The sequence below is a fragment of the Amaranthus tricolor genome, chromosome 16 (genome assembly GCF_026212465.1).
Source record: "Amaranthus tricolor cultivar Red isolate AtriRed21 chromosome 16, ASM2621246v1, whole genome shotgun sequence".
NCBI classification, from domain to species: Eukaryota; Viridiplantae; Streptophyta; class Magnoliopsida; order Caryophyllales; family Amaranthaceae; genus Amaranthus; species Amaranthus tricolor.
The window spans coordinates 10581412-10725590 of NC_080062.1; the positions used below are offsets into that span (position 1 = coordinate 10581412).

The window sequence follows — 144179 nt, forward strand, 5'->3', positions numbered from 1 at the left end:
CATAATTATTAGCCCCTCTTGTGATTGTTTTTTATGTGTTGCAGAAGACCACCCGTTAGAAGAGGTAGATCGTCTTCGGGTTCTCTATCTCCGAGTCCAAGAAGGGTATGATCTTGTGGTATTTTATCTTGTAACTCATTTAATATTTTCATTCATCTCATAGTCTTGTTCTATTTCTCAGGGTCCACGCAGGATTTCAAAGAGTCCAAGAAGGTAAGATTTTGTTCTTAAATGGAATGAAACTATGAGTTGGTAATTTTGTTATGTTTTTTCGTACTCCATTTTCGGACATTCCGACATTCTCGGAGTTGTATGCAATGCTCTGTATTGATTGCCATAATTGTCACCGATGGAATATGGTTCCTGTTGTAGGCCATTGAAAGGGAGGAGCAGGAGCAGGAGCAGTAGCAGAAGCCGAAGCAGCAGTGGATCCCCTCGTAAACCATAAGCTTCTGATGATGTATGAGAGTTAGATGTCAACCTTTTACATAGTATGATATGATGATGGTGGTGACCTTTTCTCTGCAGAATTGCTATGTAATCTGTGTTATCAAGTCTTTTAAATTCGACTCGCGGATTATTGCTGCCGAAACATAAAACTATTTGCAGTTGTGTATTGCCCGTCTAGACTTGATGAGGTTATCTTTAGCTCTAGTGTTGCACTTGGATTGAAATTTGTAAGTTGCACATATACATACACTGCTTGGCTTGCATATGCGCAGTATTCATATTTGGCACTCAAAGTTGATGTGGATTTTGATTGTAATGACTTTTAATATGAAGCATTCAGGAGAAATTTTATGTTAGGAAGAATATGGAATTCGTCATGGTATTATTATGCGTACTTTTGAAATAAATAAACCTATTTCTATATTTTTTGAAGAAAAGCGTTATTTGTAACTTTTTTAAAACTTGTTTTTATCTCCAAGTGTTGGCGCGCTATTAGTAATAGTGAGCAAAGTTAATAGCAAGGATAACTTTATATTTTTACAAATATGATATAATCTAACAGCTTGCAAAAAGACTCATTGTCATCAAAAACTTTACCCTTTTGATACTGAAAATTTGAAATCAATAAGTGAAAATTTAAAAAAAATTAACAAAATAATTTAAGTTTCAAACTTATTCTAAAAGTAAGCGTGAAATTCTCAAACCTGAGGTTTGGGGCTGTTCGCAGTTACTAACTGTGAACAGGTCAAAAAAGACAAAATAGTTGTTCGCAGTTAGTACTGCTAACAGCTATTTGACCTGTTCGCAGTTAGTAACTGCGAACAACGTGCTCCACAAAAACAGGTCAAAATAGCTATTCACAGTTAGTAACTGCGAACAACTATTTTGTCTTTTTTGACCTGTTCGCAGTTAGTAACTGCGAACAGCCCCAAACCTCAGCTTTGAGAATTTCACGCTTACTTTTGGAATAAGTTTGAAACTTAAATTATTTTGTTAATTTTTTTTTTCACTTATTGATTTCAAAATTTCTTTGGAACTTTTCTTCTTTTGGTGAAGCTCATATCACACAGCCATTGCCATGACCTTTAAGAGTTATCCTCCCTCTATATATATACACATACGTACCTCCTATATGGTCATATATTTCTTTTGCAGTGTGATTGTACTATGGAGTTGCGATGATTTGTTATGTTTTGACTTGCTAAAGGAGGTCTTTCTCCAACCAACAAGCTCTTTCGCCACATACTTCTTTATGGGTATGATTTGCAGTCTTTCATTCCGTTTCAGATTCTGATTATAGTTTTTATATGGAAAATTTGAAAAAAATAAGACAAATAAACAACTTATTTCTCAAAATAAGCTCCGTGAAAACTTATTTCCCAAAATAAGCGTCCGTACATCCAAACCAGTGGTTTGGATAAGTCGCTGTTAGTAACAGCGAATGAGGAAAAAAAAATTAAAATCCCAAAGTCACTGTTAGTAACAGCGACTCGCTGTTACTAACAGCGACTTTGGGGTTTATATTTTTTCCAGTCCTTCTTCCTCATTTCAGTTCGCGCATTACTTCAATTTTTACAATTTCTTCTTCTTCATTCCTCCATTTAAATCACATTCAATCCTTCAACTAAAGTCATCAAATTTCAAGTTTGTACCACTAATTAGTTCTGTAATCTTCCTACATCGACCTAAGGTATTTTTTTTTGTGTTTTTTTTTTTCATATTTTCGAAAAATTAAGGTTTTTTTTCATATTTTCGAAAAATTAAGGTTTATTTTTCAATTTTGGTTTTACTGAATTTTAATCAACTTTCACATTAATGTAGGTTCAAAAGCTTGCAATTAACTAATTTTTGTTGATCTACAGCTTATTGAGGTACGTTTTTATTTTAAATTTTGTTTGTTCGAGAATTTGTTGTTGAATTTAAATTGTATAGTGGTCATATATTTATGTACATGATGGTGATGTTGAGTTTGTATGTGCTGTTGTAGAAATGGATTCATTTCGTGTGATCGTTGTATGCTTTTGGAATGGTTCTATTCGATCAACTAGTAACAATGTTAAGTATGTTGGGGGAAGACGTAAACTGTTTGCATGCAACTCATACATGGATTTGAATGAATTTAAACATTTTATATGCTCTAAGATTGGCATTGACACTACAAGAAGTACTGTTAATTTAAGTTTTAAGTACAATAGTGGAGATTTGTTAGCTTTTCCGGTTGAGGATGAGGAGGCTATAGATGCGATATGGGAGTATTCAAGGTCTACCCCTACTCCTTCTTTAGAGTTATATGTAGAAGAGGTACCCCTAGGGAATGAAGATATCAACGTTGTGGAAATAAATGCATTCATGAATATAACTTCTTCTACTCCTTCTCATACGCCCTTTCCTACCCAAGAAATCCAAATTCCCTTTATGCCATCTTCCTCTTGTCTTTCTAATGAACCCAATCAACTTCAATTTCAAGTCTCAAATGATGATACTTTTAACTTAGAAGATACAAATGAGCCTTGGGATGATGTTAATAGTGAGAGTAATGAATTTGTTGAAGCTCCTTCTGAGGATGATTTGGTTGTTGACGAGGAGGCTCTTGCTAACACCGAGAAGGCAAACTACCATGAAGGCAAACTACCATGAGATCGTCGCATTTGACTACAGACGAGGCCTTTTCCAAGTTAAGACTGGACGTGGTAATAGAGGATCCGCCAAGGGTGGTAAAATACAAAGTGTAGATATGAGAGAGATGAAATGCACTTGTAACAAACCCATATATCACTTACCTTGTTCTCATGTTCTTGCCGTATGTATTAAACGACACTTATCCTACGAGCGTTTTGTGGACTCCTGCTACACGACCCAGAGCTATGTTAACACATATGCATCCATATTCTTGCTGTTGATTGATAAAAGGTCATGGCCTCAATACACCGGTGTTGAGGTGCTATACGATCCTGATCACATTCGTGGATTAGGAAGAACTAAGTCCAGGAGGATAACGAACGAAATGGACGAAGGATCGCGGAGACGCAACGCTTGCCGTCGTTGTGGTAGTGAGGGTCATAACACTAGAACTTGTACGTCAAGGTAAACAGTACTTGTATTTGATTATATCAACCAAATAAATAACTTAAGTAAACAAATTAGTATGTTTTAATTATTTTTTGCAATACATAATGCTTAATTATTGTTGAATTGCAGCATAGATGGATCCAGCAGCTACAGGCCCTCTCGACCATAGTGTTGAATTGCAATACAGGAAGAGGATTAGCATTTGAATACTGTTTGTAATTAATGAACATTTGTACATACTCAATATTTGTATATATTTTAAAAGTAGTATCACACGTTTATTATAAATGAGATGCTAAGTACTCAGACTTTTCGGCGATAATACCTTATGTTACCTTTAAAAATTGATTGAAAAGAAGAAGAATGATGCAAAATGGGTATAATGAAGTATGGGAAATGATGAAAACTCCAAATAAAAAAATTAAAGGTTTAAGTCGCTGTTAGTAACAGCGACTGAATGAGTTGCCTGGTCAATTCATTTAGTCGCTGTTACTAACAGCGACATAAACCTTTAATATTTTTTTTTTTTGGAGTTTCTGTTTCGCTATTGATAACAGCGAATTATCCCGAGGCTAGACTCGGTTGTACGGACGCTTATTTTGGGAAATAAGTTTTTACGAAGCTCATTTTTAGAATTAAGTTGTTTATTTGTCTTATTTTTTTCAAATTTTCTTTTATGAGCGGGATAAACCGGATAATAAGATGATGAAACTTCTCAAAGGAGGGTAGGCCAAAATATTTCAGAGCTATTTCATATGTTGGAAAATGGACAAAAACCATTTTTGAAATAATGTAAAGAACTTAAAAAGGCGCAAAATGCCATATTTTGGAAATTCCAGAGCTGCTACTCAAGCTGTAAAGTCTTCTTTGTTCAACATTTCAATTTGTTGTCAAGTAGTCAACAAGTTTAATGAGTACTCATTGTCATTGTTGGTGTATGTATTGTTGAATATGTTTTAAGACTTGAGAATTAAAATTTCATCATGTGAACAAAATTTGCTTTTATTTCTGTTTTGAAAATAATTATATCAAAGCGGGCGATGTTTGAACTTTAGATCTATGAACGTTGTTTAAAGACGAATCCAACCCATCTTCGTTAAAGTTTGCTCATAACAACTCTAGTTTAAGTAAGAATCAATGAAGAATCGGTTGAGAAACAAACACAAACATTCATATTGACTTTAAAGAAAAGATAATTAAAAGATGTGACTTTATAATCAAATATTCCTTATTCGAAACACCTTCATGAATCTCCTCAAAATAACCCAAACAACAAACCAAATTGGGGACTAAAACGACTCTATTATAATTTTAAAGTGGTTTATTTACTGTAGGTACCTTCCCAGGTGATATGTATGCTACTCACCTTTCTCTTTATATGACTCATCCTTTTGGAGAATTATTTGAGTGCGTGCATTCCTCTTTGCCCTTTCGGAGGGGTACAGGTTTAGTCTATTCATTATCTTCCTCCCTTGTGGACCCTCACCTATGTAAGATTCTAAGTTGATGACTATGAATATACTAAAATGATTTCGGCATAACATGATTATTCCAATATATTTGTCATTCTCACAAAATGCCAACAACCAAACAAAGCTTGTATACCAAACTTTTCTACTAAACACTTTTGTTTACACAAATTCTTCCTAAATAAACATAACTAAAGCAAAACCATTGATCTATATCTATGATTTACTAAAGCCTTACCTTACATATGCCATGAACACTCAATTTTGATCCTTACCTTACAACAACACTCGATCTGTCTAACACCGATCATAACAAATTCATTCCGCTATCTCCGTGAAACAATGTCAAGACACAGATTGAAAACGAAACTAAATCTAGGTCTGGCAAATACTGCTTCCCGGTACATGCCTCAACAGGATTAGCGCCTGTTGCAAAACAATCATCTTACAGGTCAGGCAAGGCTGAGCCGGCCTACTGCTTAATACAAGAGCTTTTCACCGACTAAACGGCTTTTCATCCTCAAATGGCAACTCTATGGACGTTGCATTTCCGTAGAATTCTTCCAAGTTGTAGAATTCTCTTTGCGGAGGAAGAAATAAGTGCACGACAACATCACCTGTTTTAAATACATGTAGAAGAATTACTACTCCACATACTTCCTCCGTTCTGAAATACTCGCTACATTACGGTTATTGGCACTATAACTGTACAATGGTTACCCCCTATACCTTTTTTGTACCATACATATGCATTAAAAGTAAAAAATGTGATGCAACAAGAACAATTAGCTGAAGGAGAACAGAGAATAGCATGATCTCAAAAGTCCTAGTAATCAATGACATAATAATATTTTCATTAAAACAAGGCCATATTTCTTTCAATAATCACAACCTTGCATCAGTGCCGTTTCTAAAATTTTATGGGCCCTAGGCAAAATAAAAGACATAGGGTTACTTTTGGTTTTTAAGGAGTGTTTGCAAAATAACAGAGACGGAGCCCTATATTTTATAATCATCATTATAAATGTGCATGTGTTATATACTTCTTAATCAATAAAAAGCCTAACCTAATAAAAAAAATGCATGTTGAGTTAAGGTATTGGGTAAAATAAAGCTAAAATTTTACAAAAAAATGTTCTATGTCTTACGTGACAACATTTCTGAGTTGAGTATTCAGCCCCTTTCTAGCTTTAGGCCCTAAGCAAATGCATAATTTGCCTAGGGTCAGGGATGGACATGCCCTGCATACTAGTCGACCTAATCTAGCCAAAAAAGACGGGCTAGACAATCAAAAAACAACCCATGACGTGATGGTTATGGAAAAATGCTTTAGAAGTCTACACTTACCGAAATCTAGTAGTGTCCAAGAGTTGGGTTTTAAGTCACCATTTGGAACCTTCCCGAACTTTTCTTCTGCAAGATCTGCCATTTTAGTCCTGGAAGAAGAAGGGAATACCAACTATCGCCCATTACATATTCTAGAACACGAAAGATTTAAATCTCTGAGGAGCTAAGAAAAGTTTTCATCAATGAAATACAAAAGTGAAAATATTGCAGCATAATGTCAAGTGCACACCTGATAGCATCAAGTTGAGGACGAGAAAATGCTGTTGCAATGATGAAAAATCGAGTCCAATATACAAGAGGTTTAACGAACAAAACCTTGATATCTGAAGCCTTCACCTCGTTTGCAACCTTGGCCATCGCCACAGCAACTGCACTGATTCACAAGCTGTCAATGTACATTTGTAGCGGTATCATGCCCGTTCATAGGATGCAGTGTTCGTAAAACAACTATGCACGAAGCAATCAACGAGTATAATTAGGTTTACATCTCAAGGATGATTACTAACTACTCCATGATAAGAAAACTAGAAAATCCAGCAAAAACAAGAAACGTAAACGCGTTATATAAATCTTATTACATGCAAAATAAGATCAATTTTCGCCATAGAAGACCGGACTACATACCCTAATCATATTTCAATTTTCGGAACCTGTGGCTGTAACCTATGTTCGATTTATCAACGGTTGTACCACATAGGTTGTTTAGAAATTATTGGGCATATATTCTTTCTCCTTCTGGAAAAAGATTAGGAAAAAAAAGAAATGCGAAGGGAAAGCGGTACTTGCTGCGAGCTAATGATAAGGGTTCTACTTATGGTGGTGGTAGCAAAGGCAAAAGTAGGTCAAAGTCTAGAGCTTCAAACAAGAACAAGACTTGCAACTATTGCAAGCTCAAGGGTCACATCCAGAAAGATTGTTGAAAGTGGAAAAAGAAGCATTCCAATAATGAGGAGAGGTCGGTTCTAGTAATGCCGAAGCTAGCTATGTGAATGATAGCGATGATGGTGGCGTCTTAGTTGCAACACATGAGTACAAGGGTGAAAATGAGTGGATTCTTGATTCTGGGTGTTCTTTTCATATGACACCCAACAAAGACCTCTTCACTACCTATGAAATTGTAGATGGAGGAAATGTTACTATGGGCAACAATGCGACTTGCAAGGTTGTCGGTTTGGGAGTATTCAAATGAAAATGTTTGATGGTATGGTGAGAACTTTGTCCAATGTAGGCATGTTCCCGAGTTAAAGAAGAACTTGATTTCACTGGGTACTTTGGACAAGAATGGTTGTAGGATTGCTTGTCAAAGTGGAGTGATGAAGGTCATAAGAGGGTTACTAGCTGTGATAAAGGAGAAGATGAACGGGAGTTTGTATGCTCTAGAGGGTTCAACCATCTTCGGCTCTGTGAATGTCTCCACTAGTATCATGTCCGATGAAGAGACCAAACTTTGGCACTTGAGGTTGGGTCATATGGGTGAGAGAGGTATGCATGAGTTGAGCAAGCAAGGCTTATTTGGAAGAAAGAAGCTTGGGAACCTAGGCTTTTGGGAACATTGTTGTTATGAATGGTATCACATGTGTGACTTGAGTGCACAATTAAAGTGTGTATTCATGTGTGTGACTCTTGGTTTGTGGAATCCAAAAGGGTGTAATTATTGAAGAGTATTCATGGGAATTATTGGTGTTAATGAAGATTAATGAAGAAGTAGAAAGGACTTGTTTTTTTGGTAGCTCGATCAGAATTCCGACAGAGGAAGCAGAATGGTCGCTCGACCTACCCGCTCGACCGAGCGAGCCTTATTGGTTGGTCGAGCGGTCAGACAGAATGTATCCAGAATGTGTCTGCTGCTCGCTCGACCGAGCGAGCTCTCTGTTCCAGTCGAGCGGTTTCTCTGATGTGCATGGGATGCGATTTTTCGACCTTTCAAGTTCTTGGAGTTATTTCATATTATTCATTACTCTATATTAATACTGTATTCAAGTGAGCTATTGACATTTCATGTACCTAGTACTATATATAGAGCTCTCATACTCACACATCAAACACATCAAACACATCAAACACAACCCCTAAGCCAAACACATAGCCTTTTGTTTTTATCTCTTACTCAATTGTAATTCTTCATTTGTAAGTATTGTTTATATATTCTTGATATAATATAAACAGAAACTACACACCACGGAGGACGTAGCCATCATTGGGTGAACCTCCTTAAATCCTTGTGTCTCTTTTGCTTAGTTTACATTGTCAAACATTGTTTTTTTCATTGTTGTTTGTATCGTTCTTAACATCGTAACGGTTTTGGCAAACATTTTCAATTGTGTTTATGGGAAGCTCAAGAGAGTGAGTTTCAAGCCGTCAATCCACAACACCAAGGGGATCCTTGATTATATACATTCCGATCTTTGGGGGCCTTCTAGAAAGACTTCACTTGGTGGGTGTAACTACTTGCTTAACTCTTATTGATGACTATTCAAGGAAGGTTTGGTGCTATTTCATCAAGCACAAAGATGACGTATTTGATGTCTTCGTTAATTGGAAGACTATGATTGAGAAGAAAACCGGGAAGAGCATCAAGACATTGAGAACGTACAATGGTCTTGAGTTTGTAGATAAGAAGTTTCTTCAATATTGCACCAAGAAGAGTATAGTGAGGCATAAAACATGTGTTGGAAGGCCTCAACAAAATGGTGTAGCCGAAAGGATGAAAAATACGTTGTTGGAAAGGGCTAGGAGTATGATCGCACAAGCTAAGTTGAGCAAGAGGTTTTGGGCCGAAGCCGTTTCTACGGCATGCTACTTAGTGAACCGTTCTCCACACACCGCATTGCACTTCAAATCCCCACAGGAGGTATGGTATAATTCGCCGGTTGATTATTCTAATCTTAGAGTATTTGGTTGTCCGGCTTATATTCATGTGAATGAGGGAAAGCTTGAACCTAGAGCTAGAAAATGTATTTTCATGGGCTATGGTGTGGGTGTAAAAGGATACAGGGTGTGGTGTGTGAAGTCTAGAAAGATCATTACTTCTAGGGATGTAGTTTTTGATGAGAATGCATTGGTTACTCCTACGGTGGAGAACACTCTTACTAAAACTGCAGGTACATCCAATGACACCCAAGAGGAGGTGGAGCCTCCCAATGTTGATGGAACTGATGATGATGCTCGACATGAAAAAGAAACCACTTTGCCCACTCAAAGAGAAAAGAGGAGAATTATACCTCAAAGAAGGTATATAGAGGAGTATGATTATGTGGCTTATGCCCTTACTATTGCTAGTGAGGTGGAGTGTGAATGATCCTAATTCTTACAAGGAGGCTATGGTCTCAAGTAACTCAAGCAAGTGGCTAGTAGCTATGAAGCAAGATATGAAGTCTCTTGCAAAGAACAAGACTTGGGTTATCGTTGAAGCACCTAGAAACAAGAAAGTTGTGGGGTATAAATGGGTTTTCAAAAGCAAAGAGGGATCGACAAGCACAAGCGCTCTGGTATACAAAGCAAGAGTTGTGGCAAAAAGGTTCACTCAAGTTGAGGGAGTAGATTTTCATGAGGTTTTCTCACCGGTTGTAAAGCATTCTTCCATTAGGACTTTGTTAGCTATTGTAGCTATGAAGAATCTTGAGATGCATCAATTGGATGTGAAAACCGCTTTCTTACATGGAGAGTTGGAGGAAGAGATCTATATGAAGCAACTGAAGGGTTTTGAAGTTAAAAGTAAAGAAAGTCATGTGTGTCGTTCGAAGAAATCATTGTATGGGCTAAAACAATCGCCTAGATAATGGTATAAGAAATTTGACTCCTTTATGCTTTCACATGATTTTACAAGGAGCTCTTATGATAGTAAGCTTGATGGTGGGTCTACGATATATTTGATCCTCTATGTTGATGACATGCTTGTAGCATGTAGAGATTTGTTTGAGGTGGAGAACTTGAAGGTGTTACTTTCAAGTGAGTTCGACATGAAAGATCTTGGTGAAGCCAAGAAGATACTTGGATTGGAGATATTGAGGGATAGAGCAAAAGGCATCTTGTACCTTAGTTAAAGGAGGTACATTGAGAAGGTATATAGAAGATTCTCCATGGGCGATGCAAAAAGTGTGTCCACGCCTCTAGCTTCTCATTTCAAGCTATCCAAGAAGCTATGTCCTCAAACAAAAGAAGAAGAACAAATGGAGGACATTCCTTAGCCTTGCGCAGTTGGTAGTATTATGTATGCCATGGTGTGATCTAGGTCCGATATTGCTCAAGCAATTAGCATGGTGAGCCGATATACTTCAAATCTGAGTAAGCGACATTGGGAAGCACTGAAGTGGTTGTTAAGGTTTTGAAGCGAACTTCAAACGTTTGTCTCAAGTTTGGGAGAAATTCAAGCGGGTTGATTGGGTATTGTGATTCCTATTATGCGGGTGACTTAGATGCTAGAAAATCTACCTTGAGAAATGTTTTTACATTGGGTGGAACGACGGTGAGTTGGCAATCGTCGCTCCAAGATGTGGTCGCCATGTCCACCACCAAAGCGGAGTATATTGCTATCGGTGAATCATTTAAAGAGGCAAAGTGGCTAAAAGGGTTGGTTGGTGAGATGTGCCCTGAGATGAGCATGGTGCGTGTTCATTGTGATAGTGAAAGTGTCATTCACTTGGCAAGAAATCAAAACACTTTTCATTGAAGAACCAAGCACATCGACATTAAATACAACTTTATTCGAGATGAAGTTGAGCACAAGAGAGTGGGCTTCGCAAAGATAAGCACAGATGATAATCCGCCCGACATGATGGCGAAGTCGTTGCCCACCAAAAAGTTCACTTTATGTGTGGACTTAATTGGTTTAGAAGCTTGCTTGATGTGAAGCCCCTAAGGAGGCATTTATGTGGTGTGTTACTTGTTTGATTGTTAGTGGTGTGTTGGATGGAGTGTCTTGGAGGAAGTGTGTGATCTTGGTGAACTCAAGTCAAGTTGGAGATTGTTGGAGTTTGGTGTGACTTTGAGTGCCCATTGGAGTATGATGATGTTTGATGGTGTGTGGATGTGTGTATGGGTGTGTAAGATGATGAGGAAGTGCATTGAAGATGCAAGTTGATGTCTCTCTTCAATGCCTGCTGCTGCATAAGATCAGAATGCTTCTGATCACTTCGCTCGACCAAGGTGACCTGCAGCTCGACCCGAGCACTGTGGCTCGACCAAGTCTACTGGTTGCTGCTCCTCCGCTCAACCAAGAAAATCAGCCGCTCGACTAGGTCTGTTTCGCTCGACCGATCAAGCAAGGCCCAGTTCCAACCTCTGTTTTTCTTGCGCGATAAGTTATACGGGACTGTTTTATTATGGGCTTTTGTCCCATTACTTGTACATGATTTCTAGTATAAATAGAAGTCCCTACACACATCCCTAAGTGGATTCTAACCCTAGCCAAACACAAAACCCTTCTCTTTCTCTTTTCTTCTTCTCCAAGTGTAATACTCCATTGTATGAGTTCTTGATATTGTAAATGTTACTTTATTTGTCAAATAAATAATAAAATAAAGTTACAAGTTTGTAGAAGGAAACAAATTACATATGACAATCAAGAACCATGCTTATGTACACCACCGAGAACTCCGAGAAACCGATCTTCAATCCCGAACAAAGTAACAAGAAGATTTTGTTTGAACTTGATATTAATTCTAGAAGAGATGCTCTTTCCTAAAATATCATTTCCTCCCTACTACGGTGCTTGGGAATAAACTGGAAATATGTTCTGAGATACAAAGAATTACACTAAATTCCTAGCACACGAAATCTAGAATGATATAAGGAAAACTTAAATGGAAGAAGATACGAAAAATTACAATCGAGGATTGCAAGTTCTCTATGTAAAGTGCTCGAGGAGAAAAGAAATCAGAAATTGCATCTCTAAAATAACCACACAATCCTTCTATATTTATAGAATAGCTTACACCTTTTCACGAAGCAACATGTTACTCCATGAAACACAAGATTCATTCACGAACTAATGTCGTCTTTGAACCAAACCATCCCAATATATCTGGTTAATATAACCATATTTAACCGTTGGTAGTTACATTATAACTAACAAACGGATAAACTAACTTTGCAAAGAAGAATCCGCAAAACAGTGCAAAACTCGAGGGCCGCGACCTGTTGTTTCCACAAAATAGTAGCTTTTCCTTCTTTTCTCGCGAGCCGCGAGTTGTTTCACGATCCGTGAACACTACTTTTTGCTCAAAACATAAACTTTGCAACCTTGGGATATTCTCAAATTAATTTATTCAAATTAATTATTTAATTTAATTAATTATAGTTCCCGATGACCATTATACGCTCTAAATGACAACACTTGAGAACTCCATTGATTCTTCACATGATACAAGCAAGCTAACCACCACCGAGGACGTAGCCCACATTGGGGAGAACCTCATAAATCTTGTGTCTTATGTTTATTGCATTGTTTCTTATTGCTTTTCATTGATAGTTTATTGAAGTTGTTTTATTGCATAGAACACCTCTACCATTGGACTTGGGTGATTTTAGGGATAAAGATTGAAACTTTAGACCCTAGTGTGCTTAGTTTTTCAGAAACACTAACAGAATGGCAGATCAAAGGAGAAAACAGGAAGAGAAGAACAACATGGAAACATAAGAACAAAGAGCAGGACAGAAAGAATTCAGAATGTAATTAGAAAAGATAACCAACTAGAGATATGCTGCTTTTGAGGAGCAATGGACTCCCAAAATAACCATAATATTTCTCAATGCCGTCCTTAGTTTCTTCCTATGTATTTATAGGTTTCATTTTGCCGGTTCACAATTTTATTACTTATTAAATTAAAAGCTTCTCGGACAGTTATTGTCAAGAAACCAACTCAACCAAAAGCTTAAGTTAATGGTTGAGGCCCAGGCTATGTTACTTGGACTCGGGTACTGATATTGGATACTATTAGTGTCCAAGTGTCGGATACATCTAAATATTCAATTCTACACCTAAAATAAAGTGTATAAGTGCCATACTAATGTCCAAGGATCAAGGATCAAAATGGGTATGTGAAGCAAAATGGAGAGTCCTAGTAACATTGAGCCCAAGATATGATATATACTCTAACACACCCCTTCACACGAGAGCCTTTTGGGTTAAAAGTGTGGATGCAGCACTGGCCCTCCTCATACCTGGTGCAAAATATTCCACTTGAATTTGAGGGGTGGTTGAGTTTCTAATCCGTGACCTCTTGTCGCGATGGCTTCACAACATATAATAAGGAAACTAATTATTTCCTTTGATGGTGAATATATTCCTGTATATTTAACAGTTATAATATTCCCTTGTGATCACATTAACAGTATTAGTCATATATATAGACAATACTAGATTAGAAAGCACATATCTACAGTCTTTTCCATTAAGATGAGAACCATGCACATCTTAAACCTTGAGAGAATGTAAGACAACAAATAGCCAAGGTAGATGTTGCTAAAAATAAAGAATTATAAAAACAAAAAAATAGATAGAGCACTGAAATAGTTCAATGGATACTTACAAGCTAAGCTCTCAGCATCATCATCCATTTCAGCACCAGATGACTTCTGATCAGATCTTTTGAAAACCACTTTCCCGTGTTTTTTAAAGAGATCGTCAAACATATCATCAGTATCTTCGTTTACATTCTGCAAAATTTAATCCCATCCACTATCATCAATATAACACTTATCAAATTCAGCAGTATATCTTAGCACAGTTCAGATCTAATCCCATCCATTATCATCAATATAACCCAGGCGCCTAATCGGCAGCTAACTTACACCGCTCAGTGCTGCTTTTTTCTTGTTTAGGTTGCTGGGGAGACTCTATAATAGACCACTTTCTCTAAAGGTTTCAATATAAGTTCATTTTCATTCTTTGTGCTTTCAAAACTCAAAGACAGGAAGCTGTTTAAAGAGAAGAAACACAATCTTGTTGAGTGTGTTTATACATTACAGTGCTAAGATTTACACAAAATTCATTCTACGATTCTAAGCGATCTTGAATCAAGTCCAAGCAACAAGTAACATCAACTAATTGTTTACAGAAAGGTTCTCATCTTGATTGTTTATCAAATTCCTGATAGAGTTTCTCCATCAAGTTTGGGAGGTATTTGCAGATTTTCTAAAGGTGTTAATGGAGGCACATTCAAGAATCCGGGTTGAAGCATTTTCAACCGTCTGATTTTAGTGTAATCTTAGTTTTTTTGTTATTGTCATCGTATTTTGGTGCAAATTTCCAACAATAACACTGAGAGCATCCTTATAACAACGCAATCAACTCAACAAAAAAATTCATTGAAATTATGCTTTCATACAACAACATTCCATTAACCCAATATCGAAAATTGGCACCCACCTAGACTGGGTTTAGGCATCAGATGTATGCAACCTTAACCTTGTTTATGACATAAAATAGGTTGTTTCCGATGGAAATCAAGCAATTATGCTCCAAATCCAATCCATTAAAATCCTCAATATGGAGAGATTTATGAAGCTTAAATTATACAATTAACATAGTATAATGAGTTATTATACATTTATTAACTAAAACTACAGCTAACAATGGTAAACATGTTAGTTTTTTCCCAAACATGCAATGAATGAAATGTAAAGTCCAAGTCTTTGAATATGGTGGAATCCCTTCTTCATTTATCAAATCCCAAGGCACCTATCGAGACTTACTTTGCTTCCTCAAAATAAGTTACAACTTGTCTTGTATGAGACCGTCTCATCATGAGACGAGCCCATATAATTAGCTCATTTCTCTAACTTTAACACACTAAATATACATGGGTCAGCCCAATAGAGATGATCTAATCATGAGAGCATCTCATTGAAGAATTTGTGAATATGTTAGCCCAGAAAATGAAGTTTAAGAAAATTATTAGCCCATCCATCCCTGAATTTGCTACATTTATCTTATCAATCCGTCCCACTAGCGTCGCTACATTTGGCTCAAAGTCTCCTACCGATTCTCGTCCACACATATAATATTTTTCTTCTATCTCGAAAACCAAACCAAAAACTCAATAAATAATAACATGTAATTGCAGTAAACTCAATGGGACGAAGTAGTACAAGCTAAAATCACAAAACCAAAAGCAAAATGGAATTAAAACATAAAGGTAGGAAGAAAGAGAGTCTTACTGAGCTAAATGCTCTGCAAGAAACCATGGAAGACAAACTCCTGAAGGATGAATGACGATGAAAATTTTGATTTCCTGGTGATGAAGAATGGTTGAAACCCGGAAAACCCAATTGAGGAAACTTGAAAGAAATCTGAATGGTGGTATGAAATCCATTGAAGGGAGCAGAGATATGCACCAGGTTGAGATTGTGTGCCATTAGTACCGTTTCTGCTAATCTTCAGCTGATTATTGTTCCAAACCAAAAGAAACATATCCGATATATTTAAGATAGGGGTCATTGGACACACACCTGTGACCCGGTCCGTCACGTTTCATTTAAATCATGAGAGACGGTTTTCATTTCTAATTGGATTGGTCTAAAAAAAATATAAACTAAGTTTTTAGATAGGTATTAGTAATACTGTAAGTAGTCATTTAAAATATTTTAAGTACTTAAGTACTTATTCGATGGGCATTAAGTATATTTAAAGTAGGGCATTAAAGATGTTGTAAGTAGGCATTATGTATATGGTATGTAAGCTAGTAGATTAAGTTTCTCGGTATGCACTAAAAATATTGTAAGTAAGCATTTTAAGTATCTTTTTAGTGGATCATTAAGTATATAGTAAGTAGGCATTAAAAATGCATAAGTGGACATTTAATGTTCTAGGCCTGAGAAAGTGATCCAAGATCAAATACGTTATCTCATGAGCCGATTGCTTTAGTTCTTGAAGTACTTGGTTTTAATCCTTTTAAATCTGAATTTGTTACATGTCTAACTTGGGTTGAAGATTAAGTAAAGCTACCTATATATTGGTTGGACGTCACTTTGATAGGTCCAAGTTTAGTTATGTTTTTTTAAAGTCTTTTACCACTTAAATCTGATTAATTAGCTACTGCATGCTTGGGGAACAACTTAAATCAGCCTAATGCATGCTTTGGAGGCTATTTAATGCTGTTTTGTGAGTTCCAATGCTTGTTCCCCATGCTTGGACGTCCCACCTTAATTTCTCTTGTTTTTTTTAGCTTCCTTTTGCTGTTGTAACTCTATTTAAAGAGAGCTATTCATGAATGAAAGTTCAGACTTGTTTTATGAATCAACCTTTGTGTTTTCTTCTTGCCTATCTTTGTGTTTGTCCAAGGTTAACAAGAGTTCTTTAATACTTTGAGTGTGTTCTTGAGTATTAAACTAGGGGAGATTGAGTTTGTCTTGTCTCTAGCCTAAATACTATTGCATTGAGTTTGTTCTTGTGCTTTGGTTGTCCTATTTTCATTCAAATATACATTCTGCCCAAATTACTTCTTCTTTCTTTTCTTTTGTCCTTCTCCTTCCTTAATCATTTAGGAAGTCTTGAGTTAGCATTTACATCATTTGGTATCAGAGCTTTGGTATTTTAAAGAGTGTTTCAAAGTGTTAATTCATTCAAAATAAACACAAAAAAAAAAAAAAAAAAAAAACTATGGCTGAAGAAAACCTCGCTGAGCTATTGAGATCAATCAATTTGAGGTTAGAAAGAATGGAGAAAAAAAATGAAGAGCGTGAGATTGAAAAACAAAAGCAAGATACAAGAATGGATGCTATGGCTGATATACTTTTAAAAGCTACAAGAAAAATTGGTGAGATTGAAAATGAGGATTCTAGTAGTGGAAATAATTATAAATCTTTTGATGAAGATAGGGGGCTTAGAATTGATCTTCCAGAATTTGATGGAGGTCATGATAGCGAATCATTTCTTGATTGGCTAAGGCAAATTGAAACCGTGTTTGAATATAAGGAGTATGATGATAAAAAGAAGTTTAAGCTTGCTGTTCTTAAACTCACTAAACTTGCTGCCTTATGGTACGAAAATGTTAAAGCAAATAGAAGAAGAGAAGGAAAAAATAAAATGGACTCTTGGGAAAAATTTAAAAAAAAGATGAGGGATAAATGGGTGAGTAAGGAGTATGAGCAGGAGCAATACTTGAAACTTACACATCTTTCACAAGAAAATGAGATGAGTGTGGAAGAATACATTAGAGAGTTTGAAAAACTATGTTTGATTTGTGATTTGCAAGAGAAGGAAGCCTTTAAAATTGCTCGTTTCATTAAAGGGCTGTCCAAAAATATTTGTAGAAAAGTGGAAGTTACTCATTATGCTTCTTTTAGTGATGTTTGCAAATTGGCTTTGAAATATGAAGCACAATCCAAGGAAGAGAAAGAGAAGGAAAAGCCTAAGTTTCCTTACAAAGGTACTTCGAAGTTTACTCCTTCCAACTCAAAAGGGAGTACTTTTCAAAGTAAGGCTTTCCCATCTAGTTTTATAAGCGAAAAATCAAAAGAAAAGGCTGTTGTGTCGCCTAGTGAACTTGCAACAAGGAGGAAATGTTTTAAATGTCATGGAAGAGGACATATTGCTAGTGAATGTCCTAGCAAGGCTGTTTTAACATCTACTCAGTGTGCTATTATGGATGAAGAGGAAAAAATGTATAATTTTGTGGCAAATGAAGTGGAAGATTTGGAGGATGATTATGAGGAGGAAATACAACCAGAAGATGAGTACAATATGATGGTGGTTCGAAAAGTGCTATTTAGTGAGCCACAAGCTGATTTGAAGCAACGCCACAATTTGTTTCATACTAGATGCAAAATTGGAGAGAATACTTGCAATGTTATAGTTGATAGTGGTGCACAAACTGATGTAGTATCATCTGAAGTTGTGAGTAAGCTGAAGTTAGCTACTAGAGATCATGAAGAACCTTACAAGTTGAATTGGTTGAATGATAGCACTGGAATAAGGGTGAGGAAGCAAGCTTTGGTTTCTTATTCTATTGGAGGCTTTGAAGATGAAAGATGGTGCGATGTAATTCCCATGGATGCTTGTCACTTGCTGCTTGGAAGACCATGGCAATTTGATCACAATTCGGAGCATAGAGGAAAAAGTAATGAGTATATTGTAACAAAAAAAGATGGTAGAAAAGTCAAATTAATTCCCTTACCCCCTAAAGTTGCTAAGAAAGAAAAAGACAAAAGCAACTATCTTGTAACATGTAATGAGTTTGAAAAAATAGTGGATGAATATGGTGGTGGTTATGCTTTGGTTCTAAGGACCAAAGATCAGATTAGTACTTCTTGTGATAACTCATCTTCCTTAAATGAGTTATTAGAAGAGTACAAAGATGTATTTCCAAATGACTTGCCCAAGGGCCTCCCACCAATAAGAGGCATTGAGCACGCCATTGACTTGATTCCTGGAGCACCTTTGCCAAATAAAGCTGCTTATAGATGTAACCCCGAGGAAAGTAAAGAGCTTGAGAGGCAAGTGAGTGAGTTGATTGAAAGGGGCTACGTGAGAGAAAGTCTTAGTCCTTGTGCTGTCCCTGCCCTTTTAGTGCCTAAGAAAGATGGCACTTGGAGAATGTGTGTAGATAGTAGATCCATAAATAACATAACCATCAAATACCGTTTTCCTATGCCTAGGTTGCAAGATATGCTTGATGAATTAAGTGGAGCCTTAGTCTTTTCAAAAATAGATTTAAGGAGTGGTTATCATCAAATGAGAATAAGGGAAGGGGATGAATGGAAAACTGCTTTTAAAACAAAACAAGGGTTATATGAGTGGTTAGTGATGCCATTTGGGCTTTGCAATGCTCCAAGTTCTTTCATGAGGTTAATGAATGAGGTTCTCCGTCCTTTTCTTAATAATTTTGTTGTTGTTTACTTGGATGATATTCTAGTGTATAGTAAAAACAATGAAGACCATATGGTGCATTTGAAGAGGTTGTTTGAAAAATTGAGGGAAGTAAAGTTGTATGGAAAGCTTGAGAAGTGTTTTTTTATGACCCCTAGTGTGTCATTTTTGGGATACATTGTGACTAGAGAAGGAGTGCAAGTAGATCCAGAAAAGGTTAAGGCAGTTAAGTCTTGGTTGGCTCCAACCAATGTGCATGAGGTAAGGAGTTTTCATGGGCTTGCTTCTTTCTATAGGCGGTTCATTAGAAACTTCTCTTCTATTATGGCTCCCATTACCGAGTTAACAAAAAAGGGTGAATTTGAATGGACTGAAAATGCTCAAAGGGCTTTTGATAAAGTCAAATACATGCTTTGCAATGCACCTATACTTGTTCTCCCTGATTTTAACAACGTGTTTGAAGTAGAGTGTGATGCAAGTGGGGTTGGAATAGGGGCTGTCCTTATTCAAGAAAAGAAGCCAGTAAGTTTCTTTAGTGAGAAGTTAAGTGAGGCTAAATTGAATTACTCTACTTATGATCGTGAATTTTATGCCATCGTTAGAGCTCTTGATCATTGGTCTCATTACCTTAGACCAAAACCCTTTGTTCTTCATTCTGATCATGAAGCTTTAAAATTCATAAATGGGCAACAAAAACTTAATAAAAGACATGCAAAGTGGGTAGAATTTCTTCAATCATTTACCTTTAGCTCCAAATATAAAGATGGAAAAAGTAATATTGTAGCTGATGCTTTATCTCGAAGAGCATACTTGCTTTCTATGGTGGATGCTAAGGTTTTGGGTTTTGAACAACTCAAGGAGTATTACAAAGATGATCCTGATTTTGCTAATGAATTTCCAAAGCCATCGAAAGATTACGTTGATCAAGATGGTTATCTTTTTAAAGGTAACAAGTTGTGTGTTCCTAAAAGTGGCATTCGTGAATTATTGGTAAGAGAAGTTCATAGTGGTGGATTGGCTGGTCATTTTGGCATTCAAAAGACTCTTGATATTCTTGGTGAGCATTTCTATTGGCCAAGGATGATCAGGGATGTTACTTTAGTTGTGGAGAGATGTGCTACATGTCAAAAGTCAAAAGGGCATTTCACAAAAGGGCTTTATACTCCATTACCTGTTCCAGATTCTCCTTGGGAAAGTGTTAGCATGGATTTCATTGTTGGGCTACCACGGACTCAAAGGGGTAGAGATAGCATTATGGTGGTGGTAGATAGATTTTCCAAAATGGCTCATTTTGTAGCTTGTAATAAAACAGATGATGCAGTAAAAGTGGCTGAATTGTACTTCAAGGAAATTGTCAAACTACATGGCATTCCTCGAAGTATAGTTTCGGATAGGGACTCCAAGTTTTTAAGTCACTTTTGGAGGACCCTATGGAAGTTGGTTGGTACCAAGTTACTATTTAGCACCTCTCATCATCCCCAAACTGATGGACAAACAGAGGTGACAAATAGAACTTTGGGTGCTTTGTTACGTGGTCTTGTGAGCAAAACGCAGAAAGATTGGGACATGAAACTAGCCCATGCGGAGTTTGCTTACAATAGGGCTCATTCTTTAACTACTTCTCGTTCTCCTTTTGAAGTAGTGTATGGAGTGAATCCATTTGTGCCTGTTGATTTGATTCCCTTGCTGAAAACTAATATGGTAGAAAAAGATGCAAAAAAGAGGGTGGAAACCTTTCAAAAAACCTGTGAGCAAGTAAAGAAAAGAATTGAGGAGATGAATAAAAAATACCAAGAGAGAGCAAACAAAAAAAGGAAACAACCCATATTTAACCCTGGGGATTTGGTTTGGCTTCATTTGAGAAAAGAGAGATTTCCGAAGCTTCGCAAAAACAAGCTCATGCCTCGTTCTGATGGTCCGTTTAAAGTACTTGAGAGGGTAAATGATAATGCATACAAGATTGAACTTCCTGATGAGTTGATGGGTGTTAGTGCTACTTTTAATGTGGGCGATTTGTCACCGTACTTGGATGATTCAAGTTTGAGGACAAACTCTTCAAAAGAAGGAGAGAATGATCCAAGATCAAATACGTTATCTCATGAGCCGATTGCTTTAGTTCTTGAAGTACTTGGTTTTAATCCTTTTAAATCTGAATTTGTTACATGTCTAACTTGGGTTGAAGATTAAGTAAAGCTACCTATATATTGGTTGGACGTCACTTTGATAGGTCCAAGTTTAGTTATGTTTTTTTAAAGTCTTTTACCACTTAAATCTGATTAATTAGCTACTGCATGCTTGGGGAACAACTTAAATCAGCCTAATGCATGCTTTGGAGGCTATTTAATGCTGTTTTGTGAGTTCCAATGCTTGTTCCCCATGCTTGGACGTCCCACCTTAATTTCTCTTGTTTTTTTTAGCTTCCTTTTGCTGTTGTAACTCTATTTAAAGAGAGCTATTCATGAATGAAAGTTCAGACTTGTTTTATGAATCAACCTTTGTGTTTTCTTCTTGCCTATCTTTGTGTTTGTCCAAGGTTAACAAGAGTTCTTTAATACTTTGAGTGTGTTCTTGAGTATTAAACTAGGGGAGATTGAGTTTGTCTTGTCTCTAGCCTAAATACTATTGCATTGAGTTTGTTCTTGTGCTTTGGTTGTCCTATTTTCATTCAAATATACATTCTGCCCAAATTACTTCTTCTTTCTTTTCTTTTGTCCTTCTCCTTCCTTAATCATTTAGGAAGTCTTGAGTTAGCATTTACATCAGAAAGTCAACTCAATACACCTAACATAAAATAGCTACAATTTAACATAAGCCAATTGAAATAGAAATTTGATCAAGGTAGAGTTAAATTATAATATTGATAGTGATTTTAAGGTTCTTAACTCGATCTGATTTTAATTTAAGTGTATGAATTCACCTATTTTTAGTATTTAAGGGTCTTGAATTTAGGTTTATATATGATTGTAGTGTTTGAATTTGATTTGGGTTCAGCTTTTGAGACCTAGATTTAATTTATAGACTTAAATTTGACTTTATAGGCTCTTTTGCATTTATTTTTTTAAAAAAATTATATAAAATTGTTATTTGTATTTATTGGTTTGATTTAGATCTTTGAAAAGAATAATTTGCGAATTACGGCCTTAAAGTTCATGCATTTTGCAAATTACAACCTTAATCTTACTTTTTTGCGAATTACATATCAATGTCTCTAATATTCATACCAAATCACAGGATTTCAACCAGTCAATTTAAAAGTATGATGCTAAAATGGTCGGATTCCTTTGATTCAGCCTGAACGCTGTAGATATTGGTAATTCGTTGACTATAACTCGCAAAAAAAAAAAAAAAAAAAAAAAAACATTAAAGCTTTAATTGGAATATGGCCTAAACATCGAAATAGGAATGTTCCCTAATGGTTTTGACTTAACCTGACCTTAATTTAAGGGTCTGAATCCACCTATTTTTAGACCCTTAGGGTCCAAATTGAATATGGATCAATAATCGAGAGTCTGAATTCGGATTTTGATCCACACTTTTGAGACCTAGATTCGACCCATGCTCATCGACCCATATTTGAGACCTAGATCCGACCTAGATCATTGAAATATAAGTTTTGATACGTATGTCATATTGAGTTTTTTATTTGAGACTTATTACGTAAGATTAATGTATAAGGTATTGTTGTGAATAAAAAATATATAATATTGATACAAATACACTATCAAAGGTTAAGGCTCTTACAAAGGACATGCATGAGCAAAACAGTGCATTGGACTTAACACCTACGCAAAATGCACATGGGACACAAAGAACCTCCATGGATACTTCTCAACAATCAATCATGGACTCAAGAGCATGTAACAAGACCAAGGGAACCCAGCACACTACAAAATTCAGCATCAAAGACATGGAAGAACAGACAGATTCCAAAAGCAGAGCAACAGAGCTGTCTGCCAAACAGCTGACCTTAGTGAACCGCCTGAACACAGACCAGAGACACTTGGACCGGGAGGAAGGCTGGAATGGCATCTCACCACATGGGCCAAGCCACCAAGGGCCAAGGATACTACTAATAGTCCACCAAGAAGCCTGTGGACTACGCTAAAGGAAGGCCAGTCAGCAGATTGTAAAGATCAGAAATCTGACTAAGTATAGAGCTCTCTGATTTGTATTCTGTTTGTTAGTTATCCACGTGTATTAGCTATTATGCATTTGTAACGGCTAGTTCTAGTTTCCCAACCCTATATATACATGGGCTCTCATTGTAAGAAACACGTTGAACATTGTTTTGTGATCATCAATAATACTTGAGGTATTTTCAGAAAAAGGATTTTTCTGAGTTTTGAAGTTTGTTTGCAAAATTCATCGAAGGTTGTGGAGCAACCTTTGGCCGGAGGGGGGACAAATTACGGAGTGGTTTAGATCCTCAAAGGAACCCATACAATCAAGGATCAGAATCCTTGCATTGTGCTTATCGTAGGACAGTCATACAAGGGTGGCAACATTCATCAGCCACCACCATCAGAAAAACAAGAAGTCTTTTCTTTGTATGTTTTGTGTGCCTGAGCGTCTGTTTGTTGATTAAATTGGGATTGTGAGTGTTTCATTGATTGAAGTTGTGGAACAACAATAATCTTTGCGTCACAAAGTCCATATTCAGCCTCGGTTACGCATCAAATTGGTATTAGAGCACAGCCACGGATTGGACAAAGACAGCACATATTGGCGTTCTGAGGAGAGAGGTTTCATTGTTTCTGGGAATTTCAGAAGAAAAAGCATCGGGCGATTTTGAAACATCGTGAAAATTCAATCATCATTGACTCCACGATATACAGGGAGTGATTTCTCTTATACAATTTCATTTGTCATTCAATTGTTTACATTGATTCATATTTTCAGACACAAAACATACGCTAATTCATTGAATTTTTTGTTCTTGCATTTTCGATTTTTCGCATTCATCTTTTCAAATTTTTTTTGTTGTGCATTGCTGATTTATTAGTTGTCTCTGGTCGAGTGGATATGACCATGGAGGAAAGATTTGGGATATTAGAAGAGAATATGCGTATAGTCATGTAGACCTTAACTCAATTGCAAATAGACAATCAGCATGATAGATTACCAAACCCTAATCTGCGACCCTACGAGGATAGAACCGTCAAGATTGACATCCCTGAATTCGATGGATACTCCTATGATCCTGGGAAGTATCTAGAATGGGAAGACAGGATGGATAATTACTTTGAATTCAAGAACACACCCCAGACCAGCAATACAAATTAGCCAAGGTAAAATTGATTAAATCGGCTGCGATTTGGTTAGAAGGAGTACAAAAGCGTAGGATCAGGGAGGAGAGGGGTAGGATTAACTCTTGGACAAAACTCAAGAAGCATATGAGGAGAAAGTATGTGCCAACTACCTACAAACAACAATAATATGTTCAGTTCAGCGCCTTAACACAAGGAAACAAGTCTGTGCAGGAGTATATCCATGAGTGGGATAGATTAAGTGTTCTCTGTGACATTAATGACCCTGAGGAACTGAGAGTAAGTAGATTTATAGCTGGATTGAAGGAGAACATTAGGCAACAATTGATGATTACACCTGATTTGACTGTGCATTCAGCAGGTTTGCAAGCCATTGAACTAGAGAGGCTTGCTAATAGGTTCACTTATGCCCCAAAACAGACCAATAGAGCCTACACTCCTAGGAACCCAAACACCACAGCAGCACCCAAAAGAGATCTCCAAAATAGTGGGCAAAGGGCTAGCACAGTAAGGGGAGAACTACCTGCAAACCTTAAGGATGTGGTATGTTTCAAATGTAATGGGAGAGGGCACTATAAGAGGGATTTTCCTAATGCTAGGGCCTTCACTGAGGGAATGGAATGACATTAGACAAGACACAAGACCCAAAAAGATTTTAGTTGCCAGGAATGGTCAGGAAGAGGAGATTTACCCACCAAATTTGAGTGATGATGATGGCACTTATTTGGAGGATGAAGAAGGGAATAGGCGTAGGTTTGAGGGAGATACAGAAGAGGAAGAAGATGAGGATGTAGAGAGAGTTTTACCTGAGGAAGAACACCGTAGCCTGGTCATTAGGAAAAGCTTCCACACCACACCCTTAGCAAGGAAGTCTGACCAAAGGGAGAATATATTCCAAACTAAGTACAAAGTGCAGGGGAAGGTTTGTGACCTTATCATTAACAGTGGGAGTGAATCCAACTGTGTGAGTAAATAGCTGGTAGATGAGTTAAACCTGGACACCAAGCCCCACCCTCACCCATATAAGATGAAATGGTTGGACAACAAAGCTAGTGGGTCAGTAAGTAGGCAATGTTTAGTGACCCTAACCTTAGGGACATATGCTGATGAAGTGCTGTGTGATGTGCTGGAGATGGAAGCCTGCCATTTATTGCTGGGCAGACCTTGGCAATATGACAGGAAGACCACACACAATGGCTACACTAACACCTACACCCTTAATCATAATGGGAAAAAGAAGGAGCTTGTACCTCTGCCCCCACACAGGGTTGTACCCTCTAAATCATCCAAAGCACCTATACACTTAATAACCAGAAGAGAGTGTAACAGGGATATTGAACAGAAGGAGGAGTTGTATATATATTGATCACTAAGGAAGTGCAGGACACTACACCTGTACCATCTGAAATAGAGAGCCTCTTGGACCAGTACAGGGATGTTTTCCCAGATGAGTTACCCCCTGGCCTACCTCCTGTGAGAGGTGTAGAGCATCAAATTGACTTAATTCTAGGAGCTAGCCTACCCAACAAACCTGCCTACAGATCTAACCCTAAGGAAACGAAGGAGCTCCAAAGACAGGTAGATGAGTTAATGCAAAGAGGGAATGTAAGGGAGAGTCTAAGCCCCTGTGCTGTACCTGTAACATTTGGGAAATTAATATTTTAAGACGAGTAAGTTTAAGAGAATTATCAGTGCGAGAATGATCTTGAATACACATGACATAAAATATCCTCAATTTAATTTCTCTTCTTTTCCTTTTCTTTTATAAAAATTAAAAAAAAATTTAAAAAAATATATAGAAACCAGTTTCACGCATTCCTCTATTCATCATCTTCTACATTTTTTCCCTCTTTTCCTTTTCTTTTATTTTGATTAAAATACCCCAAAACCTTTCTCCCTCTCTCACTTCGTTAAAACCCTAATCTTATGAACTTCAAGAATTGAAACGACTGCTTTCCTCCTCAAACCATTCGAAACCCATGCCTCTTATCCCGTTCTTCTTGTCTTCGATATTCGAAGGAAAGCACAACCCTAATCCCATCTTTTACTCTGAGTTTCGACAGCCATTGCAAGTGAGTCCTTATTATTTTGGTTTCCGATTATTGAAAGTTTAATTGTTTTATTATTATTATTTTTTTTACTAATTTCTCCTAATATGTCAATCCACTTCTTTCTGGGGTCTCTTTTATTCGGAGGCAAATTAAGAATCAACAATAAGAGGATCCTTTTCTTTTTACCTACCATTTGTGGTTTTTGATTCATTATTTCACCCAGGATCTTCAAGGAAGGTAATTACTATTTAGATTTACTTTTCTTATCAAGTCATATTATTATACACCTTCAATATTATTAATATAATCTATTTTCTTTAACTTTAAAGAATCTCTAACCATGAGATCAATTTTTGTTCTATATCAAGACTTGCGAAGTATATTATTTTAATTAGATAATTGGAAAATGTGACGATTGACACCAATTTATGAGATTATAATTTTAGTAAGAGATTATTCTAATGATAAAGGATTGAGTAATTTGGGTATTCTTGGATGTTTCTTTTTGGATATTGTTGATTGGGTAGTAAATTGTTAAAATTGATGGATCATATGATAATTAGTATCAATTTGTGGGATGTAGAAGTCATGAGTTTATTGGAAAATACTTGTCATTGATGAATATGAAATAATGTGATATTCTTGAAGGAATTTCTAGGTTATTTGGAGGAATTATTGAATTAAATTGGACCATTTATAGTTATAATGGTTTGAAATATTAGGATAAAGTCTTGACTAAGTTAGGATTTTTAGGAGGAGATGCAATAAGCTATATGAACCTAGTTTGTAGTATCGAACGCTTTGTTGTGATGTTATGTTTGTTATGCTTTAGGAGGCGACGTCATCGAGGAACCTTTCTAGTTGATAGCTGCGAATCGATCACGGCTCTTTGAAGCATCGTCTTTGGTAAGTAGTAGCAGTCCCTTAAAGGGTCTGATCAGACTGCATTCTTGAAAATAAACTTTACTAAAGCTCTTTTGAGATTGGAAATTGTTGAGACAAATGTTGTTGTAAATGCTTATGTTGATATTATCATATGGTCAATGGATCGGACTTGCGAGCTGGTCATTAACGGAGTTGAGGGACATTGTTCCCTGCTCCCTGTTTGAAGCAAATTGTCATTGAGATATTGACTAGCTTCACCCGAGAGTGACATAGCCTTAGAGCTATGGATGTTCCTCTCAACTAGACTCCCTGTGCGCAAATAGATCTAGGGAACTGATGTTGCTTTTAAACCTATAAATTGATTTACTGTGTTTTGTTGTTTTGGATTGTTACTTCTCATTCAGTTTAATCTGATCTTCTGTTGTTTCCAACTTTTAGCTTGTCTACAGATCGGAACCAGTCGGGAATAATGGATTAGCGCAGGTGAATAGAGATTCCAAGAATGTAAATTGAACTTAGCACTTAGGAATTATAGATTTGTATTGGGAATTTTGGACAAATGTAAATTTGATTTAGCTGTGTTGGTTATATGGGACTTATAGAGAACTGTATGATTATCCTTTGTTTTAGTTAGATATTTGTTTTGAGATATAACTGAGTTAGTTACGTTAAAAGAGCTGGTGTCTCTTTACTCAAGTTTTAGAAGTGTGATTTCAGTTTCTTGGGATATAGACCCCGTGATGACCCTGTTTACCTAGTCAACAGTAAGTCGGGTTGTTACAGTACCTACCTTACTAGTGCCAAAGAAGGATGGTACGTGGAGAATGTGCATAGACAGCCGTAGTGTGAACAATATAACCATCAAGTATAGATTCCCTATACCAAGAATTGATGATATCCTAGATGAATTAGGTTGTTTAGAGTGGTTCAGCAAGGTGGATCTAAGAAGTGGATACCACCAAATACGTATGAAACAGGGGGATGAATGGAAGACAACCTTCAAGACCAAGTATGGGCTATATGAGTGGCTTGTGATGCCCTTTGGCTTGACTGGGGCCCCCAGCACATTCATGAGGCTTATGAATGAGGTGCTAAGACCCTTCTTAGGAAAGTTCATAGTAGTCTACTTAGATGACATACTTGTTTACAGTAAGGGAATCACAAAACACTTGGGTCACCTCCAACAGCTATTTGAAGTGCTAAGAAAACAGAGGTTGTATGCTAAGCTTGAAAATTGTAGTTTCCTGTTGCCTGAAGTCAGCTTCTTAGGATATATAATAGGAAAGGAAGGAGTAAGGGTGGATCCTGCAAAGGTCCAAGCCATACAAGAATGGCCCACACCCACTACCATTACACAAGTGAGATCATTCCATGGGCTGGCTTCATTTTACAGAAGATTCATAAAGAATTTTAGCTCTGTTTTGGCCCCTGTTACTGAGTGCACTAAGCAAGTGAGGTTTGAGTGGACTCCTTGAAGACTCAACTCTCTTAAATGATAAGAGGAGATTGAAGACTTAATTCTCTTGAATGATGATAATTCAAAACACATATTGATTAAACAAATAAATTAAGTAATTACATTTAATTGTTTAAGTAAGTTTAAAATCATATTTGATATACATTTGATTTATATAAGTTCGAAGTCAATGAAATATGCTTAAAGAACATAAGTTTATTTTAAAGTTGATTTTATAAGTTCTGAAATATGTTTCAAAGTCTTGAAGATAATTACGTTTATAATCAGGTTAGTGTCGTAATCATATTTGAAATATTTTAATAGGTCAATGTTCCTTGAAATTATATTTGAAATATTTTAATAGGTCAAGGTTCATTAAAATTAACTTGGATATTATTTGAAATTAAGTTTGAATATTTTATTACACGTGTTTGATTAACGTTTAAATATTTTATATCTAAACTTGAATTTAAATATGTGGTTAAAATTAATTTGATGAATAAATATAGTACAAGGTACACATGTTTTATTATTAATTGTACACGGCTATATTTAATAATTATGCAAGATCTAGATTTTCTATTATTTGAATAAGATTTGAATTTATACTAAAAATAGAAAATGAGATTTGAATTAATGCTAAAAAATAGGAATTAATTTAAATGGTTATTTAAATGTTGATAAATCTGGTTTGTGCTTATTATTCATTATCTTGTATAAGTATTAACGTGGCAGCATAGCATTGGACAATTACAAACACAATGACGAAATTATTATTAAGCTGTCAGTACACGTCAGTTTGAAGATAACCTCAAGATCTTGAAGACAGGCGCAGAATGACCAGGTCAACAGAAAATAACGGATAGGAGCCTTCTTGTTTTTGAAGATGTGTTGAGGCGTAACACTATATATATGAGGCTTCATTCCAGAACTAAGATACACCACTTCTTACAACTTTCTCTCTTGATTTAGAAATTCTCTAAGAGTTGTAATTTGTAATTCGTAATTCTTAATTCTTAGTTCATCTAACTCTTACATTTTGTAATAGGCTTAAGAGTTTAAAAAGAGTTAGATTAAGTTTAATACGCCTAAACAAGAATACTTTTTAAAGTGTTCAACTTGTGAATCTCTATTGTGAGATTTGGGATTTTGCTTTTATTAAAGGGACTTGTAATACGGTTCTTCAAGGGGAAGAACGTGGTGAGAGGAGATAGTGAGATCTTCTTGGTTGTATTAAAGTCGGATTAATAAAAGGCGTTGAAATCCTACGGGTTGAAAGAGAACCCATAGGCGGGGAGTAGGTTGGTTAGAACCGAACCTCGTTAACATATCGTGTGTTATTCTTTAAAGTTTATTTTCCGCACATACGATTAGTGTTTACAAATTGGCTCAAAGCTGTTTCAGAAGACAGTTTTGACAGACTCCTCAAACTCTTGAGACAAATTGCCAGAAAAGTTTAAAAAGCCCAAACTCTCTATTCACCCCCCCCCCCCCCCCCTCTAGAGAGTATTCAACCTCCTATTAACTTTCATTTGGTATCAGAGCTAAGTTTCACACAAAAAGATTGATATCTTGTGATGGATCCAATAGGAGAAGGGTTGTTTGCTCAAGGACGTTCGTGTTCAAGACCACCTTTGTTTTGGGGTACAAATTTCTTACATTGGAAAACTTTGATGAAAATGTTTGTGATTGATCAAGATATGGAACTTTGGGAGATCATAACTAAAGGACCTAAGATACCCATGAAAAAGGACGCTCAAGGAAATGATGTACTAAAGTCCGAGTCCGAATATTCACAAACAGATTTGGAATGGGTTTCCAAAAACTATAGGGCAATGAATCAATTATGTTGTGCTTTGAATGGTACTGAGTTCAATCGAGTTTCTTCATGTAAAAGTGCCAAAGAAATATGGGACAAGTTGGTTGTGACATACGAAGGAACAAGTCAAGTGAAGGAAACAAAGATCAACATCCTCATGCATCAATACGAAATGTTCAAGATGAAAAAGGATGAGAATATAAATGAAATGTTTACTCGTTTTACTTTGATTACTAATAGTTTGAATTCTCTTGGAAAAAATTTTACTAATGCAGAAAAAGTACAGAAAGTCTTAAGGTGTCTTCCAAGATCCAAATGGGGTCCAAAAGTCACCGCCATAGAGGAAGCTCAAGACTTGAGAGTTCTATCGCTTGACGATCTCCTTGGAAAACTCACAACTCATGAACTTACCCTACATGATGATGGAGATAATGATGTAATACCTTCCATGAAAAATCTTGCACTAAAGGCAAAGAAACATCATGAATCTTCAAGTGATAATGAAGATAGCAATGATGAGGAAGATCCATTCGCATTGATCACAAAAGGTTTTGAAGGAATTATGAAGATGCGAAAAAGATTTAAAAAGTTTTAATCTAGAAATAAAGGTAAGTCTTCTAATTCTAATTCAAACTTTAAGACTAACAAACTTGTTTATTTTGAGTGTGGTTCTACAGAACATATCGTAAAGGACTGTCCTAAAAAGAAAAGACAATCCTACAAAAAGAACAAGAACAAACAAGCGATGGTTGCAACTTGGAGTGATTCCGAAGGATCATCCGAATCTGAAATTGAAGATGGACAAGCTCATGTATGTCTTATGGCTAGTAATGATGACAATGATGATTTAGATCAAAATCACAAAGAGGTACGTGAATATCTTAATACATGCAAAAAAGATGAATTGGTTACAACACTCCTTAATATGTTTCAAATTGAGAAAATTTTAAAAGATGAGAAAAACACTTTAGAAGATAGAATACGTCATTATGCTGAAGGTTGTGAAGAAATCATAAATAAAAATGAATCGCTAAAGGCTGAAAAAATAAATCTTGAAAAGACTGTCAAGATCTTGAAAGAACAAAATCTCAGCCAGACTAAACAGCTTATCGATCTTAAGAATGAGAACAATGATCTTGAAGCCAGGATCAAAACCTTGAAAAATGAGTCTGAGAAAAATCTACAAGCATTAAACAAGCTTAATGAGTCTGAATCCAAATTCACTAAAATGCTTACACGACAAAAATCAACTAGTGATAAAAGTGGTATTGGTTATAATCATGTTACACATAACTATAAGAGTAAAACCACATTTGTGAAAGGTGCAAATAAACATAAACGTACTCCTACTTGCACATTTTGTTGCAAAGAAGGACATATAAGATTTGCATGTCCTTACAGACGTAAGGAAGATTATATTATCAAGAATTCCTTTCCTTTTGAATTACGTGGACAGATAAAGCAAATATGGGTTCCTAAAGGGACAAGACCACCCAACATGGTCTATCCTGAATATGGTTCCAAATTTGTCACTTGGATAGCCAAGTAAGGTTGAGAAAGGTTATTTTTTTGTTTTGTAGGTTAAACAAAAATGGATTCTAGATAGTGGATGCTCGAGGCATATGAGTGGTAAAATTTCTTTATTTTCTGAAATAAAAGAAAAATGCAATGGCTCAATCACATTAGGAGATAAAGGTAAATGCAAAATTTTAGGCGTTGGTAAAATTGGTAAGAATCCATCTAAAACTATTGATAATGTTTATTTAGTTGAAGGTCTTAAATTTAATTTGCTAAGTGTGTCTCAACTATGTGATAAAGGTAATGAAGTAATATTTGACAAAGAAAAATGTGTTGTTAAAAATCCTAATACCGGAGATACTCTCATTACTGCTCTTAGAAATGATAATGTTTATGCTTTACATACTAACGAAATTGCAGTGCAGAATTTCAAGTGTTTGAAAGCTATTACAGATAATCCAAAACTATGGCATAGACGTCTTGGTCATATCAATACTCACACCATGCAGAAGTTGGTAAGTAAAGATTTAGTTAACGGACTTTCAGCTCTTGACTATAAACAAAGTCCTATTTGTGACGCATGCATTAAAGGTAAACAAGTAAGAAGTTCATTCAAACCGAAGAAAATGGTAAGTACATCAAGACCATGTGAACTCTTACATATTGATTTATGTGGACCAATGCGTGTACGGAGCATAAGAGGTAAATCTTACATCTTAGTTATAGTTGATGATTATTCTAGATTTACGTGGGTTGATTTTTTGAAGGATAAAAGTGAAGCCTTGAAACCGTTCTCAAAACGTTGTAAAGAGATGCAAACTCAACTGAACCTTCAAATAGTCTCGATTAGAAGTGACCATGGGAGAGAGTTTGATCAACTAGGCTTTGACTCCTTTTGTGAAAAATATGGCATAACCCATAAATTTTCAGCTCCTAGGACACCCCAACAAAACGGTGTAGTTGAAAGGAAAAATCGAACCTTAGAAGAAATGGCAAGGACAATGCTTATTGAAAATGGATTAGCTAAACACTATTGGGCTGAGGCTGTTAACACAGATAATTATGTTTTAAATAGATGCCTTATAAGACCCATACTTAAGAAAACTCCCTATGAGTTATTCAAAGGAAGAAAACTGAATATAGCATACTTTAGACCATTTGGTTGCAAATGTTTTATTCATAATAATGGTAAAGACAAACTGCCAGAAAAGTTTTAAAAGCCCAAACTCTCTATTCACCCCCCCCCCCCCCCCCCCCCCTAGAGAGTATTCAACCTCCTATTAACTTTCACTCCTGTTGCACAAAAGGCTTTTGAGACCCTTAAGGAGATAATGTGCAAGGCTCCCATACTTAAATTACCTGATTTTGCTAAACCCTTTGAGTTAGAATGCGATGCTAGTGGAGTAGGAATTGGAGCAGTTTTAGTACAAGAGGGCAGACCCATAGCTTTTTTTAGTGAAAAGCTAAACCACAGTAGGTTGAATTACTCCACGTATGACAAGGAGTTTTATGCCATCATTAGAGCTTTTGAACATTGGTCCCACTACCTAAGAGTCCAACCCTTTGTGCTACACACAGACTATGAATCCTTGAAGTACATTAATAGCCAGCACAAGCTGAACAGTAGGCAAGCAAGATGGGTAGAATTCATGCAAACATTTGACTTCTCAGCTAGATATAAGGCAGGCAAGACCAATATCATAGCTGATGCCTTAAGTAGAAAGTACAACATGCTTGGAATAGTAGGATCCAGGATTTTGGGTTTTGAATTCATAAAAGATCAATACTCTGTTTGCTCTGATTTTTCTGAGATTTACCAGTCATGTAAAGACAAACCTCAAGGTTTATTCAGCATTCACCAAGGCTTCCTGTTCAAGGGAAATAAGTTGTGCATACCTAAGCTTCCCCTCAGGTCTGTTTTAGTAAAAAAAGTACATGAAGGAAGCATAGCAGGCCATTTTGGGATTCAAAAGACCTTAGATATGCTAGCTAAACAATTCTATTGGCCTAAAATGCTTAGCACAGTAGGTAAACATGTTTTAAAATGTGAAACTTGTCTTAAGGCTAAACTAACCTTCCATAAGGGAGAATATATACCCCTGCCTGTTGCACACAAACCTTGGGAGCATATTAGCATGGATTTTGTGATGGCTCTACCTAAAACAAAAAGAGGAAAAGATGCTATCATGGTGGTTGTAGATAGATTTTCAAAAATGTCTCATTTCATAGCATGCACTAAGGTAGATGATGCACAGCATATTGCAAAATTGTTTTTTGCTGAGATTGTTAGACTACATGGCATACCTAAGATCATTGTCTCAGATAGAGATAGTAAATTTCTAAGTCACTTTTGGAAAACTTTGTGGAAATTGTTAGGCACTAAGCTATTGTTTAGTACTGCTTACCATCCACAAACTGATGGTCAAACAGAGGTGACTAATAGAACCTTGGGCACCCTGCTTAGGACTTTAATAAGTAAAAATATCAGAGGATGGGACTTAAAACTTTGTCATGCTGAGTTTGCATATAACAGAGCACCTAGTCATGCTACCAAATTTTCACCATTTGAATGTGTGTATGGCACTAATCCAATACTTCCTATTTCCCTTATTGATCTACCTGTATGTGACAGCAAGAGAATGGAAGCAGAAGATATGATTAAGCAAATGGAAGCAGTACACAAGCAAGTCCATGACAATCTGGAAATCACCAACACAAAGTACAAGCAGCAAGCAGACAAGCATCTAAAGATGAGGCAGCCTATCAAGGAAGGGGATCTAGTGTGGGTATACCTCAGAAAAGAAAGATTCCCACAACTCAGGAAGAACAAACTCATGCCAAGAGCCATAGGTCCATATCCAGTGAAGAAGCAATATGGAAAGAATGCATTTGAAATCCAATTACCAGCAGAATATAACATCTCCTCTACGTTCAACATAGGAGATCTTACACTGCATGAACCTGACCAAGAATTGAGGACAATTCTCTCCCAAAAGGGAGGAGTTGATACAAATACACTATCAAAGGTTAAGGCTCTTACAAAGGACATGCATAAGCAAAACAGTGCATTGGACTTAACACCTACGCCAAATGCACATGGGACACAAAGAACCTCCATAGATACTTCTCAACAATCAATCATGGACTCAAGAGCATGTAACAAGACCAAGGGAACTCAGCACACTACAAAATTCAGCATCAAAGACATGGAAGAACAGACAGATTCCAAAAGCAAAGCAACAGAGCTGTCTGCCAAACAGCTGACCTTGGTGAACCGCCTGAACACAGACCGGAGACACTTGGACCGGGAGGAAGGCTGGAATGGCATCTCACCACATGGGCCAAGCCACCAAGGGCCAAGGATACTACTAATAGTCCACCAAGAAGCCTGTGGACTACGCTAAAGGAAGGCCAGTCAGCAGATTGTAGAGATCAGAAATCTGACTAAGTATAGAGCTCTCTGATTTGTATTCTGTTTGTTAGTTATCCACGTGTATTAGCTATTATGCATTTGTAACAGCTAGTTCTAGTTTCTTAACCCTATATATACATGGGCTCTCATTGTAAGAAACACGTTGAACATTGTTTTATGATCATCAATAATACTTGAGGTATTTTCAGAAAAAGGATTTTTCTGAGTTTTGAAGTTTGTTTGCAAACTTCATCGAAGGTTGTGGAGCAACCTTTGGCCGGAGGGGGGACAAATTACGGAGTGGTTTAGATCCTCAAAGGAACCCATACAATCAAGGATCGGAATCCTTGCATTGTGCTTATCGTAGGACATTCATACAAGGGTGGCAACGTTCATCAGCCACCACCATCAAAAAAACAAGAAGTCTTTTCTTTGTATGTTTTGTGTGCCTGAGCGTCTGTTTGTTGATTAAATTGGGATTGTGAGTATGTCATTGATTGAAGTTGTGGAACAACAATAATCTTTGCGTCACAAAGTCCATATTTAGCCCCGGTTACACATCAAATATTAGTTTAAAAAATAATACCAACATAAACACAAAACACACCTAGCATTTTGAAGATCTTATCAACAAATTGTTGGCATGAATTAACTTGAACAATTATGGCAATGAAACTTTGCTATTAGACAAATAAAAGACTTCCGAAAAATAAAATCAACATAGACGATTAAATTTTCTTTTAAGTGATTTTATTTTCCCTAATTACAAGTGTAGAAATTTTTAGAAATACGCTTTTACATTTAAACATTTAGAATTGCAGTAGAAGAATAAGAAAATATAAATATTAATCGGAATATAAACTTCAATATTTCTAGGATTTGTATAAATATCCGGACTTATTATTATAAACTTAACTATAAACATATATTAATGTCTCATTCGATCGCAATCAACTGTCGCCAATAAGATTGACTTTGGTTACAATGGTAATTTAAAAAAGCTAATCTTAGACGAGACGGCAAACCGTTAATTTGGGCGGCTCAATTCACACATGTAACAACCTGGGTATTTTTTTATTAGTACAACGCTCTCGAACCTGGGTATTCACACATATATTATTATTATTATTTTCCAAAAAGAAAAAAAAAAAAAAAAAAAAAAAAAAGTGAGTCGCCCAAAATTGGGCGATTGAACCATGGTTCAATCGCCCAATTTTGGGCGACTCACCCACGGTTCAATCCCCTAATTCTGGGCGATTCAATTTTTTTTTTTTGAATAATAATTATTAATTTCAATTTTATTATTATTATTATTATTATTATTATTATTATTATTATTATTATTATTATTATTATTATTATTATTATTACTACTACTACTGTTATTATTATTAATTTTATTTATATTCTTTTTTAAGAATATAAAAAGTTAATTATTATTATTATTATTATTATTATTATTATTATTATAAATAAGAAACTTGTAAGGAGTGGCAATTTTGTAATTTTTTAAACTTCAGGGGCAAATACGTAATTTTGTGGGAAGGGGGGTGGCGATAAAATGAAAAGAGGTGGCGAAATTTAGTAACTCCCTTTAAAAAAGCTAATCTTAGACGAGACGGCAAACCGTTAATTTGGGCGGCTCAATTCACACATGTAACAACTTGGGTATTTTTTTATTTTTTGGGCATTTTTCATTTTTGATCTTAAAAGGTATTAATTTTAATCTTAAAAGTATCAATTTTTAAAGGTATCTGTATTAATTTTTAAAGATATGCCCTGAAAATTAAAATGCTGTTACAGAATTATTGAAATAGATAAGCTAATTTATAAAAAAAAAAAAAGCACGGAATAAGACGTAAATCAACTTATTTCAAAAAATAAACGTCTAATTTTCAAACCTGAGATTTGGTTTTATTCGCAGTTAGTAACTGCGAACAGGTGCTTAATTTTTTAAAAAGGCAAAGAAGTTGTTAGTAGTTAGTAACTGCGAACAGGGCTATTGATTTTTTTGACCCTGTTCGCAACTACTAACTATGAACACCAACGAGCATAATGTGTCTGTTAGTGACTGCGAATAGGGTCAAAAAAGTCAACAACCTTGTTCGCAGTTACTAACTGCGAACAACTTCTTTGCCTTTTTAAAAAATTAAGTAACTGCGAACAGAACTAAACCCAGGTTTGGAAATTAGACGCTTATCTTTTGAAATAAGTTGATTCGCATCTTATTTCGTGCATTTTTTTTTTATAAATTAGCTTATCTATTTCAATAATTCGTTGTTACACGCGCGTGAAATGGGCCGGCCCACACTTCGTCTTAACTTGCAACGGTCTCGTCCAAGTTTTTGTAATTTAAAAACTCAATTCTTAAAGTTCGTCATCCTTTTTATTGTGTTGCCACCCCTTTTTTAATGAAATTACTAAAATGCCCTTAAATCTATTTTTAATTATAAAATCAACCATTATTATTATTAAACTAAATTTATTAATAATCATTAAATTAAAATAAAACAATATTAATTTAAAAAATAAATAATTTTTTTAAATCGGAAAATAAAGACCTAATCACACTTTTTGTGTTGAAATTTGATACATGATCACTCTTTTGGCCAAATCTTTTAATTGAAAAATCACATTATTGCAATGTTTGCGATATTAGAACCTAGACTTCAAGATCTTTGCAATGATATATTATATGCCCAATTTCGATAACCGAGCGAGAAATGATGATCGTTTAAACTTTGTTTGTGCTGAAATTTAATATATGTTCAATCTTTTGGGCATAACTTTTTATTAAAAATTTTTATTAATGCAAGGTTTGCGGCATTAGAAACTAAACTTCAAGAGCTTTCCAACGACATATTATATGCCCAATTCTAACAATCGAGCGAGAAATGACGACCGTTTAAAGTTTACGGTGATTTCAATATCCAGTCGCGCGCGACCGGACCGTGGTTCAGTCACGTAAAACGCACAAGTGGACTGCAGTGGAGACTGCTAAGTACTCAGCTCACATTTGCATTTGCTTTTCCATTACTTTTTGCGCAAATACCAATGCAAATATAAAGATCAAATAATTTTAATTGAGTTTTTTAAAATTCTAAAAAGTTGATATTAAGAAAATGTAATGTATCAAAATTCCACATGAATATGTTTTTTTATATAGATTGATGCGAAATTATAGTTAAAATTTAACACTAAAATTCGTAAATTCTATTTAAAAAGAAAATATGAGATTGGAGTAATAACGATTACAATAACTATATTACAAAATGCTTAACTTTATAGAGTTAAACTAGTTTGATATCTTATACCAAAGACATTATTTTCTTAAATGATGCTAATAATTCAACGGTCTAGGCTGACAAAATTCTAGACCGAAATTTCTTATATGGTCTGATTTTGTGGTCAAACCAGACCGTGTTCAGCCCTGAAGCAAAGACATTATGCTAGAATCATAATAAAGGGGAAAAAAAATAGAATACAAGACTAAAATATTAATGTTTATCATAACATTAAGCTGGTAAAGTACAAGCATCAAGTTTATTTAGATTAATAGAGTAATCTAAATACCATTTACCATCATAACTGATAATTTGATAGATAATTTCCCAAAAATAAAAGATCAATTATTGATCTTTACTAGTGCATCATAAGGCCAATTTACATTGAGAAGTATTAATAACATCTCATAAGCAATATTAACTATGATGGTGTTGGCATAATTAAAGCTTTACACCACCATTAGATCCTGGACAAACACTAAACAAATCACAATACATGCAGCTAAAGCTATACTTTCTGCTTAATAGGCTCATCCGAGCTCGTAGAAGCATCCGAGCGCCTTCTTTTCAGCTCATTGTCACCGAGTTGCAACGAGACACACAGATCTTCATCGGAACCGTTCCTTAAAGCCGAGAGATTTTCAGACACTTTCATCTCCTCTTGATCGATTTTATGAAGTAAAGACGGCCTGATGAAGCTAGGAATGAACTGATGCTCGACATTTGGGCTCACTTTTACGCCATCTTCTAGATTAAGGTCGGTGTCCATTACTGCCGATGAATTCATATCTGGCCTGGGAGGTCCATTTTGCACAGGTATATGCTGTATTTGAAGTCCCAAAGGCTGGAAATCCTCTTTGTTTTTGTCCAATGGAAGTGCATCGGGAGGAGAGGAATCGTCGACTGCGGAAATCATTGCTGTTGCAGATGCAGCCATTTGTTCTTGAACTGCCTCTGTAATCAGAGAGATCTTAATTACATATATATTTACAATATTCAAGAGTATATTGTTTTTGTTTGCTAAAAACAAAATTAGATAACATGGATATAAGAAAAAATATACTCCACGGCAGGACGGGACAGTATAAAAGTATTACATTGGTTCACATTTATTAACATTTTATCACCCCAACGCCATAATATGGCTCCCTCATAAGTGGGGTTTGAGGGGATTGGATGTACGCAGCTTTATCCATGTAAGTGAAAACAAAAAGGTTGTTTCCGATTGACACTTGATAGCAAGTGTCATCTAAACTTCATGTAAATAAGTGCACATGATTTAATGAGCTATTTTTTAATGTAATCCATCATAATCTGAAACCAAAAAACTTTAAATCTTTGTTCACCACATTGCATTGCTTTAATGCCAATGCACAGTCTGATGCAAGCAGGCTTACTCTTGAAAAATCCAAGAGGCTGACACCAAATGCAGCTACATATAAGTGCAAACGGAAAAGGGGCATAAAAATCAAACAACGTACCAGAAATTTAAATCCTAGTACCACTACCTTCTTTATCATCATTTTTCAGGTGAGCTGTTCAGGTATACATTTGCTTATACTAGCAGTTTGTTTATGAAAATAGATACAGAATAAACACTGACATTGTACTATTTAAAGCGTCATTAGAGAGTAAACATTCAGTTCATTTTCATAAAATTAGTTATCTTCATAAGAAAATCAGGATCCTATCACAAGGAAACCGATTCTAACAGATTTTGAGCTATCAAATAATGATGAAGACTAAAAAACTGAAAAAAATGTGTAGTCAGAAGTAAGTGTGAAAGAGGCTCCAAAATTAAAGAGAAGTAATCCGGTCAAGTATTGATAAGTATTAAAAAGTTTAGAAGAATGAGGAAGAAAAAACAGGGAGGAGGAGGAGGAGAGGGATGAGGGAGAACAAATTGTGTGATTTGTTCGACATTTCGTTACCTCAAGGTTCTAAAAAATGCAACTTCCAAAATGATTTGTTATGGAAATGAATGCTTATCAATGAAAATGATCACTCGTGAATTGCATAATTAAAAACCAGCTCGACTAGGAATCTAACTTTACTTCCAAAGCTATATATGAAGTATATATTTGACCTTTTGACTCTTTGTAAGTAGGAATGTCCTTCAAATCACGTCTTTTAGGGTCTATTGATATTTTCCTATACTATAAATTTGTAACGCAAGAACTCTTTCAAATATCAAAGAACTACCATCTCAAAAAATGAAAAATTAAATACTTGCGGAAATCAAAATACAGTAGATTAATCAAACTTAGACTGCTTCAGCTTAGTAGCTACTCCCTCCTTTTCAATTTGTTTGTTACAATTTTGGTTAAAGTGTAACAAACAAACTGAAACTGGGGGGGGGGGGGGGGGGGAATACTATGAAAAGAAAATACCTTTGAGGCCTTGGCTGGTTGTAATGATATCAAGTTCAAGTAGATTAAGAAGACGTCCTAGATCAACCCCACTTGTCCAATTCTCAGGTGCATGGCCAACTTTTAGTTTCAGACGGCCACGATTAGCAGTTCCACCCCATATGATGCCAATAGGACGTGGCTTTTCCCCATTTTCTCCTACTAACATAATCAAACTTCCACTATCTCCTTCAAGGTCAAAGGTTTGCTGGTTCTCACCAACAACAAGAAAATCAGTCAAGAAGCAAATACCCTTCTCATCATTGTACTCAAGTGCATAGGCTAATACAACTCCATATGTCAGGCCAGAACTTCGACCAACTTTCATAACTCTTTTCCCAATCAAGCTTTTTATAGGAGACTGCAAATCTATGTGCTTCACATCTCCTATTTCCCCTACACCTTTCACAGACGTACTTATGGTTGACATATCAAAATCATCCACAAAGGGGATAAATGCTCCATCTGCTCTCACAAATGTCTCTGCATATATGTGACAAGCAAGTATCGTTACCCTGATTAGGTAAGGCTCTGATCAGCATAGTCAAGTCTAATTAAATTTTACATCAGAATTCACATATATAGCAGTGAAGAAATTAACAGAGGACATCAGCTTCAGCCAAGGATAGAAAAACAAGTATCAGCATTCAGAAACCAGACGAATAAGAATTTAAATAAGTAAAAGAACATGAATTTAGATAGCAGTAATTTGAGCAAATTCCTAAATAGAATGCTAACTTTTGATAGCCTAGAAACTGAAATTCGGAGTATAGTGAAACAATCTAAAACATGAATCACACAATTTTTGACGTTATATATTTAACTATTACTCCCTCCATTTTGCCCACCTTTCCGAGGTTTTGCCAAATTCTGTGTTTGTCCACTGTAGAATCCTTCCTTTTTCCTCATACACATTCTCTGTATTGTAGTCCACACAAATTTCTATGACATTTATTTCTCTCTACCTACCTTTTATCCTGACATGAGTATCACATCATCATTTCATCATCCTCCTTGATAATCGTAGCTACAATAATATGGACGAACAAAGAGATGGAAATGGTAAATTGGTAACAAGATCATAGTTAATTAAAAACGTTCAATAGAATTTATATAAATTCAACATAATTTTAAAAAAGAGGGCAATGCAGTCTATTTTGAAGTTCAAGAAAAACAAACAAATTTCTGAATTCCTAGATAGAATTTCATAATATTCAGGTAAAACATGATATTACTCTCCACCCTAATATGATTGAAACATTGTCTTTCAGGTAAGAAAGATGAAAATATACCAAGAAAAGAAATTATCATTGGTTCCAAAATAGACGAAAAAGGATATATACCACTAAGTTTAGACTTAAGGAGTTTTACCGTGTTTACAAAAACAAAAATCATTAAACCTATTATTTTTCAGAATAAAGAAAGCAGATTGACCCTTCCAAAAGACACATACGGAAAAATAAAAGGTTCCAACAAAAAATAAGGAAAATAAGGTTTGTATTATGTGAACTTGCCTTCATGTAACATGTATCCGATATAGATACCCAATAGGTGTAATTCCTATTCGTCTCACTCAGCAAATCTTAACTAGAGGACCAAATGAAATGGTATCCCTATAAATGGCAGGGTAATGCCTGCATCCATGATTTCTTCCACTTGAAAGGAAGGATTGCTAGGAATCTTCCTATTCAGTCTCTTAATTTTAGCTATTTCCGACATATTTTCAACATTTGTAATGTAAACATTAGTGAAACAGTCAATTACAAGCTCATTATCCTCAAGAAACCTTTTGAAAATTTACATTTTATAACTCAACTTTCATGAGAAAAAAATTATACGTTAATGAACTCAAATCTAAGATGAAGGTCGTCATGTGTGTTCCCTTCATATAGCCATGATCTTTACTGTTTGGCAATGATTTCTATGTTCCTTTTCGGTTCTTAAATTCCAATTCCTTCAAAAGAATGGAGAACTCTTGCACACACTTGTTTAATAGAAGGGTTTTCAAGAGAGATTAATAGATGCAGGTTTGGCATCAATGCCTCATGGTATCTAATTTACTAAAGGGTCATTTTTAAGAATGATTTCATGAAATATCTAAAGTAGCCCCAAAAAGATAAATTGTTACTCCTTGATTAGTGATGAACCAAGTCCATATCATTGCTTAGCATGTGTTCATGGCCTCATGCTCACATAGTCACATCCAAAACAATAAGTATTGACTATTGACACAAAAAATTTAGAGAGTATTTAACTTGAGTTTTAGAACGTTCAAACAATTCTGAATTTTCTCATGTCAGAAAGTTCAAAGAAAAGAGACATATATATTAAGGTCACATCACATTCTGTCACATCATTATCAAAACCTCAGCTGGATCATCGAATCAACTTTTCACCTCTCAACTATACCACACAAATTGTTCACCAATAACTTAAACTAGAGTATTTGTACTTCAAAAAAAATAGAATATTTGACCATAAAGTACACTTTGACTAGTTTGCAACAACAATGATTGTTGCACTATCTCCTGGAAGGATATGGGGTCACGTTACCTGGATTCATTCCAGCAAAAATGCCATACCACAAGTCATCTGTGATAAAGGATGTAGCCCTCTCCACAGCACCCAGATAAACTCCAGGGCCAAGATTTGGAGGTAGGGGATGAAACATCTTCTGACTTGGATAATCTAAATCAACTGCTACATGACGATTTGTCAGAAAGCCAACTTGTCGGCTTCCAGTTTGACTTCTCACGATAGCACCCAGGGTTCCATACGTTTCTTGACTTGCCACCTAAATGTAATAAAATTGCAAAATCATTATCTAGAAAGGCAATCAGTAAGCAAAACTTCAATAAACTTCCAAGGAAAAGAGAGCTACCACAAAAGGTGTGCAACCAAAAGACAAATGACATATACCAAACAAAACAAACTCCTAATATGTAATCAAGATGATTTCAGCTTTTTAAGTACTATACAATTTTAAAACCTCAGAATGAAAGAACTATACACAATTTATATTGATATCAAAAAAGATGATTAAACTATTGCTGCAGAATTATTAAAAAAAAATCTAATAGCTGTAATAGGCATAGGCCTCACACATCGTGGTACATGTATATCGCATTATTACTCTTTCGCACGTAATTCTTCCATATTAAGAAAGACCAAATCATAGTTTAGCATAGCATATACTAAGATCTACAAGCTGATTGAAATGAAGCCTAACATCAAACAGAAAACAGATGGATGCACTTAGAAAAAAGAACTCCTAGCCGCTAGAACTCCTTTCCCTCCATCCACAAAAAAGGAAAGATATGGGAAACTGAAGAAAAATAGAAACAGAAAGCAAATGTATTCCGCATAAACATTGCAAGGTGAATTTAATTTATCTATGAAAAGAAGATCCCATGCTGCCTCAACCAGAAGCCAACCAAATTCAATTTAGCGTCGGAAAGAGGTAATATTACCTTTGTTCCATAATGTTCTTAAATGTAAATGGATTGTGGGGACAAGGAGAGGAGGAGAGATATGGAATAAACACTTAAAAGAGAGAGAGATCAATGAAGGATAACACTTTACTATAAGGAGTAAACATGTAAAGATCAATATGGAGCACCAAAAATGGGAAGCATGAAGAACATTATGGAATGGGAAGGAGTAGTTGACAATTCCTTAATGTAGAAGAAGCTAAAGTCAAGCTATAGGATACCATGCAAGAAAGTCAAAATGGTTTTTTTCCTAGACAATCTTTGACCCCTACCATATACTCCTAAAATATCCTCTAGCACGCCAATGTCATAGATCCTACTATATAAGATACCCACAACTTTCCAAACAAAGATAACAGGTGGTGCACATTGCAATCATTTTAATTAAGAATCAGATATGTAAGGAAAATTTTCATCCGTTTAAATTGAAGCTACATGAAAAAGATTAATAGAACAAAAGTGATATGCCGAAAAAAAAGAAGCGCAGAATATAGTCAATTCACAACATAGAAAACAAATGAACAAACTAAAACTCAAGATCTCCTAAAGATCCTAATCTACAACTTTAGGATGGGCCATTATGATATGGGATAGGTAACTGAGTTAAATGTGATTCTTTGTCAGACTTGATAAATATATAGTTCTAAGTTTCTAATTCTTCAGATCCTGAGCTTCCATTCCTTTTAAACCACCATCAAAAACGCCAAGTTCATTTATCCTTCCCTCTTGCAGATTTTATAGAAAGGCCAATATTATTAAGAGAGCAAAGCCTTTGAGATGTTTTGTGTAGAATTGCACAATGATATATCTTCTCATGAGTGTACTTGATCATTTGTATTTTGCTTTTGCAAACAGTGATTGCAAAGACAATTTGGTGTTTCTAGGATGCGTTAGATTGCCTATTGCTTCTTTAGAATCTTTTCTAGATATAGTTAAACAAGTTCAGAAGATGATGGGGCATAAATTTCATGTGGTGTGATTGTTTTTCCATGCAGATGCCTTTGTCATAAAAGAATGACACGTTGAGTCTTAAGAGTAGTAAGTCACTAAGACCCATGATTTATAGTTATGGTATCAATATTATGATTTAGATTCTCTCTTTTATAGGAAACGAAGTGGGAAACTAGGATAGCAAAGTGGTGGAGATAGAGACTAAACAATGTCAAAGCTTTAATCCCAACAATATGGGGTCGATTACATGAATCAAAACAGATAAATATGTGAGAGATCGTCGCTAACAAAGGGTATACTTTATTCGACCCTTATCTACAAGACTATCCTTAGTTACAAAACTCACATGTCAATGAACAATTTTAATTTCTAATATCTCATGTTATACATAAATAAAAATTATCAAAAGTAATTTCAACTTCTAATATCTCATATGAGTAATTTTTTTAAGTTCATTCACTAAAGAAGGTCAGCACGTTAATATAGAGTAAAAGACAAAGTGTTTCCATTGAAAAGTAACAAAAGATGTACTATCCTACATTTTAAAACTAGAAATCAATTTAAATGATCATTGCTCTATCAAATTAAGCGACCAAAATATTTTGAAAGACATGATAAACTCAAAAGAAATTGTCTTCAGAGAAGCAAGTGATAGAATTGAAGAGCAAATGTCACTAAAAAAAGGAAAAGGGCAACTTTTTCTCAGGTTTGATTCAAATATTAAGAGTGTAATTTATTTAGAGATATAATTTTGAGTTTACAAAGGATTTGCTATGTAGAGGGTTCTTCAAACATTTAAATAAAATGGTCCATAAATCCACTACCTGATGATAACAACTAACAAGTTATAGCAACCCTACTGAAAGAAAGGACTCCTACGTTGTAAGTCCACCAAACTACTTTGCAAGAAACAAATAAAATTCTCAATGGAAGAAATGAAAGATAGTTCTATGTACACTTGCCTACAAATATTACCAAGTAGTACACTACTATAAACCTAGCTGCTCAAACCAATCCTAATGTAATAATACAATGATCTACAAGGTTTGGTCAAATTAACACAATCAATTAATAAATGATTCATCGACAAAATCAACTGTAAATTCAGAACTATCATAATACACTGAATTTATTGTGAAAGTCAACGCGGACAATGAGTCTATAGACACCAAATTAAGGCCCAGTGTCCGATGACATAACAAAAAGATACTACATCCTATTCAACTCATTAGTCCCATTTAGTTTTCACATTTGTTGAGGCAACATTTTAACCCTTAATATCTCTAATTTTGCTTAACTAAAAATTATAAAAAGTTGATACTAATAATTTTTATATTGATACGAATCAAACAAGATCCTACATGATGTTTTAACTTATAGATTAAGAATAAAATACAAATTAAGAGTGATAAGTGAACAGTGACAAAAAATAAATGGGACTAACAGGTAGAATAGGAAGGAGTTGTCAACAGTAATGACTTTTAAAGAGAAATTAATATATCTTCAACATGCTAAGCACATCAACTGCTAAAGATAAATGCATTTCAAGACAACACATTGTAATGAAATACCAAGTTTAACAAGATAAAATAAAAATGTTTGAGAAACACAAAAGGAGAAATACCTGAGAACCTGAACCAATACATGGGTCATTCCCACGTAGATCATCCACAATCTCAGTGTAAAGTTGCTCCTTAGGGACAGGCTCTGGAGCTCCAAAATAAGAAAATTCTAAAACATCAACATCACACCATACACCTCCCGGTCCCTAGGAAAAATTTTCCAAGTCATCACTAATTGAAAATTAAACTAACATGAACTCCCAATAATACAAGCATAATGCTATATGAGAATAAATAGAGAAAAATTGGCACAAGATATACTAGGAGTTGGAATTTGGAACCCGATTGGGATGCACAGAATGGAAAAGCAAAAAATCCGGAAAATAAAGGCCAGATAGAATAGTAACACCATGCTCTCAACAGACAAAGAAATAAAAAGTGCCAAATAACCTCCCAATAAAACATACAAAGGTGGTAGTTTGTACAACTTATAGATTTGAACAAAACCATAGATACCAGATGACGTAGGAGAATCTTTCTATAAACATTTGAGGTATGTTCTTCAATTATGAGGAAATAGTTCCTATTGAGGTAAAGATATAATCTTGATTGGAACAACCTAAAAATTGATAACAATGTGTTCAAATGAGGTCTATTTAAGCATTTTCAAGCAAACTTAAGTGTCATAGAGTAATATATGTGATACACGGAGATAAATATGCTTCTTTTCTTTGATAAGTCCTAGATCAGAAGTCATTTAGTGTTGGGACTTGGGTATTTGGGTGATTCACACACACTAGAGGTGGCTCACAGAATGATAGTAAATTTTATGATCTGTCACTCTTTGTACATGGTATGGGAAATACTAAGTAGCTAGTCACTCCCCTTATCCCCAAGGGATTTTAACACTTTCTTTTTTAGTTCGTCCCTTTTATTTAGCTACAATTTCTTTTATGAAAAAGTTCTACCACTTTCTTTTATTTTCATTCACACATTTCAGCTCTTCTCTGATATCATGCACACAATTCAAATGATCTTACCATTTCTTAATTTTTGTGCAAAAAAACTCATTGATGCAATTCATTAATGACGGAGGGAGTACATGATAATTGGAAAATTTGCTTGGAGCATGAATCAAAACAAAAAGAGCAAGAGATGAATATACCCTACTAAATGACTGACCTAGAATTTGTATTGCGAATGGTGAAACTGAAGATTCATATTGGTATAAATATTCTTTTCGAATCCTTATTTAAGTAATAGTTTGGATAAGAACGATGAAGAAAAGTTAGCTAGCTGAAGTGTGGAAATCTGTTGCCGATTGGTGGTTACTTGGAAAGAAAAGCACCAACAAGTTTTTAGGAGTATGACTAGCAACCAGCCCTAACAAGTTTTTAGGAGTATGACTAGCAACCAGCCCTAATATATGTTATTCGTACGCTTCATTTTACCTAAAGCACCCATGTCAAATTCCCGACATTCCAACATTAGTAGGACTCTTCAACACTTCATATTGAACCAGAATCATGAATATTTTTCACAAACTAACTGTGTCAAAAGCTGGACACATACCAGAATCAAACAAGTGCCCAAATACGAGAAACATATACCCAATTAAGCCTTAATTACTTTTAAACTTTTCTATAACTAATTTGACAGCATATCATAGGCCATAGCTAAGGAGCACATCTTTTTGTCTTTCGCCTTCCCATTGTATACGGATGTGACATTGCCTTAGTATCTTTCTCATGTAATTCTTTATTGATTTAGAAAACAGTTAGAAAATTTAAAAAAAAAAAAAAATCTTATATTCACTGCAATGGCCTGCATATTGCCTAATTATGTCGGTAATTAGAAAGATGTATATAAAATTACCTCCAAAGCAGTAGGTAAACATTGAATGGGAGTCAACCATTGTTTGTGCACCTTCCTCGAAACAAATACAAGGATTGCCGGTATCTCAGTCAGTACACCCTTTCTGATGCGAAAACCAATCGCGGTGCCCAGACTATAACATCGTAAGATTTTGCTGTGAAAGGCCCGTATTGTCATTAGTTCAAGCAGAGTGGTTGCCTGTTGTCCTTGAGGTAACCTACCAAGAGTCTCTGGGAGAACACCTTTCTGAAGATTTGCAAAGTAGTTTGCTCGCTCTTCAGCAGCATCACTTATTCGACAGGAGGCAGGCCATGAGAAATACGCTGCATTACTTTCAGAATGCTGCCCGGATGATGCAAAGGGCTGAAGTGGTGGACTTAAAGAAGGAAAATTATGATGGCCACAACAGTTCCTTTCAAGGTCCAACATAGATTCTTCTGATGGGATAGAACCGGAGCAACGAGCTCTGTTTAGTCGACTCCGATCCATCTTCCACTACCTAAGACATAATTCCTTTAAGTTGAGATAAATTCTAGTATTTTTTTCTATAATTACATAAGAAATAAGAAAGGAAATTCACAGGAAACTCGATATCACTCCAAAACTATCATACACTCAAAAGACATCAAACCATTGAATCACTACAGCAATACCATATGAATACAAACACAATCAAACAATTTTTTTTACTATAATTTTTTAAACTGTCCTGTACTCCAGACAAATAAACACATTTGAAGGATTTGCTTCGATTTTAGCATATTCTACACAGCAAAAATCTTAAATATGTAATCTCAAAGCATTCAAACTGATATCAGATTAAAGTTGCATCATTGAGTCATAAAAGAGTACCATCAAAGAAATGGATCAGAATAGTTGACAATAAATCTAAGGGTAAATCGTTAATAATAAACCAACTTTTACTTAATCCACTGAAAATAAACTCAGTTATTTTTAAATAAACTCGCCTATTAGATATATTTGCTTAAAATAAACTGGCCATCTTCAAAGCTTATTTGTAAATCAAGAATTAGAAATAAATAATAATTTGGCATATTTTCGGCAATTATACCAAATAGGCCGGTTTATTTAAAAATAAACAATAATTAGGTTTATTATCGAGCAAAAATTTGATTTATCTTTTACAATTTCCCCTAAATATAATTAACAAAGTCATCAATTTAAAATAAAATCTACGTTTACAAATATTTACAGGCTTAAAGTGTCTAATTCAAAAAATAATAACTACATACAGCAAAGAAATGAAAAGGGTCAAAAATGAACCTTCCAGATGGACTAACAATCTACCAAACAAATCAAGAAATTCCATACAATTGAACCAGGATGTTAAGCTATCTTTCCACACAGAACTATGTCAAATTCCCATTTCAAAAAATCAATAATCAAAATAATTAGAAATAAAAACCTTATCCACCAACTAACAAATTATAAAAATCCGATTCAGACTTGCATAATCCTAATTAACACTAAAAAATTAAACACTAAACCCTAAACAGCAATTTAAAACTAAGTCCTAAATGAAATCTTCTCATAGTCATAAACCAAAGCGACACCATTTAACAACAATTAAGCTCAAAATTGAATCAAAATAGATAATGCCCAGAAAATAATTGCAGAATTAACAGCGACCCACAAGCACAAATCACAAAAACAAAACAAAGTCAAACTCAAAATCAAAATCAAAAAAAGTAAGGTAAATGCAGCAATCATGTAAAATTAAAAACCAAAAACAAAAATAAAAGATGAAAAACATACTGATCAAAAACGACAGCGAAGAAGATGAAGGAAGAATAGAAAAAAAAATTTTAAAAAAAAGTAGGAACTGTAGAAAAGGATACCCTAAAAGAGGCTAAGAAGAAAGATGAGCCATAAATAGGAATGTGAAAATAAGCAGTAAAAAAATGGTGATGGGGAAGATAATTGCAAAAATCAAAGCAAAGGCAAGTTGCGTAGAGAAGCAGATGATAGTAGAAGGAGGGGGAGGGGAGTGAGTCAGTGAGTCAGTGACTCGTGAATCGTGAGGAATGGAGAAGAGAGAGAAGGAGAAAGGAAGACATAATTGAATCAGCAGTGAGAGTGTCCGACTCCAACATTCCGAATAGTACGGACTTTATCATACTCCTATTAGTCTCCTATGCTAATTTCTACTATTTTTTAACACTTTTTCCTTTTTTTTTTCTTTGACTACTAGTTCCTCTATAGTCTTGTATGTCATTATGTCACAAGATGTGTAATTAGCCTATTTTTATAATTGATAATTAAAAAGTTGTAAGTGAATATTTTAAAGTTGTTTATAATTATTAAGACAATAAAAAATTATCACTTTAAAACAATAGATATACATTGGACTATTTTATTAAAAACTATCTCACTGTGAAATCGTGTCAAAAAAGTGCTGGAATAGTGAAACACATTAAAATAGAAAATTGTGCTAATTGAGAACAATATTGAGAGTCTTATAATCTACGATCAACTATAGGCCGGGAGTAAAGTTCCTTGCTCCTCCCCCCTCTAAATAAATAGTCCTAAATATTAATGAGATTAAAAAAACAAGAGAATAAATGTGGTGAAAAGTGGAGTATATTAATGAGGATGAGAGAAAAATATGTACTCAAGTAAAATAATAAAAGTAAGTTTAATGTATTGACGAGAATTAAAGAAAAGTGTAAGTTATAGTAAAAAATTAAAACGCAGAAATTTAATGGAATAGTCAAAAAGGAAAATAAGCTGAATCTTTAGGACAAAGAGTATTTTGATATTAGGTGTGTTTTGCAAATAACTGTTAGCTGGAAATGCTTGTTGAAACTATTGGTTGGTTTACCCCCCTAAAAGTATTAGTTTTTTTTTTGAATAATACCTAATTCATTAATAAAGAGTCATACGACATCAACATCAGAATAAAAATTGGCAAGTACATAATAACTTTAACCAAATATAATTCAAAATTAACCAAACTACGATCGTTGTGTATGAGATCTGACAATTCTGAATATTCTCTTCAGCATTGTTGTTTGATACAGCCTTCTACGAGGGGGTCTTTCGATCTATTGTAGTATTGAGATAAAATTGAATTTGATGTAATTGATGGTAATTGCAATTTTGGTGTCTTGCTGCCTTATTCCATTAATCTTAACCAACAAATCAACTAGAGATCAAAATTCATAACCCCAAATTCTCACGGGAAGAGAGATCAAAACTTAATATATGGGTAGAATCAATTCAATGAATGGATAGAACAACTCTCTTGTAGGGAGAGGACAAACACCTATTTAAATTATATTCAAAAAGCTTAAAACAGAAAAGTTAGGGGCTTACCACCAACCAAGAGGTTGATGATAGTCCCAAACCAACAATAGAGAGTAGTACTTTTTTGGAAAGAGAAGAGAGAAAAAGAGAAGGAGGCGGCTAGGATTTCCGCTAAAAGTATTAATTGATTATAAGGTGAGTTTAGTTAATGACTATTTATTTTAATTTTTTGTTCGTTTTTGGTTGGTCAAATAGGTAAAAAATATTTGTTAAATGATTTTTAAGTAAACTGAAAACTTGAATTTAAACAAAACCAAAAAGCTACTGACTATAAGTATCTTTTTTATTGGCTTTTAACGACTTTACAAATTATTTTTTTAATAAACGATCAACACCCAATAATTATTTTTGCCAAATATCTTTGTAACAGGTGGTTTATGAGCCAATACTTTAGTTAGTCAAACAAACTAATAACCATTTGACAAAACAAATTCGTGATAGTTTTTTAATTTGACTTAAAAATCATTTGTCAAATACTTATTTTTATATTTGACCAATTAAAAGCCAAAAGTCCATTAAAATGTCATTTATACTATTTTCCTCACTTCTTTTTACTTGCAAGCTTGCAAGCCAATACATACTTTCATTCACGTAGTTTAATCTACCTCTTAAGTAACTATCATATACTTCCTCCTATTCAACATATGTGTCTTATTTTCTGTTTTAGTTAAACCACCCTAAATGTCTCAATTTTATTTTGTTATTAACTTTATTAATTTACTTTTAAAATATTTATCTTATACTACACCTGTATCCATGAGAACCTCATTTACAACTCTAAAGTCTCACACTTCTTTTAAAAATCACTTAATTTGTTTTCGATGAAATAGCATAGAGACCGAGAGTAGGTCTCATTTCAAAGTTACCTGAAAGTCTCATGATCCTTATTCTACCTGATACAATAAATAACAAAGAGTCTGTTTGACAGATAACTATAAGTTAAAGTTATTAGTTAGTTTGAATAGCTAGAAGTAGAACTATTGGTTAATAAATCCATTATTTAAATCAATTTTTTAAATTAGCTATTAAAGAAATATTTGGTTAGATTATACATTAGACAACTATTTATAAGAAGAAAAAATAAATCAAACCAAAAATGAGTGATGTAGCTTTCTTTCAATTTTGGGGTAAAAGAAGTCATTTATCAATTCTTTTTTGACCGACTTAAGAAAAAAAAAAGTAAATTGTTAAAACAGGGGAGAATTCTGATCTTTGCTCACTGTGCATGGAGCACGAGCACAAATGACAAAACGGTAATGAGGAGTGACTCAATGAGTCTAAGATCTTGACGTTTCTAATAGGGGCTAGGGCTCCATGTTTGCAAATCCAAATTCAATTCTCCAACATCATCAACTCATCATCTAATTCGGCATTACTTTAATTAACATGTTGGGCGGAAAATTCAAAATGAAATCGATTTTGCATCATCATCATCAGCAGCATCTTTCGTGTAATTCTGATCCCAGTATGCGTTTCTACACCATTGCAATGGCTAGCAAAAGTATTGTAAATGCACCATCTTCAATAATCTTCCACATCCCAGAACAATCTATCAATTCCACTCAAGTTCAAACTCACACAGGCCAAGATATTATCAAATTGAACTCAGTGATCACCCATCACATGAGAAGAGGCCAATGCGAATCAGCCCTCCATGTGTTCAATTCCATGCTGCGTAGAACTGTTGTATCTTGGAACTCTATGATTTCTGGGTACTTGTCAAATGATAAATTTCAGGATGCACACCAAGTGTTTGAAAAAATGCCTGTTAGAGACTTGTTTTCTTGGAATTTAATGTTGAAGGGTTATGCCCAGTTTCATGATTTAACAGCTGCTAGGTGTTTTTTTGAGAAAATGCCCAAAAGAGATATTGTCTCTTGGAATACAATGCTATCATTGTATGCCCAAGGTGGGTTCGTTGATGAAGCCAGAAAACTGTTTGATGGGATGCCAAATAAGAATTCTATATCATGGAATGGAATATTGTCTGCTTATGTGCAAAATGGGAGGGTTGATGAGGCTGCAGCATTATTTGCGTCTAGACAAGTGTGGGAATTGGTGGCTTGGAATTGTTTGATGGGTGGTTATGTCAAGAGTAATAGGCTGGTAGAAGCCAGAGAACTTTTTGAAAGGATGCCAACTAGAGATGAGGTTTCATGGAGTACTATAATATCGGCTTATGCTAAAAATGGGTGTGTTGCAGAAGCTGAGAGTTTGTTTCTAATGTGTCCGAGCAAGGATGTTTTTACGGGGACAACAATGGTTTCTGTGTACATACGAAACAACATGTTGGACGAGGCTCGGAGAGTATTTGATCAAATGCCAAGAAAGAATGTAGTAACATGGAATTCTATGCTAGCAGGATATGCTCATTGTAAAAGAATGGATATAGCAAGGGAATTCTTCGAAGCAATGCCTACTCGTAGTGTTACTTCTTGGAATACAATGATCAGTGGCTATGCTCGGAGTGGTGATATTACAGAAGCTAGATTGTTGTTTAGTAAGATGCCTTTGCGGGATGCTATCTCCTGGTCAGCAATGATTTCTGCGTGCGCTCAAAATAGTGAATGTGAGGAAGCTTTACACCTATTTGTAGAGATGCTAAGAAACAGGGAAAGGCCAAATAAGTCCGTCTTCACCTGTGTTTTGAGCACATGTGCTGATACTGGTGTTCTAGAATTTGGTATGCAAGTACATGGGATAGCTATAAAAGTAGGATTAAAAAGCTCAACCTATGTTGGTAATGCATTGGTTGCTTTGTATTGCAAATGTGGAAGTATCGATGAAGCGAACTATGTCTTCAAAGTCATTATAGAAAAAGATACCGTTACATGGAATACGATGATTGCCGGCTATGCAAAACACGGGTTTGGCCAACAAGCTCTAGGAGTGTTTGAGTCAATGATTAAAGCTGGAGCTAGAGCTGATGATGCAACTATGGTAATTACTTGGATCTGTTCATTTGCGTTCATGAAATGGATTTTCTGGTCTTTATTTCTTTTACTATGCTCCCATACTTTTTTATGTGCTGTCATATATTGAATGCTTTCAAGTTCATATCCAAACTAGAAACATGCCTACTGAGCAAGCTTATTAAATGGAATTCTAGCTAGTTGTCATATGCTCAGACCAGTGTAACATGATTCGCTTGATGTTTTACTTATCAAATTCGTGTTTCTCTTTAAATGACCTAAAACTAGCCCAAATCGACCATATTTATTTTTTCGATTCACGATTTGCGAGTAGCAAATCATGTGACCTTGGCTCAACAACCTTTTGGATAGCACTATAGTAGTATTGTGGTTTTTCCCAATATCTGGGATCTCGTTATATAGTTGTCCCCTGTGTTCTGCTTTATTTCTTTTATGTTCTAGATATTTCACTTTGTTTTTAGGTCTTAATCTGAATTGAATTCCAGGGATTTAAGCGTGATTCAGTTTTCTACAATTCTTGAGGATACCTTGGTTTCCTTCTTCTGTAGTGGTAAAGTAACCTCTGGTTTCTGAAAGCTTTTTTGGTTGCCGAACTACTAATTGGGTTCTAGCTGCATTGTTGTCTCCCAGATGGTGATTTGTCTGCGTAGAATCATATTGCATAGACAAATTTCAGCCAAAGAAATGTGAAGACTGTTCATAGTGAATAATTTACAAATACACTACAGAAACTATTGCATGTACACATGAAAATATTGGTACTTAAGTAACGTGGTTGAAACTTGTGACTATAGATTGAAACTGGATTTACTACTTCCTTTTTTCTTTTCTTTTTTTCTAGTTAAGCCAAATAATTATTTGTGGATTTTCTCAGCTCTTTACTGGAGATTTTGACCTCGCAGGTGGCTGTGCTGTATGCATGTGCTCATGCTGGTTTTATTGATAGAGCGAAACGATATTTCTATGCGATGTACTCTGATTACGGGATTGTTCCATGCCCGCGACACTATACATGCATGATTGATCTTTTAGGCCGAGCAGGCAGGTTAGAAGAAGCCCAAAATTTGATAAGGAACATGCCATTTGCGCCAGATGCTGCGGCATGGGGTGCCTTGTTAGGTGCAGCTATGGTTCATAGGAATGTAGAACTTGCAGAAAAGGCTGCAGAGATCATCTTTGATTTGGAGCCTACTAACTCAGGTATGTATGTGTTGCTTTCAAATTTATATGCTGCTTCAGAAAGATGGTATGATGTTCGGAAAATGAGATTGAGAATGAGGGATAAAGGGGTGAAGAAAATGCCGGGGTATAGTTGGCTTGAAGTGCAAAACAAGATTCATACATTTGTAGCTGGAGATACATTCCATCCCGACAATAATCGTATATATGCGTTTTTAGAAGAGTTGGAATCACGGTTGAAGCAAGATGGATATGTGTCGTCCATAAGGTTGGTGTTACATGATGTTGATGAGGAAGAAAAAGAGCATATGCTCAAGTATCATAGCGAAAGATTAGCCGTTGCTTATGGGATTTTAAGCTTACCTGCACAAAAACCATTACGCATCATGAAAAACCTGAGGATTTGTGAAGATTGCCATACGGCTATTAAGCATATCTCGAAGCTTGAAGACCGATTGATAATAGTGAGGGATCCTAATCGATTTCATCATTTTAAGGAAGGATCATGTTCTTGTGGTGATTATTGGTGAGAACTATGTGAAAAATGATGTGACATTTTTTATGATTGGCCATAACTTCGTGTGTTATCTGTGGGATCTCTACCTTTCCTTAACCAGCTGCTAATTCACGCAGAATGAGATTCAAGCTGATAATTGATTGCAATAAATGGTGCATACAGTTACTACTATAAAGCCTACAAGTAAATGAAATGGAAGAATGGGTTCTCAAAGTTTTGGAACTTTGATATATACAGTTCTGACGGCCTATTTGGTAATTGGTAGTAAATGCTGAGAATGGTAATGGAAAGTTAGCGTAAATTTAGTAGGAATATCTCTTGACAAATTGAATGGTCATGCTTATTCTCCTGCAACAATCTCATTTTCTTCGCAAAATTCATTCCAATATATTACCATTTGAACATGTGCTATTAGGTGGTAATGGAAAATTGTGAATAAAAGAACGTTTTTATGATCAATCTTTTATTACTATGGGAATGACATGATACATATCATGAAAATTCACAGTATTAAGAATTCTCATTACCATCAATTAATACCGTTAATTAAATGGACCATCAGTTCTGTCCAACTAAATCTGATTGTGTGGGGTGAAATTCGAAACATATCGTCGTGAATTCCCATCACAAATCACCTGCCAAATCGCAAATCTTTAGGAGGGTCCAAATGCCAGAGAGAGAAGTTCATATATTGATACCCAAAATGGTTAGTTTGTGAGTTTAGTTTATGAAATTTCTATATCTAAATTTACTAATTCTAGCCTGTTTCTAAAAATCTAATTTGATTGTTGATTAACATTTTTTAGTAACTTGTTCAAGAATGGAGAATGTAGTTTCAAGCGGGAAAAGTATTGTATTTTACTTGATTAATCAGAAGATCTACTAAGAACACTAATGGAAAAGGCCATGATTTCGGGTGAGCTGCAGGCAGAGAGGAGAAACACAGAGGAAAGTCAAACAAACTTCATTTAAAGAAACAAGAAGCAAGCAGGGATCCATCTTTTTGAATAATGAAGTTATTGACAGCCGTAGATTAGCAAGGGAAAATCGAGCTATTGCCCTGGGCCCCAAACTTTTTTGGGCCCAAAATAATATATTTTCAGGTACAAAATTGATATTAACTTTTGCTCTGGGGTCCAAAAATGAACTAGACGGCTTGAAGCATATTCATTGTGTGTGGAACTAATGAAGTTAGGGGTTAACCTTACTTATGGTTTTATGGCTACTATTTAGCATTGCATTGACACACTTCAAATAGGATGTATTGTTATGTACTTGATGTTGTTCACATGTGGAAATTTCATATAATGAAGTGTATTTGTTATGGTATATCAATGACTTTGTGTATTTGTGGCAAACTTGTGTATATCCACACTTAAAGTTGCATATTCTCAAATGACTTTGTTGAAGGCGTCCACTCTAATGGAAATAAAGCATAATGTGGCAAACATCCATTTACACATTTTGAATTGCATAATGTGGGCTGTGGCAAACCATTTACATGTTGACTACTTACTAATTATCCCAAATACCTATTTGCTCCCATTATAGCCGGTGTAGGAGGGAAGAGGTAGGACTGTAGATTCACTAGGTATGTTGGAGGCAAATATATAGCAAAGATTGAATCATTAGATAATAATCTAAAGGTGAGATTTTTCACAGCGAATAATTAAGAAGTTGGATTGTTTTTCGACAATTTTTCCAAATTTAAATTATTCATTTTCTATTTCATTCATGTCCTCCCAATCATCTTTGGTCTTTCTCTGTTTCTCTTCACCATTTAGGCTCTTACTTATCTCGTATGTGCTAAAGTAAAACATCATGTACTTCATTTTACTTCGTAATTTAAACACTCGTGACTCCAACTCTCGACTCCATCGTTCTAAGTTAGTACTAATCCTTTTTCGGTCTCATCTACTGATACAATGTCATGTGCGAATTTATTATAGCTAGGATAATGTAAAAAGTACTCCCTCCGTTCTTTTTTTATCTTCCACTTTGGGTTTTTCACATATATTAAGGAAGATAGAATCTTTGGATTGTAGTGGGTATTATTTTAATTAAATAGTAGTGTGAAGTAATGATTGTATTGGAAGTATGAGGTTGTAGTAGGTATTATTTATATTAAATAGTAGTGTGAAGTAATAATTGTATTGAAAGTATGAGAGAGAAAATAATTATAAATAAAAAAAAGGGCTACATTAAAAGAAAAGGGAGGTTTTAAGGGGTAAAAGTGGGATAATAATTTTCTAAAAATAGAAAGTATTCTAAAGTGGAAGAATTTTTGAAACTACCCGTTATAGTAATGTAGAAGATCAAAAAAGAACCAAGGGAGTATTAAGTTGCAATAAAAGACAAAAGTAAAAATATACGTAAGCTACAAAATTCTTGCTACAGAATGCAATACAAGAGAATTATTTGTATACTGTCAACATCAGTTGTCAAAATTCTTCATATTCCTACTAATAACTTTTTTTCTTTTTTTTTTTTTTATTGAACCTCAATTATCATAGTTTAACATATGGTAATATATTAGTTTATTTTCTTTTATTTTATTTGCTTTTTCATAATTTTCAAAACACATATTTGAATGTCCAATTCTGTATAATGGTATATTTTGAAAACTATACATCAAATCGAATTTAATAAAATTCTACATGAAATATTTTAAAATATATACTTCATCATATCTATTAAATCACGTTCAAAATTTTCTCAAACAAAAAAAAGAGGAAATATTACATTATATAGTATGTAAGCAATATAGAAACATCGACAAACATAAGTAATAACCCTTAATTAAACATACTTCTCAAGGGGTTCAATGAGGAACGCCTACAACTACAAGGCAAGTAAGACACGAATTTAGCCAAAAAAACAACTTGAAATAAACCATTAGTGTCTTTTTCTCTACTAGTACAACCATTTAGAAAGCGGAATATATCTTCAAACCAGTATCCCTTATAAGACCGCAAATATCTCCCATATCTCGACCTTGACTCTTTAAGTAAAGAAAACAAGAATAAAGAGTACTATAAACAGCACCACCAAGAATAATATCATCATTAACTGGCCCTTGGCTCCAGCCTTTTTCATAACAATCCCGACCTTTTTCTGGAGAAAGGAAAACAAACGTGTAAGAATCGAAAGATTTGAGATGTTTTGTTTCGTTTCCATATATATACTGAAAACGAAACACATCTAGCGTGGAATACCTGGAGGAAATCAAGCCGATTTGAAGTGCTATCCATTTCGACACCCAAGTCATCGATTATTTTTTCCTGTAACAGTAGAGAAAGCAATACTGTTATGGAACAAACTTGGAACATGATGCTCAAAAGTCAAAAACCGGATTTAGAGGCTGTTCTGAGTTGAGGAAAATAGAAAAATAATGAATTGCGTATCATTCTAGAAGCTATGTTACTTGGACTTGGGTATTGATGTTGGATACTGGTACGTGTCCAAGGGTCGGATACATCTAAATGTTCACTTTTACGCATAAATGAAGTGTCTAAGTGCCATACCAATGCCCGAGTATCAAGGATCGGACACGGGTACGTGAAGCAAAATAAAGAGTCCGAGTAACATAGTGACTAGGAGTTTACTCAAAAAAGGAACTACAGCAAATTAGAAGTATAGTAACCTGAGCAAGTAATTCATCATGAATGCTAAGCCCAAGTGATCCAATTGTCTTGACACTGACACTCAGTTCATCTAGATCTTCGTCCTGTTGCCTGCATAAAAACAGAGGTTGATATTGGTTTTGATAGAAGTAAAAGATTCCATCAATTTGATTACCAGCTAATTAAAATAACGCACCATGCCCTTTTGTACAAGCAAAGCTATAATCTCATATCTACTTTCTCCTCTACCCTCGAGAAAAAAGGCTGCCATGCCGCCTGGGTAAAAGGGGCTGGAATGTAAGTGGCTTAATCCAGAGTGACTGAATCGTTTTTTCCATTTCCTTAGTGCACTCCTCACTCAGTAGGGGCGCTGCGGACATGATTTTTAAAACTAAATTAGCAAGACGCTAAGTTCCTGAACATTGGTTTTTACTTGGAGATTCCGCTTCAAATCACAACGAAACCAAAGTTCCTTCTCCCTTTTTCCTTGAAGTTCCTGTTAGTAAATCAACAATTGTTTCCTCCATTATAGAAGTTGAAAGTTGAGTGTAGGTGGCTTTTGTGCAGAAGAGAAACTTGTGTTTAGATTATATGCTTGTTGGTTTAAAAATAACCTAACACTCAGGTTTACGTTCTGATTTGGTTTCTTATTTTAACTAATTCCCCTTTTGGACCCAAATCCAGCAAGTGCAAAATTAGGTCCAAGTCCCGCTTTGTTTTTAGCTTCAATCCTATCTGATCATTCCATAGCTCTCAAGGGTACTTTCACCAAGAATCCTTAACTCAGCCTTAACTTTCTCTTCCAAGTCCAATATAGAAATTTCTTCTCAAGGAGCATCCATTTGGATGAAATCCTTCACATATCCGTCTTGGATCAATGTTCATAAGCAACCCTTTTAAATGGTGTACTTCCAACTCCTTTAATGCCCATCCATTTGTTTACCAAAGTTTGGTATTTTTCCTACTTAACCAGACTAATGTATCACCATCAAGGTCAACATTGCTGCTTTGAGTTGAACAGCCAAGTGAATACTACTCTTTCCTAATATCTTAACCACATCGCAAAACATTAGATGTGATTGTGATTCCGATTGAGTTGAACAGTTGTAAAATACTTTAGCAGTCAAAGCAGTGGTTTCGGAGATAGATTGGCTAAATTGGTTTACAATACGATCAGGATGCGGCGATGTGGCCGATATTTTGCATCACAAAATTAAATGTACGAAGCAAATTAATAATACCAGATAATCAAATGTTGCATACCTATCAACTTGTCCACTCAAATCATATTGCATACATAACTAACAATGAGACTAGTCAATAGTCACAATCATAACAAGAAAAGGTTTATTTGCAAATTCATTCAACTAAGTATGTACGTGTCATGTCAAGTTCAGACTTCAAATGAATGCATGAGTGCATCCAACAAGTGATGAACTGGACAGTTAATATGAAGTATAGCATATTAGTGAATAATGATGCAACATAAAATGCCGCAGCAGAATACCCAAAGGGCGAGACTACTAGTATTTGGTGACATATGTACGCCTCACTTCCCTGATCGACCTAATCCACATCCATGTTCACACATGTCAAACGCAATCAAGTTCATGAGCCGTGAAGGAACTTCTAACTCAGAATTTTCAATGCCTTCTACCAGACCAGTTGTACCCGATTTGATACCCCACTAACACTTACAGTTTCTATTGACCATTTCAATTTCTCTTCAACATCATGCTATCATGTTCAAAGATAAACATCTCTCATATTTTCTTGAATCACTAGACACAAACTTATGAACCCGGAAAGCTTCTACTGAAATCAGTCTCAAAAAGAAACATCTTACATCTTGGGAGCACACATTGGTAAATAATTCAGCAAAATGATAGAGATGAAAAGCAAATTTTCTTAAGAAAAAGATAGAATAAAACTTTTCTTGTCAATGTACTCCTAACCAACATTGATGCACTTCTCACTAAGTAACAATCAATGTCATATTTGCTAGATATTAAAGCTACTTTTACAGAAAGTGCTATAATTTATTTATAAATGAACATAATTCCTTTCCCTTTAGTACCAAAAGCATATCCCATCAATCATACTAAAATTTCGTTCCACGACGTATTGTATAGATTATTGAGCTCACCACGACCAAAAGATAGGTCGTGACCACCATTAAACCATACTCATTGATCACAAAAACCGTGTGCAACCGTCACTGTGACCGCAATCGAAACCACATTTTTGCACTACGATAATGACGTCAAAACAAGATGTCACTTGTTCAACACATTCAAAGCAATTACGGGTCATTTACCTAACAATGAAATATATATTGTTTCCATGAAACATCTTGATCAAGATAGCTCATTTCTAAAGCCGTGACTAAATTATCAGTGGAATGTAGTCTACTACGTAGAGTCCCAAAGTTCACAAAGACAATAGATGTTTCACATCCACCAATATGCTGAAATTGTTAACTTTTGTCAAATTATTATGAATTGCACAAAAGTACAAGAGATTACATTATGTGCTCATAATATAAAATGTAAAATGGTTCTTATTCACTAATAATCAAACAAAAATGTTGTAAATAACCTCCTTACCTAGGGGAGGAGCAACCACGCTAGAAAAAGGAAGCAAGCAATTCAAAGTTCAGATCCATATCAAGTATTAGATATAAAGAATACTAGAAAAAAAAATTTACCAGTATTTTTTTTACTATTGAATTAAATATTAACCAAGCAATACCAACTCATATAAGCAGGACAACAAGTGTCATACATCATAGTAAAGAAGAAAAAGACACACTCAACAAAAGTGCTAAAGCCTTAGTCCCAATAATATGTGGTCAGTTCTATGTAACAAAACAATTTAACATGAGAAATTGCCACTAAGAGATTCCACTTTATTCAATCCTTAACTAAGAAAATCCATTCCAATGATCAAGCACATACACTCTCCTCCTTCGTTTTATTCTTATCTATTGTCATATAAGCCTGTAAATCTCAACTCTTCAAGTCGTCTACCTCTTCAACTCTAAACTCCTCAAAACAACATTTCACATGTCTACATTTTTCAATCTTCTTTGCACATGACCAAACCAACTTAAATGATTTTGTCTTTAATATTTACAACCCCAAGACCCCTTCTTATGTCTATATCAAATTTATCTTTGAAATATTAAGCCAAAAAAAGAGAATGAAATTTAACAATTTCAAAGAACGAAGCCCTTACTTTAATAGAAGTTGTTGTCTATCCGACTCTGATGATACGAAGTCATCATTGTGATGCCCATATTGATTGGACCTTTCTGTCTGATGTGGGTGCTCCATTGGAAGCCTCATTAATTCAAGGTGAGAGTCGTGATAACTTAGCTCCTTGCCCATTGTTATCTTTTTCTTCACATTGCCCACCTAATTAACATTCCAGTGACTTAGGTGAATTCAAAAAATGATTTGAACCTTTAATAAGGACACAAAACAAAATAGCAGACAAAAAAATAGAACACATCGTTACATACATGTAGAATTTGCTGATGGAAGCTATGCAAAAAATGGAATTACAACACTAATTCTGAACAAAGGAACATTTATTAACCATCCCAAAATTGTTACTATCTAAAACTTGTGATAAGGAAACTTGTACCACATATATTTACTACAACTTCTGCGGAATTATTCAACCCAGTACATTATGAACGATATTCCCATGGAATTATTCAACCCAATACATTATCACGATATTACAAAAGTTCCTCATAGTGATGCATGAACCTTTCTCCTCCCTTTCTCCTCAATTGTTGGGTGATAATAGACCACCCTGGATTATCCAATTGCTGAAGCACCAAAACACTCTGCACCACAAGATTATAGGTCTAGGACTGACAATCTTTCATACAATTTATGGTTCCGACAATGTAGCTCCCTAGAGACATACTTACGCATTCCTTTGTCAAGTTTCAATTGAAACCGTAATTTATGGTCCCATAAGATTGAGATTTGAGAAGCACCCATCACTTTCATTCAATGTTTCAAATTTCCACACAATTACCAAAAATGAAGCATCGTTAGTTCTTATTTATTCAAAAAGCAATAATATACTCCTTGTTCTTTCTAATTTTGGTAAGATATAGAAAAAGGCCATGCATTAAGGATGTTTTTTTTGGGTTAGGGGACAATAAAGGGTTTGTTTGGGTACTAGAGACTAAGAGGTGAAGGGGACCTTTTTTTATAACTCGGATATCTAGGCCAACTAGCGCGCACCAACTATTCTCAAATACCCCAGCAAAACAAGTTGAGGTATCCTTAAGGTTAAGGGGTAAAGGAGATCATTGGTAAATCAAATAAAGGGACTAATGGACTATTACCTAATATAGCAAAAAGTAATGACAAAAGTTGGAAAAAAACCCATCCCTTTTTAATGAGTAGAATGGACAAGAAAGAAAATGTAAGAACATAGGAGTCCGAGCAATGTCACATGATTAGCGGTTCGCTTTGATTCATTGTATGGGTTCGGGTTCGTGATTCGTTAGTTTTTAGAATCATGTTCGCTAGGTTGAAATGTTTTCGATTTTTAAGTTTATGATTTGTTTTAGTCATATTATATCTAAAAACATAATCTAAAAACATTATATCAAAATGTTGAAAAATAATATTATTAACTCTAAAAAAGATTTCAATTAAAATATAAAATTAAATAGGGGTATTAATTCAATGCTTTTAAAGATGAAGTCCATATAGATTGAAGATCGAGAAATGTATTGAAAAACCAATTTAATAAGTATTGAATTAGAATTAAATATTAGGTTGAAAAAGTAAAAAGGAGAGAAGGTATAATAAAATTATTTAATAACTTTAAAAGATAAAAAAAGAGAAACTATGAGATAAATACAAAGAAACTTGTGTCAGTAATAAAAGTAAAGTAATAAAATGCTTTGGAAAAAGTCATCTCAAAAAAAAAAGTGTTTTGGAAAAATTGAATTACTTTACTCCTTCTTTCTCTCTCTTTTTTTTATTCTTCTTCTGAGTTTTGGTTTGAATACATTCCTCTATATTCTGCATTTCTTTCTTCTGCAACGGAGCTTTAATGGCACAATTTCAGTTCAATTGGTAAGCTTCGTTTTTGCTTTGTAGAAGAAAATCTCTTCACAGTTCCAGAATGCTGAGTTTATCGATTCAGATCGCCAATCAGGGGGATTTGATTCGCAAACGAACCCCGGTTGGGGTCGATCGAATCCAATCGGGATTCGCAAGATAAGTGAGCGAATCATGTGACTCTGATTCGAGTAATAAATAAAAATTGAGGCAAACTAAAGGAAAGGAAATACTATTAAAATAATCAGGTTTTCATGACACTTCTTCATGGAAATGATAGTGCATTGAGCCAAAGAGCATGATCATGGGTTGCCAATATTTTGTTCCCAGAAATTTAGAATTTGAGTAACTTCTTTTTTATGTGAAATAAGCAGTCCAACTCCATTCTAGTCTACTTTGCTATCCTTCATAAATCTCTATGGTCCAAAAGTAATAACATTTGAAGATTAAGACTGATAAATACTAATATAATTACTCATCAACTCCGAAATAGATCTTGTTGGCATCCTTTTCATTTGTCATGTAGCAGAGTCCTCTTTAAGCTTACGAAATACTGCAATGTAACTTTATCAATAGACAGTGATACCTAGCAGGAAAATGCCTTCCCAATTTCTTAAAACAACACATAAACAAAAAACAACAAAAACCCAAAGCAAACAGAGAATCCAAGAAACTGGGTAGACTGACTGCAGCAAATTTTACAATAAACTAATCCAGTTATCACAGTCAAACAACTTCAATTCATGCTAGAAACCAAATGCAATAAGCAGTACCTGATCACGTGCAGTTCTAGTCCATCTGCGACGTTTTTCAAGCTCTACCTCATCAATGCCGTAATACGCAGGATCTTTCGCAGCCACGGAAACTGCTCTGTCCAACTCATCAACCTTCCTATCAAGAGTAAACTTTCAGTGCTGGACACATGAAAAAAAATCGCGGTCGCGGAAAAGGTCATGGTGTCGTGGAAAACGGCTATAACGGAGAAATAACGCGAATTGCGGCCGATGCGGTGTGATTTTTGGAAAAAAAATCACAAAAGAGGTTTTGAACTTATAATTGCATTTTTGTTGTTGAACTACTATCATTATGCAATAATATGCAACTAGCTATTATAAATGCAATATTTGAGATTCTTTAGTGTATAATTAATTAACTTAGTAATTAATTAACTTAGTTATTAGTTAATTATTTTGTTTATCAACTATAATCATGAGTAACTATAATTTAAGTAATCATAATAATTAAAGTTAATGGGTATTACTAAAATTTAAATAGGAAGATAAACAAAGTAACGGTGAAATATCGTTATAACGGTAAAATAAGGGGTGTTAGACGTTATATAATGGTTAACGCGGCATTTTGATCGTGAAATTTCGTGCACCGTTATATAACGGGATTTAACGTCGCGGCAGCTTACAAATAGATTATATAACGGGCGTTACGTAACGTAACGGGGGAGTTTTTATTCCATGGACATGACTGTTTAGGGGAACAAGAACAGTGTACATAAAGGTTTGCTTGTACAAACACACGATTAATTATTTACATTACTGGATTCTCGATAGATAGCATCAACCACAATCAGACAACAAGCAATGCAAGAGTCTGACAAGATATCCTTGAGACAAGCTGACAATTAGTTGTCAGAGAAGGTTACACAGACTTTAAACATACGGTAAAGTGTGATTGGAGAAAGACATGCTAAGTTCTTAACAGTTTGACGTGCTGAGGGCCTTGTATGCAACTTAAAAATTTGTTTTTCATAGAAACTAATACTTCATTTGAAAAAAAATAAATCAAAGAAAAATGACAAATCAGTTACAAAAAACCAAAATCAGAGTTTTAACAAATCTACAAATACAAAGATAAGAAAACTAAAAAAAGAATATATGCACCCCAAATCTTAAGCTTTGTTTCTCAATTACATCTTAATAAGTTATGTTACAATGAGCTAAAGATTTAGGCCTTGCCTGGAATCAAGGTTGTAATTTAAGGGAAATAATTTTAGTGTAAATTATTATTGGGCAACAAATTCAAGTAACAAATTGTTCAGGAGCAGATTTTTTGCGGGTTTGGTATTTTTAATAAGGTAAACATTTTCTCTCCTCCCATTCTCTCAATCCTCCAGCATCTACGACTAAACTCATAAAAACAAAAGAAAAAGTTGTATATAACCATACAAATTACACTGACTACGAAAGATCTCATCAGCTTCTTCCAACTTGGTCAATGGCTACAACTAAACAACCATTTAAACCAATGCACAACAACCATCGATCTTTTCCCTTCCAACCAGCCATTATAATCGACACATCACTAAACAGCCATTAAAAGATGTTCTTTTCCTTTTCGAAACCATTAAATGATTTAATGAATGGGATGAGCGGAAAAATAAAAATTGATTGTGGTAAGGGAGGAATCAAATCAAATCAACTCTAAATTTACTTGTTGATCACTTGGAGTGAAGATGGAAATAGTTGATTTTATTTTAAACTATTGAGCGAAGATGGAAAAGGGAAGAAGAACAAAATGGCAATAGACATTGATGAAGAAAATGGAACTAACTAACGGGACACTTTACGGAAGAACAAAATGGCAATAGACATTGATGAAGAAAAGGGAACCAACTAATGGGACACATTTACTCTAGGGTCCAAGGGTAAATATTTTACTCCCAAAGTTCCGCGTGGATTGAGTGTAAATATTTTAAGGGGTAAATAAAAGTCAAAGTATGAAAATAAAGTTAGATAGATTAGAGGAATTTCGTTGTTAGAGAGGTGGAAGAATTAGTTAGAAAGTAATGAAAAATGGATAAAATAGCAATTGGTTCTCTTATTTTGGGTATAAATTTATCCTAAGGGAGGGTGGGGGAATATTTTCCTCCAAATGAGGGAAATAATCCTTCTTTTTCATCCATCATTTTTAGTTTATTCTCACTCCACCTCTTTCACAATCATTTCAATTACTTCCTTTGCAACTCTATTTACCTTTATTCCATTAATTTGACTTTTTTTTACCCCTTTAAATATTTACACTCAATTCAAGCGAGCCCCAAGGGGAACTAAATTAGCATATACAATTTATCAGAAATTTTAATCTGAATCATGTGCATTTTTTATTTATGTGATTTGTAGATGATATTTTCTACTAAGGTCAATTGCAAACAACTTTTTTGGTTATTACGAGGTATGGTCGCATATATTTCACCACCCAACCCCACCTAGATACATCTAAAGATTCTCCACTGGTTTTGCATTAAGCTATCAATATGAAAAGAAATAAACCCTTGTATCACATCCCTACTCCCAAGCATAGTGCCAAAATATGGTTTTGGTCACGATTTCACGGCCGATATGGATGATTCTGCGCTCAATGTGGCCTATATTTCGAACACGTTAAACTCAAAAACCTTTATAATACGGTTGCAATACGATGATACGGTCTTATTTTTGCACTATGCTCATGTTCCACTTCCATCACAAAGGCTAAAACTTTTAATAAATGGTTCCCTGATTTCCCCATATTTCCCAAGCTTACACATATCAATATGCAATATCTAAGTTAAATCCCAAAATCTGTCGCCATTTGGCCAAAATTTTGAGGATGAAGAAGTTCCCTTGTTCACCTAACATTGCTAACTCAGAATACTTCCTATCACAGAAATACGATTTGTACCATTTGGAGGCACGTTTGTTGTTGTACTAATTCAATCTTAATATATTTAGTTATACATATTAAAAGTGATTGATGAATGGTGTTAAATCCTGAATAAGACAAATAGTAGGTATAGGAGGTAGTGCATCTTTTAAAAAAAGACCATTCATCAGACAAATATGTTCATACATTTAGCATTACATAGATCCCAGAAACTACGGCACAAACTAATCCTACTTCGATTACTGAAATCAAAGCAAACCAAATTCAACAAAATTATGATCTTCATACCACCAACTCATGAAGAAAAAAAACATTTCAAGTAAAGAAAAGGGGGCAAGTGAATTGAAATGAACACCTGCCACTCAATGCTTTCACACCCAGCACGCAGCTCATCAGTGAGCCGTAGTTGCTCGGGAGTACCATAAGCCGCACGCTCCCATTGATGAAAACTTGATAATAAATTATCAATCTAACAGAGCACAACAAAAATCCTTCCATGAGTCAACCAATTCATTTAACACAAAAAATCAAAATACCCACATTATAATCCTCAAAGTAGTAATTTACCCACGGTTAATCAGATAGAAATAGTGCAAATAATAATAATATACTATGATCACAAAGTAAAATTAACAAAACTCACAGATTCCTGGATCTCTTCCTTTACAATGTAAAATGGATCTTGGGCGGAGGACATGATTGATAATTCGTTGTAATCGGAAAGCTGAACAATTGAAAAATCGAACAATTAAAAATAAAAAAGTTAACAATTACTTAAAAACATAAGGAAGGAAAACGAAATTTTAGCAGAATTGAATCATGTAAAGATGAATTGGAGATGAAATTGAGAAGAAAGTGAGAAAAAGGAACCTGAGAAATTGGAGGAAGATGCGCGCGTAGAACTTCGAGGAAGAGAAGATGGCCTGATCGATTTGATGAGTTTCCAGTTTCTACTTACCAGAATCAAAGTGGGTCATTTGGTGAGAGTAAAATGGTATGGTAGAAAACCGAATATGAATGAATATGGGGGTTATTTGGTGAGAGTGACTTGTGACTTTAATAAAGCACCCACAATTAGGGTTGTGAAAAAATTATTATCCTAAATATCAAACTCGTAAAGTTCTATCCAATTTGAAAAGTATAAATTCTCAAATACAAATTGTTGTATGAGATAGTTTCACCGAGAGATATAAGGGATTAAATAACTCATATCATGCATATTATGAGAATATAAACTTCTTGTTTGAGGTCGTTTTACCCGGAGACGGTCTCTCACAGGAGTAGCTTATTCTCAAATTGGATGTTCTCATTAGGCTAGCCTAATATACATTTAATGATTTAAAGTGACAATTTAGAACCTTAAAGTACCAAAAGCGCTTGTGGCTCAATAGATAGAGCATAAGGTTAGGGGTTTGAATTCTACTGAGCATAAGTATCAGTTGGGGTTTATTAACTGCGCGTATTCTCTTTACTCCCTCCTTGAAGGAAATAGGTATTGTTTGTCCGCATCTTTCAAGGAAAAAAACATTCCACCCAGACCCTACCTTATGCGGGATATTGAGAGTGTCCTTTACCTAATTAGAAAATGATCGGGGATCACTTAGTGTTTAAATAAGTGATAATTCAATACAAAAATTCACTAAGCCAATTAAAAAATGTAGTAAATGGGTCTCATTAGAATTTTTATTTTTAAGGGTTCTTGACTATTTAATGTATTTTTATATCAATTTTTGTTAAAATAAATAATATATTATATAAAGCTATCTTAAAAAATTAATTATGTAGTAATGTTTATAGTTTCATAAGACCTATGTTTAATGTTCTCCATAAAGCTCATAAATATTCAAGAAAGATTTGTTGATTATATGTGGCTACCTATCTGAGATTATTGGTCTTGTTGGATATTGAGCATCTGTAATATTTAAGAAATTAATATTTTAAAGAATTATTAGTGCGAGAATGATCTTAAATACACATGACATAAAATATTCTCAATTTAATTTCTCTTCTTTTCCTTTTCTTTTTTTTTTAAAAAAAAAAACCCAAACCCTTTTTTCTTTCTCTCACGCGAGGAACTCAAGAGAAATCAGGCAACCATTTTCTCCTCCCTTCCCTTTCGTATGAACCAAAAAAACCAGCAAGATCACCTTCCTCCTTCTCTCTCGCCGCCATACCCTTTGAAAATGTAATACCCTAGATTTAACTTGAAAAAGGATTGATAGACTACTCATACCAACAAGATGCATCTTCTTTTCTAGGGAGCCCATTTGCTAAGAACTCCACAGTTAAGCGTGCTTGGTGGGGAGCAATCTTAGGATGGGTGACCTCCTGGGAAGTGTTCCCGGGTGCGCACGAGTGAGGTCAAAGTGCGCTGGAAAGACTTGTGTTGGTTTGTGGGGCCAATCTACAATCTCCATGAGTAGTCACCAGCGGTCCGAGGGGCCGGGGTGTTACAGAAAATGACGAATTTACACTGAAATTCTTCAACTAATAGTCGATCTCCTTCCCTTCATAACATTCCTCTTTGAATCTTCAAACCTTTAATTCTCTAAATTCTACGAAGAAAACGTCAATGGCTGCGAGGGCATGACTGTTCTTCTTCCCTATGATCTTCGAAGGACCTGCATGCGAAATCAGTAAGTCCTTATTCTTCCCTTCGTGATTTTAAAAGTAGATTATCTATACTTCTACATTCTTGATTGTTTTGTGTAAATTATGGCTAATTGATCTTTCTTACTCATTTCCTTCTGAATTCGAACCACAATGAGTATAGACTCATCTGAAAATTTCCCTTCCTTGACCTTGAATTCTGCCGATTTGGGGAAGGAATCAGTGAGTTTTGGTCCTGTTGATTGAACATCAAATCCAAGCCGAAAATAAAGCTTTGAACCAGAATTTTTCGTTTCTTGCTGCTGCAAACAGAAGGTAGTCCTTCTTGATTTTTTTCCTTGTTTTTCCTTAATAATTATACTCTTATTCATATACTTTCCCTTGTATAATATTTCATTCATGTGTTAAACCCTAAATGTTGTTGAATCTTGGAATGTGTATGAGTTAGTAGATGAGTCATTAAATTGGAAATTCATGGAAAATGTGTTATTAGTGAGTTATGTGATGATGAGAATTTAAGTGTGGGCTATGATTTTAGTAGTAGATTATTTGAAGGATTTAGTTGTGGTTAGATCAGTGTTCTTGGATGAAAGAATAATCTTTTCAAATTATGGTAATGGTTAAATGTTGATTGATTGATTGTTCTTGAAAGTATCTAGGGTTCATGTGGAAACTATTAGCTGAATGGATAAACTAGCTGAGTCCTTCTTTTGGATGGTTTGTTAATCTTATTTAGTTTCTTGGTTTTGAGTCTAGATGAACATGGAAGTGTTTGAATTGGAATACAAAGGGAATTGTGGAGACGTATAATCTTTACAAGAATATAAGCTAGACTAAGGCAAGGTTATATATTTTGATGATATTGAGGGTTGGAGTTAGATCTTGCACAATCTCTGAAATGAGAAATATTAGAATAGAAGATGGAACTAAGATGCATTCTTAGGATGAGATGCAATGAGCTATATGAACCTAGTTGTAGTATCGTATGCTTTGTTGTGATGCTATATTTGTTTTCTCAGGAGGCGACATTATCGAGAAGCCCTTCTAGTGATCGCGGAGTACTAGACTTAGCTTCTTGAAGTGTTCTTTTTGTGAGTAGTAGCAATCCCTTAAAGAGTCTGATCAGACTAAATTCTTGAAAATAAACTTTTTACTAAAGCTCTTTTGAGATTGGAAATTTTTGAGACAAATGTTGTTGTGAATGCTTATGCTGATATTATGATATGGTTAATAGATCAGGCTTGCGAGCTGGTCATTGACGGAGTTGGGAAACATTGTTCCCTGCTCCCTGTTTGAAGCGAATTGTCATTGAGATATTGACTAGCTTCACCCGAGAGTGACATAGCCTTAGAGCTATGGATGTTCCTCTCAACTATACTCCCTGTGCGCACATAGATCTAGGGAACTGATGTTGCTTTTAAACCTATGATATGATTTACTGTGTTTTGTTGTTTTGTATTGTTACTTCTCATTCAGTTTAATCTGACCTTCTATTGTTTCCAATTTTTTTTAGTTTGTTTACAGATCCAAACCAGTCGAGAATGGTGGATTAGCGAAGTTGATTAGAGTTTCCAAGGACGTTATAATGAGCTGAGCACGTTAGAGTTTTGTACTAAGCTTTGGTAATATATATATATATATATATATATATATATATATATATATATATATATATATATATATATATATATGTATATATATATGTATATGTATATATATATATGTATATGTATATATATATATATGTATATGTATATATATATATGTATATATATATATATGTATATATATATATATATATATGTATATATATATATATATATGTATATATATATATATATATTAGTTTAGACTGTACTGGTTATAATTGGACTTTTATAGAATTTTAGGATTACTTTATGTATTAGATAGATGTTTGGATTGAGAATTAGCTGATTTAGTTATGATTTAGAACTAAAGACTCTTTGCGCAAGTTTTGGGATTGAAATTCGAGGTTCTTGGGAAGTAAACCCCGTGATGACCCTCTTTACTCAATCAACGATAAGTCGGGTTGTTACAGCATCAACCACATTAGATTGTTGGAAATGCTGGAATTCTATTTGTTAAATATCATGTTCTTGTTTTGTTGTATCATAATCTGAATTTTGTTTGTTTTATGTTCCATGTCCCTTTGTTCATGCCTCATAATTAAGGAAATAATCTAATTGGATTGCATAATTTGTGATATATTTGTCACAAACTGAACATTGAACTTGACAAATCGAATTTTGTCTCGGTTGAAGTAAATGATGTTTTTCCCAACCAAGGTCCTAGGATCGAATCTTACATAGCCCTCCTCTTTCCTCGGCTTACCATGTAATCCAAACAAAAAACTTGGCTATACATGCCATTCATACATGATGCAACGTATGCATTCGCCTTTCTTCAGAAGTCTTCTGCAATTTGAACCGAAACGATAAACGTGTAATGACAAAAACTTCAAAAACATACCCTTTTGCAAATAAATTCGCCTAGGAGAAAACTTTACCAAACTCATTTGGCCACACAGGGAGAGAAAATACAACTCAAATAATCAACCAGACGCTTTATACTATATAAAAAGGATGCGACATTGCTATTCTCCGGCTAATCCTAACATTTCTCAGTTCTGCGAACAAAAACAGACGATTTGATACATTTCAAATGATTCAGTCAACAAGAGCTTTCTAGGAAGCCGGAGCCGCAATAGCTGTCTCTGATTCCTTCTTGTCTCGGATTTCCTTCCACTTCTCTAGAGTGTCAATTATCTCTCCGGTTTTTATAAGGTAACGTACTTTTCTTCCATCCTCGAGAATTTTGTGACCCACCCGGCTTGCCACTTCTTTTTCTTTTGAATATAACATGACGTTTGAGCTGTGGATAGGTCCCTCGATCTGGAATTTAAGAGTTGAGTCAATCATTAATAGGTGTCCCTTATTTGATGGGGGCCAAAAACATATAGTTCTTTGGTTTTAGATTATAATGGATTATAGTAAAATGACTCATTAATTTATGCACTTCTTATTTATGTGAAGTTGCACATGATATTTGCTACCAAATCAATCAAAAACAACATTTTTGTTAATGTTATCACTAATAAAGATAAGATTGCGTGAACCCGACTCTCCCAAACCCCACCCTAGGTGGAAGCTAGTTGATGGCATAGAGGTAATGAGTTGTTGTAGTTAATTATTAACAGATGATACACAACAACAACAACAACAACAATAACAATGCCAAAGTCTTAATCCAAAAGATTGGGGTCTACTACGTGAACCAATAGATCATTTCCAATTGTCGTCCACATCAACAACCTCTTTGTTAGTGTTATCACTAATAAGGGTAAGGTTGCGTACAGCAGACCACCCCAAACTCCACCCTAGGTGGGAGCCACTTAATGGCATTGCGGTAATGGAATGTTTTTGTTATTGTAGTCAATTATTAACTAATGATACACAACAACAATGCCAAAGCCTTAATCCCTAAAGATTGGAGTCCACTACGTGAACCAAAAGATCATTTCCAGTTGTCGTCCACATGGATTCTTCTTCTACATTCGTTTCGACTTTCTACCATCTCAACCTGTAAGTCTATATAAAAAAGTCGGTAGTTTCTATTTAAGCTGCAAGTAGTTTTACCATTTTTAAGCTGACATCTATTGTATACCAATTGGCTAATAGGTTAGAGTATAAATGTATTCCACACCCCACAAATCCCAAAATTCACATGAGAATTAAGAACAAGAAATATGGATATTATTTTACAATGCTGTCGTTTTGGCCGACAAATTTTTGACACTCATGCCTATGCCTAAAACAAGAACATAATGATCATTTGAGAATAGCAGCAAGTTTTATTTCTTGCAAAGTAAACAGCAATATGCCTAAACAATGAATCAACATACCTTAATTATCTGACCTTGTTCACCCTGTTCTTTGCTCTTGACATGCTTCGTCTTTAAGTTGATATCCTTGATGATCACCGTGCTATTGTGTTTATAGATCTTACTGATCTCCCCAATCTTGCCTTTTTCTCCTCCAGATATTACTTTCACTGTATCTCCAAGCTTTACGTGCATTTTATGGAGCACTGGAAGACTGTTGGGTTTACAATCCTTCCGCTCCCAGCGCTTGAGCTGCATGACGGAAAATAAATAATTCCAAAAGGACAGTTTTTCAGTACTTCCTCAATATGTACAAATCATACGGTGGCCAAGATCACCATGCAAACAATGGTTCCGGTCTATACCAATTCAGACAACACAACATTTCATTATCTCAATGCCACCAAGTGGCTCCTGACACGGCGAGGTTTGGGGGGTTGGATGTACGGAAGCATACCCTTAAGACACCCAGCCACCGAAACAAAATGATTATTGATATGGGTCGAGACCACAAATGTCATGGCGGTTGTGCTCGACAACCGAATTGTCACCCCCACGAATCAATGACATTTTCCCGGAAAAAGTTTTATTGTCCTCTTATATATGCCTGAATCCCTTTTCAATTTCTGCTCAGGTATACAACTTAAGTGGATCAGAATATGACATCCATAGAACAAAATTACTTCCTAAAAGATGATTCCATCTAGAAGAATACACATTTATTTGGTATACTGAATTTCCTAACAATCACATCAACGTTACTAAGGCTCTTTCTCATCACCTTATTTTTGCTGAATTGAACTTTACTAATGAACTAAACTTATTTTTACTGATTCCGCATATTTGCAGTTACTTATTTTGACAGGAATGATCTTATTTTTATTAAATATTGTTGTTGAATTGTTGTAAGGAGAAGAGAAATTGGCCAAAGTTGATTACTCTATTATATAACTTTTTGGTATTATTATTGCCTTGTTCCATTTCATCACTTCACACAAAAAAAAAAAGTTGATCTAAGCACTGAGCATCAGAGCATTTGTGAGTCGTTTTAGCATGTTGTCAGTGACCAAAAATAATGTACTGCAAATAAACAAAAAAAAAACATGAAACAAATAACAAAAATTTTGAAATACCAACCCTCATGAAAATAAGACATGGTGAACAATCAGCTGTTTTGACCTGTAAGTGATATAGCCAAGTAATTCAAAATTAGTATAAATTTTACACATGATACATTAAGTATAGTTCATCACATAATGTAAAAGCGAGAGAAAACGAATCGAATTGTGTTTTCATCATATTCCACTCAAAGGAAGTTTCAGGAGAGGTAGAAGGAATGTAACAAGTATTAAAAACATAAACTTTTCTCAAGTAGCATCACTAATACTCCATTTGCTAATGTGATATGAAGATGAACGCATCTACTCCTTCCTCCGAAAACATGTACCAGTTTTTCAATTCAATATCAAATGTATATTTAAGCCCTATAGGAATCACAAAACTAAGATATTACAAACCGTCATTTGACGTCAAATGTCTAGCTTGGATTACAAACATATAACGTTTTGATGAAATAGTCGAGCTTCACACTGGGACTGGCAAGTGCAAGCACTAAGTGACACATCCAAAGTAGCATACTGACAAAGAATACACCAACAAAAGGGGACAAAGCAATTTCAGAAGTTTCCATACTTCATTTAGCACTTAACGAACAAGTACACGCAATTCATCTCATAGTATCAATATATTCAGTCTCGAAAAAGTCTAAACAAATCTAATTTTAAAGTATTCATCGATTTTAAATAGTTATCATATTATGCTGCAACCCTCAATATCAAAGAAAATCACACGATTTTACAGTCTTAATATATTTGGTGTTAGTAAATCCAATACTAAATCATCAAGTAACTGTGACAAGTTTTTTCATACATCCCAAAGTACTACTCCTTTCTATATGTGACTACTAATTCTGAACTGATGGCTAAGGATTCTAAAGGAACTCAAATATTATCAAGATTGGAAAAATAGGGGTTACAATCAGAAGCTGCCATGAAGCATTGATCACACAATTGTGGCAAAAATTGAGATTTGACAATGGTTTACCAATGATGTAAAACATTATTTGAATGAATTTTAACTTCAAAACTTAATTTAAATTAGCATAACCAAGTATAAATGAAACTTGGGGAGCATAACTTTCTCAAATTCATCAAATTTCATCCACATTTCTGATACATAGAGTAACAATTCGCAACCCTTATACTGTTATACATATCCACAGGTAAATCATTATACAAATCCAGCAAACTGAAAATTTCCTATAATCCACTTCGGCAATTCTAGATTGGCACATTATTAAAAAAGAGATTAACGTTCAATACCCAATTTCATTGAAGTTAATATCACTAAAAACAATCATAATTTTAATTTTAAGCAAACATAAAGCAGTAAATAATATAAATTACGAATGACTACACAAAATAATAGAAATTTCAAAAATTATTTATTATTATTATTATAAAAAATTAACTCAAAAATACACAAAATAAGAAAAATACATATATTGATATGAAATTTTAAATCCTTCAAATTTGTAATGTAATTTAGATATTACACTGAAAAACTTATGTGTAGAAGAAATTTTCATTTGGCATATAGGTATTATTATCTTTATCACAAATTAAATTGAATGATTAAATTGAGTAGAAATTTAGAGGTACCTGAAGCACGGATGAAGAAGGAAAGACAGGTTGGCCAAGGAATGAGTTGGAGGAAAGAGAAAGAGAAGTGAAGGAACTTTGAAGAGAAGCCATAGCTGCCATTTTTGCTCAGCTTTGGTATGAGAGGTTATCTTCTCCCTCCTGTGCCTGTGTTGTTGGTTGATATAATGAAGAATGTTGATGATGATGTTGTGGATAGACTTCTTCACTACTTGGCAATTTTGATGGGTCCGATCCAAATTGCCTTCTATACGAGTTGGATCTCTAAAATAAAATTTGTCAAATTAATTACAATCAGTAAAATTTAATAGAAATTATTAAAAAAATCAGTTATAATAAGTGAAAAATTAGTTAAAATTAATCTTAGTAAAAATCAATTGCAATTGATAAAAATCGAATCTATTCCTAGAATATTGCAAATTAAACAATTAATTCCCACTTTGCTTGAAATGGGAAACTATTTCCCACGTTACCGTCCATGTAGGATAGGTGTGAGAAATTTTTTTTTATTTTTTTTTAATATAACCGCTACATGAAATGGCGGTTTTGTTTAGGAATCTGAACTAAACCGCTAGTTGAAATGGCGTTTTGTGGATTTTTAATTTTTTTTTTAAAAAATTAAAAATTTAGCAAGTGGCGGTTTTGTAGCAGTACAAAACAGCAGCTTCGACATTTGCATTTCATTTTGCTCTTCTTCCTTCTTGCTGCTATCGGTATCACACTAAAAAAAAATTTCTTCACTCTCATTTACTTCAAATTTACAATTCCTCTCATTCAACTAAACTAATCAACTACATTCCCTTCTTCTCCTTGTGTACTAGTTCATTTTTATCCTCATTTAAGGTATGAATAAAACCCTAATTTTTTTCAATATGCAAATTGTTTTTTGTTCATTATTGTTTTGAATTGAAGTTATAAAAACGTTAATTGTTTGTTACATTCTATTGTTTTCATGATTTAAGCTTACATTTTACACATTTGTAGTTGAATTTTAGGATTTGTTTTGTATGCATATAAAGTGTTTGATGAAATGTTTCAATGAAAGTTTATTACTTTGTAGGGTTAGTTTAATGGTTTTTGTATATATTCATGGTATTTTTAGCTTTTATATTTGAAATGAACCATATAATAAGTAATCTAATACCTTAGTATCACAAATTCTTGTATTCAAATTTACACTTCCCGTTATAGTGTATTGGGGTGAGGAAGTCATGATATTGGTTGCAAATTGGTGGGGAAATCACATGAAAGATCATTATCCCGTTGAAAAACATGTTGAATTCTTGTATGTAACAGCGATCATGGCGATGCCGGGCCCAATTGATCCATCAGTGCTTACGCTTCAGGCGACACACAGGAGCGTAGCTGCGTGGGAGGGCTCCAATGCCCAATTGGTTACTCGTTAGCACTACCAGGCGAGTACATTACAGTGGGAGGTGGATGACAGGGTATTAAAGGTAGTCGAACTAGCTGGATTCAGATACATTCATAGGTTGTTGGGCGGGGGCTTAGAGCTCGATCGAGCTCTTATCACTGCATTGGTGGAGAGGAGGAGGCCGGAGACACATACGTTCCACCTCAACGTTGGCGAGGCAACGATCATGTTGTAAGATGTGGCAGTTATCATGGGACTGCCCATTAAAGCTCAAGTAGTGATTGGTCATGGAGAGGGAAATTGGCCAGCAATAGTTCATGAGCTACTAGGGGTTTGGCCTGAAAACCCTCAAGACCCCACACAGCCGAAGATCATTGTTGGATCGTCTTTGAAGCTGACTTGGCTCCGACAGCATTTTAGCGTTTGAAGATGACGCGGATGATGTGACGGTTGATAGACATGCGCGAGCTTACATCTTGTACCTGTTTGGATGCATCTTGTTTCCAGACAAGAGCGGCGACTCGGTACAGTTGATCTATCTCCCTCTACTGGGAGACTTGGAGCGCATAGATGAGTACAGTTGGGGAAGTGCTACCCTAGCGTATCTGTATCGTAACTTATGTCGAGCATCTCGTAAGGGTGCCAAGGACATTGGTGGCTGCTTGATGCTGTTATAGATATGGTCATGGGAGCACATTCATATAGGGAGGCCCATTATTCGGACGATTCGACCGGATGGGCAACATCATCAGGAAGATGACGCGGATGATTTTGAACCGGTGTTAGGGTCACAGCATCGGCGCGGGATGGATCCTTTGGCAGTAAGGTAGCAACACTCAATTCACTATTCAAATTCATAATTTCACTATTTTATGATACATGAAAATGTTAAACAATGTTTATTTGTTTGCAGCTGGCTTCGCGTATATCTTTCGAGATCTCACTCCCCACATACTCTCGTCTACTACAGAGACGCACTAGATCGACAACGGGACGAGCAGGTTATTAACATTTACTATTTGTATTAGTTATGAATAAATTGTATACATTACTAAGCATATTGATTTCTATTACAGATGACATGGCAGCCTTACACAGCGGCTAAGATGGACGCTCTGCCGCACATATGTACATCGGGCCACGAGATTTGGAGATCGCGTTGTCCACTTATTTGCTTTGACATCGTCGAGCTACATCTCCCGGATCGTGTCATGCGTCAATTCGGTTTGGAGCAGGTAATTCTGCAAGCCTGTGACACCCAACCTCAACTACATGCGATCGATCGGAGGACTGGGGACAAGAACTACCTCGTACGACATAGATCGCATGTAGATGCGTGGAATGACCGAGCATCTAGATTGGTTGGAGGAGATAACTTCACATGTCATAGCTCTGCTATGTACATGAGTTGGTACAGGCATATCTCCGTATTACGCCTAACGAACACCACATTTGCGCAGCCAGGATCACATTACCATCCGACATCTACGTTACTGGTACGTCTTCTTTCAACACTCATAACAAATAGTAATAGTTTTAACTGACTCTTTTAACAATATAATGATAACAAACAGGCTGAGCGCATCCGATCGGTGCTCATACAATGTAATGACACAATTCAAGGGGCCGCTACATCGCCAGTTGATGTGGGTATCGGCTATGTTCTCAGAACTTAGGCTACATTAACGCGTCGTTGACCGATGCATTGAGTCATGCGGGTTATGAGTACCTCTTACCGACTCCACCCGTCATTGGCGAGGTAGATGACACATTCCACACTCCTTCTCCAAGGAGTTCAACCCACCGAGGTAGCTCTTCTGGAGGATCCAGTTCTCGGTCCACAAGAGGTCGCCAGCGTTCATCTACTCGAGGTCGGTCTTCCAGATCGCCATCGACATCCGCTACTATGTCGCCATTCGTTCCTCCAGCTTCCATCACCACTCCTCTTCCACATCCATCGCCTCCACAAAGGATTTTCACATATCATCAGCGTGCTAGTCAACGACGAGCTCCTGCTCTTAATGTCATTGCGGAGGTTGACGAGTTCACACCATGATCATCCACCGGTGCGCAAAACAAAAGGGGACGGGGGTTGTAGTTTAACAAACTTTGTATATTCTTATATGACTTGAACTTCTTGTATGACTTTCCATAATTGTAATATATCTTTGCATTATTTTCATAATTAATTTTTTCAAATCAAGCCGGTTCGTAATTGATTATTATGGAATAGATGGTATTGAACTAGTTTAATGCATGTTACGTTCACTATTTTAAAATGAAAGAAAAAAATAAAAAAAAAAATTTCAGGCCACAAGCAAACCGCCACATGAAGTGGCGGTTTACCAGGGACCAAACCGCCACATGAGATGGCGGTTTGCCTTGACCAAACCGCCACTTCATGTGGCGGTTTGGTGCTCAAGGCAAAGCGCCATCTCAAGTGGCGGTTTTATCTGAAAAATAAAAAAAAACAAATTTCCTCGTGGACGGTATTTTGGGAAATACTTTCCCACTTAATGCAAAGTGGGAATTATTTTTTTTTTCAGCCATAATATGGGATAAGATTCGTAAAAATCAATATTAGTATTAATTACTTACAATCATTAAAATTATAACTCTATGTACTAGCCTTGAAGCAACTCACGTATCTTTCACTAACTTTGTTTAACATTTTTATGTTTATTATGGTCTCCACATGTTTTCCATTAACTTTACTAAAACAATTTATTATTAGTTGTGGCCTCTATAGTTATTCCACTAACTCTCTTTTAATATTTTTTAACATATATGGTCTCCACTTTTTCTCTATTAAATTTATTATTCAATAAAATAATATCTACACTATTTTAAATATTTTATGTTTTTTAATTTTTGTGAACATTTGTTATGAGAATTTCAGAAATAGAGGGAGTATTATTATTCTCAACTGCTAATGTTATAATTACAAAAGCATGAGATGCACTATGTGAATCAATAGTATGTTCTAGTGGTGTTCCACGTGAGTTCATATATAGCTCAGATGTAGAAATTTTGAACACGTCCAATTCTCCTAAAATATACTATTTAGTTTTGTATCTTATTATTGCTTCTCAAATATTTAAAATTAGGATAATGTATAGATTTTTAAATACATTAATATTTTATTAAAATTTTAAATTGCAAATCATATTTTACATTTTTTTAAAAAATTTAAAATTGTTATTATGCTAGTCTAACGATGTAAATGATTGATTTTAATAATCAATTAATTAAATTTTATGCCATTTTAGTTTTAAATAACAATTGATGGAAAAATGGACTATTATATATGTACTTCAAGTAATTTCCTAAATTGCTGTATAATTTTATACACAGTGTAATTTTGCAGTATAATTTTCTAAATTGTGTAATTTCAATTACACTGGAATAGATGTAATTTATTTTGTAGTATAATTTTCTACGCAGTGTAATTTTAGAATTTTATCAGACAATATATAATGTTCTACACACTATATTAATGTTTCCCATTATAATTTTTTAAACAGTGCATTTATATACAACTGTGTAATTGGAATAATTGTTATTTATTGCATCCACTAATGTATGAGTTTTTTCGAAAATATACATTTGTAAATATGGTAAGTGTAAAAATGCAAATCAGTCAAATTCCATTAATATTATCCAATGAAAGAAAGACAAATGGCTTGCTCACATTTAAACTTTCTTTTTGCTATTATACAGTAAAATTAATAGAATGTATGATTGGAAAATTAGGCTCAATGCAGATATGGAAAATTTGTATCTAATTTGTATCTTATTATTACTTCTAGAATATTCAAAATGGGGTGTTTAACAATTGATTATTGTTTGTTGGCTTTTTTAGTTGATCTGTTCGACCAACTACAAATGTTATTTAATTTAGGAAGTATAGTTATACAAGATTTTTAGTACATGCACTTGAAAGAATGAAGCATTCTTTGATCAAGGTTGGCTATATTAGGATTTAAATTCGAAGTAGCAAAATCCAAAATTAAGTAGAACATCATCAAGCCAAACCTCATCAAATATAGTAGCAACTGTCCATTTCTATGAGCAACTTCATTACATTCGCAAACGTAAAAAGAAAAACACAAAAAACTTGGGCATTTATCAATTTTGACTTTAAAGGTATCAATTTTATCGTAAAGTAAAAGTTAAACAGATTAATTAAAATAAAAAAAATTTCAATTTGGACATATAGGTGATAAATTTTGACGTTAAACTGATCAATTTCTACCTAAATATGGTTTTGTTTTCACAATTTCATAACGAAGTTTAATAAAATGTTATTATTCAATCATTCTATGGATGAATTTCAAACAGCAAATAAATGGTCAATAAAACTATCAATAATAGTGTTAAAATATTGCACAATACAAGTACTCTTATTCATTGCATACATGATGGTTCCAATAGAACAAAAGAGTACTTGCACTCTTTAATCATCGATCAATAATAGTGATATTGCTCTTTCCTCAATAGTTTATGTTCATGATGGACTTGGAAATAAAATTGTAGGTGTAATGTTTGGTTACCCGGGATGTGAAGATGAAGGAAGTTTCGATTTCGAACTATGACAATTGATTCAATGAATGCTCTTGGAGATGACCAAGAGTTCAGTGCTTTTTTGTTATAAAAAATTTGAATTTTAATCTAAGAATGATAAAATCAGACTATAAAGTAATTAATTATGATTAGTTATAACTTATAAAAAATTTAATTTTAACCTTCAATATATCAATTATGACCTTAAATAGATCAAGTACTGAGCATATATTGAAAAAACTTATAGTTAGGCTGGTTGAGCTATCCATCTCATATTGAGACCGTCTCGTTCAAGACTTGTTGAAAAAAAAAACAAAAACTTATGGGCTAAAGATACTATACTATCAACAATCACTTTGTCATGGAAACCAATTTGTTGATCACCTTTTAAAGCAATAAGCAAATGAGGAGGTTTTGCCCCAAAAGACAAAAAGGTTGAAAAGACAAATACTGAAATGAAAGGAATGATTTCACATTTAGGGGGTGTTTGGTATTAGGAGTGGAAAGGAATGGAAATGTAACATTTAAAGAGAAGTAAGGAAAATGTTAAGGGTTGTTGTTATGAGTTGTTTGGTATTATTTAGGTAAGGTAATCACTTAATTCATATTTTCTTTATATGTTGTTTGATTTTCATTTGAAAAGTAAAACTTTCATTATTGAATTTTGACAATCAAATTTTAAAGCTATACTCAGTTGGGCACAAAAAAAAAAAAATAAAGTAAATTTATATTTAATTTTCAAAAAGAGGAATATGAAATACTGTATAATTTTTAAAAAAAATTATGACATGAAATTAACTGAGGTTTTGGAAATTAGAATACTAGACACCAAAAAAACCTCAAATGAAAAGAGAAAAGTACCATGGGATTGATTAAAACTTTTAACAAATATAAAGAAAAAAGTATGTATATAAAATTTTACAGGTGTTTTTTTTTTTCAATATTAATGCTGGAGTTTCAAATATCATCCTTCATTATCTTAGACATTGAAGTATTGAACTATGTAGTTGATTTTATAATCCAATGCATATTCGCATTTGGCAGTGGAGGGTGAGAGACTGTTACCGCTATGAAATAAATTGTTACTGTAGCTTTGGGAGAAGTAACAAAGCAAAGGAATCCGTTATCTCAATGAAACGGATTTGCTTACCATATTCTCAAACCAAACACAAAGTAACGGATTTTATTTTCCGTTTCCGTTTCCAAGTCTAAATAAATGCATACCAAACATGCCCTTAGTTTCTACTTTGCATCGTTTAATTTTAGTTTAACTGTTTCTTTTTTTTTATAAGCAGCGTTTTTGTACGAGACTGTTTAACGGTGAGATAACCTCAAAAATTAAAAGCCCATAAGAAAATTTCTACTATTAAATTAAATTACGACATGTCTCACGGTGAGATCGTTTCATTTAAGAATTTGTGTTAATATAAGAGAAAATTATAATAAACTACCTATTTTATACCCCTATTTGCAAAAAACTACCTTATCTAAAATTTTTTGCAAAAAACTACCTTATATAATACATTTCTTTACAAAAGACTACCTTATAACGGTTTTTAGCGTTTGACCGTTTAAATTAACCGTTGACTATCACGTGATAGTCACGTGAGCTTATAATCCTTTCCTTCTTCTTCATTTCAGACTCTTCCAGGCATTTGCTTCCCCTTCTTTATTCGAAAAAATCAGTCCTCTAACTTCTTGAATTCGCTCTCGTCATCCTTGCGACATCATCTTGCTGAAACTTCTAACCTTTAGAGGTATGTAGTACTACTCAATTATGGTTTTGTTCTTCATTGTTGTATTTTATTTGCTCTTTAAAATTTAATTCGTTTTACAAATCTGCTTCGTTTTACTGCGGTTTTTCCTATTGAATTTCCTGTTTTTTATCTTGTAATTTGTAAATTGATTGTTATTGTGTCTGAATAATGTATTAGAGTTCCTAAAATTAGATAAATCAATAAGATGAAGAAATTGAAAATCTGGAAAAAAGCAAAGACGTATGCAAAGACGTATGCTCCAAAGTTTTATGGTATGCCAGGACACAAAATGTGGCCGACAACCACTTTAGCCAAACCTCTTCCTCCACCATTTCGAAAGATGCCTGGAAGGCCTAAAATGAGGATAAGAAAAAAGGAAACTGATGAAGGTAAAGGAGGTAAGAAGCCTGTAACTGCTGTTCGAGAATTCAAGCAACGGAGATGTGGTAATTATGGTGACTTAGGTCACTACAAAAAAGGATGCAAGAATCCAGCCAAACCACAACCAACAAAGATGAAGTCAAAGGGTGAAAGGCCTAAAATGAGATCTTCTTCTACTCAACAGTCCACACCAAATGATGTTCCTTGCTCCAGTAGTCAACAACAAACGGAAAGTGCAACAACAGCATCTACTTCATGTATAATGGATCTACAAAGTCAATTATAGAGCTGTATAAGTAAATTGAAGTTGAATGTAATGTGTTGATTTAATGTAAGACATATATTAGTATAAGTTTATGAACTGAGAATCTACTGTGTTGAACAACATGTAAGCAAATCAATATATGAACTGAGAATGTACTTTGTTTCATTGACTTACTATCTTGAATTAAGTAAATTTGTTAATTGCAGTAAACTCAATGTGTTTTGAGAAGTAGTCACTGTGTGCAACATTCTTGATATGGCTACTGAAAATCTGATATGTGATGATTTCAGTTACTGTGACGAATTATGTTCATCTTGATTGTGTGCAGCAGTAACTTATGCAATAGTAGTTGATTAGTCATTATTTTGGGTACTGCACAGTGAAGTATTTGCAGTTTATTAGTGCAGCATTGCATACACAAGTGTTCTGAATGAGTAAGTTCATCAGTGTTTTGTACATGTGTTGTGCATTGTGTTGTGCAGCATGTAGTTGTGTATGTAAGCAAATTGCTATATGTTGTATGGGTTAAGTTCATTTGAACCAAGCAATATGTAAATTGCTGTATGCAATTGAGACATCTAATGTACATTGCTACTGAGCCATCTGATTTCCAAACACAGCAAACAGCAAATGAGCCATCTAATTTTCATACACAAACACAACATTATTACATAGCTACTGAAGTTGATTACTGTTGAAAATCAGTTTTGAATCAGTTTTGAGTATGCTGAAGTTGATTGGTAATGCAGTATTACATAGAGATTGAATCAGTGCTGAAAATCAGTGCTACAAATCAGTTCATCAGTGCAGCAAGCATTAGTGCAAGTTGCTTAGTCTTGAATCAGTGCTGAAATACAGATTTGAAACACGTTGAAAAGGCTACTGATGTTGATCACTGCAAGCAGTGTGTATACTGATGTTATTGAAAACATCAACCAAAGAACAAATAGCAAACAACAATACCAAAAGAGAAATCAAATAGCCAAAATAAAAAGACATTTCATTCATCATAATCATTTTACAAAAGATATCATCCTTCCATTGCATACCGAAATCACTAACACAAATTCTTAAATAGGTCATAACTTTCATTTACTAGCCTTGATTAAAACAACCAACACCATCAAAAAACAAAAGAAAAACCCTAATACAAAGCTTGTAATCTGATTTCCATGCTTCCTCTTATTCATCCATTTCTTCTTAATCCTTTTAATTTCTGAAATTGCTTGTTCCTTTTCATGTTCCAAGCAACAAACCCTTGATGTCAAAATCTTGATTTCGGTTGTTAATTGTCGCTTGTCCTCCACAAGTTTGTTAGTGACTTCTCTTTGCCAAACAGTCATTTCAGGTTCATCAACCCATTTAAACTTTTTGCATCCCTTTCAATTTGTATCAGGATCATAAAAAATGCAAGTCTTAAACCTTCTTCCTGGATTTTCCTTGGTCCATGAAACCCTCCTTGCAAAGGGAACTCCACACCCACATTTTTCAGGTATCGAATTTTGGGTTGAAGAAGAAGAAGACATTACTAATTACTTGGAAAAAATTGGGTTCTTTGAATGATTTAGGGATTGTAAATCAAGGGATTGAAAGAAAGAAGGGAGAAAGACCAATTACAGGAATAATTTAGGTTTTTTCGAATGAAGGAGGAGCAAATGCATTGAAGAGTCTGAAATGAAGAAGAAGGAAAGGATTATAAGCTCACGTGACTATCATGTGATAGTTAACGGTTAATTTACACAGTCAAAACGCTAAAAACCGTTATAAGGTAGTCTTTTGCAAAGAAATGTAGTATATAAGGTAGTTTTTTGCAAAAAATTTTAGATAAGGTAGTTTTTTGCAAATAGAGGTATAGAATAGGTAGTTTATTATAATTTTTCTCTTAATATAAATATAAAATATTTTTTTAATAAATTAAATTAGGCTAACCCAAATTAAAACCGTCTCACCGTGAGACGGTCTTAATTAAGTATTTTTCTTTTGCTTTTGTTCTCCTAGAAAACACACTAGGCTGGTAACTGCTCTAGTGTCATTGCCCCCAACCAAACATCATTCCACATTGATATTGATTTACCATCTACGACTCTCCATCTAGTGCCATTTTAAGTAAAGGTGGTGCCCTCCAAACACTTCAAAGGTTCTTAATTGCAAGGAAATTCTAAAAAGACAGACACTATTACTAACGTGTTCATTCGGGTCATCGAATTAATTTCGGATAATGTGTTTTGGGTCAGTTTAAAATTGAGTCTTGTGTTCATATTGGTTTTTACATTATTGAATTGTAAATCTATTTTTAAGTTGCATCAAACTGAATTTATTTACAAAATTAGGTGAATATCGGGTCGTTAATCTCATAGTTATACCGTCTCATACACTGTGAACTTCTTAATGGACAAGAGAATGTGAATTTAAAGTATTAATTGAGTTGAGAGTTTTTGAAGAGTAAGGGGTAAAATTGTAAAATCAAGAGGAGAATGGTGACGTTAAAATGAGGAGAAAATTTTAGGGAAAATTCCACTACTAATAGGGAATTAGTGTCAAGTGTTCATTCGAGTAATCGGGTTGATTTCGAGTTAGGTGTTTCATTTCGGTTTAAATATTAATCTTTACATAATTATAAATCTATTTTTATAGTCAGGTCAGATCGAATTCGCTTACAAAAATCGGTAAATATCAAAAAATTTGGTCCATTTTGAACCCCGCAAGGGTGAGTGTGTGACCGATCACGGCACCACGCTACGCCATATATTAAAAGATAAAAATAAATTAATTTCCCGCAAAGGAAGTTCAGTGAAGTCGGAGGAGAAAAGATTAGACGTTGTTCTTCATTCTTGTAGAGCAGAGTAATCTGTAATGGCGAGAATAGCATGTCATTTTTCTGGGTTGCCATTGAAGTCTTCCTTTCTCTCTACAGACGTTTCTCTTAGTCGATGCTTCTCTAATGGCGTACTTATCAACAGAAGAAGAAGCTTCTCTTCTTCAGCACTCAAAGTGTCCATGAGTTTGAGAGCTGGTATTGTTGGTCTTCCTAATGTTGGCAAATCTACACTTTTCAATGCTGTTGTAAGTCTTTCTTACTCTTACATTGTTTTTTGTAGGGATAGGAAATGTGTTTTTCTGATTGTGCTTTTATGCCTTTAAGGTGTTTGTACATTTGACAGCATTGAGGTAAGCCTAGAATTGTTAAGAATCTTTAAAACCAAAGTCTGATCTTTGTTTTGAAGATCTCTTGGCTGTAGAATTATATGAATAAACCCAAATAATTCATTAATAATATGTTAAAAAGTTAATTACCAAACAAGATTTTACATTAATTGTGTATACTCCTTTGAGGCTTTGACCCACTTTAATATGAGGATAAATTGTTGGAATTGCAAATAATACTCCTCCAAATAAGAATTCAACATTGTTGTTGGGATTATGCTTTGGCGTTGCTGTTGTTGTAGGAATCTAACATTGCTGATTCAAATGGGAGGGTGTGTTTGGGCGGTTTGTGGACCTTAAAGGAGTAGTAGGCGTGAAATTGGAATTTTAGAGTTGGTTTACGGGAGAAAGAGAAAATTATGTAGGAAATCATATGCCTAAATAAGAAATAGGGGAAATATTTTGGCACTGCCGGATAGCCATACACGGGCAAGTTGTTTCGAGGGAGGAAGTAGGTGAAATTGGAAGACAAATCTAAACATTATACTAGGAAGAAGGGTGTAATGTACGTTGGTTGTGTAGTTCGTAGTGTGTGAAATGGCTTCTACTTTGCTCCCCCTTATCCATTAGTTTGCCTCATGGGTACAAAGTTACTTTATTAAGGAAATGGTGCAAGTGGTTTGGGTAAAGAAAGTGGGATGAGGGAGATATAAAAAAATGGTGTACCATTTTGCATGAGTGCACAACTTAAACTCAAGTTAGCAATTTTGTTGTGCTTGTTTAGCATTTGGTATGCCTGATTCAAGTCTGAGCAAGGATGAGCTAAATCATGCAAACTTGGAAATGCTAGGAGACTTAGACAAGACCGTCACCCCGTAAGTGACTCTAACTTTTAGTTGAAAAATCATTAATTTATTTTGCATAAAACTATATCTATCATCAAATTAGAATGGTTCTACCTTTCTCATAAGGAAAAGGTTTTTTTTTATCATATAGTATGTTTTAAATAATATTAATGAATCTTAGGAATTCATTAACTCAATTGCCTTGTGAAAAACCATATCATATTAACTGTTTTTGATTGTTTCAATTTGATAAAGTTATTTAACTGATTACAACTTTGCTCCAAAACAGATAAGTCATGTGATATGTTGAAAAAAATGTGACTTTACAATGTTATCTTTGCTACCTTTTGCATTACATGGTAATAATTTAATGTTTTTGAATTGAGTGTTATACCTTCTTTTAATTAGATTGTTGGAGTTATTCACATCAATCTTAGCTAAAAGTAATTGGTTGGAATTGATTGAGCTAAGAGATTTTAGATAAATTTAATCTTGAGTTTTGGAAATACGATTTAAATTCAAAATTTTGTATCCAATGAGTTTGCGAATTTAAGCAATTAAGCGAGTTTTTCTTGGGTAAAAATATGTCAAATGGTGAATGGGTGGGGCAGCCTTACAAAATTAGTGAGTGTGCAAACTCAAAGGGACATATGAAACTAGTAATTGGAGCAAACTTTACATATGAGTGGAAATAAATGTCAGGTGTAAGGTTAAATCATTGTCCTCCTTTGACCAATTTCCTTTACATAATTACTTTCTTGGAATTCTTACTTTGCATTACAAGCACAACAACAACGTTTCTTTTGCATTTACTTTGTTGCATTTGTTATTATTTTTTTCGACATGTGGCTCATATAGTTTTGGTTACTGTTAGAAACTTATACAAGGTCATGATGGTTCAATTTGATGGAATTTAATCATGCGTATTAAGATTCTAACTCTTGACTATCTTTTTCACAAAAGAATTAGAAAAAGCTTACACCAACAATCCTAACTATTGGCTTTTTTTTGCCAAAATAATTTCAACTATTACCTCACCCTCCCTAAAACAATTTTGGTGACTCGTGTTAGGTTTTTGTTTGTATTTCTTTTGTAACTCAAAGGCTTCTCCCTAACCTCCCTCACTTGGCACCACCACTCATATGAGATATGCCATGTATCACTACCATTGCGCAACACATTCATATCACCTGTAATCGTCTAGTGCTAGATCGAAACCCACATTCTAGTCAAGATTATGAAATACCGACCAATGTGACAACAAAAATAGATGAGAATACGTGTACTGCATAATGCTTAGCAAAACTCAAAATGCCAACAAATAAAATCATCTTTATTTAGTGGGTTAAAATGTAGAAGTTGTATTCAACATCAATTTAAGAAACCAAAAAAACTTCAATGTCTGAACATACACAAAACATATATGTAAAGGATACACTTTCTTTTGAAAGATATAAATGTATCATTCAAGATCAGATTAACAAAAGATGATCCTGAAAATTTGATCAGGAATCAAAATCAAAGTCGTAATTTCTATTGAAAATTTGAGAAATTCGATGATAGCCTTTCCTTCTTCGGATGTAATCATTTGTCACCACCATTATTGAGTCCATAGTTTTTGAAATTGCAAGGAGCACTAAGGCACGTCTTTTTTTCGCCTTAAGGAAAAGTGTGCACAACAAATTATTTATATGAATGTTCGAAATATTTTGTCTTTTACGCCCAAGGAAGAGATGCATCTATACGCCTCCTTTTGTGTCTCCGACGCCTCTATGCCCCTCCTTTACTTGGATTGCACTTTGCGTGTACTCAAAATATTAATTTTTCTAGTGCATGAGTGTACCCAAATGCGTACTTATAACTAACAATGAGTTTTTCTTTATTATCTTTGACGTCTTGTCAAAATAATTTCAAAACATGTAAAAACTTTCCACCCAAAACAATGCTATAAAAAGGATAAAATAACTCAAGAAAGCCCCCCATTGAAATCAAAATATTTCTTTGCATGTGACTTAAACTAAAGTCTCTCTTACCCTCTTTGTTGGCCTCCCACCCATGGAAAAAATCGAAGTCGCGGGTACATTTGTGGAAACAATCGCAATTTCGCAAAAACTATTATAACGGAGTAATAACGCAGATGGCGGCCGATGTGTTATGATTTTTTGAAAATAAATCATATAAGGGGAGTTTTGAACTTATAATTGCATTTTTGTTGTTGAACTACTATTATTAATGCAATAATATGCCCACAACTGTTATAATTGCATTATATGAGGTAATTTTAATGTATAATAAAATAACTTATTAGTTATTTTTTTTGTTTAACAACTAAAATTATGAGTAATTTTAAGTGATCTTAATAATTAAAGTTAATGGGTATCAATAAAATTTTGACATGAGACAAATAATGGTGAAAATTGTGAAAATTCATTCACCGTCATATAACGGGATTTAACATTGCAACAACTCTCAAATAGGTCACATAACAGGCGTTACGTAATGTAACGGGAGTGTTTTTATTCCATGCTCCCGCTATTAGAAAACCTAGAAATTTTTACCATATTTTTTGATCTTGCTGAGGCTTAATTTCTCTTTCATGCATTTCCATCTATGACTATGGTTTGATTTGGTGTTTTGGACTAGAAGTGAGGGGTGACCATGAATTTTCATGCAAATTATCTAGGGCTTGAAAAAGCTTTGCTGAACTAATTCGAAGACGCGAGAAGCTGAGGTTGGGAAGGAGATGAGAAAATGAAAGGAATAAAATAAAAGTCAATGTGTTTATGCTAAATTATATTGTGGTATAGACTTTTAAAATGGTTTATTAGGTAAACATTGGGGTGAGTGAGTGAGACTGTTTTGGAAAGAGTCATTATACAGTTAGACTTACTTTAAGTTAAAGTATATTTGAGACTATTATGAGGATATGGGTAATTGTTGGGATTGTTTGTGTTGAAATTCTTTTGAATTTTGAGTGGTTAGCCTTAGTTTGCCACGCACGGAGGGATTTTCAATTCCAAACTATGCTATTTATATGTTATTCTTATCTTGGTTGTTTTATAAGGTTTCTATCTCAAATTCTTCAATTCTTTTTTTTTTTTAGAAATTGTTTTGTGAGTTCTTAATTGTCCTATAGGGACCAGTCTTTAGTAGTGTTCACTCTAACAACCTCTACATTAATTCTGCAAATTTTGTCAAATTTCTGATATCTGTGCTGTTTTTGCTCTTGCTCCTTGACATCTTAAATTAAAGTGAAACTTTGCAGGTTGAAAATGGGAAGGCTCAAGCTGCTAATTTTCCTTTCTGCACGATAGAGCCAAATGTAGGGACTGTTGCTGTTCCTGACTCAAGATTGCAAGTGCTTTCTAATTTAAGTAAATCTCAAAGAGCAGTACCTGCATCTGTTGAGTTTGTAGATATTGCTGGACTTGTGAAGGGTGCCAGTCAGGGAGAGGTTTGTCCATTTGGCTTTTTAAGTATTGCAATTTTTTTTGCTTTAATTTCGTTTCCCAAAATGTTTCTTCTAGGCTGGTAGATATATGTGAACTCAAGTTTCTAAATCTTCTCTATCCTGATTGTTATTATTGCAGGGGTTAGGCAACAAGTTCTTATCTCATATTCGTGAAGTCGACTCCATACTTCAGGTGCTTGTTCTTTATGTTGCCGTTGATAAATTACAAAATGGCTTAAATTAATGCATAGCAATATACTATGTTTCCTTCCGAGTAGCCTTTCAAGTTTCTAGCTTGCTTCATCGGAATTATTAAGATTTTGGAGTGTCCATATAAAACTAATATTCTGCTTATACAACATGTCGACATATATTCTGAAGCTGTGAGATTCAGTACATATAACTAACGCGAAACCATAAACATCCAATTCTAAATGATAATCACAACAACATTGCATTACGCAATGCCATTAAGTGGCTCCCACCTAAGGTGAGGTTTTGGGGGTCGGATGTACGCAACCTTACTTGTTAGTGATAAGACTAACTGAGAAGTTGCTTTTGATTGACCGTTGGTAGCAGAATGTCATGTGCAACTTCACATAAATAAGAAGTGTACATAATTTAATGAGCCATTTTACTTTAGTCCATTATAATCCAAAACCAAAGAACTATAAATCTTTGACTATATTGAAATAAGGGACATCTCTATAGGATAATTAACTTATGGATATCATAAAGCACAAGTATGAAAGTTCTATCCAATCTTAGATGAGAAAAGTGAATCTGCAACCGCAATATGGCATTCGTAAAATCAACAAAATATTAAGTGTAAAACACATATATCGAGAGTTGCCTACAATATTTATATTTTCTTATATAAATCTCATTTCAGAAAAACTAGACAATTTGCATCAACGACTTTTGTTCTCAATACATAGAGTAAAAATGTAAATTTAGTAGGAATTGAAATTTGGAACTGGGTTTTGGCATTCCACCAGATTGACTTAGGTTTAAAATGCTTCGGCTCTCAAAATTTAAGAATCATATGTAAAAAGCAACTCCCCTCCTCCCACCACCGCCCCTAAAAAAACGAGGGAAGTAAAATAGTGTAAAAAATGTTCTTGTATATGCATTCATAGCAAAGCAAAATTATTTGAAGGTATTCTTCTAACTGGACTATTTTCAACTAGCAATCTCTTCATTTAATACTTCTCTGTATTTTTCTTTGCTCTTTATTGCTAGTGGGGTCTTATTCGTCACTTGTCAGTTATCAATACATATTATTTCACTGTGTGAGCCTTGAGCTGTAACTGGAACACCCTCAAATTTGAACTCCTTGAAATTTTTAAAAACGTGCTTCAGCTTACTACTGAGTTCAAATTTTAAGAGTGTTACCGCCATACTAATTCACTAAAGAAACTAATGTAAGGCTAAAAAATTAATTACCACAACTTTATATCATATGCCGATCTCCAAAGTATTCCTTATCTAAATACCTTAATGATCAATTATGAAAATCTCTAAAATTCTGTATTACAAAAGCTCATATACTATTTTAATTGTTAATCTTATTTATAATTCTTCCTAAGATGTTCTATCCATCTGCAAAAATAAATAAGAATGTGACATAAGGAGGAAAAAGATTCTAAAATCTGAATAACTGAGTAATTCAAACTCCATCTCGCGAAATAGTAATTTATAAAATAATTTGCATTATAATGTTTTAAAGAAAATATTTATATCACAGTTAAATTCCAATGGCAGTTACATAATCAAATCACATAGTCAATTAAATTGCAATAACAATGACATACACAAATTAATTTCATTTAATTAGGAATATGAATAAAGAACGCCTGGCAAACCCCTTTAACAATCTACTTCAGTCATTATCCCTATTTGGACCACAAGTCTGAAAGCAACAATAGTTATAATATTTTATGAATTTCCTAACTCGGACCACATGAAAACAACATTAATTGATAACTTGTGAGCTAGCTGTTGAAGTAACTACCAAACTAAAAGGGCAATTGTTCGTCATTTCCTCATTTATTTATGTGACCATATAACACATCAAACACAAAATATACAATTATATTAATTTAAGTTCAATTATTATTCTTGATTGTAAATTTTATCATGATAATCGTATATGCGACCAATTCTCATAATACTATATGAAATATTAAATCAATTCATCCTTACAATATTTTATTTCTCAAAGCTCCATTGGAAAACATCATACATGTCATAGTTATAGACTGAGTCTTTTGTTATTATATGAATTTATTAATTCAGTTATTTGTCCCAATAGGAATTATCAATCTTCAGATATTTTTACTTGTTGAATTTCGATAGTTCATGAATAAATTTCAACCTAATAATTGTACCTCACCAACATTCTATCAATAATATAACAATTAGTGTAAACATATTCTTTGCAGCACAAACAATATTAATAGAGTACTCTTTTATTTTGAATCAAATGTCCTATTTGATTTGACAACAATCTTAAGAAAAAGGGAGGGTACCATATGAGAGGAGTAAGAAAGGGAAAAAGTTAGGAACTTATTGATAATTTAATGGAAAGTGTATAAATAGTTGGATCCGATTAGGGCATAAATCAGGAAAAAAGGTTACTCAATAACAAGATGAGATATTTGATGTTAATATACCATAAGAGAAAACGAGACATTTGATTAGAATAGAACATAATATAACAGTAATAAAATCATACATTACATTATTCACATAATAACTTAATATAACCTAATAGGATTTTAGAGCGATGTTCATTGAAATTTACCTCTTAAAAAGTTGAAACATATCAATTTAGCCCAAAAATTCATTTATCCCAAAATCAATTACTACGAGATCTCTATCTTAAGAAGAATGTCAATTCAACTCAATGTTCTATCTATTAAATTTCTAGTTTCTAATTTCCCAATGTTCTAAAAGTGTATCAAACCATCTTTTATCAACCCAAATTTCAATGTCTTAACAAGATTCCATAATGGTTGCAGGTTTCCGTTATCGGGAATAAATATCACAAATATGCTCATTTTGAAACAAATGATGAAGTAAATAAAAATTAAAAATACGTAATTTTTCTAGGTTGAAAATGATAGAGAATTTCATGATTGATGATAGAAAATGAGGGTTATATTCGTGGTTGAGGTTTTGGGTTGATTTTAAATCAAAAAATAAATGATCGAATTGGATTTTAAAATATATAATTTGAATGTAATCAACTTTGACCAGTTGTAAATTTTCAATTAGAAATCTAATTCTGCTAATTAAATTTGAACTTTATATTTTCAAACTTAAATGATCGAAAATATGATTTTTAAATGTTTTTTGTTAAAAATATATGGGTATTATAGTAAATTTCCAAATACTGCATTAATCTAATTGGTTCGATAATTAATTTTTTCCACATATTTATATCTATTTCTTTGAATATAAGTGATGCTTATTGTTGTCTTTAGGTTGTGCGATGTTTTGAAGATAATGACATCATTCATGTAAATGGAAGAGTTGACCCAAAGTCGGACATCGATGTCATCAATCTAGAGTTAATTTTCTCAGATTTGGATCAGGTACCTTGTTATATTTTTTATAACTCTTTTAGGATTAAACTCAATCGTCCTAAACAAGGTTCGATTGCAACTTAGATTGCCATGATTCGCGTTTTGAATTAATGAAAACGACGATCCATAATTAAAGGGTGAAAACATAAATTAAAGAAAAAACGAGAAGAGAAACAAAAAAAGAGGGGAAGAATATAGACTCACATGTAATATCCACCACTAAAAATTAATAAAGATTTATAAAGAGAAAAAGACGGAGGTGTGCTATGTCGGTGTAATATTTAGAGACAAATGAGAGGATTTTCTAAGCTGGAACTTCTCATTGATTTTTATAAGGATTAAGTGTTTCATGGCCTCTCTGATTTTATGCGTTTAGTGATTTTATGAATGATTTGTTATTTGATATCTAGGGTTGGAGTTAACGGTGGGCCAAGTTTAAGTCTAATTGAGCTCAAACTTAGGTTTGATTGTCTCAACATTTTTAATAACTTGCCATACTGAGCTAATCTCTATTTGATTCCATATTTGTTGAACACCAAATCACTAAATGTTCTTTTTTATGCAATTTGATTAGACTTTACAATGTCTAGAAGTTTGTATCAAAAATTAATCTCTATGGTAATAAGTAAAATTTCCAAAGTGAAATAAGGTTTATTTTATTAATGTTTGAGTGCTTTTTTGCGTTGATTTTGCTAAGCCTTATTTTCTTTTTACTTTCTCAAGTTTATAATAATTCGGATTATGCTTGACCCTCATTCAGCTTAACTCTGGACTAGTTTTTCCCGAGAAAATTTGAGTTGTTTGTAAAGTGTTTCTTGTCAACGTGATAGGCACCATCATTTTTTGAGGTGAAGTTTAATTTGTTAATAAAAATGACGCATTTAATTATGTGTAGCATATGTGAAGTTGTAGATGGTGCTTTCTAGTTTCTACTAAGAGTCAATCGAAAATTGTCTATTTGTTATCACTAATTCAAGTAATGTTGCGTATATCTTACTACAAATAGTGGGAATGACATTATTCTCATTGGGGTAGTGAGATTTTGTTTTGGGTCACTTTTTGGCTCCATTTTTTGTGAATATATGACTAGCTTAAATGGAACGCATTTCCAAGTTAAACTAAACAATCATACGTCATATTTTTTTCTACTATTTTTAAACCTCTCTTTTTTAAAAATTTGAACTCTCATCTCATTTGTAAAAGTGGCAAATTAACCCCACAAATTTAGACCTTACGTGACAATTAACTCAAACATTTACAATGTAGCAAATAACCCCTTGTGTATGACAAATCCTGTAATTGAATCCTAAGTGTATTTTTGTGGTACAAATTGCCCTAAATATAATAGTCTCACAAGAAGTAAAATTTATCCGCTTACTTAAATCAAGTTGATATACTTTTGTAAACTTTTAATATCACTCATTTTTTAATTTGGCTTTTGTGTTAGTGTTACATAATTCATGAAACGCTTTGATTGTTGTACAAATTCAGATTCGTGATTTGCTCCTTGGCATATTTTTTGCTCGTTTGGTTGGGTTTTTTGGTGTAATTTTTTGGTTCGTGATTCGTGCATTGATCACTGGAGTTGTTTCCTTTTCTTTTCTCCTCTTTCATCCTCTCTCTTGCCTTAGATGATGTTAAATCATACAGTGCTCTTACATTTGGAAAGAAGCTCTCTTGCCTTAACTGTTTTTAATGTAATAAGGTAGATTCCACAGAGACCCTTGATTTAATTGGCAGCTTGGTTGCTCTTGGCATTGTAAGTTTATAAAAATTGTACATTTTTTAATTCAACTAAAAAGAAAGTGTTGATCAACTTGACTTGACTTGGGCCTTTGGCTGAGCAAATATTGTGTGGGATCTAACTGGTATCTCTTGATGTTGTATCATTTTGGGAATGCAGATTGAAAAAAGGTTTGAGAAACTGAAGAAAAGTAAGGCAAAAGATTCACAAATAAAGGCAAAGGTAACATGAATTAATATTACATTATTAGGCTTCTGAAATGTATTTTATTTATTTAAGAATTTATGATGCTTTTTGCTCCACCTTCAGGAAGAAGCAGAAAGATCAGCGCTAGAAAAGATTCAACAGGTCCTTACGGATGGAAAACCAGCTCGATCGGTTTCCTTGACTGATGTTGAAAAGGATTCTGTAAAGCATCTGTGTTTGCTGACTTTGAAACCAGTAATCTATGTTGCAAATGTAGCAGAGTCTGATGTAGCCGATCCTGACAATAATCCATATGTCCAAGAAGTGACCAAAGTTGCATCTGATTTGAACTCTGGAGTGGTGACTATTTCCGCACAGGTCTTTTACACAGTTTAACCTAACACCTTTATTTGGAGTGGCTTAGATGCTTCTGTTGATTTCTATCTTCTAATGGATCTTGGATGCTTTTGGGCCTTACTTGGGAAAATTTGTCTTTTGATCATGGCTTTGTTTTCGATTATCACTTCCTCATCTCCATAGACAAGCTATTTGTACCATAGGTTTGTCAATTGTTTACAAAGTGATGCCTTTTTGTACGAATGATTGCACAATCCAATATTTTTGCAGAGTATTCTGTGACTTCTTAAAACTGTGAGACCCTTACGCCTGCTAAATTATATAGATTGATCTCCAGAGAATCCTCATAACCAGTGGTGTTGATTTTTGAACGTAATCAATTAGTGTTAAGCTATACAATCGGGGTGATAGGGATAGCTAGTCTTCGTGGTCTTTTTACTTTAGGCATCACCCCGTTGAAAGAGATTGTGATTTGTGTCAGTTGTAGAGCTTCTTTCCTGATTAATAACATCCACTTCCCATCCTGATTAATAACTTCGTGGTCTTTTTACTTTAGGCATCACCCCATTGGCCAAACTTATTTGAAAGACTAAAACTCCCTGCAAGGTGAGAGCTTTCTCATGACTTGTGGTTTTGGACAAACTCAATACTATATCTCCAAAAAAGATTTCCCCACCACTCTCTTTGCCCACAATGGTGTATCATGTGTTCCAGGAATAGAGAGGATATTGATCATCTTTTTCTACATTGTAATTTTGCAAGAGGGATCTGGATTAATTTGCTTAATGTCGTTGGCGAGTCTTGGATTGAGTCGGCTAGTATCAAGGATTTCCTCCAGATTAAATATTATGGCTTTGGAAAGAAGAGGGAAATCGAGACTTTATGGCTCAACTGCATCTTAGCCACACTTTGGGCAATATGGTCAGAAAGGAATAGGCGCATTCATAAGGATCATTTCCGTTAGATTTTTTAGGGATAAGGCTAAATAATTAGCAACCCTATGGGTTAAGGCCAATGGTTTTTTTTTGGGAATTTTTCTATTATTGATTTATGTAGAAGTGATTGGAAAGTTTTATTGTAATTAGATGTTTTTGCACCTGCTTTCTATGGTTGCCTATAACTCATTAAAGTTTTTCTTTATCAAAAAAAAAAAAAGAAAAAATTGGTTTCTTATGCCAAGTAATCTTTTGGGAGGATGGGATAGTAAGGAATAAGGATCTTCTCAACCAAAGACAAATGATCATTTTTGTTTTCTTGCTTATTCTCAGAATTTACCTTTCTGCGATTGTTTGCAGGTTGAGGCTGAACTTACAGAACTTCCAACAGACGATAGAGTAGAGTACTTACAGTCTCTTGGAGTCGGTGAGAGTGGTCTGGGAAACCTTATAAGAGCAACTTATAATCTTTTGGGGTTGCGAACATATTTTACGTCTGGAGAGAAGGTGCTGGGGATAATTATAATTTTATTTCTGCTTAAACTGAGATTTATTTCGTTAAGTTCAATAGTCATTTCGTACTTTTTTGTACAGGAAACAAAGGCCTGGACGATACTTGCAGGTTAGTGTTCTGATGTTTTCCCCATATTAGTACGCGTCAAAGTCACAATTAGTAACGTTGAATTTTTGATGATTTGTAAAATATATGAGCATGATTAAGGTGGTTCTTTTATCCCTTACTGCACCCCTTCCCTCCATATGGAGGGGAGTGGTGGAGGGGGTTGATGGTTCCAGTCAGATAACCAAATGTAGATCCTCTGTTTGCTAAACTCCCAAATTCTCCATTCAGAACCTGAGAGTTTGAAGGATTCAACTGAATGTATTAAGGTGGTAACAGGATTTATTTTTCCTTCATCAAAATGTTTCTTGAAATGTTTGCTTCACCAGACTTCTGCTATATAAAAAGATTTGATGATTAGGACATATCAGGTGAAAAAAGAAAGTATAAGGGAATAAGAGGGTGCAAGGGGGATGACAGGCGTGTACTTCACCAGGCTTCTGCATGCTTACGCTAATCATTTTTGTCATGTGTCATGGTAGGAATGACAGGCTTGATTGCAGGGAAAGAGGTTGCTAGGAAGTCAGTAATGACTAATGACAGGTCAATTAATAAACCCCTCCAAAAATTACCGTTTTAAAAGTCATAGAAGACCACTTTACAAAGACACTAGTAACAGCTGGGATTATTTAAAATCAATCAGAAGGTGGGATTTGTTAGAGAAGATGGATCAAAGTTTGGGATGTTCTTAACTATTCTTTCTTTTGAAATATACATAGCGACAAGTCAAACATACATACATAATAACATTTGTTTATATGGTTAATTACTCCCTCTATTCCTATAAGCTCTTTCTATCCATTTGAATTTAGTTCCAGAGAGTTATTCCAAAATATACTTTTTGTTATTTGGTATCATATTTTCCATTTCTAACCTTCCTTGACCCATGCACCCTCCAAAGGTGCACTCTCTCACAGTAATATATCGTACTATAAAATGAAAACTTTCATACTTTCTGTCTTCTTTCATTGGACCTGGGTTATTGGAACATGGAAGAACTTGAGGAACGGAGGGACCAAGGGAGTGTATTAATAATGTGAAATTCCCATAATTCGGCTGAAACATGCAGAGGATATATTAACTTGAAGGGGTAATCTTATCCAGCCTGATGTAACCTAATGTCATCTATAATCTATTTGAAATTTTATTGTCTAAGCTTCTTTGAATAGTAATGAGGTTCAAAAAGAAGGTGAACTGAGGTTAACTTTAAGGGTCAATCTGGATCCGGAGATCTATAGTGGATGCTTTCCAATTTTTGATAAATAACTAATGTAATATGGTTTGCAACATTATTTAATGGAGGAAAATAATTGTCTTTATTGGCTAAATATTATGGAAATTGTAGACAAACTTCGGGCTGTAAACTTATATTTCTAAATATATGCTTCATCATTTTCAACAAAATAGCCTTGCAGAATCCTTTGTGAGAGCAAAAGAGACTCAAAAGCTTTGCACTATTTTTAATAGCAGCCTCCACACCTGGCTCCACACCCAAGAGAGAATCTAACATGATTGAAATATGAAGAGAAAAAGGTATGCAAATTATTATGATAGAAGACGAAGAAGATAATGAAATTGGAAGAGAGAAATATCATGATATAAATATTTATGTTTCATGTCCGAAAGGATTCCTTTTTTTACACTTGCATTTGCATTAGTTACAGAGCATTATGAAGAAGATAATTATTTACAAAGTAGAATTCCTTGAGTGAATGCTATACTTCTCGCTATGATTTCTTAATTAGTTAGCTGTAGACTGTGTTGTCACTGTATAAACCCAAAGTGTTCCTAGGATATCAGATTGATTCTTTTTATGTCCCTTCATTATTCCATTTATGTTTATTGCTAATTTGTTCTCTGCATAATATTCTTTATTTTGCAGGAATGACTGCCCCTCAAGCTGCTGGAGTTATCCATTCTGACTTTGAGAAAGGTTTTATTCGTGCTGAGACGGTAAGAAATTATGGAAGATTCTATCTCAACTCTCATGGCTTTGCTTCGCATATGGAAATTATGTGCAGAATTATGGAAAAGTTAACTCAATCTCTAGAGACTTGAGTACAGAAGATATATAACAAAAAAATAGTACAGAAGATATAAGATTACTAAACCTAACTCTAGATTCTAGTAGCACTCTTGTTTTCTGATCAGGTCAATTCGCTAGGAAAATTCAGAAAAGCTTGATGTTAATTAGTAATATTAACCTTGATTAATGATACTGAATCAGGGACAGATATAGTTAGAAGTAACATCGTATTAGTGGATAAAACTAGAGATTAGCTAGTTTTTTGGGTATTAATATCCTGCCCACTATGCGGGATGTGTTGGTTTATCATGCCAAGGGCAGGCTGGGACACTTCTTGTACCCGCAAGTTACGTTTAGGTGTGTAGGGGCTAGGCTTATGCATGGCACAATTCACTGGCACAACCAGTTGTTGCATATCAACTACCAGTCACTATCAGAGGTACTCTTGTTTTACTTCTAGGATAAGAATGAAGTTGGCCCGTTTTCTTTTGTTAGTTTATTTATAATTGTATTTGTGATGAAAAAAATCTCTTATCAAAGGTAACTTTGATATCACCAGGGGAGGGTTTGACAACTGACAATGTTCATAGCGTCATTCATTGAGTTCTACAGTACTTCTAAACCATTTTGTCAAGGTTATTCCAAATCTTATAATCTCAATTCTCATCCTATTATTTTTCAGGTAGCTTATGATGATTTTGTTGCTGCCGGCTCACTTGCTGTCGCAAGGGAGAAAGGACTAGTGAGTTCATACTATTAATCTTTACATATCTAAATTTTAACATCTATGCTTGTTTGAATGCATCAAGTTTCATGAACTGGTATCTGAGAATGCATTGGGTAGAAATTATTTTCCTTTGTCTTTCTCTGCCACATGATTCACTAAACTCCTTGCGAATCGCGAATCAAAAAAAATGAATTATGGTTGGTTTTGGGCTATTCTTGGCTCATTTTGGGCGAATTGCGAATTCAAAAGCGAATTAACTAGCGAATTACGTTACACTATTCTTTCTCCATTGTATATTTCAAAACTATATGGACTAAGTTGGAATACTTAGTGGTAATTTGTTCTAAATCAATAGTGTTTTCCTATACTCATAAAAGCAGCAAGTCCCATTTCATTGCAGTGCTGGCAAGTGCATATACATGTCTATCACCATTTAAGATCATATCATTCACACTTCACAGCATTGGAAAGTGATACGTCATTCGAGATTCCTCACGCCGTACTAGACGCATTCAAAATAGACTCGAGGACTTGATATTTACCCGACCTTATAACTGAATTTGACTTCAAAATGAATTTAAAATTATAAAAACCACTGTGGAGTGTGGACACAAGACCCGATTTTGACCCGACCCAAATTTCCTGACCAAAATCAACCCATGACCCGAATGAACACCTCTACGCTGTACACAACCTTCTGAGAATGTATAGCATGGTAATCTGATATAAAGCGTTGCATTACACTATGGACAACAAGTCACAACAGATATATATTAAACCCTTTTGCCTTAATATGCTGCTATCCAACTGTCATGAGGTGGTTCATTTCAAGTTCTTAATGCCATGAGGCTGTCTGCCCTAACCAGAAACCAATGACTAATATTGAACAGGAAAAAGAGATCAACATAATATCGAAGGGGTTTGAGAGCTTTCTTTAGCAGCGCTTTTTGTCATTATAGTAATAACAACACGTAACTGCTCATAAATGACATTCATCGCTCGCATTAAGCTGCGAAGAGGGATGAGGGAGAATCTCATACTTATATGATGCAATAACTCATTGATTTTTGCTATTTGTATGTATTGCAGTTGAGGTCTGAAGGGAAGGAATACATCGTTCAAGAAGGCGATGTCATGCTGTTTCGCTTTAATGTCTAATAGGTAATCATAGATTCACAGTACCACTAGAGGGCAGGAACAACAAGCTTTAGCCTACAGGGTTATATTCATTGAGTGCAAAGTACATCCATTTCTTGAACCGTTGGAGCCTAACCTCACAAGTCAGGTAAATTCGATTTTGGGTCGACGCCAATTTTGTTCGAAGACACAAATGATCATTTCATTCTTTCTATTCCTATACAGTTTCATTGTATTTTTTGTAAAGCTTAGAAATCAATAAAAATTTAATTTCAAAATAAGGGAAGTCTTGATTCATACTTTATTAAAGTGATTGTTGTTTACAATATTAGTTTAGCATGTTTGTTTTTTTTTTGTTGAGATGCAACTTGATTTCATTCTTCAATCATCAAATGAATATATCATATACAATTTAGTGATGATGTACTTTTGAAAATCTAATTATGGCCGATTAGCTGTATATTGCTTAAAATATGTTCACCGTTGGATTTAAAGGTGTTTATTTAGGTCATCGGGTTGATTTCGGGTTAAATATTTTGGGTTGATTTGAAATCAGGTTTTTCGCCCATATTGTTTTTTATATAATTGTAAATTATTTTAATGACGGGTCAAATTGGATTCGGTTTTAAGATGAAAAAAATAAGCTTTTTTCACAAAAAATTCAAAAAATAAGCTTTGGGAAAGTTTTATTCCCAGAATAAGCGTATGTTGCTCCGAAGCGAGGTATTGAGCTTGTTCGTCATTACTAACAATGAACAAATGACCAGGTAAAAAAAGTCAAAGAGTTTGTTTGCTATTATTAGCAACGAACAAAGACTTTGGTAAAATCAATATCTTTGTTCGCTGTTACTAATGGCGAACAAAGACTTTGACTTTTTTTTACCAAAGTTTTTGTTCGTGGTTACTGACTGCGAACAAAGACGGAGCAAAAGCACGACCATCCTTCTTCATCTTTCCTTATTACCCCCAATTCTCAAATTTCAAAGCCCTAAAAAAATACCACATTTCCCTTTGAAATTCGACCATTAAAACGACTTCACTTTTTCAATTCTTCACATCCACTTCCAACTTAAGACTACTTAAGTGTTCTGTCATAAAGTTGCATTGATTTTAGGTAAATTTTTCTTTGATATCCATTTTTTTCGAATTTAAGGGTTTATTTAAATATTATTAAAACTTTTTCAAATGTAGATTTCACATTTGCAAATCATTACTTCTTTAGGGCATCTTTAGCTGATTAAGGTACAAGTTAATTGATTTTGATAATTATTTTTGATAATTATTGTTTATTTTTTGAATTATGATTGTTGATAGTGAAAATGTGAGAATGTTATTTAAACTTAAAGTTTATGTGAAATATAATTTTTTTTCATGAACTTGATAATGATGTTGTTTTGGTATGTATATTTGTAGAAAATGATTGAATGCACTTGTTAAAATGTAGTTGTAAATGTTGTTAAATATACTTGTTTTCTTATGAACTTGATGATGATGTTGATATTTTATGTCTTTTTGTAAAAATTAATGACATTATATCATTTTGTGTGACTATACTATATTTTTGGAATAGTTCAATTTGATTAAGTAGTGGAATTGTTGAGTATGTTGGGGGGTATACATAAACTGTAACATCCCGGCCTCTCGGACCGCCGGTGACTACTCATGGAGATTGTAGACTGACGCCACAAATCAATACAAGTCTTTTCAGCGCACTGTGGCCTCACTGGTGCGCACCCGGAAAACTTCACAGAAGGTTACTCATCTTAAGATTTCTCCCCACCAAGCACGCTTAATTTTGGAGCTCTTAGCAAATAGACTCCCATGAAGAAGATGCACCTTATTGATATGAGTAGTCTATCAATCCTTTTTCAAGCTAAATTTGGGGTATCACACTAACCCCCACTTAGGAATACAACGTCCTCGTTGGACTGTAGTTTTAGGATTTTTCCCCCGCCAGGTGCATTGAACACACAATCAACCACGGTCGCAGGGTTGGTATGATACCATTTGTAACATCTCGGCCTCTCGGACTACCGGTGACTACTCATGAAGATTGTAGACTGACCCCACAAATCAAACACAAGTCTTTCCAGCGCACATTGGCTTCACTCGTACGCATCCAGAAAACTTCCCAAGAGGTCACCCATCCTGAGATTGCTTCCCATCAAGCATGCTTAACTGTAGAGTTCTTAACAATTAGGCTCCCATGAAAAAAAGATGAACCTTGTTGATATTAGTAGTTTTGTCATCGTCCTTTTCTCCCCCCTAATGAGCCCTATCAACTTCAAATTTCAATTGATGTAAGGGTTAACTAAGGAGAAACAAATGAGCTGTTGTCTTGGGATGATGGTAATGAGAGTAATGAATTTGTTGAAGCTTCTTCTGAAGGCGATGTGGGTGTGGATGAGAAGGCCTTAGCCAAAGGCATGACCTTAGACAACATTCCAACAACCGTTGCTGCTACACCTTATGTTCTAGTTCCCCCTCTAAATGAACATGTTGAGGACAATTCTTGGACGTCTTGGGCTTGTGATACTACTTACAACGATGAAGGAGAGTTTCAAAAGGGTATGACATTTGATAATATAAAGATTCATTGTTGGAAGCTGTTAGATTGTATCATATTCGTAGGAACGTTGAGTACTAAATTGAGACTTCCAATCAAACTGTCCTTACCATGAAGTGTAAGAGCGGGTGTACTTAGAAACTAAGGGCTCGGAAGAATTCCTATTCATCTGCATGGGAAATTGTCACATACAAAGGGAAACATGTAACAACCCGCCCCTCGAACTGCCGGTGACTACTCATGGAGTCTATAGACTGGCCCCACAGACCAACACAAGTCTTTTCAACGCACTTTAGCCTCACTCGTACGCGTCCGGGAAAACTTCTCAGGAGGTCACCTATCTTAAGATTGCTCTCCACCAAGCACACTTAACTGTGGAGTTCTTAGCAAATAGGCTATCATGAAAAGAAGATGTACCAATCCTCTTTTAAAGCTCAATCTGGGGTATTACAGCATGGGGCTTGTGTATTAAGTAGTGACAATGTCAGTTGAACACATTCATTTGACATCCTCTGTGATTAACAATGCAATTAGAAATTGTGTTGCCCAAAACCCATCAATTGAGTCTCCATGGTGCGACAGATGGTGAAAGGCCTATTTGGTGTTGATGTGACCTATAAGCGGCTTTGGTGTGCTAAACAACAAGCCAATTTGTCCATCTACAGGACATAAAAAGACTCTTTTCCTCTCCTTTCACACTTCTTGAAAGCAATGCAAGTATCCAACCTGGGGACAGTAGTCAAGTGGTTCATTAAGGAAGACATTAATGTTGGTGTTTATGTTCGTTCTTGTATCAGAAGCTTCTAGCATGTCCACCAAGCATGCCTAATTGTGGAGTTCTTAGCAAATAGGCTCCCATGAAAAGAACATGCACCTTGTTGATATGAGTAGTCTATCAATCCTTTTTCAAGCTAAATTTGGGGTATCACACTCACCCCCACTTAGGAATACAACGTCCTCGTTGGACCGTAGTTTTAAGATCTTTTCCCCCGCTAGGTGCACTGAACACACAATCAGCCACGGTCGCAGGGTTGTTATGATACCATTTGTAACACCCCGGCCCCTCGGACTACCGGTAACTACTCATGAAGATTGTAGACTGACCCCACAAATCAACACACACACAAAGCAAAGAAATTTGTTGTCTACATTCCCAAACTCTAAACTACGCACTTATGTTTAAAGAACAACAACACATTAAAACATTTATGATTCTTACAATGAACTAAAAGTAAAAGTTAGAATAACTTACTCTCTCCAACAATGGTGGAGTTGAGAATAATGATAATAATAATAATAAGAACTTCAATATGCAAATACACCCACTAGTTGAGAAATATCCAAATGCTTAATTGATCTCCAAATGAACACTAATGCAAAGCTACTAATGTTTATGATTAAACTTACAACTTCAAACTTAAATTATAGAATAAGATTTTAAACTTAAGAACAACTTCTTTGAATACTCCCTAAGATGTGTTGCTTTGATGGTGCATGGTATCTATCCTTTCCGTCAGAAAATTGGAGCTTAAGTAGCCAAATTCTAGAACTTTCCACTTGCATTCATGATCATTGCAATTAGGTGAATCAACAAGCAACCTTCTTCATCTTTAGGAGCAGCTCCACAGGAACAAGAAAGCTTTGGCACGCAAGAGAAAAGATTGGAGGAGGCAAGAGGCAAAGGATCACGAACCAAAAAGATAAATAGTAACTACAATACTGGACCAATCTACTCGATTGGCATGGATCGATCGGTCGACTGGTTCAAACCTAGTGGCGCACTACATCTTTGAAATGCCATAACTTGGTCGTTTCTTATCGGATTTGGGCCTGTGACTAGTCGATTCAAAGCTAACTAACCCAAGTTTAATCTCCAACATCTACCAAATTTCAAGTGTGACGAATGACATGATCATTTTAAGTGGACGCTTGCACATTTGATGATCGAAAAATGTAGTGCTTTGCTTTGGTTGGGCTTCTTTTCGTTAATTTTAATTCCCTTTTGTCACCAACTTAGTTCCTAAGGTCACCAAGCCTCCGAGAGTAAGAGGATAAACATAATTAGTGCTTGTGACAGCTCGATAGTGAAGAAAAACCTATAAAAATGTACCTAAAAGCGTAAAATCCTCGAAAACAAGCATAAATAGACTAAATTAAAAGAATAAAGTATAAGGATGACATAAATATGAGTCAAAATTAGGGAATACAATGTACATAAAGCATGCCTATCATAATACAATATCAAAATTTTGACAAAAAAAACATCGATATGTCAAAAGTTCTTAAGTGATTATACTTAGCAAATTTAAAGGGAATAAGTAAATTTTATTGGAACAAAAAAAGTGTATATCTTTATAGGCATAGTTTTCCAAAACTCAAAGTATATGTCATACTTAGACTCTCCAAGTTCAAATTTTAAAAACTTTCAAATGACTAAATTGTAAAAAAAAAAAAAAAAAAAAAGAAGAGAAAGTTAGGCCCTATTGAGTTCACTTTACAAAAATAAGTAATTACTAAAAATCAATTTTAGCAATTAAACATCAGTTTTAGTTAGCAAAAATCAGTTACAATCAATATAAATTAATAAAAATTGGTAAAAATCAATTACATTTAATAAAAATTAGTTTTAGTCAATACAACTTAGGCCATATTTAGTTAAAATTTAGTTAGCAAAAATTTGTTTAGAAATCTAAAGAAACCGCTAGATGAAATGGCGGTTTGTGAGTTTTTAATTTTTATATATATATATATATATATATATATATATATATATATATATATATATATATATATATATATATATATATATATATATATATATATATATATATATATATATATATATATATATATATATATATATATATATTAAGTAAACCGCCACTTGAAATGGCGGTTTTGTAGCAGTACAAAACAGAATGTCGAGCATTTGGTCAGTTTATTCCTTCCTCTTTGCTTCTTGCTGCCAGTATTAGTGTAAAAAAAAAAATTCTTCACTCTCATTTACTTCAAATTTACAATTCCTCTCATTCAACTAAACTAATCAACTACATTCCCATTTAAGGTATAAATAAAACCCTAATTTTTTTTCAATATGCAAATTGTTTTTTTGTTCATTATTATTTTCAATTGAAGTTATAAATACGTTGATTGTTTGTTACATTCTCTTGTTTTCATGATTTAAACTTACATTTTACACATTTGTAGTTGAATTTTAGGATTTGGTTTGTATGCATATAAAGTGTTTGATGAAATGCTTCAATGAAAGTTTATAACTTTGTAGGGTTAGTTTAATGGTTTTCGTATATATTCATGGTTTTATGTATGTAACAGCGATCATGGCGATGCCGGGCCCAGTTGATCCATCAGTGCTTACGCTTCAGGCGACACACAGGAGCGTAGCTGCGTGGGAGGGCTCCACTGCCCAATTGGTTACTCGTCAGCACTACCAGGCGAGTACGTTACAGTGGGAGGTGGATGACAGGTTATTAGAGGTAGTCAAAATAGCTGGTTTCAGATACATTCATAGGTTGTTGGGCGGGGGCTTAGAGCTCGATCGAGCTCTTATCACTGCATTGGTGGAGAGGTGGAGGCCGGAGACTCATACCTTCCACCTCACAGTTGGCGAGGCAACGATCACGTTGCAAGATGTGGCAGTTATAATGGGACTGCCCATCGAAGGTCAAGCAGTGATAGGCCATGGAGAGGGAAATTGGCCAGCATTAGTTTATGAGCTACTAGGGGTTTGGCCTGAAAACCCCCAAGACCCCACATAGCCGAAGATCATCGTTGGATCGTCATTGAAGCTGACTTAGCTTCGAGAGCATTTTAGCGCGCTGGAGGATGACGCGGATGATGTGACGGTTGATAGACATGCGCGAGCTTACATCTTGTACCTGCTTGGATCCTTCTTGTTTCCAGAAAAGAGCGGCGACTCGGTACAGTTGATCTATCTCCCTCTACTGGGAGACTTGGAGCGCATAGATGAGTACAGTTGGGGAAGTGCTACCCTAGCGTATCTGTATCGTAACTTATGTCGAGCATCTCGTAAGGGTGCCAAGGACATTGGTGGCTGCTTGATGTTGTTACATATATGGTCATGGGAGCACATTCATATAGGGAGGGCCATTATTCGGACGATTCGACCCGATGCGCAACATGATCAGGAAGACAGCGCAGATGATTTTGAACCGGTGTTAGGGTCACAGCATCGGCGCGGGATGGATCCTTTAGCAGTAAGGTAGCAGCACTCAACTCACTAATCAAATTCATAATTGCACTTTTTTAGGATACATCAAAATGTTAAACAATGTTCATTTGTTTGCAGCTGGCTTCGCGTATATCTTTCGAGATCCCACTCCCCACATACTCTCGTCTACTACAGAGACGCACTTGATCGACAACGGGACGAGCAGGTTATTAACATTTACTATTTGTATTAGTTATTAATAAATTGTATATATTACTGAGCATATTGATTTCTATTACAGATGACATGGCAGCCTTACACAGCGGCTAAGATGGACGCTCTACCGCACATATGTGCATTGGGCCACAAGATTTGGAGATCGCGTTGTCCACTTATTTGCTTTGACATTGTCGAGCTACATCTTCCAGATCGTGTCATGCGTCAATTCGGTTTGGAGCAGGTTATTCCGCATGCCTGTGACACCCAACCTCAACTACATGCGATCGATCGAAGGACTGGGGACAAGAACTACGTCCTACGACATAGATCGCACGTAGACGCGTGGAATGACCGAGCATCTTGTTTGGTTCGAGGAGATAACTTCACAGGTCATAGCACTGGTATGTACATGAGTTGGTACAGACGTATCTCCATATTACACCTAACGAACACCACATTTGCGCAGCTAGGATCACATTACCATCAGACATCTACGTTACTGGTATGTCTTCTTTCAACACTCATAACATATAGTAATACTTTAATGTCAGTCTTTTAACAACATAATGATAACATACAGGCTGAGCGCATCCGATCGGTGCTCATACAGTGCAATGACACGATTCAAGGGGCCGCTACATCGCCAGTTGATGTGGGGTATCGGCTATGTTTTCAGACCTTAGGCTCCATCAACGCGTCATTAACCGATGCATTGAGTCAGGCGGGGTATGAGTACCTCATACCGACTCTACCCGTCATTGGCGAGGTAGATGACACATTCCACACTCCTTCTCCAAGGAGTTCAGCCCATAGAGGTAGCTCTTCCGGAGGATCCAGTTCTCGGTCCACACGAGGTCGCCAACGTTCATCTACTCGAGGTCGGTCTTCCAGATCGCCATCGTCATCCACTACTATGTCGCCATTCGTTCCTCCAACTTCCATCACCACTCCTCCTCCACATCCATCGCCTCTGCAAAGGATCATCACATATCAGCGTGCTAGTCAACGACGAGCTCCTGCTCTTAATGTCATTGCGGAGGTTGACGAGTTTACACCATCATCATCAACCGGTGCGCAAATGAAGAGGGGCCGGGGATTGTAGTTTAACATACTTTGTATATTCTTATATGATTTAAAATTCTTGTATGACTTTTCATGATTGTAATATATCTTCGCATTATTTTCATAATTAATTTTTTCAAATCAAGCTGGTTCGTAATTGATTAATATGGAATAGATTGTATTGGATTAGTTTAATGCAGGTTGTGTTAACTATTTAGGGGAAATGAAAGAAAAAAAAAACAGGGCACAGACCAAACCGCCACATGAAGTGGCGGTTTACCATGGACCAAACCACCACATGAGATGGCGGTTTTCCTTGAACCAAACCGCCACTTCAAGTGGCGGTTTGGTGCTTAAGGTAAACCGCCATCTCAAGTGTCGGTTTTGTTTGAAAAATAAAAAAAAAAATTCTCCACGTGGACGGTATTGTGGGAAATATTTTCCCATTGAATGCAAAGTGAGAATATGTTTTATTTTAAGCAATATGATGGGAAAAGGCAACTAAACATGAAGCTAGTGAACTCAAACTCCATTTCTCGAGTTTTCTATTAAATCCGAGTCGACTCGGACTGACTTGAATCTCGCAGTTCATTTTCTTGTTAACATACTCATTACTCATAACGAATTAGCATACTCTAGGCTTCCTCCCTTCTTCCGACTCAATCTTTCTCAACCTTCTTCAATGGCGGATTCTCAGACTGCCAACGATGCCGCTCAAACACTACGAGGTTCTGTCATTTCTCTCTGTTTCTCTTTTAATGTTTCGATTAATTTTGTTACTCTGCTTCCTGAGAAATTCTTTTTTTTCAATTAAACCTTAATTTCGGCTATATTACATTTTCTATCTTATATTCGAATCAATTAATGAATTCAATTTCAATTTTTACAATTCATTAATTTTGTTCTCAGATCGGCTATGGAGTCTTCAAAGTGATTCAGTTCAAATTGTTGCAAATTGGGGTTTTAAAGTTGTCATATTTTCCACTTAATCATACATATTGGGAATCCAATATATAATAACTACACTATTGGGATTTATGTAAGGCCAAAATCAGAACTTTAGGTGCAAAAATTGTCAAGAGTTTAGGGTATTTGAGTTATATTGTCAGAGACCAACAAGTATTGTGAGTTTGTGACTAGCTTACACACGGAGTTCAATAATTTGTTGTCAAATACTCCATATAGTACATTTTCACTAATCTTTTTAGGGTGGTCCGTGAGCGACTTTTAATAACTCCACCACTGTTTTTTATTGAGTCCTTTATGTATTTTTCTATTTGTATCATTTTATGTATGCATGATGTATTCTATAATTTTTTTTTTACAATTTGGTGTTTACAGTGAGTGTGAAATGGCAAAAAAAGGTGTTTCCTGAGATGGAAATTGATACTAGTCAGCCCCCTTATGTTTTCAAGTGTCAGTTGTATGATTTGACAGGAGTCCCACCTGAAAGGCAGAAAATTATGGTAAAAGGTGGTTTATTGAAGGTAATTACATCATGGCCACACTCCTTAAACTAAAATAAATTCATGAAGGGATTACTGGGTTTCATTGATGATAGTAAGCCGAAGGATTTATAAGATGTTCTGTGTTTCTGTGAGGATACAAGTTCTTATGACTGTTCAACTAACTTGTTTTACCTAAAATTGTAGGATGATGCTGAATGGGCATCTGTTGGAGTAAAAGAGGTTGCAGATACTTCCTTTCATGTTTTTATTACTTTGCATGTATTGTTCTGAAGTGGCTTAGTTTCATGTTAATTTTCAGGGGCAACGACTGATGATGATGGGGACTGCAGATGAGATAGTTAAAGCTCCTGAAAAAGGACCTGTTTTTGTTGAGGATCTTCCAGAGGAGGAACAAGTGGTCGCTGTGGTATGATTTTGAGGTTCAACTATCCACTAGAATTTTTTTAGTATTATTAAACTTGAATATGATGTGCTTTCTATGGGTTAATTGCTCCACAGCTTAACTTTTGATTTGTTTTCATGTTCTTTTTTCTGTTTGTTAAATTGCTAGTTTTAGAATACTGCCCATTCTTTTTAGAACTAAATCCTGCATATTTCATCATGCATGCATCAACATGGTAGCTTGAAGTGGATACTTGATATAGTAAGGATTTGCTCTCCTCAACTTGTAAAAAAAATACTCAGTAAAATATGTTAAGCTTAATAAAGGTAAATGGTGAAAATGCAGATATGATCATCTTCATTGGGCATAGAGTTTCTATGGATTTTAACCTGTTTGCGTCCAAAAACGATTTTCTTACTTGTGTTACACGGTTAATAGCTTAGACTTAATTTTGTACTTTTATTGCTATGTTGAGTTAGTTGATTTCATAGTTTTGCATACACCCTTAAGGTTACATTTGACCCCATGTACAAATGGGGTGTTATTTTAGAAAATTAGCTGAATCCTAATTAGAGTAGGATTAGGAGTGAGATAAGAGGCAAGGGAAAGTTGATGTTAAGAGTTTTAGAAGCTCGGTAATGAGGGATCTTTTGTGGTTTTAAGATACTGGGCAGATAGAGGAGGGAAAAGGGAAAGAGATTGGAGAAAGAAGAAAGGAGCAATCTTTGCAAAAATCGGTTTAATGATCCAATTTTAGGGTTTAGATTTTGGGTTGTGTTTGGACATGTGATTGGATCAAAGATTGAACCTTAATGGTTTTTATAGTAGATGGACGTACAGTTGGAAATTTGGCGAAGTTTGGGTTTGTGACGTGGGCTTTAGGATCTAGAGAGGCCTTAAGGATCCAAGAAATAGAAAGATAGAGTTATAGAAAGATCTATTTTTTGACTAAAAAATAAAATGCCGAAATAAAAGAAATAACTAACATTTTAATTTAGCCTAACTAAAATCAAAAGATAAACTTTCTAACAAACATCCTGGGCCACACGTGTGAGTTGTGAGTCACACGTTTGGACTTGGAGTTCTAATTCAGTTGGACTTCTAGTGGGACTAGGATTCCTCAATGAAATAGAGGTTTATCTTTGGAAAATTGGGAGTAAGGCAGTGCTTGAAATTTGCTATTCTATCTTTCTTTCTTTTTTCCCCTAACTTTTCTGTATAAATTTCCTTGTGGTCTCGTAAAAATGATACGAATTATAGAATTATATGATGATCATTCCAATTTAGGATTGCTAAATGAAGGCCAACCAAACTTGTTCATTTGAGATTATTCTTGTTATTTCTCCATTTTTTGTTCTAACAAAATTCATACTGTTAAGGATAATCAGCCAAGAAAGAATATATCAGGGCTTGACCATTTGCTTATAAATATGTTGTGAAAGGTCAAAGAAGGTTTGCCCCCTTTATTTTATCTTGTTTTGTTTTGGCTGTGGAGCAGTGATATGTATTTTCATTGCTTTGAGTATTAAATGCACAACAATCTACAGACCCTTTGTGCCATGCCGCCATCATCAATATTGTACATTGCGTATATTAAGTGGTTTACTGCTTGTCGGTTGATTGTAAAGCCTACATATTACCCTCAAGATCCTAGATTTACGACCATAACTTGTATTAGATTTTTATAGGCAACAAGTTTCTTGCATTCCTTATATTCTTATGTATCCTGTGTGGATAGAAGCTTGTCTTTTGCATGGTATTTTTTCAGCTGCTGCTTCGACATTTGGCTGACTTTAGTCCTTATACCGTGAGATTTGAGGGTTTTCATTTCACCCTTAATAGATCTTGACTTTCATTTACCTTCTTAACAAAAATTTATAATCAAGTCTAATTTTAGCAATTGATGACAACAAAAAGGCCAGCTACTGCTGCTTTCTAGACCATAATGATCTACTTATCCATGTGATTTAATTGTATGATGTTTGCAGGGTCATTCTGCTGGTCTTTTTAATTTAGGAAATACATGCTACATGAACTCCACAATTCAATGCTTGCATTCAGTTCCTGAGTTGAAATCCGCCTTATTGGAGTGAGCTTTTCCCTCTATCCTTTTTTTTGTAAATTTTCTTATGCTTTATTGAAAAAACTTGGACTTCCATGTTTTATTGTATCCATTTTTAACATTGGTACCTTGGCTTTCAATTATTGAGCAGGTATTCGCAGTCTGGCCAAAACAATCAGTTAGATCAAACTTCTCATCTCTTGACTGTTGCAACAAAAGATTTGTTTAGTGATCTCGATAAAAATGTCAAACCAGTGGCTCCTATGCAATTCTGGATGGTGTGTGCTCATATAGCTTTTGAACTAACTACTCATCATGTTTTATTCTTTACTTATTGTTCTCGTGAACTTTTGGAGGGATTAATATCTTACTATAAGTCTATAACACTGAGAATCCTGAATTCTTTTTTGGTCCTCAGCACCCTTTGTCTGTAAGAATTTGCTTCTTCTGCAATTTATAGTTGTCCCTTTGAGTTTGCTTCATTAGTTATTTTAGAAGTTTGGCCCACCAATTCACTCTTCATCTCTCATTTCCCTTTTGTTTTGCCCCACCTAATGTTCTTGTCCTTTAAAAAAGTAAGTTTCCTCCTATGGGGCGAACTCTTAGGGACTATGGAGTATTTACTAGCACTGGATGTTCATATGTTTTTTCGGTATCAGGTTTTTTAGTTGTCTAATGTAGAATTTTCTTCATTAATTTTATATTAGTATGTCTGTGTTATCCTTGCAACCCAAACAGGAAGCTATTTATGGTAATCATGTGAACTATTTCTGACTAGTGGCTGAAAAAAGTCGGATATGGAGTATCTTGGTTCTTCATGGTGTTAGTGTTGGAATGAGCCAAGTATGAACTAAATTCTGTTTGCTGCGTTGATGTGGTTGTGACATGGCGATGCTCATTAGTGTACCTTATGCTTGCAGGTATTGCGTAAAAAGTTCCCTCAGTTTGGCCAGCAGCATAATGGTGCTTTTATGCAACAGGTTAAATTCAAATGTCCATATTTTTCAGTTGTGCTACTCTTTAAACTTGCTGTAATAACACTGCTACGATCATTGAATTTCAGGATGCAGAGGAATGCTGGACACAGCTCTTGTACACCCTATCCCAATCTCTTAGATCTCCCAGTACAAGGTAGTTAGTTAATTTACTTTAAAAATAGCTGTTGTATATGTGTTAGATTTGTCTTCTCTGCATTGGTTTACTCCGCTTCTTGGTGCTATTTGATTTCAGTGTACTGATGTTTCTCTATTTCTTTTTGTTGGACTTTTATGTGTTGTGCTTGTGTAATTATGCTAATTATTCTTTGTATTGCTCTCTTTGAGCAATGGCATTTCTTTTTATTCAATATCTTTGTTTAATACACATATACAATAAGCTTGTCTTCAAGATAAAAATCTGCAATTTTATGAGCAGAAACTTGTAGAATTTATACTGGTAATTTCAGCATCGAGAGAGGAGCCCCATTCGAATAGTGCGTCCTTCTTTTGTGTTATATGGTTGATGCATTTCCCACTTTATGAATTTTCTTGTGATTCATCTGGCTTGTTTTCATGATTTGTGTACTTTTGACTTTCTTAAATAAAGATATTAGCATTTATTTTAGTTAATGTCATTTCTTAAATTTATATGTAGTGGGAGTCTCAACTATGTGAAGCGCCTTTTTGGTATCGAGCTTGCTAGCAGGTAAATTCTTTGCTAGAGTATTACATATCTTCTGCACCTCTTTTTATTCATTAGTGTTAGGTGGCTGTGAAGCTCACTGTTATACTTACCTATTCCATGAGTTTTGCGGGCAACAAAAGGCTTGTGTTTGTACTCTAGTTTTTTTGTTGTCATCTTTTTCTATTTTAGCTGCTACTGCATTGAAGATACACATTTTCGAGACAGTGATATGAAAATGGAAGGGTTAACACTCAACTTGTTTTTGATCAAAACTTGTAGATGGTTTGCTATTGTATATCATCTTTTTGAATAGATGGGCAGGCCATTAATTCATCTAGTAGATAGTTATTTTAATATGTCCATGCAATGGGGTCACTACTAGTAGAAATTTTGAAAAAAATAGAGATTTCAGAGAGGATAGGTTAGTGATGTTTGAATTATACATTGGTTGGTTTGAATTTATCGAGGCTGATAATTGTTCATGGATGGACTTTTGGTAGACACCCTGAGTAATTTGTGGTGGCTGGTTTTCGAGAGAACTGTCAAGCCTCAACATCACTTTGTGCCAACTGCCAAGCCTGTTTTAAAGATAAGGCGAAAATCGAAAGCATGCTCCTATGAATACTGTAAATGTCAGTTATGTAGATGAAATTACATTAATGGTGGTTAAGTGTGTGCTTCATTTGGTTTGAATTTATCTCCATGACAGTTCGATCCATTTTTGTAACAAGCACAATGATGCGAACACAGAGGTGATGCAATTCTCGTATCGTCGAATATTAGCCAAAACCGTGAAAAATCCCTTGAAGCGGCCTGAAATGCATATTCTTGCACCTTTATGATTAGACGTGTTAGATCGGTTGGTCGAGTGTGACCCAAGGTGTCATGGATTTATTATTATTTTGTTTAGATTGCTATAAAATAATCTACAAAATATCATGCAACATTTTTCGTTTAAATAAAAATAATAATTTTTCTTATTATTTTGGGTAAAAAATAAATTTTTAAGTAATAGTTGTGCAATATTAACTCAAATAATAAAAATTAACTAAATCATAGTATGTTATAACTCGAAATATTGATGTAAAACTAAAATTGACCAAATTTTAAGAAAAAGTGTCAGCTTGGGTTCGGTCGGGTTTTTGAGTCAGATCAAAATTTGACATGTGATACTAGTTCAATATTGTAACTTAGTGCGGCCTAAACGATACAATGCATTCTTGTTTTTGCTCTATGGATATACCTCATTTGGTCTTGAGTATAGTGGAAGTTACGATGATTATACTTGAGTGTAATTTGCTATTTCAATCTCTTATATTTAGTTTCGTTTATGAAATATTTTAATGCAATAATTTGTAGCTTTGTGTAGCTTGTTAGTAATATTTTTCATTGTGCTGAAGAATCTTGGATTTTCGTTTTGCTTAACATTTTATAGGGTAAACTGTCAAGAAAGCGGTGAAGAAAGTATGGAGATGGAATCAACGTTTGCTCTAAAATGTCACATATCACATGAAGTGAACCATTTGCATGAGGGGCTAAAGCATGTAAGCTTCTAATCTTACAATAATATTAACTATTCTATTTTCTCTTGCCCCTTCATATTTTGGTTCTATTGAATTGTTGCCTTTTCTTGTATGAGTTTTTTGTTAAGGAAATTTTTTTATTAATAAAGAAATATTGTCATGCATCCATGGCATAAGGAATCCCAAAAATCATAATCTAAATAACTATAATATCTCCACTATCTTATTATTAAAATTAGATCGCAACTTACCTTTAGATTTCCATTCATCTCCACCAATACCATCTCATTATTAAAGAATTTCTCTATCTCATTATTAATTATCCACTTACCTTTAGATTCCTTTATATTCTAATTTCATTTTCTTAGATCTTAAATAAGATAATCAAATAGAAATGAAGGGGGTGCATTGTGAAGATTCTGAAATCGTATGTTGGATATTTTTTGATGATAATTGTAGAATGTATCCTTTAATTATTCAAATGCACTTTTGTATGACTTCCCAAACCATAGTTACTAGAAACTGAAAACTTCTCACTAAATTCTGTGTCGAAACCTTTGTTTTAAAACTCTAGATTAACGTTTTGAAACTATATTCCTTAAGTGTTTTTTATAACAAAACTATATATATCATCAAAGCCCTTCTTTTCTTTTCTTTTTCTTTTTCCTTTTCTTTTTATCTTTTTAGTCATTTTCTTTTCTTACATTTTTTGACCCAATCTATTTTTTGTTGCAAGATAAAAGTGTACCCATAATGCAAAAATGCAGTAACAAATATGATGATGCGGTAACAAGTATTATGCGGTTTTCGTACCGCCAAGTGCCAAATATCGGCCTAAACCATGAAATATCGCTTGAAACGGCCTAAAGCACCTTATTTACACCTTTACGATGCAAGTAGTATTGTTTCGGTAAATTTGAAAACCTTTGCGATGCGGTCAATACGATACAATGTCACCTTTTTTGCACTATAATTGTACCTACATTTTCGAAACTCTAAATTAACGTTTCTTAATCAAATTACGTTTCTGGTAACAAGTTCCAAACATTACTTGAAAACTTATAGGCAATAGCCACTTAATCATTTGATTTTACTTAATGCTAATTATTGTGGTAAACAATGGTTTACCAAGTTATGCCAGATAATCAATGGTTTACCAAGTTATGCCTGATAATTGTTACTTGAAAAGCTTAGTGGTATCATTGTCACATGATTCACTCACTAGTACGCAACTGTTGGATTCGATTTCCCTAACCAAAGTTCGTTTGCGACTCATATCACTCGAATCTGCGAGTTGAATCGCGAAATCACTGATTTGAATGTAAGAGGAGTAAGAATGAAAAGTAAGAGAAGTGAGAAAGGAAATAAGAGAAGTTAGAAAGGACAAATGGAGACTGAAGATGACAAAAGCATAAAGATGAGAATGCCATTGATGATTCACTCTTTTTGAACAATGGTGGTACTAGAGAGAGGCCAAACGAAAAGAAGGAAGTAAACAAGGTGAAAGGGAGAAGACAACCATGAGCTTTATTTATTTTTTTTTTCCATTTTTTTTTCACCTTTTGTCTTTAATATTTCTAACTAACTTTTGCTTTTCCCAAGTTTTGTTTGTTTATTTATTGGTTTATAGGGACGACTTAGAGATAGTAGAAAATCGAAATGAATGGAGAAGAAAAATCCACGTGGACGACCAATGGAAATAATATATTTATTTACGTAGTTGACTCCTATCTTTTGGGATTAAGGCTCTTGATTATTTTGATTGTTTAGATCCTTTAAATGGATAAGTGGGCTTTTGAGCTTCTTTTCCTTTTTTTACCTTTTCTCTATTGTTTTCATCTTCTTCTAGACTCATCTTATATTACCTTTTTTTATTATTCTTGTCCTTTTTCTGAATAACTTATTTCCCATTTATCTATTTTGAACATTTTTCTTTTGATTTTTTTGTACTAATTTTGTGCAAAAAGAACTTTGGCGAAAAAGCAACGAATCATAAACTCAAAAATTGAACTAAACAACAACTAATGGACCGCAAACGCAAATCCGTACAAAAATCAAAGCGGAGCGCGAATCATGTGACACTGGCCTATACAGCCCAATGCATCCTATACAATAACAAATTTTGTAATGAAATTGGTGTGTGCATCTGGTCGACTGACTTCTTTGTTTATGCACAAGTGCATCCAAACAACCTCAGTCCCCCCAAGTAAAGCACTGCTTCATCTCACCATAAAAATAGCAGACGTTATTATGAGTCTTTGATAAATGATAGTGACGATTAATCCATTATGTGTTCTCTATTATTGAAGAATGGCTTTAATGATTTCCGTTCTTTAAAGTGCTATTGTGTATTGGCATTCACATTTCTCCTCAAATATAACATATAAATATTTCATGCTTATTGCCTTGGGGCCAAACAAAATTTTTCTGTGTGAGCATTAAGCAGTGTTAATTCCCTTTTACATAATTTTCAAGATGTGAAATTAGATACTATAATCTTAGTCTTTGTATCTAGCCTGAGCTCCAAGATTTCGATCAATTTTTTTTGTAGGGTCTGAAATCTGAGTTAGAAAAGAATTCACCTGCATTGGGGCGCAGTGCAATCTACATAAAGGAGTCACATATCAGTGGTCTACCAAGGTAACTCTTTCCTCATCTGTAATTATTGCTCCATGCTATTCTAATCAAGTGTCTCAGTTGATAATGCACCAATTTTTAAGAATAAGAGGGGGACCATATGGGAAGGAGTAAAGTGATAATTTAATGGCAATTTTGTAAATAGTTAGATCCTACGAGTGCATAAGGGAAAGAGGTCAACAAATAAGGAAATGAGACATTTGATGTGAATATGCCAAAAGAGGAAATGAGACATTTCATTAGAATAGGAGGGAGTATGTTGAACAGTAATCGGCAAAATAATTTGTGTTAATCGTGCTTCATTATAAATGCAAATGAGGGAACATATATCACCAACTGAATCCCTTCTCTTCTCACTTTTTACAGCACCCAGAACTAAGTTTTCAATCTACATTCTACACATTTTATACCTGTTACAGTGACCGGTTCTGTTTTTTTTGGGTGAAGGTATTTGACCATTCAATTTGTCCGTTTTTTCTGGAAGAGAGAGTCAAATCAGAAGGCGAAAATATTGCGGGTAAATATTAATGTCTTATATGTTTGCTTATAAAAAGTATCATTGCTGTTGACTTCGGACTGGAGATTAGGGCTTGAGGCTATATTTTTTCATTTGAGTTTAATTAAATCTTGCATCTTAATTTTGATTTATGATACCAGAAAGTTGATTACCCTTTAGAGTTGGACGTTTATGATTTGTGCTCAGATGAACTCAAAAAGAAACTAGAAGTTCCCCGTCAGGTGTGTGTACAAAATGTGCTTTGCTACTTTTTGATATGCATGCTTCACCAGTTGCATAAGCCTTTTAGAATTTGATTATGTCCTGTTATCAGATTCTAAGAGATGAAGAGGGTAAAAAATTGGGTCTCAAACCTAGCAAAAAAAGTTCTGATAAGGACAATGATGTCAAGATGGTTGATGCAGAGGTATTTTCTTACTTAGCTGAGTGGTCTATCAATGATTGCTAGGTGATTCTTTGCAACTTTGAAAAGCTTTGAATCGATGTTTCGCCTTTCATGTCTGATTGCTAATAGGGTTCTCTAAACGGGAGTGGAGAGTCTTCTAGTGCAACCTCTCTAGAAGGTATGTGCTGTACACAATTATACATGAAAGTCATCTTTTTGTTTATTTTCCTGTATTTCTAAGTAATGTCAATTGTCAACCTCTCAAAAGTGATCAAGTAAAGTTGTCAACAGAGAGGTTCTTGCTGCTTACATAAAACAAAAATACAAAATACAAGCTTGCTCCTTGTCAAAAAGGCTAGTTTAGAATTTAAGATGAAGTTTAGGTGCACAAACCTTCAACACCATGACATCTGTTATCTATGGTTTAGTGAGAAAGATATCAGTAGATGTTGAAAAGACATTTTTGAAGGGTTGATTTAGAGTGTTCAGGAGGTTTTGTATCTTCTGGTGACAACTTCGTAGTAGTAATATATATATTGTGACGGTTGAGACTTGAGAGTGATTAAAAAGGACTTTTGACATCTACTTGGGAATAGTGGGTTAAATATTGTTGTGGTTTTAGTGCGGTTTCCATTAGAAATTAATCAGGGGCAAGCTATACTCTGGCAATGGCGGAAAAAACCATGAAGGCAAAGAAGCTGGCTTGGGATCAGAATGTAATCTCAGTTCATCATTTGCTGATTTGAAGAGGATGTCAAGCTTTCTGAACAGTTCAAAAAACTTAAAACTCTTCTTGGAGCCTGACAAATCTTTAATAGTCTCTTGTAGACATAAATAAAGGGTGTCCAATCTACGGTTGCGTTTTTTCTTGTTAAGAATGATGTGAAGTATGTGATGATATTAGCTCTACTGGAGATGATTGTAACTAGTTAATTGAGGTATTTGAATGAAAGAATTTTAATGATTATATGTGACTGTTGCAGTTTTTTCTTCTTAAGAGTGATGTAAAGTACTTAAAATTATCTTTAATAGGGACGGTTGTGATTAGTTAATGGGTATTTAAAGGAATGATTTTAGATGATTATATGCTAGGCAGTTAGTCTTAGAGACGATGGCTTTTTCATCTTTTGTTTGTGGTTAATCTCACTCTGTTATAACCATGTTCAAGTCTTCATATTAAATGGTATACGAGTAGTTTCATTTAGGAAAACTATATCAGCATATTCGATCTCTTGCTGACCGCAAATGGGTTAATGTTTAATCTTTATGTGTCTCGACTTTCAAGGTAAGTTCTTCCATATGAGTCAAGTCTAAAAGCTCTTGAGGTAGGTACCATATGACGAAAAGGTCTCGAAGCAGGTATTGAACCAATTCTTAATGTATCTTTATGTCTTTGATTGCAGCAGCTCCATCTGAAAAAGAGATGCAGTTGACTGGAGTTTACGATTTAGTCTCCGTATTAACCCACAAAGGTAGAAGTGCTGATTCAGGGCACTATGTTGCTTGGGTGAAGCAAGAGAGTGGTGAGTGACACATCAACTTAATTTTTGATTTATTTGACTCCAAAACTCTCAATTTTTCAAGTGCTTACAGAATTTGTTGCCTGCAGGAAAGTGGATAGAATACGATGATGACAATCCAATTCCTCAACGAGAAGAAGACATTGTGAAGCTTTCCGGAGGAGGTAAGCACTCTTTAGTCACCGTAATAGTACAAAATTACAGTTTCGGTCACCATCGCATAACGGTCGCGAAACAGATTTCGTGGTCAATGCGGTTGCGATCAATGCAGCCTATATTTCAGTCGTGATGAACTAAAAAACATGTATGATACAGTCGCAATACGGTGATGCAACCTTGTTTTTGCAGTATGAGTCTACCTCTCCTGCCCTTCCTAACAGAGAGAATATATAGGAACTGAGCTATAAGGAATTATTCTTTTCAGCAATGTTGTTTGCCCCTCCTAAACCCCGATCCTCCCAAATTTTTGTCGTTGAAATACGTCACTTAATTTAACATGGTTATAACTGTTTTTGTTTCCAGGTGATTGGCATATGGCATACATTTGCATGTACAAGGCCAGAGCTACCCCAATGTAATTCTAGTTTGAGTAGAGTCTGAGTCGTGTCATGTCGTATCTTATCATAAGTTATAAATATCTTTAATTCACTTGTATGGATTTGATTCAATGGAGACCGCCGAGGGAACGTTTTTTGGCCACCCTTTTGGTCCAGTGATGTTATTGTAACTTTTTCTTTCTCTTCTTTCTGATTTTACGGAGCTTAAATTATATGCACCGGTGCGCATGTATAATATATGCAGACATACACTATACGTCTATATCATTGATCAATATTAATATAATCTTCAAGTGTCGTGTGTTGCAATTATGTTATTTATTTAATTATTTTCTCGTCTAAATTGTAAGGGTAACATTGGTAAATGGTGATTTTTTAATTATTAATTAGTAGATTGTTTTCAGCTAATTTAAATAATGCAATGTAACATAAAGTAGAAATTAATGTACCTATTAAAATCAAATCATAGCAAAAAAAACTCAATAACATCATTGATGGAAAATAGACAAATCGACATTACAATAAATCAGAAATCAAAATCAAAAAATACTAACACATCAACAATTAGAAATAAAAGAAAGAAAATTAAAACAAGTGGGGCTGAAGATGAATGAAGCTTGAGTAAATATGAGGAACAAATTGATAAAGAAGATGTGAAAAAACATTTTTTTGAATTTGAAAATAAGAAATAGGTCAAGAAGAGTCACATGGTCTATAATATTTAAGAATTATCGTGTGAAATGCTCATTTTGTAAAATTGGAAAAATCGTATAATCTTAATATTTTACTGATTTTAACCAATTCTAACGATTTTATTGGCGATTTTACCCAGAAATGATTTTAATCTCAATTCAGCTCGGTGGGTGCAATTGAAATTGTGAAATTGTATGATTTTACGATCTAGATCGTGATTTTAACAACCTTGGTCTTAATCATAAAAACTTCCTTATATATTAGCTTTTACTAGCATATAAATATAAATTAATTATATATTGTGATTATGATTATGAAAATTTATGTACTTGTTAATTCACAATTCATAAATGACTATTAAAAGTATTCCTTTTAATTAATTAAATGATAAAGTCTAATAAATCGTTGTTTACTGTTCAAAAATTTTAAGGATAAACTAAAAATGAACAAAAATGACTAATATTCAATTATTCTATTGCATGTGAAAACATATTCATTGGATTTTACGATCCTACGATTCAATTCTACTGATTTCGACCTACCCTTTATCAATACTAGGTAAAATCCCGATTATAACAATGTTGGATGAGACACCTAATATCCTTTTGCTAGGGCTCTTCTATTGATTTGGTGGGCCATATTAAGAGCCTAAATTAGTATTAGAATAATGTGTGGTGGCTAATACATAGATAGAAATATTGTTTGAGAGGATATAAAGTGTATCTCATGTATAAGTGTGAAATCTCCATAAAAGGAGTGAGCTTTGAGATCTAGTGAGGCAATTCATCGATTGTGAGTGATATTTCATTAATATATTGTTGAATAGTTAAAAAAATGTAATGGTATTTGAATAAGAAGTGTCGAAACGCCATTTATATAGTGATGAACAAAGCATTGATCTTTTTTTTTGTGTGCGTATGGTCTATTTTTCTTCATCTTTCTACACTTCTTCTCACCATAGAATTAATATTGTTGTGTGTTTGCTTCAAGACTTTGAGTTTCTTAATCCATGGTGTTTTTATATTTACCATATTTTCTTTTCTCCTCAACCTATAATATATATATTTTTTTGATCAAAACACCAAGCTCTTGGTGATGGTTAATTCTACAATAACAATAGCAATTATGTAATTATATCTCTTTTTTCAATAGCTACATTTCTTTATTTTTTTAAAGAGCTTTTTGATGGAAAGTAAATAAAAATAGGAAAGATAGTATTAAAAATTGCAAAATTTAATTTTAATGGTATGAACTTTCCCTGTTCTACTTTTAAAGGTTTCAATTTTGATTTATTTTTTAAAAGATAAATCAAAATTCGAACTTATAAAAGCAGAGCACCGAAAGTTTGTATCTTTAAATCTAAAAATTTACTCAACTTTTATAAAAGCAAAATAAAGAATATTTGTGAATTACACCCTTAAAGTTTAACATTTTTTTCAAATTACAGCCTCAATGTTTATTTTTTTGAATTACAGCCACCAAAGTATTAAAGTTTACAAGTTCAGACAAAAAATATAGAACTTCGACCACTTAACTTTAAATTCCGACCATTAAAATGGTTAAAATTCTGTGTTTTGGCATAAACCTGCAAAATTATGATACTTTGGTGGCCGTAATTTACAAAACTAACACATTGAAATTGTAATTCGTAGAAGTGCTAAATTTTAAGGCCGTAATCTAAAAATTATTTCAAAATAAGTTAAAATTTTATAAGTTGTATGAAAGATTTAGAACAAATATTAACTTTATCCATGAAACAAGTCATACTCTCCTATTTGCCAACATTTGAAACAAAACCAGAACCTCATCCACGAGAAGCCACCCAAAGAGCTCAGTAGTATTATCAACAATGGTGGCTTTAACTCTAAGACTACCTTCCGTTTCTTCCGTTTTCTTCCCACCTTACATCTCCTCCTCTCGATCGATTCCTATTTTCCGTCGGAATCATCTTCTTCAATCATTCGTCAGATTCTCCGTCAGAAGCACAGCGTCAGAAACCAGTACAACTACCACTGGCATGGACAATTCCAAGTTAAAATCCCAAGATAAAGATAGAGTAATAACCCCTCGTTCTCAGGATTTTAATGCTTGGTACCTTGATATTATCTCTAATGCTGAGCTTGCTGATTATGGTCCTGTTCGTGGTACTATGGTCATTCGCCCTTATGGCTATGCTATTTGGGAAGCCATTCAGGTCCTTTTCCTTTCTTATTTTCCCCATTTGAATTTGACTAATTATTTACTCTTTTATGCTTTCTGGGTTGTCATTTTTTATTGTTTTTTTGCTTCTACATGCTGGGTTATTGTTGAAATGTTTAGATGCATACATATTCTGCATTTTATTACTCAAATTTGTCACTTTGAGTATTTGATTCTGTTATGAATAGTGTCATGAATGGTGTGACTTGAGTGCACAATTGATGTGTGTAATTGATGTGTGCATTCATGTGTGACTCTTGGGATGGAATCGAAGAGTGTGTTAATGTGGATGTATTAAGTTGAGTCTTGATGATTGTGGTTTATAATGGTGATTAAAAGTATGGATCAATGAGGTAATGAAGTGTGAGTTAAGTATAAGAGTTATGGGACTCAATGAAGAAGTGTAAAAGGTTTAATTCAAGATGCTGTACTATGCAAGTCGAGCAATGTTGTCAGAAGCTCTCTGAAGTGCCGCTCGACCAGCTCGCTCGACCGAGCAAGCTCCAGGGTGGGTCGAGCGAGCAATCAGAATTCAACCAGAAACTTCTTGTAGCCCGCTCGACCAAACTGCTCGATCGAGCGAGCTCCTGTTTTGGTCGAGTGAAGTCTCTGATGCTCCTAGGATGCTGTTTTTGACTCTTCAAGTACTTGGGACTGTTTTTTCATTATCATTTATTCATAGTTTTAATGAACTTAATGTTACTTAGTGTGATCTCTCCTATAAATAGAGAGCTCTCATACGCACATAAAATACAATCAAACACAACATCTAAGCCAAATACATAGCCTTTTGTTTTTATCTCTTACTCAATTGTAATACTTCATTTGTAAGAGTGTTTTATACTTCTTTGATATAATATAAACAAGAAACTACACACGACGGAGGACGTAGCCATCATTAAGTGAACCTCCTTAAATCTTTGTGTCTCTTTGGAAGTTTTACATTATCAAACCTTTGTTTAGTTCATTGTTATTATTATCGTTCATCAAAGTTCTTAGCATCGTATCGATTTTGACAATTATTTCAGATTCAATTTGTGGGTTAATTGGGTATTTGACTTGGCAGGAATATTTAAATGTCAAGTTCAAGGAAACTGGTCACAGCAACATGTACTTCCCGCAGGTACTTGCTTGCCCTCAAATGGTTTTATAGTGTTGTTTTCAATCATGAACGTATAATAAAGGTATAATTTGAGTTTAACATTTCAGAAGCTCTAGGAAAATTTTGGATCATGGTTTAGGATGGTCTTATATGTGTTTTCAATTATGATAATTTAGGGCTGATGTTTTTAACTTATCATAACTTTAATTCATTTTAATTCAACACTTGATCTCAGTACAGTACTTATAAGTACTGATTCTCTCACTTTTTTCTTAGTGAAGTTTAATTCAGTTAATGATTGATAAGCTTAATTCATTTCACTAGAAGATACGAGCTCTCAATAAATGATTGTGGGAGTAATTGATTTTACATGAGCAAGTATGTGTAATGGAAGAGTGTTATTTCAAAATAAGCATAGTGCAAAATATTGCATTCATAAGCGTATAATGACTGTACTGTAAACGTTTCTTTTAGCTTTTCACAACCAAAATATAAGTTGTGACAAACTCCAAATCATCCACATCTATCACGACGGCTAGCGCTAACTGAAACGACATTTTTCCACCATGCACATGTGCTTTCATATCTGATATCTACATCCTAAATGTGAGGTTGAAATGTTTCGTCACAAAAGCGTTTATGTCTCCATTTTAAATGTTGAACTTTATTTCGGTACTTCCCTAAATAGCTTGTTGCTTTCATGCTTTCAACTAGTTTTTGGATGCTAAATGTGGTTTTAGTTTTCCTTCACCTGGAAATATGGCTACCTAATTAGCAAGGGCTAATACAAAAGTATGATTAGTTTGGCAATCTTCTTTTCAAGGTTTTGATGTAGAGGATTAATTTGGAAATTGGAGACTTGGTGGATAGGAAAAGGTGTGCTATCTTTTTCTGCAAAAACTTATGTATTTTCTTATTTCTAATTACAGTCAAACAATCTGCTTGGATTTTTAAGATAATTATGGAGGACTTTGATTAGAGATAACTAATGTCAAAGAAGACGATAGGATACCTTTGATTTTTGATTAAGTCTGTTGAAAGCGGTAATGAAGGAATTTTAGCTCTCGACAGTTTAGTATTTGAAATATATTTTTTTGGTAGACAAGTAGATTCCTTGATTTTCATAGGAGCCTAATTCTTTAAGCCTTTGACTTATGAAGAAAACTCGTGTGAAAATATATGAAATTGTTGGATACACTTAAGCATCAAGCCTCCTACTCTTGGAATTTATGTTGGAGGTCTTTAACATTAGAACTGATTTACTTTTGTTGTCGGAAGAATCTTGGGTAGAGGTGTAATGCAACTTCTTTCATCTGTTCTCTTGCCCTTACTAATCTTTGTATTTACATTATGGCTAATATTTTGGAGTCAATATTGGACAGGGTGCTGTTTCCATTATGCTAAGAGGAACCCTAAAGATGTCATTTCATATATTATATAAAGTTTCCGGATATGTTCAGCTATATACCCCGTTTCCAATGCTGAGGATATCTCTTCTTTGTAGTATGTCTGTAGTTTCTTTCTTATGTCGATATGTGTTTCTTTCCTATCTATAGTTGCATCTAAAAATCTAAGGTATCTTCTGCTAGCCCTTGTGTGGAGTGTGGACAGTGGTAGCTTCTGTAGAAAGGTTGCAGGTCAGCATACATGGTTCTTCTTTTGCCTTTGTGGTTGTAAGGAGAACTTTCTCGAATAGAGCTCTTGACTGAGAGATTACAACAGTTCCCAAGCTTTCAAGTTGCTCTGAAAACTCTCTAAACAGGACTAAGATCTCACATAATATCACAGTAACCCTCACAAATCACCATCTCTATCCTTCCATTTTGTTCCAATTTCTATGCATTATCTTTTCTATGCTCCTAACCAATGCAATGCAAATAACTACTAGCACCTATTTATTCTTTTAACATTTCCAAAAGTATCGTTGTCACTTGTGGTGCCGTAAGACAGGATTATTAGGTATTGGCTGTTGATCATTGGCACTTGACAACTTTTTGGAAGTGTTTTACTTTTCTTTCCTTTGGTGTTACTCTATGATTGTTTTGTGATTTTTTATTTGATTTGAAGTAATTAGTTTGGTTAATTTAGAAGAACATGTGTCCTAGATTCTATACTTTTAGGCTTTTGAAGCATTTGATCTTTTGGAAAAATGTAGAGCAATACACTTCATTAATAAAAAGTGCTCTACTTTTTTGATTGAGTGATGCCTGGGGATCTATCTGAATTGATTTTCATGAGAAGCAGGGTAAAAGGTTGTTAAATATAACTTGAAGAGTTATTTTTTCTTTTATACCTTCTTTTTGTGGATGGGTTTTATATGTCTGTCCTTGATATGATTCATCAATTTCTTTTGTTGCAGTTTATACCATATTCTTTTATAGAGAAAGAAGCTAGTCATGTTGAAGGATTTAGTCCAGAATTAGCTCTTGTAACTATTGGAGGAGGCAAGGAACTTGAAGAAAAACTTGTGGTACTTTTCCAAATGATGATTTTTTTCATACATATGCAATTTTTTGAGTTCTAATGAAGTTTATTGTGCACCTTAAAATTCATAAGCCAGTAACTGAACATTAGTTTGATTATTGCACTTGTTGAGGTTCTGGCAGGTTCGACCTACTAGTGAAACTATAGTAAACCACATGTTTACTCAGTGGATCCATAGTCATCGTGATCTTCCTTTAATGATTAATCAGGTGAGATGACTATAAGATTAGAAGTTTGTAATTCTATATTATCCCTCTTATATAACTAAAATCTTCCATTTTAGTGGGCAAATGTCACAAGATGGGAGATGCGCACCAAGCCATTTATAAGGACTCTTGAATTTCTTTGGCAAGAGGGTCATACAGCTCATGCTACCCCAGAAGAAGCAGAGAAAGAGGTCTGAGACTTTGAGTATTTAAATTTGTAACAACTTAAGATAATGATTACTTGATTAGTAGCCCAAGTACTTTAAAGATATGAATTCTTTAACTAATTCATGTTTTTTTTTTTTTTTTTTTTTTTTTTTTTTTTTTTGTGTGTGTGTGTGTGTGTGGTTACAGGCCTTGATTATGATCGACGTTTACACCAAATTTGCTTATGAACAAGCTGCAATACCTGTAATTGCAGGTCGAAAATCAAAGGTTGAGACATTTGCTGGTGCAGATAGGACCTATACCATTGAAGCTATGATGGGTGATCGAAAAGCTTTACAAGCTGGGACTAGCCATAACCTTGGACAGAATTTCTCACGTGCATTTGGCACACAGGTTTCAACCTACTGGAAGCTTCTTCTCTCTATTGCTTTATTTTTCTAGCTTTAATCTAAGAATCAGATTTCAACTGAGTAACAGAATTTGACATCTGTATGTGCAGTTTACTGATGAGAATGGTCAAAGGCAAAATGTGTGGCAGACATCATGGGCTATCAGCACACGTTTTGTGGGCGGTATTATTATGACTCATGGTGATGATGCTGGTTTAATGCTTCCACCAAGGCTTTCACCTATACAGGTTTTGAATTCTAGATTCAATCTTTTCTTTATATGATGACAACTCAAACTTTTAACAATTGTTCAAAAAAATTTTTTTTGCCTGTGAACTGAGTACATTCTGTCCGATTAATTTGATTTCGATTTATGTCATCTAGTTAAAAGAAAAAGAAAGGATAGAGAAGGAATGAACAAACCTTAACATTCTTTTTGAGGAAAGTCGTAATGTGAGATAAGTGTTAATACTAATCTAACTATAGAAATATGTGTTACTTATATACAACTATGAAGCTCGGACTCAACACTTACCCCTCCATGTCAGTGTTGGGATAACACAATTTCAGTAATGACATGAGATAGGAGTTGGAATTGCCAAGGGGAGGATGGACCCGACACTAGGAACCATATTTATGAAAATTAGGAAGTGTAGGAAAAGGGTAATGGGGAGGAGGGATCAAAAGAGAAAACACTATAAGTTGGTTTCATGAAAGAAGGCAAAATGAAAAGTCAAATATGTGCTTTTCTATTCCTTATAGCTGTCTCTGGATTTTGGACCTTTTCCAAACGAGTCCATGTGTCTTCAAATGTAGAATTCGACGAGTCCTACACTCGGTATCTAAGCTTGACATATGTGCCTGAATCTCAGCATCACAGCTATACAATGTATGCTCCTGGTTATTGATTGCTTTTGTGAATAGAGCATATTATTATGAGCTAGCATGTTCCTTTTTTTGGTTTACGTGCTGATTTCATGTTGATCTACCTATGTTGCCCTTTGCATTATGTTTTTCTGCTTTTCTCTGATAATTATAGGTTTATTATTCAGGTTGTAATTGTACCAATTTGGAAAAAGGAAGAAGAGAAGGCAGGAGTACTTAATGCTGCCTTTACTGCATTTGAATTTCTGAAGGGTGCAGGGATTAGAGTCAAAGTTGATGACACGGAGCAAAGAACACCTGGATGGAAATTTAACTTTTGGGAAATGAAGGTGAGTGCTCACTGTTATTCATTTTGTTATGACATGTGAGGCCTAAATTTGAGCACCCCATCACTTATTTTCACTGCAATTCTCCATGTTGGCTTTAATCACTTAGTTGATGTAACTTGTAATCTTTGCATTGTTTTTCATTTCATTAAGTGATTTCAAATTTCAATTTCAATTTTTTTTTCCATATCCTATCATTCTTTTTTGGTAGGCATTTGAGCATCATGTCTTGTTATGGAGGCAGATGTTACTATGATAGATTTGGGTTATAGAAATAAAATAAGCTTATATGATAAACGATTGTATGTAAATCTTGTATTTAAACTGCATTTGGTTTTCTATGAACTCTTAATTTTGATTATTAGAATGTAAAAGGGGTTCATATGAGATCCTTCTCTACATTAGCAATGTTTTAAAGTTATATTTGAATTGTAGTATGAACTCCTAAAAAATAGTGAATACTAGAAATGATGCGCAAGGCACCCTAAGAGACCCTAGGTCCCTAGCTACAATGCAAAAGTAAGGCCACAATATCGTATTGACCGAGTTGTAAGGTTTTCAAATTTAGCGATTCCTCCCGCATTGTATAAGTGCAAAAAACCACTTTATAGGCCCGTTTAACTGATATCTCATAGTGTCAGCTGATATTGGTTGTACAACAATCACATTACCTCGTCAATTGTCATATTATCACCATGACCAAAACCGCTATTGCACCGAAACCTCATTTTTTCATCATATTTTAATTTTATAAATTTGGTTTAAGTATGTCTTCTTCAGCATCTTTATGCCCCATGTCATTGCCTTTCATTACCTTTGGTTACTATAGGCTCACCATTGCGCCTAAGGAACACTTTTCAAAACTAAGTTTGCATTTGAGAAAAATGACCCTTGTTGTAATCATAAATTTACTTTTGTTTGAAGTCATAAGTCACAAGTCACATGTAAAATACTCTCTTCTATTCTACCCATTTGTCTCATTTTTGTCACTATTCACATATCACTCTTAATTTGTTTTTTATTCTTAATCTATAAGTTAAAATATAGTCATGTGCTATCTTGTTTGATTCGTCTCAATACAAGGATTATTAATATCAACTTTTTATATAATTTTTAATTAAGAACAACTAAAGATATTAAGGATTAAAATGTTGCCTCGACAAGTGTGAAAAACTAAATGGGACTAATAGGTTGAATAGTAGGTAGTAATATTTATAGATTTATGATTATGAAGCAGTTTTTTACCTTTTACACATTGGCGACTCTACTTGGTTGTGTGGGGTTCACAACCCCTAAAAAATAATATATATTAAAAATAGAAGTTTTAATCCACTATTAGATTTTTATCCAACTCGAAATCCTACCGAAATTCAGAAACCCGACAATTTAGACCCACAACCTGAAATTGACCCGACGCGAAAAAAGGTTTCGGCATTATTATTTTGAGATGGACCAACTATAATTCTAGTTATTTTTTGTATTTTGACTTTATTTTCTTTGTTGAAGTCTTAATAGAGGTATAATGATCCTTTTTTTAAAAGAATGTTTCGTAAAATAAAAAATATATTTCTTATGATAAGTTGTATGTATCGAGAAGTAAAAACAAATTTTAGGACATGTGAAGGGGCAACAAATGATTTTCTAATCACAATTAGCCTTCATTAAGGCTCGAACCCAAGCCTCTTTTCGCAACGGTCTTAGATGATATAACACATTCAATACAAGGAGACATACCTTGGTGAATGTTTTTTGCTGATGATATTATTTTCATAGATGAGACCAATGAGGGAGATAAATGCTAAGTTAGAACGATGTGGATTGGGGACAAGAGTTGAAGTCAAGAAGTTTCGAATTAAGTCGGAGTAAGATAGAGTACATGGAGTGTAATTTTAACACAAGCGAGATAACTAGAGACACTATAAAGCTAGAAGAGAAAGAAATCGCTTCAAGTGGATGCTTCAAATACCTTGAATCTATATTTCAGAGTAGTGGGGACATCCAACAAGATGTGACTTATAGAATGAAGTGTGAGTGGAAAAAATGGGGAGCGGTTATTGAAATATTATATGATTGAGGTGTGCCATTAAAGTTAAAAGGTAAGTTTTATTGAACGACCATTAGACTGGTGCTATTATATTGATTTGAATGTTGTGCTTTTAGAAAAGATCATTTCAGAAAGATAGAAATAGCGAAAAGGCAAATGTTTTGATGAATGAGTGTTGAGTGAGCATACCTTGAGGGTTAAAATTTGAAACAAAGATATAAAAGAGTTTAGGAGTTGCAAATATTAAGAAAATGATGAAAGAGAATCATTTAAGATGGTTTGGATATGTGCAGAGATGAGAATTTTGAAAATCGTTAAGGACGATAGTTTGGGAGACTAAAAGAGAGGGCGAGGAAAATCGAAGACGACTTCGAGGGATTGGAGTGGAAAAGAATATGAATGTCCTAGACTTACAGATGATATGGCAGAAAATCAGAATGAATGGAGAAGAAGAATTCATGTGGACGACTATTAGAACTTATATATTGGTTCATGTAGCCGATCCCAATCTTTTGGGATTAAGGTTCTGACAGTGTTGTTGATGATGATAATTTTTTGTGACAAATATATATTTTTTTCAATATTTTTAGATAAAAGATTTGCTTTAGATGTTAAATAAGATGCAATTGTAAGCCGATTTCTAAATATTAGAACTCAACAACAATTTAAATAGTTCTTTTCATGTTTTAATACTAAATGGGTTAATATTTGAATTTTTAATACCATAAGTAATATTTCTGCCACCCTTCCGCCAAATTTTTAGATTCACTACTGCTTCTATAATCATCCTTTTAATGAGGGTGCTTAACTATATTCAGTTGATTATTTTGTGACTTAAATGATTTGTCAGGTCGTTCTTGCTGAGAGTCCATGTGTATACAAGTGATTTGCTGGTTTTGCCTATGAAATGCTATGCAATTTTTTTTTTCTTTTACTTTGTATGAATTTTGGTATAAATCTTATGGAGTCTAGTGAAATTCAGAGTTTTGTGTATTACATCTTTTTTTCAGCTCTCACTAAAACAAAGTTTATTTCTTAGGGAGTTCCTATAAGAGTTGAAATTGGTCCACGCGATGTATTGAATAAGAGTGTGGTTGTATCTAGGAGAGATATTCCTGGAAAACAAGGTAAAGTGTTTGGAGTATCCATGGAACCTGATGCTTTGGTTCCTTATGTAAAAGACAAGCTGGATGAGATACAAGCATCATTATTGAGCATGGCGACTTCATTTCGTGATAGGTATGTGCTTGTGCATTGACTTTGATTCTTGATATCATACTTTTGTGTGGATTCTTTTGTGGATGACAACTGTGTATCCAAATGAATGGAGATGTGTCTTTTGGGCTGCATCAGAAGCAGTCATGTTGTATGCCAGTTGGATTACAAATATGATGTCCCATTGGATGATTAGATGATAGATAAATAAATGAAGTTTCTAATAAGAAGATCAAGTGATTAGCTTATTGTAAAAGAAAGAGATGAAAAGGGAGGACCCAACAACCCCCCACTACCTAGTATGAATTCTAGTTTGGTTAGATTTCCAGTCTTTCAGAAGTCAATGTGAAACCAGTGCTACCCTAATAAGTGAAACTGATAGAGACCGCCAAAAGGCCGACTAAATCATTTAGATGAAGAGGGGAAGGCAAAACTCGAGGGCCTGAAAATTTTTATAGTAGGGTTTTACAAACCAAAATTCCTTGCCAATCCTTTATTCCTTTATAAAATATCAAATCCCTATTTCTTTTGACAATTCTTTTTTTCCCCTAAATGGAGCCTTGTTCAACATTGCTTGGTACAAAGGTTTTTTTTTTTGGTCTCTTGACTGCCGTCATTAGTGTTCTTTTTAGTATCAAATCCCAATTTCAGTAAAGTATTTGAAAAAATTGATATTCCTCCACAAACTATTGATTGTGGAAGTGGCAGCGTAACAGTGGTTATGACCTGCCTAATGCAACCTTTCTTTATTTGGGCTTGGCACTGGAAATGAGTGACAAATAGGATTCTCATGTACGAAGTATAAAAAAAATAAAAACGAATAAACGTTATACTAGAGAAAAGATCACTCCATTGTTAACAAACTTTTAGCACACATTTTTTATGTCTATATACTATCACTTCACATCTTAAACAGATGCTAGATTTCTTTGATACTTTGTTAGTTAACTACTGCATTTTATAGTACTCCAAAACACTATCTAGTCTAAGATTAAAACTTGTCTGGTAACCAGTTTGTAATCGATTGAATACTTGCACAAACAATTTACTGTACATTACTTAAGAATGCATTTGTGTATACTACAAAAGTTCTATTATATGTGAATACAATTTTTGATTTTATCTAGGATTTTGCATCATAGGGAATGGAAGCAATATTTCTGTAGATATATGCAGAAGCTTCAATCATGAATTATTTTACATGTTTTTGGCAATTTTGTGGATTCACCCTTATAAACGCAGCATATTTGACTTATTGATTGTCAGTTACATTTGCAACAGGCTTGGGGGCCTGTTGGGGCCCCAAATTTTTTATCATGCGGGCCTTATGGAGCCTTCATTATTTTCTTTAAACAAATAGAAAATAGTGAGATGGGTGGTTTATTGGAATATTACCCTCTTCTAGGCCTTTACGATTATTTTGGATTGAAAGAATTGGAGGGAAAGAAAAGGGGGGATTTGGGGGGATTTAGTTTCCTTTGTTTGAATACTTATTTTGGAGGGGAGGGATTTGGATCCGTACTACTCGCCTGTTTCTAGTTCGTAGAGTCGTAGAATCATAGGTCAGAATTGGGATTTTGAATATTGATGTTGTCTCTTGAAAGTGAAACAATAATACAGTTAACTTGTCACATATTTTTGTCCTATATTGGAGGTGTAAGAATTTTAATGTAATAGAATCACAGATCACACAAAAAAACTCCAAATGCTGCACTCATTTTCTTAAGCGTAGTAATCTTACCACTCATGAACTCGAGGTATGGAACTTAAAGTTTGTGGCATCAGAAATCTAGAATGGAGGATGAGTATATAATGTACTGTGTAGCATCACATTTTTAGTAAGTTCAATTTCATCAAAACGGATTGAGCTGGGCTGAATGGGCCCAGCCCGCTTAAGCTCTTTATTTTTATAAGATCCGGCCCGTATTCAGCCCGTTGCACAAGTCTAATTGTCAACGAGATTTTCTCAGTTGCAATTTCCCTTTCTGCTGTTGGGCCCAGCTTACTTTCTCCATATGTGTATTGCATGTGCAATATGTTAGAGTTATCCAGATTTGATTTATTGAATCATCAACACCGACACTTCCTTTTCTCTTATGTCAGCCGGCCTGTACAGCTCAAACTTTGTTGTAAACCCTAAAGAGGTCATTGGTGTTTGCCAACGCATTCTTTTCCCTCTTTATCCTTGCCCCTACACCTTTTTGTGATGTGATAGATCAACTGGAAGACATTGATGACTGGAGGATGGGGTTCTTGGGTTGGGCCCCATTGTTTGCAGAAAATTACTTGGAACATCAGTAATCTGATTAGTGCTTTACAAACCATTCTTGGAACTTAAGCGGAAAAACTAAGTCTCCCTGTATCATGCTTTATGTAATTGGAAATAGATTGAAGTAGGATGGGTAGAAAGGTAGAGAGGAGAGAATGAGAGATTTATATGTGTTGTTTACCGGACAACATGCGTTATGTAATTGGACTTTAGTCACCTAATCGTAACACATTAGAAATTAAGATTGCAGAGTTTCAGGCACCGCAAAGCTAGGTAAAGGTTTTTCGTTGTGTGAATCTCAGGAGTCACGACATTGTTGGGATTTGTATGCTTGGTTCTTTCGGTATAGAATTTGTGACAAGTCATGCCTCTATATGCTGTTTTGAGTGCCTTTGAGAACTATTGGTATCAGAGATTCTGACATGAAACTATTTGGCAGTAACATTGTGGATGTGGCGTCATATGACGAGCTTAAAGCTGCAGTATCTGATGGAAAGTGGGCAAGAGGTCCATGGTCTGGCAGGTGATCTTCTTCCCCCCTCTTTTTTACCTATAGACTATATTTAAAATGCCTTAGTAAATCATTCGCGCTTCTTATTTGCGTTTAGTTCCAAATGATATTTGCTACCAAGGGTTATCAGAAACAACCGTTGTTATCACTAACGAGGGTAATGTTGCGTATAGAGGTGTTCAAAACAGATTCGATAATCCAATATTCACCCGACCTTATAACCGAACCGGATTTAACCCAATTTAAAAATGAATTTACAATCATGTAAAAGTCAATGTAGGCACAAGACTTGATTTTGAACCGACCCGAAATCGACCCAATGACCCGAATGAAGTAATGAACACCTCTAGTTGCGTACATCCGACCCCTTCAAAATCTACTTACATGGGAGCCCTTAGATAGCGTTGGGGGTAGTGAAATGTTGTATCTTCATGTTTTATGAAGCATAAGTACAGCGTTACAACTACAAGTTCTTGTTCTCTTTTTGAAGTATTGTGAACATTATCGCCATTGCTTTATTTGCTTTCTCTATTGCTTCGTGCAGTGACAAGGACGAATTGAAAGTGAAAGAGGAAACCGGGGCAACGATCAGATGTTTTCCTTTTGAACAACCCCCAGGCATAAAATGTTGCTTGATGACTGGAAACCCTGCTGAGGAAGTCGCAATTTTCGCAAAATCTTACTAGCTACAGGCTTGTGCTATTGCCAAAGGAGATTCGCTTGACTACATCTTCGCTGTAGCATTTCATTCAATCGAACTTGGTTTATATGAGAATTCATTTTTTTAGTTGATCAGGTATCGGAACAATAGCCTCAAATAGTTTTTGTTTTTCTTCGCACCAGATTACAGGTGCGTATTTTATTTTAATGTATAACAATAAACTACAACAATATCAAAACCTTAATTCCAAAAGATTGGGATCAACGATATTTGGATGTACATTCATATGTTATAGTGCTGGTCGATAGGTTTCTACTTTTTTTGCTTCTGTTTGTCAGACTTTTGGTACTATTATTTGCCATTTCTCAATATAATTGCCCAAAACCCTAAAACTAATCAGGATTTGTTTTCAAATCCTATGATTAGATATCTTCTGCTTGTCAGGATTTGTTCTCAAATCTCTTCATTATAGAAATGTCACCATAAATCATAGAAAATTAAATGAATATCAGTCACATAATTATGATCAATAACTATAGTAGAATTTTTATGATCAAACATTACAATGGAAATAATATATTAGTTTAATTTCTGAAAGCTCACTATACAATTTCAAACTATGTATTTTTAGTGAACATACAGTAACCATATTACATACCTGGACATCAGATTTCCTCTTCATCAGCACAAGTAGATTACTATTAGTCTAAGTTTATGATTTTGTTTGGCAAATGATTGTTGATTGGTTTGACTAGCTGGATGTATTGGCTGTTGAACTATTTTTTTAAGCCAGTTTCTGTGAAGATATTTGGAAAATATGTTATAAGAGGGACAATAGGTAAGAATCTAAAATTCAATGAAAAGCTTTCTTATAATTCTTCAGCCGGCTTAAAAGCTATTTACTAATACTTTTTAGCTGTTTGACCAACCAACTCGTCATTTACCAAACAAGCCCTTTGATTATTGAACATAAAGATCAACAAGTTCATCCAAAGACTCATTGGAGCTGGTATTTCGAAGACAAGGATCACCATTTTCGAGCATCCATAGAAGGTGATCGAAAAGAACTACTTCACACTCGATAGAGATACCATCATCAGCTCGACTTTGCTTCGATTTCTCGATAAGTGCATTGATCAAAGGATGAGTTAAATAGTTGGAATTCACTATATACCGCCTTCTAGAGCTCCCAACATAGATTGTCTCACCATCATCGCCGCAATACTTAGAACGTTCTTTAGTTGAGTTAGACCTTAGACTTGTGTAGGAAGATGATCTTTTTAGTTGCCTTGACAAACTCTTGCATTTTCTTAATATTAAATGTTGAAGTTTCTTCATATTTCTTTCACTTTGAAGCTAACTAAACTTGGTGACTTGAGATTCTTGTGCCCCTTAGCTTTATTTTTTTGGTTGTACCTTTTTATTTTATTTTATTTTATTTTTCTTGGTTGTGTTGGGTGAGATCTTTAAGTTTGTTGGCTTGTGTTAACAGAAAGTGGGACTATTCCAATCCAATCAAATTAATAATGACTCTTACCTGTCTATCTGTCCCTCTATTGTTTTCAATTTTAGCAATACACTAGTAGAGTAGTAGACACTAGTATTTATGTTAGAAACAAATAGCCCCAAATATAATCAAAGCAATTGTGTAAAGAGATAAAAGGGTATATTTTGAAAGATAATGGGAGAAATATGTGGATAAGATAAAAATGCGATTAGAATATATGGAATAGAATTGAAAATCTGTATATATTGATCCTGGCCAAAAATAAAAGTATAACAAATTCAATAGAATGGATTGAACATGAGTCAAAGACGGAAGAGTATTTATACTCTTGTTAATTTTTATTAAGGGTATTTCTTTCGTTTTAATATTTTTTTTCCATCTGAGTAAATATAAGTTATATAGTACTAAATCATGTAGAGTTATTATTTCTATAAGCTGTAGTCAATAATTTTATTTTTTAGAACCATTCGAAAACAACTTTTTTACCGTCACAACTCAAAAAGATTATGTTGTGCATATTCTTTAAAACGTACTTACAGGTTGAAGTCATTTACAACTCATTCGGTACACAATGTTAAAAATATAACAGTTGTTTATATTTATGTTGTCTAGATCTAAATATCTTCTACACGATCGGCCAAAAGGAAGGGAAGGATAAGATTGGTGAGAATTAAACTCGAAATTCTATCAAAAAAAAACTGTTACTTGCATTATCTGAGACGAGATTTGATTTTCGATCAAATGATATTAAGTTACTACAGCTAGTCTCTTAAGAGACTGTTTCTTTGAGAGACGTATCTCAAACCCAACCCATTGAAGATTAATGTCTACTTATCATATTCTTAATGTCCACTTACCATATTCTTAATGTTTACTTAATGCTTTACCGTATCTTTGATGCCTACTTTCAATATATTAAATGTCTACTTACATCATTCTAAATGCCTACATAAAATATTTAAAAAACATATAATGAATCGGTC

General features: G+C 34.5%; 11 protein-coding genes across 16 annotated transcripts in view; 6 read left to right on the forward strand and 5 right to left on the reverse strand.

Moving 5' to 3' along the window:
* LOC130802367 (serine/arginine-rich splicing factor SR45) overlaps positions 1–830 on the forward strand; it is an 8443-nt gene extending 7613 nt beyond the window's left edge. Inside the window, exons 10-12 of the mRNA XM_057666344.1 lie at positions 45–105; positions 182–213; positions 373–830. Of these exons, the coding sequence (XP_057522327.1) occupies positions 45–105; positions 182–213; positions 373–448 (169 nt within the window). The 3' untranslated portion in view covers positions 449–830. The remainder of the gene's footprint in view (positions 1–44; positions 106–181; positions 214–372) is intronic.
* Positions 831–1510: 680 nt separating this feature from the next.
* On the forward strand, positions 1511–3367 carry LOC130802368 (uncharacterized). The gene is made up of 3 exons (XM_057666345.1): positions 1511–1706; positions 2272–2321; positions 2438–3367. Exon 3 carries the CDS (start codon positions 2440–2442, stop codon positions 3085–3087), a length of 648 nt encoding a protein of 215 aa, XP_057522328.1. The 5' UTR covers positions 1511–1706; positions 2272–2321; positions 2438–2439; the 3' UTR covers positions 3088–3367.
* A 1729-nt stretch (positions 3368–5096) lies between these two features.
* Positions 5097–15763, reverse strand: LOC130802370 (protein Iojap, chloroplastic). The gene is made up of 5 exons (XM_057666346.1): positions 15495–15763; positions 13865–13991; positions 6565–6703; positions 6336–6424; positions 5097–5605 (listed from the first exon to the last, which is right to left on the reverse strand). The coding sequence occupies exons 1-5, from the start codon at positions 15690–15692 to the stop codon at positions 5484–5486; spliced, it is 675 nt and encodes a 224-aa protein (XP_057522329.1). The 5' UTR covers positions 15693–15763; the 3' UTR covers positions 5097–5483.
* A 23270-nt stretch (positions 15764–39033) lies between these two features.
* On the reverse strand, positions 39034–51253 carry LOC130802371 (protein NARROW LEAF 1). Of its 2 annotated transcripts, none has more exons than XM_057666347.1 (6): positions 50899–51253; positions 49123–49621; positions 47310–47453; positions 43797–44037; positions 41226–41726; positions 39034–39789 (listed from the first exon to the last, which is right to left on the reverse strand). In XM_057666347.1, the coding sequence occupies exons 2-6, from the start codon at positions 49609–49611 to the stop codon at positions 39344–39346; spliced, it is 1821 nt and encodes a 606-aa protein (XP_057522330.1). In that variant the 5' UTR covers positions 49612–49621; positions 50899–51253; the 3' UTR covers positions 39034–39343. The 2 variants fall into 2 exon arrangements, with proteins under 2 accessions (XP_057522330.1, XP_057522331.1); XM_057666348.1 differs by having other exon boundaries at positions 50982–51247.
* Positions 51254–53612: 2359 nt separating this feature from the next.
* On the forward strand, positions 53613–59097 carry LOC130802372 (pentatricopeptide repeat-containing protein At4g02750). Of its 2 annotated transcripts, XR_009039772.1 has the most exons (3): positions 53613–55389; positions 56285–57784; positions 57885–59096. XR_009039772.1 is itself a non-coding variant. In XM_057666350.1 (2 exons), the coding sequence occupies exons 1-2, from the start codon at positions 53836–53838 to the stop codon at positions 57089–57091; spliced, it is 2361 nt and encodes a 786-aa protein (XP_057522333.1). In that variant the 5' UTR covers positions 53613–53835; the 3' UTR covers positions 57092–59097. The 2 variants fall into 2 exon arrangements, 1 of the variants encoding a protein (XP_057522333.1); XM_057666350.1 differs by having other exon boundaries at positions 56285–59097.
* Positions 59098–59742: 645 nt separating this feature from the next.
* On the reverse strand, positions 59743–70490 carry LOC130802373 (syntaxin-61). 2 transcript variants are annotated; one of them, XM_057666351.1, is made up of 8 exons: positions 70325–70490; positions 70098–70178; positions 69810–69923; positions 66571–66684; positions 63939–64117; positions 60722–60812; positions 60294–60359; positions 59745–60192 (listed from the first exon to the last, which is right to left on the reverse strand). In XM_057666351.1, the coding sequence occupies exons 2-8, from the start codon at positions 70149–70151 to the stop codon at positions 60082–60084; spliced, it is 729 nt and encodes a 242-aa protein (XP_057522334.1). In that variant the 5' UTR covers positions 70152–70178; positions 70325–70490; the 3' UTR covers positions 59745–60081. The 2 variants fall into 2 exon arrangements, with proteins under 2 accessions (XP_057522335.1, XP_057522334.1); XM_057666352.1 differs by lacking the exon at positions 70325–70490 and having other exon boundaries at positions 59743–60192; positions 66571–66688; positions 70098–70116.
* A 4132-nt stretch (positions 70491–74622) lies between these two features.
* Positions 74623–78941, reverse strand: LOC130802374 (50S ribosomal protein L24, chloroplastic). Its single transcript, XM_057666353.1, has 4 exons — positions 78686–78941; positions 77103–77144; positions 75987–76217; positions 74623–74976 (listed from the first exon to the last, which is right to left on the reverse strand). Exons 1-4 carry the CDS (start codon positions 78785–78787, stop codon positions 74770–74772), a joined length of 582 nt encoding a protein of 193 aa, XP_057522336.1. The 5' UTR covers positions 78788–78941; the 3' UTR covers positions 74623–74769.
* A 10786-nt stretch (positions 78942–89727) lies between these two features.
* Positions 89728–106113, forward strand: LOC130802375 (uncharacterized). Of its 2 annotated transcripts, XM_057666354.1 has the most exons (12): positions 89745–90089; positions 94281–94469; positions 94606–94659; positions 97955–98065; positions 99762–99815; positions 99960–100022; positions 100110–100364; positions 101639–101785; positions 101873–101900; positions 103780–103850; positions 104606–104665; positions 105740–106113. In XM_057666354.1, exons 1-12 carry the CDS (start codon positions 89880–89882, stop codon positions 105806–105808), a joined length of 1311 nt encoding a protein of 436 aa, XP_057522337.1. In that variant the 5' UTR covers positions 89745–89879; the 3' UTR covers positions 105809–106113. The 2 variants fall into 2 exon arrangements, with proteins under 2 accessions (XP_057522338.1, XP_057522337.1); XM_057666355.1 differs by lacking the exon at positions 99762–99815 and having other exon boundaries at positions 89728–90089.
* An 8200-nt stretch (positions 106114–114313) lies between these two features.
* Positions 114314–126846, forward strand: LOC130802376 (ubiquitin carboxyl-terminal hydrolase 6-like). Of its 2 annotated transcripts, none has more exons than XM_057666356.1 (18): positions 114314–114551; positions 115165–115310; positions 115476–115511; positions 115591–115698; positions 117663–117763; positions 117888–118014; positions 118657–118716; positions 118800–118867; positions 119369–119419; positions 120834–120942; positions 123473–123561; positions 124006–124075; positions 124216–124296; positions 124389–124481; positions 124590–124638; positions 125864–125983; positions 126070–126144; positions 126503–126846. In XM_057666356.1, exons 1-18 carry the CDS (start codon positions 114506–114508, stop codon positions 126556–126558), a joined length of 1485 nt encoding a protein of 494 aa, XP_057522339.1. In that variant the 5' UTR covers positions 114314–114505; the 3' UTR covers positions 126559–126846. The 2 variants fall into 2 exon arrangements, with proteins under 2 accessions (XP_057522339.1, XP_057522340.1); XM_057666357.1 differs by having other exon boundaries at positions 114336–114551; positions 125867–125983.
* Positions 126847–128986: 2140 nt separating this feature from the next.
* On the forward strand, positions 128987–142006 carry LOC130802378 (proline--tRNA ligase, chloroplastic/mitochondrial). The gene is made up of 11 exons (XM_057666358.1): positions 128987–129424; positions 130496–130552; positions 132891–133001; positions 133138–133224; positions 133299–133412; positions 133576–133782; positions 133889–134026; positions 134831–134992; positions 138073–138272; positions 140957–141040; positions 141573–142006. The coding sequence occupies exons 1-11, from the start codon at positions 129080–129082 to the stop codon at positions 141712–141714; spliced, it is 1647 nt and encodes a 548-aa protein (XP_057522341.1). The 5' UTR covers positions 128987–129079; the 3' UTR covers positions 141715–142006.
* A 28-nt stretch (positions 142007–142034) lies between these two features.
* Positions 142035–143484, reverse strand: LOC130802379 (auxin-responsive protein SAUR76). The gene has a single exon (XM_057666359.1). The coding sequence runs from the start codon at positions 143025–143027 to the stop codon at positions 142650–142652; it is 378 nt and encodes a 125-aa protein (XP_057522342.1). The 5' UTR covers positions 143028–143484; the 3' UTR covers positions 142035–142649.
* Between the last annotated feature and the right edge of the window lie 695 nt (positions 143485–144179).

Excerpts from the sequence above, each read along its gene's own strand:
- LOC130802370 (XM_057666346.1), bottom strand. The coding sequence starts at position 15,692 with ATGGCACACAATCTCAACCTGGTGCATATCTCTGCTCCCTTCAATGGA. Across the intron at positions 6,425-6,564 it reads CCTCAACTTGATGCTATCAG|GACTAAAATGGCAGATCTTG; the intron begins GTGTGCACTTGA and ends TTCTTCTTCCAG. Across the intron at positions 5,606-6,335 it reads TTGGACACTACTAGATTTCG|GTGATGTTGTCGTGCACTTA; the intron begins GTAAGTGTAGAC and ends TATTTAAAACAG.
- LOC130802374 (XM_057666353.1), bottom strand. The coding sequence starts at position 78,787 with ATGGCAGCTATGGCTTCTCTTCAAAGTTCCTTCACTTCTCTTTCTCTT. Across the intron at positions 77,145-78,685 it reads CTTCTTCATCCGTGCTTCAG|GTCAAAACAGCTGATTGTTC; the intron begins GTACCTCTAAAT and ends TATCACTTACAG. Across the intron at positions 76,218-77,102 it reads CATGTCTTATTTTCATGAGG|CTCAAGCGCTGGGAGCGGAA; the intron begins GTTGGTATTTCA and ends TCCGTCATGCAG.
- LOC130802371 (XM_057666347.1), bottom strand. The coding sequence starts at position 49,611 with ATGGATCGGAGTCGACTAAACAGAGCTCGTTGCTCCGGTTCTATCCCA. Across the intron at positions 44,038-47,309 it reads GTATTGGTTCAGGTTCTCAG|GTGGCAAGTCAAGAAACGTA; the intron begins GTATTTCTCCTT and ends TATTACATTTAG. Across the intron at positions 41,727-43,796 it reads TTTTGCTGGAATGAATCCAG|AGACATTTGTGAGAGCAGAT; the intron begins GTAACGTGACCC and ends ACATATATGCAG.
- LOC130802378 (XM_057666358.1), top strand. The coding sequence starts at position 129,080 with ATGGTGGCTTTAACTCTAAGACTACCTTCCGTTTCTTCCGTTTTCTTC. Across the intron at positions 133,413-133,575 it reads CAGAAGAAGCAGAGAAAGAG|GCCTTGATTATGATCGACGT; the intron begins GTCTGAGACTTT and ends GTGTGGTTACAG. Across the intron at positions 134,027-134,830 it reads CAAGGCTTTCACCTATACAG|GTTGTAATTGTACCAATTTG; the intron begins GTTTTGAATTCT and ends TTTATTATTCAG.
- LOC130802379 (XM_057666359.1), bottom strand. The coding sequence starts at position 143,027 with ATGAAGAAACTTCAACATTTAATATTAAGAAAATGCAAGAGTTTGTCA.
- LOC130802373 (XM_057666351.1), bottom strand. The coding sequence starts at position 70,151 with ATGTCCTCCGCCCAAGATCCATTTTACATTGTAAAGGAAGAGATCCAG. Across the intron at positions 69,924-70,097 it reads AGGAAGAGATCCAGGAATCT|ATTGATAATTTATTATCAAG; the intron begins GTGAGTTTTGTT and ends GTGCTCTGTTAG. Across the intron at positions 64,118-66,570 it reads CTAGAACTGCACGTGATCAG|GTGGGCAATGTGAAGAAAAA; the intron begins GTACTGCTTATT and ends AATGTTAATTAG.
- LOC130802376 (XM_057666356.1), top strand. The coding sequence starts at position 114,506 with ATGGCGGATTCTCAGACTGCCAACGATGCCGCTCAAACACTACGAG. Across the intron at positions 114,552-115,164 it reads TGCCGCTCAAACACTACGAG|TGAGTGTGAAATGGCAAAAA; the intron begins GTTCTGTCATTT and ends TGGTGTTTACAG. Across the intron at positions 115,699-117,662 it reads AGGAACAAGTGGTCGCTGTG|GGTCATTCTGCTGGTCTTTT; the intron begins GTATGATTTTGA and ends TGATGTTTGCAG.
- LOC130802375 (XM_057666354.1), top strand. The coding sequence starts at position 89,880 with ATGGCGAGAATAGCATGTCATTTTTCTGGGTTGCCATTGAAGTCTTCC. Across the intron at positions 100,365-101,638 it reads TGGTGACTATTTCCGCACAG|GTTGAGGCTGAACTTACAGA; the intron begins GTCTTTTACACA and ends GATTGTTTGCAG. Across the intron at positions 104,666-105,739 it reads TCGCAAGGGAGAAAGGACTA|TTGAGGTCTGAAGGGAAGGA; the intron begins GTGAGTTCATAC and ends TATGTATTGCAG.
- LOC130802368 (XM_057666345.1), top strand. The coding sequence starts at position 2,440 with ATGGATTCATTTCGTGTGATCGTTGTATGCTTTTGGAATGGTTCTATT.
- LOC130802372 (XM_057666350.1), top strand. The coding sequence starts at position 53,836 with ATGTTGGGCGGAAAATTCAAAATGAAATCGATTTTGCATCATCATCAT. Across the intron at positions 55,390-56,284 it reads GAGCTGATGATGCAACTATG|GTGGCTGTGCTGTATGCATG; the intron begins GTAATTACTTGG and ends TTGACCTCGCAG.